This window comes from Daphnia pulex, chromosome 11 (assembly GCF_021134715.1).
Source record: "Daphnia pulex isolate KAP4 chromosome 11, ASM2113471v1".
NCBI lineage: Eukaryota > Metazoa > Arthropoda > Branchiopoda > Diplostraca > Daphniidae > Daphnia > Daphnia pulex.
In genome coordinates this window covers 6,469,533-6,605,251 of record NC_060027.1, presented here as the reverse complement: position 1 = coordinate 6,605,251, position 135,719 = coordinate 6,469,533, and the positions used below count along the sequence as shown (strand labels likewise).

General features: G+C 38.2%; 8 protein-coding genes and 5 long non-coding RNA genes across 20 annotated transcripts; 10 read left to right on the top strand and 3 right to left on the bottom strand.

The window, feature by feature from the left end:
- Positions 1-33,016: 33,016 nt before the first annotated feature.
- On the bottom strand, positions 33,017-62,222 carry LOC124207697 (diacylglycerol kinase theta-like). Of its 3 annotated transcripts, XM_046605280.1 has the most exons (18): positions 61,321-62,222; positions 58,783-59,820; positions 57,397-57,476; positions 46,494-46,602; positions 45,902-46,122; positions 43,730-43,886; positions 43,360-43,494; positions 43,130-43,264; positions 40,334-40,451; positions 36,286-36,476; positions 35,947-36,159; positions 35,725-35,859; positions 35,303-35,662; positions 34,951-35,242; positions 34,616-34,771; positions 34,377-34,533; positions 34,207-34,314; positions 33,017-34,068 (listed from the first exon to the last, which is right to left on the bottom strand). In XM_046605280.1, the coding sequence occupies exons 2-18, from the start codon at positions 58,925-58,927 to the stop codon at positions 33,868-33,870; spliced, it is 2,913 nt and encodes a 970-aa protein (XP_046461236.1). In that variant the 5' UTR covers positions 58,928-59,820; positions 61,321-62,222; the 3' UTR covers positions 33,017-33,867. The 3 variants fall into 3 exon arrangements, with proteins under 3 accessions (XP_046461236.1, XP_046461237.1, XP_046461238.1); XM_046605281.1 differs by lacking the exons at positions 58,783-59,820; positions 61,321-62,222 and adding an exon at positions 47,129-47,266 and having other exon boundaries at positions 57,397-57,470; XM_046605282.1 differs by lacking the exons at positions 46,494-46,602; positions 57,397-57,476; positions 58,783-59,820; positions 61,321-62,222 and adding an exon at positions 45,750-45,849 and having other exon boundaries at positions 45,902-46,042.
- A 422-nt stretch (positions 62,223-62,644) lies between these two features.
- Positions 62,645-68,084, bottom strand: LOC124207698 (tRNA-splicing endonuclease subunit Sen2-like). Of its 2 annotated transcripts, XM_046605283.1 has the most exons (7): positions 67,595-68,080; positions 63,851-64,093; positions 63,720-63,781; positions 63,499-63,651; positions 63,256-63,329; positions 63,052-63,188; positions 62,645-62,979 (listed from the first exon to the last, which is right to left on the bottom strand). In XM_046605283.1, exons 2-7 carry the CDS (start codon positions 64,001-64,003, stop codon positions 62,845-62,847), a joined length of 714 nt encoding a protein of 237 aa, XP_046461239.1. In that variant the 5' UTR covers positions 64,004-64,093; positions 67,595-68,080; the 3' UTR covers positions 62,645-62,844. The 2 variants fall into 2 exon arrangements, with proteins under 2 accessions (XP_046461239.1, XP_046461240.1); XM_046605284.1 differs by lacking the exon at positions 63,499-63,651 and having other exon boundaries at positions 67,595-68,084.
- Positions 62,859-63,744, top strand: LOC124207700. The gene is made up of 2 exons (XR_006880090.1): positions 62,859-63,003; positions 63,063-63,744. It is a non-coding gene; the product is annotated as an uncharacterized LOC124207700 (long non-coding RNA).
- On the top strand, positions 64,139-66,512 carry LOC124207699. Of its 3 annotated transcripts, XR_006880089.1 has the most exons (8): positions 64,139-64,402; positions 64,464-64,618; positions 64,693-64,754; positions 64,833-64,996; positions 65,098-65,207; positions 65,277-65,533; positions 65,593-65,959; positions 66,022-66,512. It is a non-coding gene; the product is annotated as an uncharacterized LOC124207699 (long non-coding RNA). The 3 variants fall into 3 exon arrangements; XR_006880088.1 differs by having other exon boundaries at positions 64,141-64,618; positions 65,077-65,207; XR_006880087.1 differs by having other exon boundaries at positions 64,142-64,618.
- A 767-nt stretch (positions 68,085-68,851) lies between the features above and the next one.
- LOC124207530 (uracil phosphoribosyltransferase homolog) lies at positions 68,852-70,839 on the top strand. The gene is made up of 6 exons (XM_046605040.1): positions 68,852-69,109; positions 69,341-69,383; positions 69,445-69,594; positions 69,672-69,816; positions 70,551-70,681; positions 70,747-70,839. The coding sequence occupies exons 1-6, from the start codon at positions 69,006-69,008 to the stop codon at positions 70,819-70,821; spliced, it is 648 nt and encodes a 215-aa protein (XP_046460996.1). The 5' UTR covers positions 68,852-69,005; the 3' UTR covers positions 70,822-70,839.
- Positions 70,840-72,147: 1,308 nt separating this feature from the next.
- LOC124207067 (palmitoyltransferase ZDHHC14-like) lies at positions 72,148-76,165 on the top strand. Of its 3 annotated transcripts, none has more exons than XM_046604331.1 (11): positions 72,190-72,467; positions 72,914-73,063; positions 73,321-73,481; positions 73,662-73,820; positions 73,928-74,065; positions 74,139-74,293; positions 74,564-74,681; positions 74,764-74,822; positions 74,980-75,115; positions 75,177-75,197; positions 75,704-75,776. In XM_046604331.1, exons 2-10 carry the CDS (start codon positions 72,915-72,917, stop codon positions 75,194-75,196), a joined length of 1,095 nt encoding a protein of 364 aa, XP_046460287.1. In that variant the 5' UTR covers positions 72,190-72,467; position 72,914; the 3' UTR covers position 75,197; positions 75,704-75,776. The 3 variants fall into 3 exon arrangements, with proteins under 3 accessions (XP_046460285.1, XP_046460287.1, XP_046460286.1); XM_046604330.1 differs by lacking the exon at positions 75,704-75,776 and adding an exon at positions 75,263-75,386; XM_046604329.1 differs by lacking the exon at positions 75,177-75,197 and having other exon boundaries at positions 72,148-72,467; positions 75,704-76,165.
- A 3,263-nt stretch (positions 76,166-79,428) lies between these two features.
- Positions 79,429-80,271, top strand: LOC124207675 (uncharacterized protein F44E2.3-like). The gene has a single exon (XM_046605244.1). It carries the CDS (start codon positions 79,429-79,431, stop codon positions 80,269-80,271), a length of 843 nt encoding a protein of 280 aa, XP_046461200.1.
- A 14,913-nt stretch (positions 80,272-95,184) lies between these two features.
- On the top strand, positions 95,185-96,041 carry LOC124207581. The gene is made up of 3 exons (XR_006880055.1): positions 95,185-95,302; positions 95,381-95,858; positions 95,921-96,041. It is a non-coding gene; the product is annotated as an uncharacterized LOC124207581 (long non-coding RNA).
- Positions 96,042-106,192: 10,151 nt separating this feature from the next.
- On the bottom strand, positions 106,193-107,015 carry LOC124207030. The gene is made up of 2 exons (XR_006879729.1): positions 106,345-107,015; positions 106,193-106,275 (listed from the first exon to the last, which is right to left on the bottom strand). It is a non-coding gene; the product is annotated as an uncharacterized LOC124207030 (long non-coding RNA).
- A 603-nt stretch (positions 107,016-107,618) lies between these two features.
- On the top strand, positions 107,619-108,702 carry LOC124206986. Its single transcript, XM_046604218.1, has 2 exons — positions 107,619-107,712; positions 107,815-108,702. The coding sequence occupies exons 1-2, from the start codon at positions 107,689-107,691 to the stop codon at positions 108,505-108,507; spliced, it is 717 nt and encodes a 238-aa protein (XP_046460174.1). The 5' UTR covers positions 107,619-107,688; the 3' UTR covers positions 108,508-108,702.
- Positions 108,703-114,959: 6,257 nt separating this feature from the next.
- On the top strand, positions 114,960-116,659 carry LOC124207529. Its single transcript, XR_006880024.1, has 3 exons — positions 114,960-115,077; positions 115,156-115,633; positions 115,696-116,659. It is a non-coding gene; the product is annotated as an uncharacterized LOC124207529 (long non-coding RNA).
- Positions 116,660-119,864: 3,205 nt separating this feature from the next.
- LOC124207528 (replication factor C subunit 4-like) lies at positions 119,865-122,041 on the top strand. Its single transcript, XM_046605039.1, has 10 exons — positions 119,865-120,073; positions 120,140-120,316; positions 120,399-120,497; positions 120,576-120,634; positions 120,786-120,823; positions 120,894-120,993; positions 121,060-121,149; positions 121,220-121,323; positions 121,582-121,779; positions 121,888-122,041. The coding sequence occupies exons 1-10, from the start codon at positions 119,955-119,957 to the stop codon at positions 121,972-121,974; spliced, it is 1,071 nt and encodes a 356-aa protein (XP_046460995.1). The 5' UTR covers positions 119,865-119,954; the 3' UTR covers positions 121,975-122,041.
- Positions 122,042-127,250: 5,209 nt separating this feature from the next.
- Positions 127,251-130,592, top strand: LOC124207580 (homeobox protein Nkx-2.3-like). Its single transcript, XM_046605119.1, has 4 exons — positions 127,251-127,744; positions 127,935-128,065; positions 128,345-128,539; positions 128,772-130,592. Exons 1-4 carry the CDS (start codon positions 127,689-127,691, stop codon positions 130,055-130,057), a joined length of 1,668 nt encoding a protein of 555 aa, XP_046461075.1. The 5' UTR covers positions 127,251-127,688; the 3' UTR covers positions 130,058-130,592.
- Positions 130,593-135,719: the final 5,127 nt, after the last annotated feature.

The window sequence follows — 135,719 nt, the reverse complement described above, 5'->3', positions numbered from 1 at the left end:
GTGCATTGCGTGCACTGGCGCACTCTGGCGTGCATTGGCGTTCATTGCGTGCACTGGCGTACTCTGGCGTGCACTGGCGTTCTCTGGCGTGCTCTGGCGTGGTCTGGCGTGCTCTAGCGTGCACTGGCGTGCTCTAGCGTGCTCTGGCGTGCTCTGGCGTGCACTGACGTGTACTGGCGTGCACTGGCGTGCACTGGCATGCACTGGCGTGCTCTGGCGTGCTCTGTCGTGCTCTGGCGTGCACTGGCGTGCATTTGCGTGCTTTGGCGTGCATTGCGTGTACTGGCGTACTCTGGCGTGCACTGGCGTGCTCTGGCGTGCTCTGGCGTGCATTTGCGTGCACTGGCGTTCTCAAGCGTGCTCTGGCGTGCACTGGCATGCACTGGCATGCACTGGCGTGCTCTGGCGTGCACTGGCATGCACTGGCGTGCTCTGGCATGCTCTTGCGTGCACTGGCGTGCTCTGGCGTGCATTGGCGTGCTCTGGCGTGCATTGGCGTGCTCTGGCGTGCTCTGGCGTGCACTGGCGTGCACTGGCGTGCATTGGCGTGATCTGGCGTGCATTTGCGTGCTTTGGCGTGCATTGCGTGCACTGGCGCACTCTGGCGTGCATTGGCGTGCATTGGCGTGCTCTGGCGTGCATTGGCGTGCACTGGCGTGCTCTGGTGTGCTCTGGCGTGCACTGGCATGCACTGGCATGCACTGGCGTGCTCTGCTATGCAGAACTCAAGTGCGTGACAATAGAACTCCACTACCCGACAAAAGAACTCAAATAACTTGAAAAATTTTTAAAAATTCAAGTGCTGTGATGTGCGTTTTTCTAAAACTTTTTGTTCATGAATTTCTCTATAAATTTATTGATTCAATAGACTTGAAATGGTGTATTGGACATTGATTTACACATCCTGTAATTAAAAAATGGTTGTAACAAGAGAAATAAATATTATAGCAACTTCAAGTGCTGAGCTGTTCTCTTCTGTGCTCTACCGTGCTCCGGCGTGCTCTGGCGTGCACTGGCGTGCACTGTAGTGCTCTGGCGTGCTCTGGTGTGCTCTGGCGTGCATTGGCGTGCATTGGCGTGCTCTGGCGTGCATTGGCGTGCTCTGGCGTGCATTGGCGTGCACTGGCGTGCTCTGGCGTGCACTGGCGTGCTCTGGCGTGCACTGGCGTGCAGTGGCGTGCTCTGGCGTGCATTGGCGTGCACTGGAGTGCATTGGCTTGTCCTGGGGTGCATTGGCGTGCACTGGCATGCATTGGCGTGCTCTGGCGTGCATTGGTGTGCACTGGCGTGCTCTGGCGTGCTCTGGCGTGCTCTGGCGTGCTCTGGCGTGCTCTGGCGTGCACTAGCGTGCTTTGGCTTGCACTGGCGTGCTCTGGCATGCACTGGCGTGCTCTAGCGTGCTCTGGCGTGCTCTAGCGTGCTCTGGCGTGCTCTGGCGTGCTCTGGCGTGCTCTGGCGTGCACTGACGTGTACTGGCGTGCTCTGGCGTGCTCTGGCGTGCTTTTGCGTGCACTGGCGTTGTTTTGCGTGCACTGGCGTGCTCTGGCGTGCACTGGCGTGCATTTGCGTGCTTTGGCGTTCATTGCGTGCACTGGCGTACTCTGGCGTGCACTGGCGTTCTCTGGCGTGCTCTGGCGTGGTCTGGCGTGCTCTAGCGTGCACTGGCGTGCTCTAGCGTGCTCTGGCGTGCTCTGGCGTGCACTGACGTGTACTGGCGTGCACTGGCGTGCACTGGCATGCACTGGCGTGCTCTGGCGTGCTCTGTCGTGCTCTGGCGTGCACTGGCGTGCATTTGCGTGCTTTGGCGTGCATTGCGTGTACTGGCGTACTCTGGCGTGCACTGGCGTGCTCTGGCGTGCTCTGGCGTGCATTGGAGTGCACTGGCGTTCTCAAGCGTGCTCTGGCGTGCACTGGCATGCACTGGCATGCACTGGCGTGCTCTGGCGTGCACTGGCATGCACTGGCGTGCTCTGGCATGCTCTTGCGTGCACTGGCGTGCTCTGGCGTGCATTGGCGTGCTCTGGCGTGCTCTGGCGTGCACTGGCGTGCACTGGCGTGCACTGGCGTGCATTGGCGTGATCTGGCGTGCATTTGCGTGCTTTGGCGTGCATTGCGTGCACTGGCGCACTCTGGCGTGCATTGGCGTTCATTGCGTGCACTGGCGTACTCTGGCGTGCACTGACGTTCTCTGGCGTGCTCTGGCGTGGTCTGGCGTGCTCTAGCGTGCACTGGCGTGCTCTAGCGTGCTCTGGCGTGCTCTGGCGTGCACTGACGTGTACTGGCGTGCACTGGCGTGCACTGGCATGCACTGGCGTGCTCTGGCGTGCTCTGGCGTGCTCTGTCGTGCTCTGGCGTGCACTGGCGTGCATTTGCGTGCTTTGGCGTGCATTGCGTGTACTGGCGTACTCTGGCGTGCACTGGCGTGCTCTGGCGTGCTCTGGCGTGCATTGGCGTGCACTGGCGTTCTCAAGCGTGCTCTGGCGTGCACTGGCATGCACTGGCATGCACTGGCGTGCTCTGGCGTGCACTGGCATGCACTGGCGTGCTCTGGCATGCTCTTGCGTGCACTGGCGTGCTCTGGCGTGCATTGGCGTGCTCTGGCGTGCTCTGGCGTGCACTGGCGTGCACTGGCGTGCACTGGCGTGCATTGGCGTGATCTGGCGTGCATTTGCGTGCTTTGGCGTGCATTGCGTGCACTGGCGCACTCTGGCGTGCATTGGCGTGCATTGGCGTGCTCTGGCGTGCATTGGCGTGCACTGGCGTGCTCTGGTGTGCTCTGGCGTGCACTGGCATGCACTGGCATGCACTTGCGTGCTCTGCTATGCAGAACTCAAGTGCGTGACAATAGAACTCCACTACCCGACAAAAGAACTCAAATAACTTGAAAAATTTTTAAAAATTCAAGTGCTGTGATGTGCGTTTTTCTAAAACTTTTTGTTCATGAATTTCTCTATAAATTTATTGATTCAATAGACTTGAAATGGTGTATTGGACATTGATTTACACATCCTGTAATTAAAAAATGGTTGTAACAAGAGAAAGAAATATTATAGCAACTTCAAGTGCTGAGCTGTTCTCTTCTGTGCTCTACCGTGCTCCGGCGTGCTCTGGCGTGCACTGGCGTGCACTGTAGTGCTCTGGCGTGCTCTGGTGTGCTCTGGCGTGCATTGGCGTGCATTGGCGTGCTCTGGCGTGCATTGGCGTGCTCTGGCGTGCATTGGCGTGCACTGGCGTGCTCTGGCGTGCACTGGCGTGCTCTGGCGTGCACTGGCGTGCAGTGGCGTGCTCTGGCGTGCATTGGCGTGCACTGGAGTGCATTGGCTTGTCCTGGCGTGCATTGGCGTGCACTGGCATGCATTGGCGTGCTCTGGCGTGCATTGGTGTGCACTGGCGTGCTCTGGCGTGCTCTGGCGTGCTCTGGCGTGCTCTGGCGTGCATTGGCGTGCTCTGGCGTTCATTGGCGTGCACTTGCGTGCACTGGCGTGCACTTGCGTGCACTGGCGTGCTCTGGCGTGCATTGGCGTGCATTGGCGTGCTCTGGCGTGCATTGGCGTGCTCGGGCGTGCTCTGGCGTGCACTGGCGTTCTCTGGCGGGCTTTGGCGTGCTGTGGCGTGCTCTGGCGTGCTCTGGCGTGCACTGGCGTGCTTTGGCGTTATCTGCTATGCAGATTTCGAGTGCTTGACAATAGAACTCCACTACCCGACAAAAGAACTAAAATAACTTGAAAAATTTTAAAAAATTCAAGTGCTGTGATGTGCGTTTTTCTAAAACTTTTTGTTAATGAATTGCTCTATAAATTTATTGGTTCAATAGACTTGAAATGGTGTATTGGACATTGATTTACACATCCTGTAATTAAAAAATGGTTTTAACAAGAGAAATAAATATTATAGCAACTTCAAGTGCTGAGCTGTTCTCTGCTGTGCTCTACCGTGCTCCGGCGTGCTCTGGCGTGCACTGGCGTGCACTGTAGTGCTCTGGCGTGCTCTGGTGTGCTCTGGCGTGCATTGGCGTGCATTGGCGTGCTCTGGCGTGCATTGGCGTGCTCTGGCGTGCATTGGCGTGCACTGGCGTGCTCTGGCGTGCACTGGCGTGCTCTGGCGTGCACTGGCGTGCAGTGGCGTGCTCTGGCGTGCATTGGCGTGCACTGGAGTGCATTGGCTTGTCCTGGCGTGCATTGGCGTGCACTGGCATGCATTGGCGTGCTCTGGGGTTCATTGGCGTGCACTGGCGTGCTCTGGCGTGCATTGGCGTGCACTGGCGTGCTCTTGCGTGCTCTAGCGTGCTCTGGCGTGAACTGGCGTGCATTTGCGTGCTCTGGCGTGCATTGGCGTGCACTGGCGTGCTCTGGCGTGCACTGGCATGCATTGGCGTGCTCTGGCGTGCATTTGCGTGCTTTGGCGTGCATTGCGTGCACAGGCGTACTCTGGCGTGCACTGGCGTGCTCTGGCGTGCTCTGGCGTGCATTGGCGTGCACTGGCGTGCTCTGGCGTGCTCTGGCGTGCACTGGCATGCACTGGCATGCACTGGCGTGCTCTGGCGTGCACTGGCATGCACTGGCGTGCTCTGGCATGCTCTTGCGTGCACTGGCGTGCTCTGGCGTGCTCTGGCGTGCTCTGGCGTGCTCTGGCGTGCTCTGCTATGCAGAACTCAAGTGCTTGACAATAGAACTCCACTACCCGACAAAAGAACTCAAATAACTTGAAAAATTTTAAAAAATTCAAGTGCTTTGATGTGCGTTTTTCTAAAACTTTTTGTTAATGAATTGCTCTATAAATTTATTGGTTCAATAGACTTGAAATGGTGTATTGGACATTGATTTACACATCCTGTAATTAAAAAATGGTTTTAACAAGAGAAATAAATATTATAGCAACTTCAAGTGCTGAGCTGTTCTCTGCTGTGCTCTACCGTGCTCCGGCGTGCTCTGGCGTGCTCTGGCGTGCACTGGCGTGCACTGTAGTGATCTGGCGTGCTCTGGTGTGCTCTGGCGTGCATTGGCGTGCACTGGCGTGCTCTGGCGTGCATTGGCGTGCTCTGGCGTGCATTGGCGTGCACTGGCGTGCTCTGGCGTGCACTGGCGTGCTCTGGCGTGCACTGGCGTGCAGTGGCGTGCTCTGGCGTGCATTGGCGTGCACTGGAGTGCATTGGCTTGTCCTGGCGTGCATTGGCGTGCACTGGCATGCATTGGCGTGCTCTGGCGTGCATTGGCGTGCACTGGCGTGCTCTGGCGTGCATTGGCGTGCACTGGCGTGCTCTGGCGTGCTCTAGCGTGCTCTGGCGTGAACTGGCGTGCATTTGCGTGCTCTGGCGTGCATTGGCGTGCACTGGCGTGCTCTGGCGTGCACTGGCATGCATTGGCGTGCTCTGGCGTGCATTGGCGTGTACTTGCGTGTACTGGCGTGCACTGGCGTGCTCTGGCGTGCTCTAGCGTTCTCTGGCGTGCTCTTGCGTGCTCTGGCGTGCACTGACGTGCACTGGCGTGCTCTGGCGTGCTCTGCTATGCAGAACTCAAGTGCTTGACAATAGAACTCCACTACCCGACAAAAGAACTGAAATAACTTGAAAAATTTTAAAAAATTCAAGTGCTGTGATGTGCGTTTTTCTAAAACTTTTTGTTCATGAATTGCTCTATAAATTTATTGATTCAATAGACTTGAAATGGTGTATTGGACATTGATTTACACATCCTGTAATCAAAAAATGGTTTTAACAAGAGAAATAAATATTATAGCAACTTCAAGTGCTGAGCTGTTCTCTGCTGTGCTCTACCGTGCTCTGGCGTGCTCCTGCGTGCACTGGCATGCACTGGCGTGCACTGTAGTGCTCTGGCGTGCTCTGGCGTGCTCTGGCGTGCTCTGGCGTGCTCTGGCGTGCATTGGCGTGCACTGGCGTGCTCTGGCGTTGATTTTTCATTGGACGTTTCAGGAGGTGGATTAAAAAAATTCCGAAAAAACGATGAGAAAAGACGTTTCAGCAGGTGGAGAGGTCCAAGTTCAATAAATCCGAAAAAATGATGAGAAAAGACTTTTCAGAAGGTGGATTTCAAAAATTCCGAAAAAATGATGAGAAAAGACGTTTCAGGAGGTGGATTTCAAAAATTCCGAAAAAATGATGAGAAAAGACGTTTTAGGAGGTGGATTTCAAAAATTCCGAAAAAATGATGAGAAAAGACGTTTCAGCAGGTGGAGAGGTCCAAGTTAAAAATATCCGAAAAAATGATGAGAAAAGACGTTTCAAGAGGTGGAGACGTCCAAGTTCAAGAAATCCGAAAAAATGATGAGAAAAGACGTTTCAGGAGGTGGATTTCAAAAATTCCGAAAAAATGATGAGAAAAGACGTTTCAGGAGGTGGATTTCAAAAATTCCGAAAAAATGATGAGAAAAGACGTTTCAGCAGGTGGAGAGGTCCAAGTTAAAAATATCCGAAAAAATGATGAGAAAAGACGTTTCAAGAGGTGGAGACGTCCAAGTTCAAGAAATCCGAAAAAATGATGAGAAAAGACGTTTTAGGAGGTGGATTTCAAAAATTCCGAAAAAATGATGAGAAAAGACGTTTCAGGAGGTGGATTTCAAACATTCCGAAAAAATGATGAGAAAAGACGTTTCAGGAGGTGGATTTCAAAAATTCCGAAAAAATGATGAGAAAAGACGTTTCAGCAGGTGGAAAGTCCAAGTTAAAAATATCCGAAAAAATGATGAAAAAAGACTTTTCAAGAGGTGGAGAGGTCCAAGTTCAAGAAATCCGAAAAAATGATGAGAAGAGACGTTTCAGGAGGTGGATTTCAAAAATATCCGAAAAAATGATGAAAAAAGACGTTTCAAGAGGTGGAGACGTCCAATTTCAAGAAATCCGAAAACATGATGAGAAAAGACGTTTCAGGAGGTGGATTTTAAAAATTCGTTAAAATGATGAGAAAAGACGTTTCAAGAGGTTCAAGAAATCCTAAAAAATGATGAGAAAAGATGTTTCAGGAGGTGGAGAACAAAATTTCTACTTTGAAAGAAGTTCTACTTCGGCAAAGCTTCTACTTTGAAAAAAGTTCTACTATGACAAAACTTCTACTTTCACAAAAGTTCTACTTTGAAAGAAGTTTTACTTTGGCAAAGCTTCTACTTTGACAAAAGTTCTACTGTGGCAAAAATTCAACATTGAAAAAAGTTCTACTTTGAAAGAATTTCTTCTTTGGCAAAGCTTCTACTTTGATAAAAGTTTTACTGTGGCAAAAATTCTACTTTGACAAAAATTCTACTTTGAAAGAAGTTCTAGTGTGGCAAAACTTCTACTTTGACAAAAGTTATACTTTGAAAGAAGTTCTACTTTTTCAAAGCTTCTACTTTGACAAAAGTTCTACTAAAACTTCTACTTTGACAAAAGTTCTACAATGAAAGAAGATCTACTTTGGCAAATTTTCTACTTTGACAACAGATCTACTGTGGCAAAACTTCTACTTTGACAAAATTCTACTTTGAAAGAAGTTTTACTTTGGCAAAGCTTCTACTTTGACAAAAGTTCTACTGTGGCAAAAATTCTACTTTGACAAAAGTTCTACTTTGAAAGAAGTTCTTCTTTGGCAAAGCTTCTACTTTGATAAAAGTTTTACTGTGGCAAAACTTTTACTTTGACAAAAGTTCTACTTTGAAAGAAGTTCTACTGTGTCTTAACTTCTACTTTGACAAAAGTTCTACTTTGAAAGAAGTTCTACTGTGGCAAAACTTCTACTTTGACAAAAGTTCTACTTTGAAAGAAGTTCTACTTTGGAAAAGCTTCTACTTTGACAAAAGTTCTACTGTGGCAGAACTTCTACTTTGACAAAAATTCTACTTTGAAAGAAGTTCTAGTGTGGCAAAACTTCTACTTTGACAAAAGTTATACTTTGAAAGAAGTTCTACTTTTTCAAAGCTTCTACTTTGACAAAAGTTCTACTGCGACAAAACTTCTACTTTGACAAAAGTTCTACAATGAAAGAAGATCTACTTTGGCAAATTTTCTACTTTGACAACAGATCTACTGTGGCAAAACTTCTACTTTGACAAAATTCTACTTTGAAAGAAGTTCTACTTTGGCGAAGCTTCTACTTTGACAAAAGTTCTACAGTGGCAAAACTTCTCCTTTGAAAAAAGTTCTACTTTGAAAGAAGTTTTAGAATGGCAAAGCTTCTATTTTGACAAAAGTTCTACTGTGGCAAAACTTTTACTTTGACAAAGGTCTACTTTGAAAGAAGTTTTACTTTGGCAAAGCTTCTATTTTGACAAAAGTTCTACTGTGGCAAAACTTCTACTTTGACAAAGGTCTACTTTGAAAGAAGTTCCACTTTGGCAAAGCTTCTAATTGACAAAAGTTCTAATTTGGCAAAGGTTCTACTTTGACAAAAGTTCTACTGCGACAAAACTTATACTTTGACAAAAGTTCTACTTTGAAAGAAGTTCTACTTTGGCAAAGCTTCAACTTTGACAAAAGTTCTACTGTGGCAAAACTTCTACTTTGACAAAAGTTCTAATTTGAAAGAAGTTCTACTTTGGCAAAGCTTCTACTTTGACAGAAGTTCTACTTTGGCAAAGTTTCTACTTTTACAAAAGTTCTATTGTGGCAAAACTTCTACTTTGACAAAAGTTCTACTTTGAAAGAAGTTCTACTTTGAAAGAAGTTCTACTTGGGCAAAGCTTCTACTTTGAAAAAATTTCTACTGAGGCAAAACTTCTATTTTGACAAAAATTCTACTTTGAAAGAAGTTCTACTTTGACAAATGTTCCACTTTGAAAGAAGTTCTGCTTTGGCAAAGCTTCTACTTTGACAAAAGTTCTACTGTTACAAAACTTCAACTTTGAAAGAAGTTCTACTGTGGCAAAACTTCTACTTTGACAAAAGATTAATTTTGAAAGAAATTCTATTTTGGCGAAGCTTCCAGTTTGACAAAAGTTCTACTGTGACAAAACTTCTACTTTGAAAGAAGATCTACTTTGGCAAAGCTTCTACTTTGACAAAAGATCTACTGTGGCAAAACTTCTACTTTGACAAAATTCTACTTTGAAAGAAGTTCTACTTTGGCGAGGCTTCTACTTTGACAAAAGTTCTACAGTGGCAAAACTTCTACTTTGAAAAAAGTTCTACTTTGAAAGAAGTTCTACTTTGGCAAAGCTTCTACTTTCACAAAAGTTCTACTGTGACAAAACTTCTACTTTGACAAAAGTTCTACAATGAAAGAAGATCTACTTTGGCAAAGCTTCTACTTTGACAAAAGATCTACTGTGGCAAAACTTCTACTTTGACAAAATTCTACTTTGAAAGAAGTTCTACTTTGGCGAGGCTTCTACTTTTACAAAAGTTTTACTGGGGCAAAACGTCTACTTTGACAAAAGTTCTACTTTGAAAGAAGTTCTACTGTCTTTTAACTTCTACTTTGACAAAAGTTCTACTTTGAAAGAAGTTCTACTGTGGCAAAACTTCCACTTTGACAAAAGTTCTACTTTGAAAGAAGTTCTACTTTGGAAAAGCTTCTACTTTGACAAAAGTTCTGTTGAGGTTTGTGTTGAACTCATTCAGCACTAGATGGCAGTCCTATGATTTACTGAGAAAAACATAGAAGACAACGTCGGAGTGATGACGTCTGGTGGTCAACGTTGATGTAGAGAAGTTGGAAGATACTCTCTCTCGCTTACTGTGTGGGTTGTCTAACAAAGAACAAGTGTATTTCAAGTACTGTGTGAAATTGAATTCTTGTGTTTGGTAAGTCTCATTGAACTTATCTCCTACGTTAATCAGGAGTCTAAATATACACTCTACTAGAGTATTAAACTGACAAAACTCTTCTCTGATAATTTTTGTCTTAACAGGTTATGGGCCCAGATTTCGCCATACCGTTAACGAACATATCAGAATGGCTCAAAACTACTCTTTGGATGCTATAAAGCATTTAAGAAAGTTTGATGGAACTCAATTCACTACGTGGAAACACAACATGGAAATGTTGTTTACTCTCAAACAACTGAGACAGTTCATTAAAGGAGAAGACAACGAACCTCAAGAAATCTTTGCTGGTGAAGGAGATCTTCGTGTAGTCACCAACCAGGAATTGATCAATCAATGGAAGACAACTGACTGCTACGGCAGGTTTCTCATATTCAATTGCTGTGATGAGACTAGAAAGTTGGCACTTCTCAACTGTAGAACTAGCTACGACATGTGGACTCGGTTGGAAACCCAATATCTTCAACGGGCTGCAGACAACAAACATCTCTTACACAGAGACTTCATGAATCTGAGACCAGTCGACAACCAAGATATAATGATTCACATCACTGAATTAGAATCCAAAGCCGCTGAACTCAATGATCTTGGAGTGATGGTAACTGAGACATATCTATATTACTTTGTTTTCTGAGTTGTGTCTTATGCAGTCTTTGTTGATCTCCATTTCTGGTAAATCTAGGTGTCAGAACACCACCTCATCACTACCATTTTGTGTAGCCTTCCTGAACGTTTTGCTAATCTGACGTTCATTTGGGACAATCTCCCTGACGCTGATAGAACAATGGAAGCACTGCGTGCTCGCATTGTTGGGGAAGAAAGAAGGTTCAACAACAGTCAAGGACAATCAAATGCTCGGTCATTGATTTTGAATTCAGACACTGGACCCCCTGACAATTCCATTGAGAGTTCTGCTCTGTTTGGCAACGATTCACGTGGAAGAGGACACTTTCGTGGTGGAAGAGGCCAGTCAAGAGGGAACATGAGTAGCGGAATCAATCGGGATATTGTCTCTTGCTCATACTGCGGGAAAGACCGCCATCTTGAATTCGAATGTCGAACTCATATTTCCAATGAAAACGAGAAAACCAAGTCCAGCTCCTTTCACTACAAACGGCCTAAGGATGATCGGGACCCCGCTAATTCTTCCGGGAAGAAAGTCTATTTTTCCCTCATCTCTTCTGATTGCTTAACGGGTACGACGTCGACGGACATTTATCTTGATTCAGGTGCTACTCGACACATGAGTGGTAATGGATCTATGTTCACTGATCTACGCATCATCCCTAACAATAGCTGGCCTGTGAATGGAATTGGTGGTACTGTCCTTTATGCCCGTGGAATTGGGACAATGCGACTTGTCCGACACGTTGGAGATTCGCCTACATTTAGTGAAGTTCACGATGTTCTGTTTGTTCCTGGACTGGGCGTGAATCTCATCTCTATTGGTTGGTTAACCAAGAGTGGACTTACAGTTTCTTTCTCTGGCCTACAAGCTATCATCAAACACAACAAGACGGTCATTCTAACAGCATCCCGGTCTGGGGAGACTCTATATCGTGCTGATGCTACTCTTGCTCCTCTCACTGCCGTATGCCTTGCAGCGTCTCCTGCTACCGTTGCTGCTATGCACCACATTCCTTCCTGCCAACTCGTGGGGAGTATCATGTACGCGGCTCTCGAAGTTTAAACGTATTCTTCAATACCTCGGCACAACACGCTACCATGGTCTCGAGTTCGGCAGTAAGGGCCATGACATCACCATCGTTGTTGCGTTAACTAAAGCTACTGAATGCTTGGCCAATTGAGAATTTAGTGTAAACCGAATTCTATTTTTCAAATCAAAGTTTCTGTTCTTGTTTGGGATATGAAACACTTGGATTTATCGTTTTATGTCAAAATTAATCTTCACTCATTTTTGTGTGTTTATGTTGGTAATGTGTGTTTATGTTGGTAGTGACTTTATCTTAGTTCTGAATGAGAGAGAGTGTTGAGGTTTGTGTTGAACTCATTCAGCACTAGATGGCAGTCCTATGATTTACTGAGAAAAACATAGAAGACAACGTCGGAGTGATGACGTCTGGTGGTCGACGTTGATGTAGAGAAGTTGGAAGATACTCTCTCTCGCTTACTGTGTGGGTTGTCTAACAAAGAACAAGTGTATTTCAAGTACTGTGTGAAATTGAATTCTTGTGTTTGGTAAGTCTCATTGAATTTATCTCCTACGTTAATCAGGAGTCTAAATATACACTCTACTAGAGTATTAAACTGACAAAACTCTTCTCTGAATAATTTGTAACTTAACAAGTTCTTCTGTGGCAGAACTTCTACTTTGACAAAAATTCTACTTTGAAAGAAGTTCTACTGTGGCAAAACTTCTACTTTGACAAAAGATATACTTTGAAAGAAGTTTCACTTTGGCAAAGCTTCTACTTTGAAAGAAATTCTACTTTGGCAAAGGTTCTACTTTGACAAAAGTTCTACTGTGACAAAAGTTCTATTTTGAAAGAAGTTTTACTTTGGTAAAGCTTTTACTTTGACAAAAGATCCACTGTGGCAAAACTTCTACTTTGACAAAAGTTCTACTTTGAAAGAAGTTTTACTTTGGCAAAGCTTCTATTTTGACAAAAGTTCCACTGTGGCAAAACTTCTACTTTGACAAAGTTCTACTTTGAAAAAGTTCTACTTTGAAAGAAGTTCTACTTTGGCAAAGCTTCTAATTGACAAAAGTTCTACTTTGGCAAAGCTTCTACTTTGAAAAAAGTTCTACTGTGACAAAACTTCTACTTTGACAAAAGTTCTACTTTGAAAGAAGTTCTACTTTGGCAAAGCTTCTACTTTGACAAAAGTTCTACTGTGACAAAACTTCGACTTTGACAAAAGTTCTACTTTGAAAGAAGTTCCACTTTGGCAAAGCTTCTACTTTGACAAAAGTTCTACTTTGGCAAAGGTTCTACTTTGACAAAAGTTCTACTGTGACAAAACTTATACTTTGACAAAAGTTCTACTTTGAAAAAAGTTCTACTTTGAAAAAAGTTCTACTTTTGCAAAGCTTAAACTTTGACAAAAGTTCTACTGTGGCAAAACTTCTACTTTGACAAAAGTTCTACTTTGAAAGAAGTTCTACTTTGGCAAAGCTTCTACTTTGTCAAAAGTTCAGCTACTTTGGCAAAGTTTCTACTTTCACAAAAGTACTACTGTGGCAAAACTTCTACTTTGACAAAAGTTCTACTTTGAAAGAAGTTCTACTTTGAAAGAAGTTCTACTTTGGCAAAGCTTCTACTTTGACAAAAGTTCTACTGTGACAAAACTTCTACTTTGACAAAAGTTCTACTTTGAAAGAAGTTCTACTTTAGCAAAACTTCTACTTTGACAAAAGTTCTACTTTGAAAGATGTTCTACTTTGGCAAAGCTTCTACTTTCACAAAAGGTCTACTGTGGAAAAACTTCTACTTTGACAAATTTTCTACGTTGAAAGAAGTTCTACTTTGGCAAAGCTTCTACTTTGAAAAAAGTTCTACTGTGACAAAACTTCTACTTTGACAAAAGTTCTACTTTGAAAGAAATTCTACTTTGGCAAAGTTTCTACTTTGACAAAAGTTCTTTTTTGGCAAAGCTTCTACTTTGAAAAAAGTTCTACTGTTACAAAACTTATACTTTGACAAAAGTTCTACTTTGGCAAGGCTTCTACTTTGACAAAAGTTCTACTGTGGCAAAAGTTCTACTTTGACAAAAGTTCTACTTTGAAAGAAGTTTCACTTTGGCAAAGCTTCTACTTTGAAAGAAATTCTACTTTGGCAAAGGTTCTACTTTGAGAAAAGTTCTACTGTGACAAAAGTTCTATTTTGAAAGAAGTTTTACTTTGGCAAAGCTTCTATTTTGACAAAAGTTCCACTGTGGCAAAACTTCTACTTTGACAAAGTTCTACTTTGAAAAAGTTCTACTTTGAAAGAAGTTCTACTTTGGCAAAGCTTCTAATTGACAAAAGTTCTACTTTGGCAAAGCTTCTACTTTGAAAAAAGTTCTACTGTGACAAAACTTCTACTTTGACAAAAGTTCTACTTTGAAAGAAGTTCTACTTTGGCAAAGGTTCTACTTTGACAAAAGTTCTACTGTGACAAAACTTATACTTTGACAAAAGTTCTACTTTGAAAAAAGTTCTACTTTGAAAAAAGTTCTACTTTTGCAAAGCTTAAACTTTGACAAAAGTTCTACTGTGGCAAAACTTCTACTTTGACAAAAGTTCTACTTTGAAAGAAGTTCTACTTTGGCAAAGCTTCTACTTTGTCAAAAGTTCAGCTACTTTGGCAAAGTTTCTACTTTCACAAAAGTACTACTGTGGCAAAACTTCTACTTTGACAAAAGTTCTACTTTGAAAGAAGTTCTACTTTGAAAGAAGTTCTACTTGGGCAAAGCTTCTACTTTGAAAAAATTTCTACTGAGGCAAAACTTCTTTTTTGACAAAAATTCTACTTTGAAAGAAGTTCTACTTTGAAAAATGTTCTACTTTGAAAGAAGTTCTGCTTTGACAAAGCTTCTACTTTGACAAAAGTTCTACTGTGACAAAACTTCAACTTTGGAAGAAGTTCTACTTTAGCAAAACTTCTACTTTGACAAAAGTTTTATTTTGATAGAAGTTCTATTTTGGCGAAGCTTCTAGTTTGACAAAAGTTCTACTGTGACAAAACTTCTACTTTGAAAGAAGTTCTACTTTGGCAAAGCTTCTACTTTTACAAAATTTCTACTGTGACAAGACTTCTACTTTGACAAAAGTTCTACTTTGAAAGAAGTTCTACTTTCACAGATGTTCTACTTTCACAAAAGTTCTACTGTGGCAAAACTTCTACTTTGACAAATTTTCTACTTTGAAAGAAGTTCTAGTTTAGCAAAACTTCTACTTTTTCAAAAGTTCTACTTTGAAAGAAGTTCTACTTTGGCAAAGCTTCTACTTTGACAAAAGTTCTACTTTGGCAAAGCTTCTACTTTGGCAAAGCTTCTACTTTCACAAAAGTTCTTCTTTGGCAAATTTCTACTGTGGCCAAACTTCTACTTTGACAAAAGTTATACTTTGAAAGAAGTTCTACTTTAGCAAAGTTTCTACTTTGACAAAAGTTCTACTGTGGCAAAACTTCTACTTTGACAAAACTTCAACTTTGAAAGAAGTTCTACTGTGGCAAAACTTCTACTTTGACAAAAGTTTTATTTTGAAAGAAGTTCTATTTTGGCGAAGCTTCTAGTTTGACAAAAGTTCTACTGTGACAAAACTTCTACTTTGAAAGAAGTTCTACTTTGGCAAAGCTTCTACTTTGACAAAAATTCTACTGTGACAAGACTTTTACTTTGACAAAAGTTCTACTTTGAAAGAAGTTCTACTTTCACAGATGTTCTACTTCCACTTAAGTTCTACTGTGGCAAAACTTCTACTTTGACAAATTTTCTACTTTGAAAGAAGTTCTACTTTGGCAAAGCTTCTACTTTGGCAAAGCTTCTACTTTCACAAAAGTTCTACTGGGGCAAATTTCTACTGTGGCCAAACTTCTACTTTGACAAAAGTTATACTTTGAAAGAAGTTCTATTTTGGCGAAGCTTCTAGTTTGACAAAAGTTCCACTTTGGCAAAGCTTCTACTTTGACAAAAGTTTTACTGTGACAAAACTTATACTTTGACAAAAGTTCTACTTTGAAAGAAATTCTTCTTTGGCAAGGCTTCTACTTTGACAAAAGTTCTACTGTGGCAAAAGTTCTACTTTGACAAAAGTTCTACTTTGAAAGAAGTTCCACTTTGGCAAAGCTTCTACTTTGACAAATTTCTACTTTGGCAAAGGTTCTACTTTGACAAAAGTTCTACTTTGAAAGAAGTTCTACTTTGAAAGAAGTTTTACTTTGGTAAAGCTTCTACTTTGACAAAAGATCCACTGTGGCAAAACTTCTACTTTAACAAAAGTTCTACTTTGAAAGAAGTTTTACTTTGGCAAAGCCTCTATTTTTACATAAGTTCTACTCTGGCAAACTTCTACTTTGACAAAGTTCTACTCTGAAAAAAGTTCCACTTTGGCAAAGCTTCTACTTTGACAAAAGTTTTACGGTGACAAAACTTATACTTTGACAAAAGTTCTACTTTGAAAGAAATTCTTCTTTGGCAAGGCTTCTACTTTGACAAAAGTTCTACTGTGGCAAAAGTTCTACTTTTACAAAAGTTCTACTTTGAAAGAAGTTCCACTTTGGCAAAGCTTCTACTTTGGCAAAGCTTCTACTTTCACAAAAGTTCTACTGGGGCAAATTTCTACTGTGGCCAAACTTCTACTTTGACAAAAGTTATACTTTGAAAGAAGTTCTACTTTGGCAAAGCTTCTACTTTGACAAAAGATCCACTGTGGCAAAACTTCTACTTTGACAAATTTTCTACGTTGAAAGAAGTTCTACTTTGGCAAAGCTTCTACTTTGACAAAAGTTCTACTTTGGAAAAGTTTCGACTTTCACAAAAGTTCTACTGTGGCAAAACTTCTACTTTGACATAAGTTCTACTGTGGCAAAACTTCTACTTTGACAAAAGTTCTATTTTGAAAGAAGTTCTATTTTGGCGAAGCTTCTAGTTTGACAAAAGTTCTACTGTGACAAAACTTCTACTTTGAAAGAAGTTCTACTTTGGCAAAGCTTCTACTTTGACAAAAGTTCTACTGTGACAAAACTTCTACTTTGACAAAAGTTCTACTTTGAAAGAAGTTCTACTTTAGCAAAACTTCTACTTTGACAAAAGTTCTACTTTGAAAGATGTTCTACTTTGGCAAAGCTTCTACTTTCACAAAAGGTCTACTGTGGCAAAACTTCTACTTTGACAAAAGTTCTACTTTGAAAGAAGTTCTACTTGGGCAAAGCTTCTACTTTGAAAAAATTTCTATTGAGGCAAAACTTCTATTTTGACAAAAAATCTACTTTGAAAGAAGTTCTAATTTGACAAATGTTCTACTTTGAAAGAAGTTCTACTTTGGAAAAGCTTCTACTTTGACAAAATTTCTACTGTGACAAAACTTCTACTTTGACAAAAGTTCTTTTTTGAAAGAAGTTCTACTTTGGCAAAGCTTCTACTTTGACAAAAGTTCTACTGTGACAAGACTTCTACTTTGACAAAAGTTCTCCTTTGACAAAAGTTCTAGTGTAGCAAAACTTCTAATTTGAAAAAAAATTCTACTTTAAAAGAAGTTTTTCTTTGGCAAAGCTTCTACTTTGACAAAAGTTCTACTGTGGCAAAACTGTTGAATTCAATATTACAACCCCGAGATCCCAGTTGCTGAACCCCATGTGTTGCATAACCCAATCCTCTCTTCCCCTTGACATCTAGCATAAAGTCGTCTGCAAAGCCCCGATCTCACTCACTCTCACACTGACACCACGTCTGTATAGCTGCTCTACCTCTCTAAGTATACTATCACTGTGTGTCACTTGATAACTTGTTACGTGTAAGTTGTACTGCTGCCTTTCTCTATTGTGTAGATTAATAAATTATCTCAACAAAAACTTCTACTTTTAGAAAAGTTCTACTTTGAAAGAAGTTCTACTTTGGTAAAGCGTCTACTTTGACAAAAGTTCTACTGTGGCAAAACTTCTACTTTGAAAGAAGTTCTACTTTGACAAAGCTTCTACTTTGACAAAAGTTCTACTTTGGCAAAGCTTCTACTTTCACAAAAGTTCTACTGGGGCAAATCTCTACTGTGGCCAAACTTCTACTTTGACAAAAGTTTTACTTTGAAAGAAGTTCTACTTTGGCAAAGTTTCTACTTTGGCAAAGATTCTACTTTGAAAAAAGTTCTACTGTGACAAAACTTATACTTTGACAAAAGTTCTACTTTGAAAGAAATTCTACTTTGGCAAAGCTTCTACTTTGACAAAAGATCTACTCTGGGAAAACTTCTACTTTGACAAAAGTTCTACTTTGAAAGAAGTTCTACTTTGGCAAGGCTTCTACTTTGACAAAAGTTCTACTTTAGCAAAGCTTCTACTTTCACAAAAGTTCTACTAGGGCAAATTTTTACTGTGGCAAAACTTGTACTTTGACAAAAGTTATACTTTGAAAGAAGTTCTACTTTGGCAAAGCTTCTACTTTGACAAAAGTTCTACTGTGGCAAAGCTTCTATTTTGACAAAAGTTCTACTTTGAAAAAAGTTCTACTTTGAAAGAAGCTCTACTTTCGTAAAGCTTTTAATTTGCAAAAGTTCTACTGTGGAAAAACTCCTACTCTGACAAAAGTTCTACCTTGAAAGAAGTTCTACTTTGGCAAAGCTTCTACTTTGACAAAAGTTCTACTTTGGCAAAGCTTCTACTTTTACAAAAGTTCTATTTGGGCAAATTTCTACTGTGGCAAAACTTCTACTTTGACAAAAGTTCTACTTTGAAAGAAGTTCTACTTTGGCAAAGCTTCTACTTTGACAAAAGTTCTACTGTGACAAAACTTCTACTTTGACAAAAGTTCTACTTTGAAAGAAGTTCTACTTTAGCAAAACTTCTACTTTGACAAAAGTTCTACTTTGAAAGATGTTCTACTTTGGCAAAGCTTCTACTTTCACAAAAGGTTTACTGTGGCAAAACTTCTACTTTGACAAAAGTTCTACTTTGAAAGAAGTTCTACTTGGGCAAAGCTTCTACTTTGAAAAATTTCTATTGAGGCAAAACTTCTATTTTGACAAAAAATCTACTTTGAAAGAAGTTCTAATTTGACAAATGTTCTACTTTGAAAGAAGTTCTACTTTGGAAAAGCTTCTACTCTGACAAAATTTCTACTGTGACAAAACTTCTACTTTGACAAAAGTTCTACTTTGAAAGAAGTTCTACTTTGGCAAAGCTTCTACTTTGACAAAAGTTCTACTGTGACAAGACTTCTACTTTGACAAAAGTTCTCTTTTGACAAAAGTTCTAGTGTAGCAAAACTTCTAATTTGAAAAAAAATTCTACTTTAAAAGAAGTTTTTCTTTGGCAAAGCTTCTACTTTGACAAAAGTTCTACTGTGGCAAAACTGTTGAATTCAATATTACAACCCCGAGACCCCAGTTGCTGAACCCCATGTGTTGCATAACCCAATCCTCTCTTCCCCTTGACATCTAGCATAAAGTCGTCTGCAAAGCCCCGATCTCACTCACTCTCACACTGACACCACGTCTGTATAGCTGCTCTACCTCTCTAAGTATACTATCACTGTGTGTCACTTGATAACTTGTTACGTGTAAGTTGTACTGCTGCCTTTCTCTATTGTGTAGATTAATAAATTATCTCAACAAAAACTTCTACTTTTAGAAAAGTTCTACTTTGAAAGAAGTTCTACTTTGGTAAAGCGTCTACTTTGACAAAAGTTCTACTGTGGCAAAACTTCTACTTTGAAAGAAGTTCTACTTTGACAAAGCTTCTACTTTGACAAAAGTTCTACTTTGGCAAAGCTTCTACTTTCACAAAAGTTCTACTGGGGCAAATCTCTACTGTGGCAAAACTTCTACTTTGACAAAAGTTTTACTTTGAAAGAAGTTCTACTTTGGCAAAGTTTCTACTTTGGCAAAGTTTCTACTTTGGCAAAGATTCTACTTTGAAAAAAGTTCTACTGTGACAAAACTTATACTTTGACAAAAGTTCTACTTTGAAAGAAATTCTACTTTGGCAAAGCTTCTACTTTGACAAAAGATCTACTCTGAGAAAACTTCTACTTTGACAAAAGTTCTACTTTGAAAGAAGTTCTACTTTGGCAAGGCTTCTACTTTGACAAAAGTTCTACTTTAGCAAAGCTTCTACTTTCACAAAAGTTCTACTAGGGCAAATTTTTACTGTGGCAAAACTTGTACTTTGACAAAAGTTATACTTTGAAAGAAGTTCTACTTTGGCAAAGCTTCTACTTTGACAAAAGTTCTACTGTGGCAAAGCTTCTATTTTGACAAAAGTTCTACTTTGAAAAAAGTTCTACTTTGAAAGAAGCTCTACTTTCGTAAAGCTTTTAATTTGCAAAAGTTCTACTGTGGCAAAACTCCTACTCTGACAAAAGTTCTACCTTGAAAGAAGTTCTACTTTGGCAAAGCTTCTACTTTGACAAAAGTTCTACTTTGGCAAAGCTTCTACTTTTACAAAAGTTCTATTTGGGCAAATTTGTACTGTGGCAAAACTTGTACTTTGACAAAAGTTATACTTTGAAAGAAGTTCTACTTTGGCAAAGCTTCTACTTTGACAAAAGTTCTACTGTGGCAAAACTTCTACTTTGACAAAAGTTCTATTTTGAAAGAAGATCCACTTTGGCAAAGCTTCTACTTTGACAAAAGTTCTACTTTGGCAAAGCTTCTGTTTTGACAAAAGTTCTACTTTAGCAAAGCTTCTACTTTCACAAAAGTTCTACTAGGGCAAATTTCTACTGTGGCAAAACTTGTACTTTGACAAAAGTTATACTTTGAAAGAAATTCTACTTTGGCAAAGCTTCTACTTTGACAAAAGTTCTACTGTGGCAAAGCTTCTATTTGGACAAAAGTTCTACTTTGAAAGAAGCTCTACTTTCGTAAAGCTTCTACTTTGACAAAAGTTCTACTGTGGAAAAACTTAACTTCTACTCTGACAAAAGTTCTACCTTGAAAGAAGTTCTACTTTAGCAAATCTTCTACTTTGACAAAACTTCTACTTTGGCAAAGATTCTACTTTGAAAAAAATTTTACTGTGACAAAACTTATACTTTGACAAAAGTTCTACTTTGAAAGAAATTCTACTTTGGCAAAGCTTCCACTTTGACAAAAGTTCGTTCTGTGGCAAAACTTCTACTTTGACAAATTTTCTACTTTGAAAGAAGTTCTAGTTTAGCAAAACTTCTACTTTTTCAAAAGTTCTACTTTGAAAGAAGTTCTACTTTGGCAAAGCTTCTACTTTGACAAAAGTTCTACTTTGGCAAAGCTTCTACTTTGGCAAAGCTTCTACTTTCACAAAAGTTCTTCTTTGGCAAATTTCTACTGTGGCCAAACTTCTACTTTGACAAAAGTTATACTTTGAAAGAAGTTCTACTTTAGCAAAGTTTCTACTTTGACAAAAGTTCTACTGTGGCAAAACTTCTACTTTGACAAAACTTCAACTTTGAAAGAAGTTCTACTGTGGCAAAACTTCTACTTTGACAAAAGTTTTATTTTGAAAGAAGTTCTATTTTGGCGAAGCTTCTAGTTTGACAAAAGTTCTACTGTGACAAAACTTCTACTTTGAAAGAAGTTCTACTTTGGCAAAGCTTCTACTTTGACAAAAATTCTACTGTGACAAGACTTTTACTTTGACAAAAGTTCTACTTTGAAAGAAGTTCTACTTTCACAGATGTTCTACTTTCACTTAAGTTCTACTGTGGCAAAACTTCTACTTTGACAAATTTTCTACTTTGAAAGAAGTTCTACTTGGGCAAAGCTTCTACTTTGAAAAAATTTCTATTGAGGCAAAACTTCTATTTTGACAAAAAATCTACTTTGAAAGAAGTTCTAATTTGACAAATGTTCTACTTTGAAAGAAGTTCTACTTTGGAAAAGCTTCTACTTTGACAAAATTTCTACTGTGACAAAACTTCTACTTTGACAAAAGTTCTACTTTGAAAGAAGTTCTACTTTGGCAAAGCTTCTACTTTGACAAAAGTTCTACTGTGACAAGACTTCTACTTTGACAAAAGTTCTCCTTTGACAAAAGTTCTAGTGTAGCAAAACTTCTAATTTGAAAAAAAATTCTACTTTAAAAGAAGTTTTTCTTTGGCAAAGCTTCTACTTTGACAAAAGTTCTACTGTGGCAAAACTGTTGAATTCAATATTACAACCCCGAGATCCCAGTTGCTGAACCCCATGTGTTGCATAACCCAATCCTCTCTTCCCCTTGACATCTAGCATAAAGTCGTCTGCAAAGCCCCGATCTCACTCACTCTCACACTGACACCACGTCTGTATAGCTGCTCTACCTCTCTAAGTATACTATCACTGTGTGTCACTTGATAACTTGTTACGTGTAAGTTGTACTGCTGCCTTTCTCTATTGTGTAGATTAATAAATTATCTCAACAAAAACTTCTTCTTTTAGAAAAGTTCTACTTTGAAAGAAGTTCTACTTTGGTAAAGCGTCTACTTTGACAAAAGTTCTACTGTGGCAAAACTTCTATTTTGACAAAAATTCTACTTTGAAAGAAGTTCTACTTTGACAAAGCTTCTACTTTGACAAAAGTTCTACTTTGGCAAAGCTTCTACTTTCACAAAAGTTCTACTGGGGCAAATCTCTACTGTGGCCAAACTTCTACTTTGACAAAAGTTTTACTTTGAAAGAAGTTCTACTTTGGCAAAGTTTCTACTTTGGCAAAGATTCTACTTTGAAAAAAGTTCTACTGTGACAAAACTTATACTTTGACAAAAGTTCTACTTTGAAAGAAATTCTACTTTGGCAAAGCTTCTACTTTGACAAAAGATCTACTCTGGGAAAACTTCTACTTTGACAAAAGTTCTACTTTGAAAGAAGTTCTACTTTGGCAAGGCTTCTACTTTGACAAAAGTTCTACTTTAGCAAAGCTTCTACTTTCACAAAAGTTCTACTAGGGCAAATTTTTACTGTGGCAAAACTTGTACTTTGACAAAAGTTATACTTTGAAAGAAGTTCTACTTTGGCAAAGCTTCTACTTTGACAAAAGTTCTACTGTGGCAAAGCTTCTATTTTGACAAAAGTTCTACTTTGAAAAAAGTTCTACTTTGAAAGAAGCTCTACTTTCGTAAAGCTTTTAATTTGCAAAAGTTCTACTGTGGAAAAACTCCTACTCTGACAAAAGTTCTACCTTGAAAGAAGTTCTACTTTGGCAAAGCTTCTACTTTGACAAAAGTTCTACTTTGGCAAAGCTTCTACTTTTACAAAAGTTCTATTTGGGCAAATTTCTACTGTGGCAAAACTTGTACTTTGACAAAAGTTATACTTTGAAAGAAGTTCTACTTTGGCAAAGCTTCTACTTTGACAAAAGTTCTACTGTGGCAAAACTTCTACTTTGACAAAAGTTCTATTTTGAAAGAAGTTCCACTTTGGCAAAGCTTCTGCTTTGACAAAAGTTCTACTTTGGCAAAGCTTCTGTTTTGACAAAAGTTCTACTTTAGCAAAGCTTCTACTTTCACAAAAGTTCTACTAGGGCAAATTTCTACTGTGGCAAAACTTGTACTTTGACAAAAGTTATACTTTGAAAGAAATTCTACTTTGGCAAAGCTTCTACTTTGACAAAAGTTCTACTGTGGCAAAGCTTCTGTTTGGACAAAAGTTCTACTTTGAAAGAAGCTCTACTTTCGTAAAGCTTCTACTTTGACAAAAGTTCTATTGTGGAAATACTTAACTTCTACTCTGACAAAAGTTCTACCTTGAAAGAAGTTCTACTTTAGCAAATCTTCTACTTTGACAAAAGTTCTACTTTGGCAAAGATTCTACTTTGAAAAAAATTCTACTGTGACAAAACTTATACTTTGACAAAAGTTCTACTTTGAAAGAAATTCTTCTTTGGCAAGGCTTCTACTTTGACAAAAGTTCTACTGTGGCAAAAGTTCTACTTTGACAAAAGTTCTACTTTGACAAAAGTTCTACTTTGAAAGAAGTTCCACTTTGGCAAACCTTCTACTTTGACAAATTTCTACTTTGGCAAAGGTTCTACTTTGACAAAAGTTCTACTGTGACAAAAGTTCTACTTTGAAAGAAGTTTTACTTTGGTAAAGCTTCTACTTTGACAAAAGATCCACTGTGGCAAAACTTCTACTTTGACAAAAGTTCTACTTTGAAAGAAGTTTTACTTTGGCAAAGCCTCTATTTTTACATAAGTTCTACTCTGGCAAACTTCTACTTTGACAAAGTTCTACTCTGAAAAAAGTTCCACTTTGGCAAAGCTTCTACTTTGACAAAAGTTTTACTGTGACAAAACTTATACTTTGACAAAAGTTCTACTTTGAAGAAATTCTTCTTTGGCAAGGCTTCTACTTTGACAAAAGTTCTACTGTGGCAAAAGTTCTACTTTGACAAAAGTTCTACTTTGAAAGAAGTTCCACTTTGGCAAAGCTTCTACTTTGACAAATTTCTACTTTGGCAAAGGTTCTACTTTGACAAAAGTTCTACTGTGACAAAAGTTCTACTTTGAAAGAAGTTCTACTTTGGCAAAGCTTCTACTTTGACAAAAGATCCACTGTGGCAAAACTTCTACTTTGACAAATTTTCTACGTTGAAAGAAGTTCTACTTTGGCAAAGCTTCTACTTTGACAAAAGTTCTACTGTGACAAAACTTCGACTTTCACAAAAGTTCTACTGTGGCAAAACTTCTACTTTGACATAAGTTCTACTGTGGCAAAACTTCTACTTTGACAAAAGTTCTATTTGGAAAGAAGTTCTATTTTGGCGAAGCTTCTAGTTTGACAAAAGTTCTACTGTGACAAAACTTCTACTTTGAAAGAAGTTCTACTTTGGCAGAGCTTCTACTTTGACAAAAGTTCTACTGTGACAAAACTTCTACTTTGACAAAAGTTCTACTTTGAAAGAAGTTCTACTTTAGCAAAACTTCTACTTTGACAAAAGTTCTACTTTGAAAGATGTTCTACTTTGGCAAAGCTTCTACTTTCACAAAAGTTCTACTGTGGCAAAACTTCTACTTTGACAAAAGTTCTACTTTGAAAGAAGTTCTACTTGGGCAAAGCTTCTACTTTGAAAAAATTTCTATTGAGGCAAAACTTCTATTTTGACAAAAAATCTACTTTGAAAGAAGTTCTAATTTGACAAATGTCCTACTTTGAAAGAAGTTCTACTTTGGAAAAGCGTCTACTTTGACAAAATTTCTACTGTGACAAAACTTCTACTTTGACAAAAGTTCTACTTTGAAAGAAGTTCTACTTTGGCAAAGCTTCTACTTTGACAAAAGTTCTACTGGGACAAGACTTCTACTTTGACAAAAGTTCTCCTTTGACAAAAGTTCTAGTGTAGCAAAACTTCTAATTTGAAAAAAAGTTCTACTTTAAAAGAAGTTTTTCTTTGGCAAAGCTTCTACTTTGACAAAAGTTCTACTGTGGCAAAACTGTTGAATTCAATATTACAACCCCGAGATCCCAGTTGCTGAACCCCATGTGTTGCATAACCCAATCCTCTCTTCCCCTTGACATCTAGCATAAAGTCGTCTGCAAAGCCCCGATCTCACTCACTCTCACACTGACACCACGTCTGTATAGCTGCTCTACCTCTCTAAGTATACTATCACTGTGTGTCACTTGATAACTTGTTACGTGTAAGTTGTACTGCTGCCTTTCTCTATTGTGTAGATTAATAAATTATCTCAACAAAAACTTCTACTTTTAGAAAAGTTCTACTTTGAAAGAAGTTCTACTTTGGTAAAGCGTCTACTTTGACAAAAGTTCTACTGTGGCAAAACTTCTATTTTGACAAAAATTCTACTTTGAAAGAAGTTCTACTTTGACAAAGCTTCTACTTTGACAAAAGTTCTACTTTGGCAAAGCTTCTACTTTCACAAAAGTTCTACTGGGGCAAATCTCTACTGTGGCCAAACTTCTACTTTGACAAAAGTTTTACTTTGAAAGAAGTTCTACTTTGGCAAAGTTTCTACTTTGGCAAAGATTCTACTTTGAAAAAAGTTCTACTGTGACAAAACTTATACTTTGACTGTACTTTGAAAGAAATTCTACTTTGGCAAAGCTTCTACTTTGACAAAAGATCTACTCTGGGAAAACTTCTACTTTGACAAAAGTTCTACTTTGAAAGAAGTTCTACTTTGGCAAGGCTTCTACTTTGACAAAAGTTCTACTTTAGCAAAGTTTCTACTTTCACAAAAGTTCTACTAGGGCAAATTTTTACTGTGGCAAAGCTTCTACTTTGACAAAAGTTCTACTGTGGCAAAGCTTCTATTTTGACAAAAGTTCTACTTTGAAAAAAGTTCTACTTTGAAAGAAGCTCTACTTTCGTAAAGCTTTTAATTTGACAAAAGTTCTACTGTGGCAAAACTCCTTCTCTGACAAAAGTTCTACCTTGAAAGAAGTTCTACTTTGGCAAAGCTTCTACTTTGACAAAAGTTCTACTTTGGCAAAGCTTCTACTTTTACAAAAGTTCTATTTGGGCAAATTTCTTACTACTTTTATGATGACGTCTTATGTATCATCTTACACGTCCTGCTCTCCTATCGCTCTCCGGAGCGTATGTTATCCCGCTAGGAATATATATTACTTTTCAGTTCAATTTTCGTCCAGCTTGCCTATTGTACTGGTCGTCTCTCGACCAACCTTCGTAAATACATTTATTCAATCAGTCAACATTTTTACCTGGCGCAGTTGGTTCTTGACGAACCTAACGGAGTAAGTTGAACAGTTTACAATCCATTTTTTATTGGCGTTGTGCATACTTTTGCGGACAGTTTTCAAACAGAATTGTCTACTGGACGGAGGCGTGTATTTTTGGGGGGCTCTTGAAAAAGATACAGAACCACATTCAAAGCCGTCATAGTCAATATTCTTTTCTTTAACTTCTATGCCTACCGACGAAGCTAAAGTAACTGTTCTCGCTAGTAAAGAACTTGAACGTAGCGCCAAAGTGCCCGACCTCTCAACAATGGCGCCTACTGCCAAAGCGTTCAAGCCGTACGGCTCACATCCTCGATTTGATTTAGACGAATTTAAGGACTCATTCGAGCTATGGCACGCGCAATGGAAAATATTTTCAGCGTTATCGACGATCGACACGGTGTTGGAGGAGGACGACCGTCCAAAATACAAGACAAACATCCTTTTATCATGTTTATCTAAAGAGACCCTACAAGCTGTTTTAACAATGGGTTTAGACGAAGACGATTTGAAAAATCACGAAGTCATCATTCAACAGTTACGTGACAGGTGTAACGCGGGGCGTAATCGCCACGTTTGGCGTTAACAGTTTGCTATGGAGAAGCAACGTGCAAACGAATCAGCAGACAACTGGCTTTGCGAACTCAGGGAACTGGCTAGCAAATGCGGGTTCTCCGAAGATTGCTGTTCGAAATGCCAACCAACCCGTATACTTGGTCAGATTGTGTATGGCGTGTACGATTACGACGTGCGCCGAAAACTCCTCGAACAAGGAGACGAGTTACAATTGGACGAAGCGATTGACATTCTCCGCGTCGCGGAGGCCGCTTCAACCAAAGCTTAAAACTTGAAACAAAGCGAGGCATTGGCCATTCAAGCGCTATCAAAGTCATCCTACAAGAAAGATAAGTTAAACAAATCGTCTAAACCTCAGCACAAACAGCAGTCGTCGTCATTTCAATCAAGTCAATAGAAAAAGGACGAGAAGTCTGTTAAATTCGATACCTCTTCTAAAGGTTGCTGGAACTGTGGTAGTGAAACCCGTCACCCGCGCTCAGAATGCCCTGCTAACGGAAAAGACTGCGGGAAAGGCGGTAAAACCAGACAGTTTAGGAAAGTGTGCAACAGCAACAGCATCAAGAAGAATACGACACCATCCACTCAAACAGGATGCATTGGATTGGAACCTGAATCGCCAGCCCAAGTGTCAGGCATTGGAGCATTAGAGCTCGTTTGAATGAACATTTCTCCGAAAGAAGGCAATAAATCAATCAGCCTTTCCGTCTTACCAGACACCGGAGCTCAGATCGACGCTATACCAGCCGATCTGTACCACAGCGAGTTCTCACCCATTAAATTAATGCCTGGAGAAACTAATACGATCACGGCTATCGAAAGCCGTATTAGAAACCTTGGCCATTTCACAGCAAAAATCTGCTGGCCTCATGGTAATTCTAATACTAAATCAACTTCAATCATTCACATTTTACAGGATCTTAAGCAATCAGTTATTTTTCAAGCGACTCAGAAGAGATTGGGAATGCTTCGCGCTGGCTATCCTAATCAACGCGTTGAAATTTTTAACATCAACGCCCATCAAGAACCATTTTCCAACCTGTTGGCTAATATTCATACACATCCAACAGAGGGTATCAAACAAAACGATTTGAAAAATTTAACTAGCGACTTTCCTCTCATTTTCGACGGAGTCTGCCGACCAATGGCTGGTCCGGCATGCCATTTTGAACTCAAGAAAGACGCTGCCCCTGTAGCGTTAAGAGGTTCACGCGCCGTCGAAGAGCCGTTGATGCTGCTTTTAAAGAAAGAGCTTGACCTCCTAGAACAACAGGACGTTGTTCGAATGATTTCGGGCTTGGGTCCACCCCATGGTGATCGCTCCGAAGATCGATGGGGGTATCCGAAAGTGTGCTAATACTTTACTATTTTAAACAAAAGTATTATCCGTCCACGTTTTGAAACTGCTACGCCATTTCAAGCGGTGAGGACGATCCCACCAGGCATGCATTTCTTCACCGTCATCGACGCCTTTAAAGGCTACCACCAGGTGCTCCTGGATGATGAATCGGTATAGATGACCAGATTTTCGACCCCATTTGGCCGTTATCAATACAAGCTTCTCCCGTTCGGCGTCTCCCTCGCAGGCGATGACTACTGCCGCCGCGTGTCGGAGGTCTTTGACGACCTCGAAAACTGCCGTAGAGTAGTAGAAGACGTCCTTGTCTTCTCGAAGACCTACGAAGAACATTTGGTGTTGGTGCGAAAACTCTTCGAAAGAGCCGCGCAGCACAACGTGGCGATCAACGTCAGTAAACTTGTCCTCGCACAACCGTCGGCAAAATTCGGTGGATATATCATGAACTCAACTTGCTTCAGTCCACACCCGGATTTGATGAAGGCAATCAGAGAGTTTCCAGTTCCGCGCAACGCCACGGACGTACGGTCTATCCATGGTCTATGTCAACAAGTTGGTCATTTTTCAACGAAGGTGGCTGAATCCTTTAAACCTTTGTCACCCCTCCTGAAAAAGGGTTGCATTTGGGAATGGACGACGAAACACGACCAGGCTTTTCAAAACGCAAGAAAAGCTTTATCCGAAATCACTGATCTGGCTTTTTACGACATGAATCATCCGACTGCTTTACACGTCGACGCATCTCGTCTTTTCGGCCTCGGCTTCGTCATCAAACAAAAGGACGCAGACGGAAACTGGCAAATGGTCCAGGCTGGATCATGATACCTGTCAGATGCGGAATCACGTTACGCTATGATCGAGTTGAAATGTTTAAGTGCCGCTTGGGCAATGCACAAGTGCCGACAATTTATCGAAGGACTCAGGCATTTTGAACTTGTCACAGATCATAGACCACTAATTCCTATTTTAAAGGATTACAGCTTGGATAAGCTGGATAACCCGCGTATTCTTCGCCTTAGACTGAAAATGCAACGGTACCAATTCACGGCCCGTTGGGTGCGAGGAAAAGACAACCACGACGCTGACGCGCTATCTCGCGCACCCGTGGACATGGCATCTCCAGACGACGAGCCAGCCGAAGGGCCACCTCCTTTTTCAGCAAGAGCGGCCATCATCAGTACGATCAATTCCTCTTACATTTCTGTTACAGACACGGTTTTGGACAAAATCAAGACGGCGGCGCTTGAAGACAAACAAATGATCGAATTGAGAGAAGCCATCATGTGGGGATGTGGTGGTGTAGTGGATTAGAGCGTCAACGCTTTGGAAAAAGGCAATGAGGCTCTGGTTTCGAAACCCAGCTGAACCCGTCAAAAACCTGTAGCAGTCTCGCCGTGGAGAAAGGCAGCACGCATAACACAGGGATCCTTGATTGCTTTCAAGGATATGACGTTAAACATACGGTGATGTGTTTAATCACATCTTTCCAAATTGGAAACTAACCAGCGTCATTAGATCGGATTAGAAGATTATCTGCGATAGTGCGCTATATAAATTGATACATACATACATACATACATACATCATCAATGGTTTCCCTAATGATAAATGTAATCTCTCTCTTTCACTTCGTCCGTTTAGGAATATACGGACTCAGCTTGCAATCGACGAGTCGGATGGAATGATCATGGCCGGAGCCAGGATCGTCATCCTGGAGTCATGTCGCCGCCCGATCCTTCAGGACCTTATTCAGATGCATCAAGGCGCGACCAAGCTAAAACAACGTGCAAGATTATCGTTATACTGGCCCGGTATGGACAACGATATTGACATGGCATCTCAGTCATGAAAACATTGCAGTGAACATCAGCCTTCGCTTCCCCGTGAGTCGCTTCAACAGCGAGAAGCAGCAACACGCCCATTCGAGCAGATCCACATGAATATTGCCTCAGTCAACGGATGCGATTTTCTTATTCTTGTCGACCAATACAGCAGATGGCCTGACGTCATTCCGTTTAAGGACAAGAACACTACTGCTCGATGCATCGTCGATGCCTCGCGCGAATTTTTTGTTCATGGACCTGGTGCTTCCGTAAGAGTATGGAGCGACAACGGTCCCCAGTTTAACGCAATGGAGTTTAAAAATTTCGCGAAGGATTGGAATTTTTCAACAGGCACCTCATCGCCACACTGCCCTCAATCAAATGGTTTAGCCGAAGCCACTGTCAAGAGCATGAAGAAACTCATCGCTGGATCTTGTTCGCTAAATCATTATTGTTATTCGGGAACGCACCTCGTTCAGGCGCTGTCTCACTGGCACAGTTGGTGCTCAACCGCCCTGTTCGAGACGCGCTACCCGCTCAGCGTCGCTTATTCGCTCCAGAATGGCAACAAAAGACTGATGTCCTGGAAAAAAGGGCGAGACGTGCCAAAGAAATTCAGATTGAGCATTACAATAAAACAGCTCATCAACTTCCTCCTCTCTCTATAGGCGATCACGTCGTCATTCAGCACCCCATTTCGAAGTGCTGGTCAACCCCAGCCGTCGTGGTGGAAATTGATCCACATCGGGACTTTTTGTTGAAGACACCAGCAGGTCGACTCTTCCGCCGTAACCGCCGGATGCTCCGGAAAAGGATACAGGTTATGCCAGGAACAAAATCAACACCGACGCCAATACCTCCCGCACCAATACCGGTTAAGCCAGGAACAACGTCAACAACGAAGCCGATGCTCCCCGCACCAGAAGCATCGCCTTAACAAGCTAAACCTCGCCAGCGCGGAAAACCAAAGCCACCTACATTTGCTGTACATATATTGCTGCATATATATTACCCTTCAGTCCTCTCTTAGCTTCCCTATTGCACTGGTCGTCTCTTGACCAACTCCCTTACTTCCGTGAATACATTTATTCAATCAGTCAACATCCTTACAGGGGGGAGGGGTAAAATTTTTATTTTGACCTCAAACTTGGTATACATTTTTTTAATAATATTTAACACCCCAATACAAGAGTTCGTAAAAAAAGTATTAGTCAACTATGAAACACCCTAAGCTGGCCCCGCGTCGTCGTCTTTCCAGACAAGCGCACGTCTGCCTCATTGACGCATTCCGACAATTCTTTATGACTTTGGAGGCGTCCCAATAAAGTTATGGTCCGATAACAGCCCGTTCAAAGCCACTGAATTCCAGTCATTGCTTCGTGATTGGAATATCGATCATCCTCATCCTTTTCTCTCTTTTCCACTACACTCGCTTGTTCCCTCGTAGACGTTTTCAATTTTTGTTATCAGAAGAAAAAAAGGGCATGTTATGACTTGGCCACGAGTGGCGCTGCGAGTAGCAGGCTATCAGCCGACGTAAGAGAACGAGGGTACTCAGATTGAGCTGAAATGATGTGTGTGTGAGGTTTGCCGATATTTTGCTCGTGTATTGATTCCGTCTTATTCTATGATAGACTTTCTAACTAGCGCATCAAGTCTTAAAAAATTAAATTCTACTTTCGGGCATGAAAATATTTACAAAATAATTGTAGTTTTATTGTTGGGCAGTGGAGTTCTATAATCAGATAGTATTGTCGCGTATTGGTGTTCTACTGTCGGGCAATAGAATTCAATTGTTGGATATTTGTAATAATATTTTCAACTGGCATTCTGTATGTATTTAAAATAATATTTAAAAAATTGGGATTCTACTTTCTTTGGAATTCTTCTGTTTTTGGAGTTCTACTTTCAGCAACCCGTAGTGACAGTAGAATAATCCATGCGAAACTACTATAGAAATCAATACTTGTGGAGAAAAAAATTAATACATTCTTTTGTTTACTAAATATACTTACAGTTACAGTAGTTATCCACAATTTGAAAACGCGCAAGAGAACCTTATCGAAAGTTTAGGAACAACAAGAAGAGCCTTACGGAGAGAAGAGTACTTTTGCGTTCAATAACTAACAACAGGAAAAAGCTAGAACGATGCGAAAAGTATTAAATAGAAAACTTAACTTTTTGTAAGCAAAACCGAAATCCTCTTCAAATCGACGTTCAAAGTCCGTTCCTTACGTCAACCAGCTTCCTAAGCATTTGAATACCTTCCTTTCTACTAAGTTTTTTTAAGAAAAGCACTGTCACTATTAACATTATTTCCATTAGGCCTACATCATCAAAGGACGATTCTTCAAATGGCAGATGAAAATTAAACCCGCAATTCAAAGATAAAATGTGCAACAAAACTAAAAGTTTATAAACTCTCCGAAGCAATTATTATCAAGCTTACAAACTTGTATTTCATTTCATTAATTTACGATTAGTACAACGATTATGTGTAATGTAAATTATCTGGGATTGGGTTTGATTAAAATTCTCAATCAAAACGACGTTTAGTCAAAATTCAACAGGACGATGTCTTAAAAAATCGCCTTGGCATTAACCATTTCTGATTTTGCGTTCGATGTGCCGACAAGGATCATTTGCATCAACAGATCAGTTAATTTTCACGAAGTATGGCCATCTTGTTAAAATAACCAGAGTTTGAAAAATGAAAACAAAAAATTGACATAACCATTCAAAATATTTACGTAGATTACCGACGATAAACCAATCAATTAAAGTTTTAAATATTTCAAAATGAACCCCAAACTCATACTACTTCTTACTTATTCTTTACTTCTTTGACTGGTATGTGTCATAGTCAGATTTCAATATGACCTTGTCCCACATTAGATATGGAAAAACAAATTCTGATGATAAATTTTCATGTATAACAAGCTACTGTGTGTCATGCATTTCTTCTCTGAATTTTTTTTATGGGGACTTTTTCTTCTAATTCATGTTGCAGGGGATTATTAGCCAAGGCAATTTATTATTTGTTAGCATATTTTTCTTATTATAACTGTAAGACAGGTTATATTTGCTAGTTTTAATTCGATTGAAAACGTTTCTCTCGTGAAAACATTATCCCTGGCCAAAATGTAATAAGGATACAGTCTTTGGCTAAAGCCAAAACAAATTAAGTAAAATAAAAAAATGTGGGCCAAATCAAAGTATATATCTAAGACATACATAGAAAAGACATAAAACATTTAAAATGTGCCATTTGTGAATAATAGATTTAAAATAAATACCCATGAACTTCAAAATTTACTTAGTTTTTAGCAGTAAAACTTAGCTTTCATTTAACGTTCTTGACTAGATTATTATGTTTAATAAATGTATGTATTATAAATTTGGTATTCCAGCTAGCCATATCATGCATCCAAATATTTTTGGCTTCTAAACACATTCTTTTTCTTTAATTCAATTAAATTCCTGCATAGCAGATACATATATACTTTGATGTATATATATGTGATCTAATTAAACGAATTAAGTGAAATTAATTCATCTAAAATGTAGGAAGTTCTCAAGAGGAATATTATTTTCTAGAGATGGTTGCTGATTTAAGTTTCAAAGTCTTATAACATTATTCCTCGATTTACTTACGACAGCTTGACTGATAGTTTTATATGATAAAATTGGGAATGGAATGACGAGATTCAGAATTTGCGTCTAAATAAGCAAATGAAACATAATTACGAGAATTTTAGTGGACGCAGAACTATATGAAAATAGGCCAACATAAAAGTAGCACAAAAAACTATTTTTAAAATAAACTTTTAACATAAAAATTTGAAAAGAAATTGAGAAGTATTATTGTAGCAACGTAGAAAATCTTGTTGTAGAAGTTAGGATATTTCGGAAAGAGTTCATAAACATCTCGGGATTAATCCACTCACTCAAAATTCCGAATCTATACTGAAGTCTGCGTGTCAAATAAATTCGAACATTCTGAAGTAATGGACTAAAATTGTTTTGCAAATTGAATTGATTTTCAAATTTTTTTAGACGGTTGTTGAATAGATCTGCGTTTTGTTGCTACACCCTTCAGCATTTTGAGAATCGTCAAATCCACAGTTATCTAAGTCTGTTTTTGCTTGAATTGATGCTGGAAAACGAGCTTTACTACTTCCACTGGTATGGTTACCGCTACTGCCACCACTGTTAGATGGGTTGTTCCCTTTTTTCTTCTTTAACATAGTAGCCTGTATATTATAACCAATATTATTTTTAAGTTATTGTGGAAAAAAAATTAATTAGGTTAATTAACTGTAGTGCTAAAGAAATTGTATTAAGTCTTCATGCAGTTTGGAACTTTGAAACTTATGAAAAATCGTCTTTACCTTCAATGCAGATTTCAGAACAACTATTTCACCAGCACACTGAATCCATGGCTCACCATCAACTTGAATAGGTAACTCACTGTTCATTCGTATTCTAATATGCCCACCCTGAGTTTCAGATAAGAGACGATATATTTTTTTCAATTTGTTATCACTTGATGAATAATGACCTGTGCAATTCTAATAGCTGATCGTAATCCCGATTGAATTTGGCCCAAATGAAGAACACCAGTAACCCCTACTACTTCAAGCATACCATCCCAGTGATTAGGCATGGAGAATTGGTCATCACGCTCAAACCCCCACGGGTTAGCGCCAGATCCCCAACTAAAGGTTGAGACCCAATAAGTTTTCGAATTACAAGAGAGAATAACTTGTTTCTGAAACTATCCCGAAAGTAAAGCAATACCTCAATATGTTTAGAATAATTATTCCTTCGACAGGAGGTAATTCAACCATTTTTCCATCCACTTCTAACCGAATTTCCTTATGCATATCTTTGCACATTTTTCGCCCCATCATCTTGCGTATTCCCATCTTTACGTAGACACCTTTGTTGTGTAATCTGTATAAAAACACAGGTAAATATTAGCTTGACAGAAAATAAAAAATTGTAACTTTTATTCAACTAATTCGACTAATTAAAAATTAGTCGAATAAAAGTGACAATTGCAAATGCCTTGAAAAATGTCAAAATTTATAAAGTTGACAGCACATCATCTATGGAAATATTAGTGATCTTACCGACTATTGAACTTATTTGGATTTTCTTCTCTGGCATTATGGAAATCTAAGCAAAGATCAGCATCGATCCCAATGCCGAAATAATTATTCATAACAAATATTTGGGTATTATCTTCATTTGATATAGCTGTCGAAGTGGACATAACACCACTTGTTCCACAACTATTCTTACAGTCTTCAGATAATTTCTCGTCTGAAGGATGGAAAACAACTGTCCATCTATCAAGTCGGATTTCCTCGGCGTCAATTACATCCCGTAGAAGGTTTAATGGATCTTCTCCCCCAGTATAACCTGAACGTTAAACGTTTCAATGCAGTTCAATTATTATAAATCGTGTATGGTTAGTTGTACCTGATCCCCAACGTAATACGCGGGCCAAATCATTTCCAGTGCCAAGAGGAACAATGGCACAAGGGGGCGAAGAACATTCACTGTCCTGACCAACATTATCTAGACATTGTAAAACCCAACCTATAGTGCCGTCACCTCCGCAGACCAGAATACGGTAATCTTTCACGTGGCGGAAAACATAGAGGCCTGGTAATGGGCCACCAATGTCAAGATCGTAAACTTGATATGGGTTTAAGAGCTTGCGAAAGCTCGTCACAAGTTCAAGGCCTTGACAGCCTCCTGATTTTACGTTTACGAAGACTAAAAGAGGTTGAACTTCGGGAGGAATCAATTGAGGTATTATATTTGGCAAAAGAGCAGCTATTAATAAAATTGACAGATTAACAAACCATTTTTCATAAATTCCATATTTTTTCGTGTACCTGATAAATTTCGCTCCTCATAAATCGCATCTTTTAAGGTGTAGCAAGCCTGGATGGCATCGTCAAATTTCTGGTATGTTAAAACCATCGAACCATACTCGTAATATATGGGCCCAATCAAAGAATATTTGTTTTCTGAAAGTTTTGCGTTAGTATAGAACTTTGCTAGTTTTGAATAAGTTTAAAACTTTGTAAATTCAAGCAAAATAAATACAACTGTACCTTTTCCAAGAATATCAAGTAGAATCTTTTCATACTGACGCTGAGAGAGATTAAATGGTAAATTGCTTACGAACACAGCCAAATTTTCGCCACACGGAACTTCCTTAGGTTGAAGGTAGAATCGAGTGCGCTGCATTTGCCGAAGGGATTCACGACCAATCTGCTTAAGCGACTCCCATGGAATTTCTTCTCTACCGAGAACTCGTTCCGAAACTTTATTTAATAGAAAAATTCGTTTAAAAATGAAGTTATCGGGGACAAAACGTACGGAAAATATGAGTATAATGAAATTTTAATATTGTATAAAGTCAAATTCCTTTACATGAAAATTGAAATTACCTCCTTTATGCATAATTATTTCAGTAACCGAAAAATCATCTGGATTTGCTGATTCCAATCCAAACAATGGCAGTGATTCACTGAGTAGACTAGCAGCGCTGGTACCACTACTCACGGGTACAAGCTTAGGGGATTCTGAAACTTGCAGTCTTCCAGCGTGAACGCGAACCCAACCAGAATCGGTAGACTCCCTAAATTCAAAAGAAGAAAGTAAGAAAGTTTTTTTTTTTTTAAATAATGAAATCAATACTCTTTTTTTTACTTAGATGGGGGAATTTTCTTAACTTTCGTCTATATGTTAATTCACAATCAAATAAAAGCCTTTACAAGTCGGAGCCAGTTGCAGAGTAAGCATTAATCGAAAATGTTCGTGTAAGAATTATTCGAAGTTTTGTAGCACAATTGGCACCATTTTCGGCTTCTCCTTCTCCTGCCAGTTTGTCACTAATTATCGTATATGATTTCACTCACAAATATCACATGATCCATATGATAATTTTGCATTGAGATTCTATCAGATCAAATAAGAGATCACATCACATCAAGCTTTTTTATGAAAAGTGAGCTCGTTACTGCCTATACTATAGTAACATTTTGGTGCAATTGTATTTCATTTTGTAAATTTTATTTTACCTAAATTGATTTAAGCAAAACAAAAAGCACAAAAAAATTCAGTTTTCATCCGATAATCAGTTTGATCCGATTTTGAACTGAGGACTTTGTGTAATTCTTTGGGGATTTTTTTCACGTCTTTTAAATTAGATGAATTAGTTTTCGGACAGTCAAGAGGGCAGTAAGAAGTGGGGCTACTTTGGCACTGTTGCACTACGGGACGGAAAATAGAGCTATGAGAGCGCACTAAGGCTTTAAAAACATATTCCCGAGCAGAATTTTTCCTATGAATTTTGTAGAAATATTGCATTTTTCAAATGGATTTACTGTTAGAAATCAATTTTGAAAATATAAAAGAGACACGTTCATTCTGCACTTGTTTACATCTTTTTACAATAAAATAACTATATAAATGTTCATTAAAAATACTTTACAAAATCCCATCAATGTTAGCAAGCCAAGTAATATGTGGAAGTTGTAGCATAGTCTATATTGGATACACGTACATCCTATCGATTACACCGATGATGTTTACGATTTATGCGGATAAAGCAACGATTACCGCCTTTTTATTACCCCACCTTTCTTTTCCTAAATTTTCTTTCCCCCTTAACTAATGCCCCCGATTAATGGTTGGTAATTGCCCTTTAAAGAATTTGAAAAGTTTCATGTGGAACTTTATAACGAATTCCAATAAAATTGATATGTTATCTCAGTAAGAAGACAAGTCATTTGATTGAAATAATCCAATCACCTTGTTTCAATTTCATACCGTCACCCTTTATATACTTTGCCGAAGCTCAAACCATGATGAGTAAAATTCACATATTGCCGTCTCGTTTTCATACGTTAGTTAGCCGATTTTCGTCTTCATTTTTTAGTGAACATTATCCTCTTCCCTACTAAGACGCGCCATCCAAGCGATATCCCAGGTATGTACAACGGGATGTTGGCGTCCCTCATCCCATGTGGATGTTCAGGGTACGCTACCAGTATGTACATAAATGGATAAAAAATTAAGAAATTCTTTGATCCCAACAGTATATGAAAAACATATACAATGGACATACCATCAAGTACATTCACTGAATGTACCGGAAGTATGTTTGGTGTACGTACAGTTCTCATCCAAAAAAGATGAAAGCTTGTGTATTAATATCTATCTAATGCTGCGTCTACACTAGCCGTTTTTACAGACAAGTTACGGTCGTAATTCGGTGTCTGTATGTCTGTAAAAACTGCTAGTGTAGACGCACCTTAACGTATCTTCGATTAAATATAAATTTTTTTACTTTTCTTCTTTTACAAGCAGCATTATTTATCCGTTAAGAACTTAACTTTCTAAATAAACATGATAAATGAAAAAATAAACTTATTTTTATTATTATAATTTACTTATTCCTAAGTTTATTTATTAGTAAACACGCTACGGACTTCTGTACGTAAATAAAAAAAAATGTGCTACAACTGTTAATGTGTATGACAGTTATTAGTTTAAATAAATATATATTTTAAAATGGTCCCCTAATATCTTATATAAAAATCCAACTGTAAAGGCGTAAATCACCCCATAAAAGTAGAAGAAGAACTTTTATATGTACGTTAAGATAAAACCTTACTAATGTGTGTTATGCTATGCCCTTTCTAAACAGTCGAATAAGTAACAAAATAAGTTAATAAAACTATGCTAGATCTCATATAACTATTGTGGCGTAGCTGTACAGCACTAGCCTTCCACTCCGACGGTCCGGGTTCGATTCCCGAAATAGTCAAAGCTTGTTTCCTAGTAAAATGAATTCAGAATTGTAAATCGGAGAGAAAAGTATGGAAAAAATAACAGCTGTAATGTCCCTAATTTATTTATTTCAATTGGAATGAATTGGAATGATCATCCCAACTGCAGACAATTTTGGACGTACTTCGGATATACCCCACAGTACGTCGAGGGGAAGGTAATTAGGATATTCCCCGTACATCCATTGTATGTAAAATGGGATGTACCAGATCCCAAAATTTACATCCCATGGATATACCATGGACGTCCATGTCTTAGTAGGGTTGGCCTTAACTATGAATTTCATTTATTTAAAATGTCGTTTTTGCTTCACAACAATCGTAAATTTTAAAAATTAACAAATTTCCGGCTTGCTTTGCGTTTGTTTCTTCCGTAGCTCGTTCAGTGGTTCAGCCTTGAACGCGTCTCCTCTCTACCGATGCAAATACAAGTGCTCGAGTTTCCACACTTTTAAAAAATAAAAAAACTTACCAACTTAGTGGTTCACCGCTGCTGTGACATGAAAGGAGAATTGAGTAGTAGGAGAATTTTTTTTCAAGAATTTTTCACCACTATGATTACCATTAAACTTTCCAAAATTAAATCATGTTATTCACATCAAGACAAACGCTAAAATGAACGGTTTCTCAGCAGTGAAAATATCAATTTATTATACTATAATACCAAACGCAATGGTTCTTGCATAAGAAAATTCTTCTCGGGTTGTTAGCTCTATAAAATCAAGTGTTGCCGTACTAAAAATCATTTGAGTTTTGATTTTAAAACGGAAAATTTCTACATATTTTCCCTTTGTTCTTCATTCCTTAGTTGTCGGTTTTCTAAAATAAGAGATTTTACATATTAGGGGCAGGGGGGGGGATACAGGCTGTCGCTATCCTTTTTTTATATATAAAACATCTTGAGAATCTTAATAATCTAAAGTCCCCAAGAACTTCCAGTTTAAAAAGCATTTAATCGAATTTTTTCCGTAAGCTACTCCCAGTTGTCAGGAAACTTATATACTGTGTGTAATTTCGTCCCACTTTGCGAAAACAGCTCAAATCTTCGAGTATGTTATTAGCTTTCTTCACAATTTAAGATAATCATATAAAAAAAATCATGCAGCAATTCAGTAGATTGGCTATTCAGCTTCATTAATCCAATCATATCTGATTTAAATAAAACATTAATTTTCATAGGTTACGCGTTTAATACTAACACTACCAAGTTAGCTCTGTATACACCAATTGTATCTCTTTTGCACCGACTTGTACGGTTGTCCTAGGCTTGCAAGACCCTAAAACCTCTATAGCAACTTGCTGCCAAAAAGCGAGCGTCAAGATTACATATCTTGATTTATGTTCACAAATCAAAAGTTTGTAACTTTATATTGTTTCTCTGTAAAAGAACGAAGTATCCTAGCTCTTATACCAAAGGATATTGCTACAGTTATAAAATAGTTGTTTATGTTTATTATTATTATTGTATAATCGAATGAATAATCGAATAACCACTTCTCCGGGTTAATTATTGATTGTTCCAAAACTTAAGACCCAATAAAATCTAAATGTATCAATTACAAATGTCCAATAAAACCCACACTATTTTTTCCGTTAATTGTGCTAAACATTTCTAACAGCATAATAATTAAAAATTTCCTACCTAAAACGAAGTAATAACGCTGGTTTTCTTCCATCAACTCGCGTTAACAAAGGAATTGGATATGGATCTTCAACTTCTTTTTCAGAATTTCCACACAGGTCTGTTAGATAATAATCCCCTAGTAAAGAAAGTGTAACAAAATTATAAAATATTTGTTTATTACGAAACAAAAACGCCTCTTTCATAATGGCGTCATCCTAAATTATTCAGTTCGTACTTTATGATTTCATTGGCTTAAATTCTGTAATTAATAACAGAAATTCAAAAAAATGCAACCAAGTTAAGAACAAATATTTCCATTATTAAATATGTGGTCAAAATAAAATCAAGTGGAGGATGAATTGTCAAATTTTCACCCCGACGTTCACATTTCAGAGCCGTTCTTTTCTTAATTCTTAATTCAAAGCGTTCACAACGGAATCTTTGAAAACAAGGTATGTTAGGGATATTAAAAACTATAACTTAATCTTTTTATTTCAATCGTATCGCAATGCATTTGGCATTTGGTAGCTATGGAAAAATTTAAAATATGTTCAGACGAACCCCGGCCTCCCCTACATTTCTTAGATGGAGGCAAAGAAAGGAAATTAAATAACCAATTAATCAGAGGAGGAGAATAAAAGAACCAAACAAGTTTCGTAAAAAATTTGAGAGTAAAAATCAAATTATTCTCTCAATAATGTCCGAATCTAATTAGAAAACGAGCGAATATAAAAATTATCCAGTTTTAAGGATATACTTATTACAATCATATATTATTTTTCTGAATATATATCGCTTATTACACACAAATTATCATTCATGCAAACAATCATATCCAATCTTATTTATGTACCGATGAGACGAATTTCACCCTTTAAAGGAAACGGTGGGTTTCAAACGCTTTGTTAAATCATTCTGGGCTCTTATTGGTCCGATTTTAGTAACATTTGTTATTCTATACGCAATTTGAACGTTGGAAATTGTAATCAAAAGTATTAATTATAGCTCTTAAAATAAAGAATTGATTTTCCTTTAAAATTTTGCTTTTTTATTATTTTAATGCGCATTTCAAATTGAAGACTTTTCTTTATAGTATGTGGCAGAAAAACCTGAGAGTGCCTTTGACGAAATAAAATAAAAGCTAAATTTGAGCGGTAATCTAAAGTTAAAAAACGAAAAAAGCGAGATTTGGCATACATCCGGTCTTTTACATTGTTTTGCTTGAAAGTGAGTAAAAGATTTCGCAGAACAGGTTGGGTTTTCAAAATCTACTGTATTGCTGTAGGGCTCAGCTCAATTATAGCTAGGAAAAATGAAAGGGTACTTAATTCTAGTTTTGGTGAAAGAAGTTTTCACGCGCGAGTCACTGGCGTGATTTTAATCTTATAAGAAAAAAGTAGAGCGATAAAATTTTTAGTAGGGCAGACGAGGTCAGCTTTCAAACGAAAAAATGATCACCAATGCCTCTTTTTTTGAGACAGGAGCATATTTGAAAATTAAAATATTCTTCGATATCTCTTAAGATAATAGCGAACAAAAGACTGAAACGGCCGGGAATCTGCCGAGCTTTTTTTGTTTTTTATTTTATTTATTAGTTTGAGCCATCTAACGTTCAAACTCTACTTCTAGTTTCCCTTTTTTGTGAGCATTGTCATGTTTACACTCTCTTTTATTGGCTCATCCTTTTGGTATTATGACGCGAAACCAGTTTTTGTAGCTAGGAGTCGTGGTGGCGCAGCCCTGCCACCACCACCTTGGGTTCCTGCACCTAAGGAACCCAGCGCAACTTGCGATAAAATATCGAATGTTAAAAGTGATGGAGTAAAATCATAGATTATTACGCTAGTGATCAGTTTTGTGACCTTTGCCTCCATCTTATTAAATAATGGGAATTTTCTTTCGCCTATTGCAAACTCAACCCCAAAGTTTTAAAAAGAAGGTATCTAGTAATATTCAATACCCAAAAAACGATGGAACACTTTTCTTTCAACCCCTGGCTATGTGTGTAATTTTATGCGTGCGTGGCTATGCGTGGAAAAATTAATGAGACTACAGTGTTTTACTGCGGTATAGGTATAGGGAAAAAAAAGTGAAATCGTAATTAATAAAATGAAAAAACGAACAAGAATTGCCGTTGCGACCGTACCTTTTAATAATATTTCAATGGGATTTATTGATTGGATCATATATTTTTCTAGGGTTTTGGTTTTTGTAATACTTTTTTTGGCCGATTCCTCGTTCAAAATTATAACCCATTTGACCCCGACTCGATGGAGGAATTGGTAACACAACATTCGTGAGGTTGGATTTCGAGACCCATAACAATTCCATTCCCTAGCTATGGAAGTAAACTTTCCAAAAGTTTAGAAATTATTCCTATGCCAAATCACGTGGCAAAAGTTTTCGCTTGTTTCAAGAATTCACGTTCTTTTCAGAATGAATTTGCCTTAAAGCACTCCATTATATATAAATGCCTTAAACTTATACCTAGATATAGGTGTTTCATCGAAGACATTTGGGAGGATAATATATTTGTTTAAGAACGGGTAACCATAAAAATTATGTGCAGAAAAAAAATTTAAAGTCCCAAATTTGGAGTTGTACTATTAACAGTTCATCTTATGAGGCAAAGTAAAGAAGATATTGAAAGAAGACACAAGTTTGTGTTTCCTAAAACCTTAAAAAGCTCGTTAAAAAGAAAAGAAAATATTTTATTATCAAAGCTCTTGTTCAATCATATGAAAACCAATTGCTTAAAAATATTTATAAAATCTAAATTAACTTTGATTATGTTCGTAAGGGTAATAAAATTACCAGGATCGCCCGTCAGATGAAATGCCCACATTGCAGCAGCTACTAGTTGTTCCACGCTAGTGTGTCTAGGAACTGAAATCAGTTTGTAGCTATGATGACGGAATGAAGCAATCCCGTCATAAACTTTAATTAATTCTAAATAATAAAAAAATATATTCAACATTAAAGTATCTACAAAGTACTATCAAACATGAAGATGTAGAGTTCTATATCAATTTCATAATTTTTACCTTCGTCTCGGTCATCACGTTCTCTAGATCGATCTCGCTCTCTGCTTTGACAGTAATTGTCATCAGTTTCTCGGAATGATTTAGTAGCGGCTTCGCCACCTCCTCCACTCGAAAAATCTTCTGAAATACTGCGAGCTAAACAATGATTGACTGTATTAAAATGGTACTTAATTTTATATTAATATAAATCACAATGAATCACTAATGAAATTAGTTGCATAGTAATAAAAATAGTGGTTCAATTTAAATTCTTTCATCGCTTTTTTGACACACATATCTTGAACATCACGAGAATGTTGACTAACCCACCAATTACAAGATTAAATATGAAGGATTTAACATCTCAGAAGAGTTATTATATTGTACGTACGGGATGCGGTCTCCCTCCTCCTTGGTTGTGAACCTATCAGTGTTTCCAGTGCAACTGTATGACAATTATTACTGACGGCGTGTGGTGGCAAAAGACTTGGTGCAAGGATTCCATAGTTGCATTCTGGATTGACAGATTTGTAGCACATAGAATGCACCTGAATAAATATTTGTAATGTTTACAATTTAACAACAACATCAAGATCTCTGAAGTTCACGAAGATTCTGTTTAGAGTTAAGAAATGTAATACCTAGTTGTCAACAACTAACTTAATTTTGCGGTTTAATAATTTGCAAAATATTGGCGAAAGCAACAGAAGAGTTTAAATTTAATACGGGTTACTAACAAATCATGCGTAGAAGGTTGTATCCCGTTAATCATAATCCACTGATCTATAATTCTATATTCATCAAAAGAAATTGAAAATATTCAGAAAAGGTGTACACTTGATAAATGTATTATCAGAAAACCCAAATCTATTTCATTAAAATGTGTGACTTTCATCAGCTTTTTCGTGCTTAGTGATGAGTTAATAATTGTAATTTGTCAATTTGATTATTAAGATACCATTAATATTATTTTAAAATATAGTAGTTTTAGTATCAATAAATGATTGCCTTATAAAAATCTTGTCTTGCTAGGGTTCTTATCCTTAAATTATCGTGCAAAAGTTATGTTCTAAAACACGACCACATTTCTTATGACGAAATTTTAAAAATAAGCCGTTAACATGGGTGATATACTGACAAAACCGTCGTTTGCAATCTCTCTTGTCTTACTATCGTCATTGCATACACATATAGTTTATTTAAAATTGATAAAGCGAGCAATAATCCGAGAAAAAAATTTATTACTCGAACTCAGGATCACACTTTCATTATATATCCAAACTTTGTCTTGATCAAATTAAATTGGAAACAATGACATTGTCATGCATTACCATATATTCTAAAACCAGTGCATTGAATTTGACGGTTATTTAGGATTTATCAAATCTTAAAAAGTAAAATTTAATGAAATCTAATTAAATCAAAATTTCAATAATAAAAAAAAATTAATCATTGAAAAAATCGTTCAAATCCAAATCATCAAAAAAATCCAAATTAAAATAATCCAATTTAAAAAATCCAACAAATTTCAAATCAAATCATTGGACAATCGTTCAAATTCAAATCATTAAAAAAATCCAAATCCAAATCAAATCAAAATCAAATTTTAAAAAAGTTAATGAAAATTTTTCATTTCAAGTTAAGAAGTTTCTGTGTGCAGAGTGAGAACTGTCGATATGAAACGTTTTAAAAAGCAAATAAATTGTTAAATTATAGTTTAAAAAACAATGGACACCAAATAACTTTATAATAAAAAAATGAACGAATAAAATTAGTAAGACAATTACTCAATTAGACAACGATAATGTTAGACATTAAGTTTTAAGAGAAAAAATATGGACATTTTTAATGAAAAAAAGCATTTGAAATATGGCTGCTTTGATTTTATGTTCGTTCATTTTCCAATACTGTACTGGGCTGAATGAAAAAATCAGTTTTCCAAAAATCTTCATCAAAGAATTAAAAAACTTTTTTACTCAAGAATTCATATTGTTATTTCATAATTTCAACGTGTTGAGCGAGTTTAAAATATCCTAGAATAGATGTTTTTCACTGCTTTATTGGGTGCGTAGGGTTTACCCTAGCGGTGATTTACCACAGTGCAAGAACCGCTGCGGTCCCAACCCTACGTACCCGATAAAGCAGTGAAAAACATCCCCTACTTCCTAGTGATTAAAAAAGCTGTCGCAAAAAGGACGTTTCCAGTTTTCCTTTATCTTGATTTGGATTTGGTTTGGATTTTTGAAGAAAATCAATACAAATCCAAATCAAATCTGTCAGTTAAAAACCGTTAAAAACATTTTAAAATCCAAATCAAATCTTTAATTTTTTTTGGATTTCATTGGATTTGATTTGATTTTGTCAAATCCTATAAATAATTAATCTTCTATAACTACATGTTTTGCATCTACCTCTAGTTAATAGTTATATCCCGTGTGTCAAGTTCCTATCGTTCTCTTCTTAATCCACTATTCCCTACTCGTGTATCAATATGGTAGGTACAGTTGTAATCTGCATGTAAATTATTAGCAATTTTTTTTCACTAAAATGTAATTTTTTTTACCGCCAAGCCACACCATTCACATTTCCATCCGGCCAGGCATTCAGCGCTCCAACAAGATTTACGGCAAAGTATGCATTTTGCTCCGGTGGGTAAGTTTCCTTCACGCCAATAATGCGTTGGTCGAATCTCTTCCAATGTCCATCCAGGAGTGTATGTAGAAGCTTGTCGGCAATTTGGCAATGCTCCGTCTTGACATTCAGCGTGCACATGATAGTCACAAACTACAAGTAAATGGAAAAAATTGTACGAACTCATACAGTACCCGGCCTTAAAATTTACCCATCCCCACCATTTCAGCGTTTTAACACGCACAGAAAATGCATCTTGAGAGTAAGAGCAAGTCAGATATGTTAAACCATAACCCCAAGAGGAAAGTCAGCGCTTTGGAAGTCTACTGGAATTTGCTAATTCCTGCCGTTTCAGCTTTTTAACACAAAACATTTGCATCCTCAGAGTAGGCCCTACGAGCCAATAAGATATTTTAAAACCCTAATTCAGAATGCAGCAGAGGAAAGTCAGCGCTATGGATGCTTACTAGTGTTACAATTAATACTGATTAAAATGATTATTTTTTTATATACACACGTATTACCTTCACATCGGAAAGAATAGGTATCGTCCAAACGTTTACGACAGACGTTACAAAATCGACGCTTTTGGCTGTGATGATTGGATTCTGCCCAGAAATGTGCAACCGGTGTCTGAAATAAAAATATTTATTTTAAAATTTCTATTTTCGTATTAAAAATAAAAATTGTAAATAGATGAAGAACAAGAAACAAGACTATTCTTTAGAGATTTTAAAATTGCTAAAAATTTTTAAGATGGCTGTAAAACATAGCATACATAAGCTCTTGATAATGTGTAGTATATATTGCCATAACAACTAGACCAATGCTATTTCAATAACTCTTAGTTTTTTGAAATAAAATAGCACATACCAGAGAAAAAGCTGGAAACTTACCACCATTAATGTTACTTTAAGCAAAGCTAGTTATTTCTCTTGAAATTCGTTTCACGAATCGGAAAAGCGACAAAACATATCAACTTTATCATTTTTAAAATTATTTTTCTAGACAATAATGTGATTCACTAACGTGGTTTTATTTCGAATTTTATTCAAAAAATGTAATGCGGACATATGTGTTAAAGCCGAAACAGCCTTTTTGTTCTATAAATATCAAATAGGCTTTCCTATCTAGTCAAAATAAATCAAAATCGGAGAACCTTTCAGCAACGGCGGTCGAACAATTGCAATAGTTGAGTAGCAAAGGCTTTTCATACCCATTTTTTCATCACGATGTATTTTTCGGTATGTCAATGAAGCTCACATTTCTATCCTCCATGTTTATTATGATTATCTTACTGTAATAGTAGCCCAAAATATATTAAATTTTTATTAAATTATGATATAGTGAATAATGAACCGGCATTCAATACTAATCGTTGATTATTCAAATCTGATTGAACGTTTGACAATTTATCACAGAGACATTTTTTCTTACAAAAAAAATATGTTTAATTAACAAAAAAAAATTGAATTAGAGTAAAAATGAAATTTGATGTCGAGAATTGGACAGGCGGTGTACCATATTGGGCAGGAGTATAACTCTTAAATCTGAAACGAAATATTGTTAACAAAAGGAAAAGTAAATCGAAGGGAAACGAAGGAAAGCGAAACATTCAAAAACGCAAAGAGCAACACAGAATAAAAATCCTTTAACATCGTTTCCGTGTCGTAAAACCGTGATACCTAGGGCATCTAAAATAATAAAAAAATCCTTTGGGTATCTTTTAGAGGAAAGGATAAGCAATAGTGTTTATGAATTTTTTTATGAGCCCTACATATGACAAAAAGTGATGCGGGCAAAAGGGGAGATCTTCGATTTTCTCTGTCATAAGAGGGGTTTCCTAATATTGAACAAATGTTTAGCTATAGAACTGTAGTGGATGCTGAGTTCTCAGATCTAGCAATTCGTATAATCTTTACTCTTTTCATCGTGGTTTATGTTTGTTGTACTAAAAGTTTTTTGTATCTACCTTTCCTCTAATTTCCCCTAGTTTTTCGGTAGCCAAATGGACTGGTACCTTTTAGTAGTCCTTCCTACCTTATGGTAGTAAAACCATTAGAAAAGAGTCGAGAAGAAAAGTAGAGTCTCTATATTTACCTATTCTGCCTTGTGGCTTTGACCAGCATCGAACTGTAACTAATGGATTCTCACTTTCAATTATGAATTGGCATTTCAACTTGATAACCACTGTACTGATTGAACCTTAGATTTAACAGCAAATCGTAAGTATCAGACACAGTTAGAGTAAATGAAATGGACTCTTGTCATTTTTTCGTTGCAGTAAGGAAAATAAGCATAAGCATTTTCCCCAAACTCTTACTAAGCATAACAAATAATTATTAAACATTAAAATGCTAGACAGTATACTTTTAACCTACCATACAAAAGTAGAATGAAAAACAAAATAATTTTTTACTTTGATAAAGTAGAAGTAATAAAATAGTTTCCTACCACTGTTAAAAAACTTCCCAACTTTTTCGGGGTTAAACGCCCTAAATTCTCGGCAACTGAGATCTGGGGTTCCCAAACCCGAAATATTTGTATCGTATCGCAATACGAAACGTTCGGGGTTGTATAGAAGACGAATAAAAGATTCGACGTGAGTCAGGCTCGAACCTTCAACCTTCGACTTGCTAGCTGAACTCGCTAACCACTAGAACAATTGACTTGTTTCATTAATCGATATTTATGAATTACATTTTGATTTCCTGTACGTAAGGACTTCGAAAGTTTTATAGTCTTTGTTAGCATAGAAAATAAGAGTTAGAGGGTAGCGGGCGTGTTTGTCGAAAATACTAGTACCGACTAGTACTTAGACTTAATATTATACGTTAGACTACTTACGTTTTCAGAAATCGATATAATTTTTAAGGAAAGGGATGCACGCTTGAAAATATTTCAAGTTGAAAATGTGATATGTAAAAATGAAAATTGATCTACTTAACAAGTAGTTTGCAAATACTAATGGATAAAATTTTAAATGCACTTGAAATAATTCTATCGCTGCTGCATAGTTTAGAGAAAAGCTGAACTTGTCATTATTTCTCTGCCGGTTGCCGACGGGATTGCTTTGCTAATCATGACTAAAATCTATGTCCCAAGCAGGCCTATGCACTACCTAAATGTCTGGCTATGCCCAAAAATTTGGGGGTAGTTTTCCCCAAATATTTGTAGTTAAATTTGAAAAAATGAAAGTGGTACGTAAAACCCCAGAATTTTCGAAAAAAGTCAAAATTTCGTGCATTTACAAATTTTTGGTGGTTGGCAACCCCCAAAAATTGGTACCCTTTTTAACAGTGACTTCGTTAAAGTAGAAGGAATTCCCTACCTTTTTCCTACTTTTTTGCCTTTACCATAGAAAGAAGGGAAAAAATTTGAGACATAAACTAAGAGTGTGTGTTAAAGAATGTAGAAAAACAAATTATTATTATTATTATCGAATTCCTACAGTACTTACGGAATATCAATTATATATCAGTATGAATTTGTAATTATCATGATTCTATCATTTAGAAACAGGTCTTAGCGAGAGGAAACACATAGGGCGAATCCTCTGATTTTGCTGAATTGAGAGATCTTGCAACCCAGCATCCACTACAGGTCAAAAGACAAACAGTTGTTTTTCCAAAGAGGCTGGAACATAACATGTATAGTTGAATGAAGAAACAAAAATACTTTGTCGTTAACCACCTGGGGTGGTTCAAGGTATAGGGTGACGGAAAGAGAGTCTTGGTACTAACTGAAATGGAACATCTCTCCCAAATCGGCTTAACTCGGTTTTTTCCTTCTTCAAAATATAACATTTTCTTTTCCACGACTTTCTGAGTTCAATCAGAATCTGATTTTTAACCCAGTTCAAGCTTGTAAAATGTTAGGAACTCACTGTGTTACTCTATCTGTCTATATCTAGATATTTAGGTATACACACGTAAGAACACGTAGCTTGATATCCTACTCGGTTATCACCAAAACTTTTTCACAAACCAAGCACACTGACGCTGCTTGAATGCTATCTGTCGTTATGTATAAGCCAATAAACAGCTATTCAATGGTAAACAAACCAGTTGCCATGGTTAAAATAATGTCTTTCTGTGTCCGAACACAGTTGTTTACCTCCTGACATTTTTAAGCCTACAATAATAATAATATAATAATGTAATTTATTTGTATAGCGCCTTTTACACAAGTTATCAAAGGCGCTTTGACTCAGCTGGGAGGAGATTTGAAATAGGCTACAAGTAAATATATCAGCTTCAGCAGTTATACATTGGGGAATTTTTGAACAAATATGTCTTTAATGAGGAGTGGAAAGAAGAAAGTGAATCACAGGATTTCACCGAGAGAGGACTGTTCCAAATTCGGGGAGCTGCATTCGCAAAGGCAGGATATAAAGGGCATGACAAATTTTTACTAACATTTACTTCGTTATCATGTTCAGCTAAGGTATTCGAACTATTATTATTCGAAACTATTTCAGCTACTCATTACCACCTCGGGACCACGAAGTCCTGGTAAAAAGTGTCGTTCAAGGTGTTTTTTAGACATTAGCTCGCAACAACCACTCCTTTATCTTAAAACTAGCGCCCAATTTTGCATGGAACCTTACGGAACTACGTCTTTCCAGATTTTTTTTAATGAAGGACTTTTCATATTGAGCTGGAAAAAAATTTATCATACTATTAATACCCCCGCTCTATTGTTAAAGACTACTTTTCTTAAATTTGATCAATATAGTAAAGGAGAGTGGGGCTATTTGGAACGGATTTTGTTTTTCACCCTTATCTTCTTTTTTAATTTATCCCTGTAGCTCTTTGAAAATACGAAAAAATAAATTGGGCGTTACAAATTTCTGGGCCAATTAGTGGGCCGTACGGCCATATTGCTATTTTAATTTTCAATAAGTTATCAGTTAATTCTGTTAATCTTAACTAACAGCAGTGAGCGTTTTTTTAAAGAATTTTGGTATACATTTTTTATTTCTTAACTTACTAACTTACATACAAACCAAACAAAATGAATACTTTGTATGATTCTGAACCATTAAAAACCATATAAACGATTTTTTAACGAACCGTTTCATTTAGTACAGCGTTCCATATAACTACAGTCTCCCCAACGAGCCCCATGAATAAATCATGTAGCTTTTCGGGAATACGCGCCATCATTTTATGCCAGTAGTGCAGACGCTTCACCTTATATCACAACCACAGTTGTCTCCTGTCTTTTCCTCAAAACAACAAGGCTGAATCGAGTTATGATGCGTATTGCGCATTTTCATTCAGTGGGTTTTGAATGGAAGTGGGGGATGAGATGGGTTGATCGGATGGGTCAGACAAAGCGAGGCAGAATACGGCTCAGATGATAAATTCCAATGACTGCTGTGTTGCCGCCATGGATACAAATGTTAAAAAAGATGTCGAACAGCCCTGTATGATACAAAAACCCTTATGGAGCAGTTGAACATCCTGCGTTGCCAGGTCTGGAAATCAATTTTATGTCCTAAAGAGCCAATCAGCGTACAGCCTCTTTAAAACGCTGTACGCTGATTGGCCCTGATTAGTCAAAAACAGCTGTCCCGATTTCCCGATAAAGACTCTTTTTTTAAAAACGTAAATATTATTGATCAAAAATTCAAAATTTTTTTTTAACGATAAAGAAATGATTTAGCTTCATTTCAATATTACATTTACATGTCATTGACTCTTTTTTCTAAAAACCTTATCTGGCGGAAAAAAATTAACTAACAAAAATCGTTTTTTTAGTTGTGTTAATAACTGGCAAGCTGGTCGATTCGGCAAAAAAATGGATTTGCCGAATTGGATTTGCCGAATCGACATAATGCCGAAATTGTATTGTCGATTCGGCAAAACTTGCCGAATTCTTCCCTCTTAACCATTTCAGCTGGATGGGACGGATTAAAAAAAAAAGATGGCGAGGGGTGTCCGACTCTTTTTCCCGTGTTGCACTCGTCGGGAAAAATGGGAAAAATTAGGGAAAAATAAGCCGAAAATGGGTCAGAAAAAAATTTTAATATGATAAAAAAATTTTCCCCCTAATGTACCTCTTGACCCGGTGTTCCGGCATACTCCAGTCTCCCCTATTTCGGTCTGGTTGAGTGGGAGATCGCTTGTTAATAAACGTATTAAAATAATTGCTCAAAGTGAGAATCGATCCATCAATTTATCTGGTAGGATTTAAGCTTGCTATCCACTACACTACATAAAAACCTACCGATATTCTATGTAATAATCGATATAATACTAATCGAATATTTACAGAGATTAGGACATGGCTCATTCTGTGTAAAGTCTAGCAGTCGAAAATTCCCTCCTCCTTCTCCCTAGCCGACGAATTCGACTGCGCTGCTCCTAGGCAGTTTCATTTTTCGACTTTTTTTTTGATCGGGTTGCTCTTTGAAATAAGGGTGCAATTTCGCCTTTAAAAAATATCCAGAAAGTTTGAATGAGTTTTAAAAATATTTAGATCACGCGCATCGAAAAAAACACGAAAAATCGTGAATTTTTCGTGATTCAATTCATAGAGCCACTACCATGGGGTATTTTTTATTGCTCTCTTCACATCTCTTATGTAACTAAATTATCTATATGCTCTGTTATTTTAACCTTATTGGACAAAAATTAAATCACGCGCAAGGGAAATCTATATTTAAAAAGTCGTCGTACAGCAATGCATGGGTTTTTATAATCTTTTCTTTTTACCAGAGAAAACGTCTGTGAACGCGGGAAAGATAAAAACGGCAAAATTTTCCCCAAGTGATGAGTCTCTCTAGTGGTAGGTATAGCAACTTCTTGTTCAGAGACGAGAAATTTTGCCGTTTTTTCTTTTTTTTACACCCCTAAACTTTAACAAACGAATTAATTGAATTACTTAAAATGAAGATTGGCTTATTCTTCATCTTTTGCTAAAAACTATAAGGGCGGAAGTTTTGCGGCTATTTTTTTTTTTTTTTTAAACAGGGCCCTTTTTTGGTAGAGCCATAAGAAAAGCACAGCAACTGCCCCAACTTTCACTCGGCGAAATTGGTGCACATGACGCCAGTTCCAGGGGGTAGGGAAATGTACATAAAGGGGGGGCGTATTTTTTTCATGTTCCCAGTTTTGTTTCGAACCCCCCCTCCAAAAATCTTAGGATTACAGCAACTAGGTTGCTAATTAAAAAATAAAAACTAAAGACGCGTAGCGCCGTTAAACGCCGTGTTAAAAGCGGCCAAAATTGGTACACTGTACCAATTTCGTTGGTGGGTACTGTATGTGCACAGCAGGTACTATTTGATTTTGAAATATATGGAAAGGTTATTGGAAAGTGAAAGATGAGTATACTATCACTCAAACTTTTTCTTTACTTTTTTAATTAATTTTTCAATATCAAACTTTCTGCAACAATAATTTCTGATTCCAGTGAATATTTTTGTAAATCTGTATATTAGAAAATACTTGCTCCCACGTGATTCGTAGCTCATATATCAGAATGCATCATTTAACAAGTGACGCCCTAATCAGCTCACCCAACAAGATTCATTCCTTTATCATAGTTGAAGTTGACACATATTTGTCTCGTGTCCTTCCCAACAAAAGAATTAGTTCAACGATCTCTATATAACAGTTTGGCAATGGTGAAAAGTGTTTTAATCTTGAGGTGGTTTCACTTTCGACTTTACTTTCAGCAACGCCATTGGTTTTTAGAGATCACGTGACTAAAACAAATTCGATCGAATACCGACTGGAGGAGCCCTAGTCTGCTACAATTTGGCGTTGCCAATTTTAATTTTAATTTTTGCTGGGACATAGCAACTTTGTCAGGGATATGGAGAGAGAGGTATGGCGGTCTCTCCATTACCCCTGGCTTTGTTAAACACACTTTTCGTGCCATGTCGAGAGTAGGCATGGTCGAGAGTACTCAAGGCATCATCTTATTGGGTAAAATGTGGCGTCACGTGACTTTCGGCAACGTCTATTGTAAGATTGACTGTGTGCACACTTAACGAACCCCTTGTGCCAGCATTTGACTACAGTTTTGAGATCTGAGAGGAAACTTTTTTGGTCTTTTCCCAATAGATGGCTTTTCGATTTTTTAACTGAGCGAATCGAAAATGAACGTTTTAAACTGCGCGCGTGGAAAAAGGCATCTAGCGGTCAAAAATCAACTTTTAATGTAATTTTGTCTTTGCTCAAGGTTTTTCAAGTAAATTTTAATTCGATTTTGACGAACGAATTTTTTAATCGGTTATGTATTTTGAAAAAAAAATTAATTTCTGAATTGCGAGCTGAATTGTTATTTAATTCTTCTGTGTCAGATTGCCGCACGCAGGTAGTCGCGTTCCGCACAGTATTGATAGATTGCTTTCGATATGATGAAATAAAAGCTGCATTGCACAATTTGATTTTAAAAAATAGATACCAATTAAACTTTAAATCGCTGTATGCATGAAAATTAAATTTGTCTCGCAATCCAAGTGGATGCCAATAGCCAGCATACATTAATTGGGTTGTTCGGGGTTGTTTTTGATTGGAGTCGGATAATTTTAGGGAACCGCCATAAGCCCACATCAGAACTCAAATTTCTATTCATCAGTTCCTATTCAAAACAGTGTCGATCCCACAGCTATTACCAGCCGTCGCTAGATGCTTCTTTTTTTACCACTAACATGGTAATAGGCTATTGCCATGGCAGACCAGCATGGCAATAGGTTCCACCGTTGCAAACGACCTATCATATGATTTTTTTCTATCTTTTATTTTCAAGATTTGGATCTTTAAAAAAATAATCGAAATAACAAAATAATCGGAAATAAAATTTTAACAGAAGAAAATTGTTCTCCGATGTTTCAGTGATTATCGCTAGCAACCGATATCGCTAAGAATTAATCCGAAATAATCGCGGCAAATCTGCTTTTTTCATACTCTTTTCATACGCAAGATTTTTGTTCTTTTTAAATACTTGTTGGTTTTCATATTAGAAATTTCAAAATTAGACCTCACTATAAACTGAGAAGCCGAAAAAAGTGAAATTATTTTGTCATTAACGAGGTCAAATTTTTGTTTAATATTTACTTCATACCCTCTTTCACTGTCCAATAAATAAGTTTTTTTTTATAAAAAAATTCCATTCCCTTTCCAACCAACTGGCAATCCACGACTATTCCGTGAATTCCATAATTTCGAAAAAAAAAACATGGATAGGGGAGAGTGGGGCGATCTGGCGTTCGGGTCGGATGGCTCAATTGATTTCTTGATGGGTTAGAATTGCAATAAGATATTGAAAAAATCAGGAGATGTAGATGTTAGTAATGCGCATCTTAAAACCAAATTTCATGGCAGTACAACGAACGGTTGAGGAACGAAAAATGAAATAAATTTTTCGTCTTAAAATTGGGTCGTCCTACCTTGACTTTGAATCAAATATCGGCTTTCCCGATTACTTTAAAATTATAAAAAAATATGGAAAATATTCTACGTTATCTCCTCTTTAATCCTGTTTAGTTTGTTTTATATTTACAATAGTTTAAATAATATATATTCAATAATATACCAAGACCCCTTTGTTGGGGGCGCATCGGCCACACAGCGTCGAGGCTTTTTGGCTTACATAAAATTGCATATTATAGCAATAAAATTATTTTTGGTCAACTTTTTTCGTGTTTTTAGTCAACTACCATACTTATTTAAGCTTTTTTATTGATATTCCGTTGGTGGGTTGCATTATTGGGTTATTTTTTTTTTAATTTTGAGTTTCTAATGTCAGTCAACGGTTTTTCCCCGGTTTTTCCGTAAGAAATACCGGGGCCGAGACACCCCGGCGGTGTGAGCAAGTGACCACCCCCCCCCCCGTATCAGGGGCGGGTTTGCTCTTTTTTTTTTTTTTTAGATCGGTAATAACCTAGTCTTAATATATTTAGATCGGATTGAAAAAATCACCATTTAAAGCAGGAAGGATTCTCTTTCTTTTAAGATTTTGTGGATCTAAATACGTTGGAAAATAAGGGAATGGGAGCTAAGAGAAAAAAAATAAAAAGTGAGCCAGTCGCCCCACTCTCCCCTACCCTGATTGATATATCGACAGACGATGTTTTAAGATTCATTTTTAGTGATTTTCATCTTCAGTTTTTTATTCTTCCTCAGTTTGCTGTTTGATTCAACCTCCAAGTCGCCATAACATCAATGATTTTTCCTCGTTACAAACCCAATACTAGACTGAGCAAGAATAGATGCTTTGCAATACAATAAAATAATGAAGAAATTCCGGCAATTTTCAGTACGTTCAACAATAATTACTTTATTGTTTAAAATACGTATTTAGCCTTACTCTCTTTACTAAGGAAGATATCCCTTTATTGTAAAATTTCCCTGCTAGAGAAAATTGTACGTCAAACTATGAAAAGCACTGATCGATGAAGAAGTAGCAACAGCAGCCGCGCCGTCGCGAAGCTAAAGAGATGGATCCGTACGATGAACGACCCTCCTCTCTCCAGTAGAATCAGTGATTTGGTGTAGTTCACAGATCGATAACGCGGTAGACGAGGGAAAGGGAGTGAGTTACCATAGCAACACTTGACAGGATACAGCTGGATCCTACTGCCTCTGAGAAAGCAACGATCATGTCCAAATATTTCTCATAATATCATAATATCAGAAAGTCTACCATTGATTGTATAAATGAAAAAAAAAAATAATACAACTAATTTCAACCTTTTCTACTTTTCCTTTCGAATTCTTATGATCAATTATTGATCACTTATATTTAACTCTATTTATTGTGAAACTATTGGCTTAATAAGTTAGTTAAACTTCGGGGAAAATCTTATCGAATTTTCAATTACAATGTAGGAAGTATAAACCGGTTAAAGCCAGTAGAATAAATTGTGATTTTTTCCTCATATAGCATGCAATGTAAATTTTGTAGTTTTGTTGCACAAGGTGCATGATTTATGTGCGAAATCATTATTGGTTACCGGTACATGTGTCTCCTGTTAGAGGAAAACGAAAATATTTACCGGATGTTAAGATACTTTAACTTCTTTAGCTAAGCTCGATTTTATATTTTAAAAAATAAAAAAAAAATAAAAACTTCGTTTTAGTAGTGTGCATGTATAAGACGAAAGTGGTAAGAATAATATACAGATTACTGTAACAGTAACACTTTCCACCAAAAAATGGATGGAACCTAAGAAGTCAATCAAAGTTTCATTGCGTTGTTCTTACAAACACATGGTGAAATTTTCGTGAAACATTATCGAATTTTTTATTAACAGCGAAAACAAAGTAGCGTAAGATGAGAAAAATAACAAACAGCGGTAATTAGAAAATAGTACTAGGTACTAGTGGCAAATTATGACAATAAAATTCCGTCTTACATCGTGCAATATTTTTCCAAATAGCGGGAGGGGGAATGCATTTCTAAGCCTACCTCGATAAGTGCCGTGGCGATGTGGATACACGGTGATACAACTCCCTTAAGGCAGCGATCGTGCACGACGAAATTGCAAACTGTAATGATTTAGATTTCGTTAGTCTCGACAGTCTATGGTGGATGATTAGGGATAGTTAACAATTTCATAGTAATGTTACAATAAATTCTATTTTATTCCAACTTCAATAAAAACTCATTTTATTTTAAATGTATATTTTTGGGATCTCCCAAGACGTCGACGAGGAAAACAGCCTTCCAAAAGTGGCTCTAGTAATCCTTAAGTATCCAAACATAAGTAAAAAAGTATCAGACAGAGACCAACTGTAGGTTTCCGAATCAAAGTATATCGATTGCATGATAACAAATCAACACATGCTGCTAGCAAAAGTGCAAAGCCTAATTCAATAACAAATATTACGCTATATATTATAGGCCTATCGTTAAAAAACGACCAATAGATATATAGTCAACTCCCCCCCCCCCCCACCCCCATTTTCGTGTAAACTTCGAACTTGAGATACAGGCCATAAAGCATCCCTGTTCCCCCAATGGTTCAGGGGAAAAATTGTGTCAAATTTTTGCGTCATTTTTACGCAGTTCCCAAATGGTAATCACAAAATATGTAAAAAAAATTTTTATTGATACCATGAGTTATAACTTGGTACATTTCTTGAAATGGAGTTTCTCAAATTCGAACCTCAACGCTGTTCTCTACTCGGTAAGAAATATAGGCTTAGTTTAGCTTCTACATGAAAATCAATACGCCCTTCAGTCTCTCCTCTCTCTCTTCCCCCTTGCACTTCCAATTTTTTATCTCTCCTGTTGACTGTGGCTTTCAACTGCCTATTTTTTCTACATTTTCTTTTTTTTTTCCTTTGCTATGTTAGATTTTCTTTAGGGATTATTTTAATTCTTTCAGGAATTTGTAAGCATTTCAATTTTACTTGTGTCTTTATTCCCATATAAATACGTATTTGTGAAGTTTTGCATTGAAAAAAAAAAAAAAACGAAAACAAGTAAATATTGATTACATCTCGCATGCTGATTTGTTCGATGTGAACCTTGAATGGGTTTTACTTCAATGATAATTTCGATTAATTAAGATATTCGTGAATAATTCATTTGGATTTCACCCAGGCTATTGAAAGGTTAACACAGGGGTTAACATACATTTTCAAGCTCATAAACCAGCATTACTTTCTCTCATATTTAGAAAAATCTCAAATACAAAGGAGTTTACACAAAATACATTGATACAGTTTACGTATAAACTAACAATCAGTTTTGGTAATATTGCTCATCTCTTTGACAATATCCAATATGTTTGGGGAAAAAATTAATGTGGGTGAATATATTCTAAAAGAAAGCGTGGATTTGGAATACCTTCACATACGTATCCCTGTCCGAGAAGTCCCCACACCAAATCTGAACAATGGTGACAATAGGAGGGCTTATGAAAATTCTTCTTAAGAAAGTAATGTCCATGACTCCCAGTTGTTGGCCATGGATCCTCTCCGCCAGTTGCCATTTTTCTCAAAGTTGTCGATAACACGAATTCAATTAATTTCAACGATTGTCTCTTTCACTTTGCGTGGGTGCAAATATTTGTAACTTGAAAAATACGACGCTCATTCACACCAGACTGTGTTCACACTTATCAAGTCGAACAGGGTATTTAAAGTTTGAAGCAGTTACCACAAAGACACGTTAAAGCACCACTAGGCAAAATCGTTCCTTTTGCACAAACCAGTGAAACCACTGACACTAACTGCCGCTACACAATGTTATCTATAGGTCATTAATTAACGATGCCATATGAGATTATCCATATTTCTTAACCTCACTGAACTGACTAATGTAACAGTGACTTCCAGTTTTTGGTTTTTTGCTATTCGCCGATTCTGATTGATAATCAAACTGCATTGATAATGAGCACATCACATCAGCAGAGAAGTAGCTACAACAACTAAAATTGTAAAGGCCTGGAAACCTAATGTGATCGACCAACTTAAAAGAAAACCGCACTCCTACGCGATATGAACACTTCACTTCCTACAAACTATCACTTTAATTTGTAAATTGTTCGAGCGAGCTTTAGCTCGCGATGAGCAATTTGGATTGTTGGGGGAATGGAGTGAAGACATTGACTGTGTGCGACCTCTATATTTCAGCTGCTTCTCAGCAAACAAAAGAACAACAAAAACGGGGGATAGGTGAGAGATGGCGCTCAGGTGGGCGGACCTTTCCCTTAGACACATCAGAATTGGAAGCAAAAACAAACTGTGGATCTGGCTTAACGGAAAATGTGTAAGGTGATCCATGGTTCAAATGGCCTATTTGTTGTTGTTGTTCTGATCGCCTTTATTGGCGGGATTGGGTGAGCCACGGTCGAAATTGGATCTGCGGCTATCATTGTTGTATCTAGCAAAAAGATAGAAGGAAAGAGGAATTAGTGGGCCGTCAATAATCGGATGCTGCACCTAATTCAAGTTAAATAACATAATGATAACGGGAATGAAGTGGGCGGGATGGGTGGTTAGAAGACAGTCAATGTCTTCACTCCATTCCCCCAACAATCCAAATTGCTCATCGCGAGCTAAAGCTCGCTCGAACAATTTACAAATTGTCGGTAAATTCGTTCGACATTGACTGTGTCTTTAAAGCAAGATATAATCAGATATAATAAGATATAAGATAAGACCCCCTGATGGTCGACAGTTACCAACGCCTGAAAATTGGAGCTCGTGGGAGCCCTGCTGGACTGTGTAACATGGATGCGCCACCAAATCGGCATTTCGTCTAAAAAAGGCGTCAATACTCTTTCATACGAATAGTTGTCGGAGGGTTCCTTCCCACCGTGCTGCAGCTCTTGCTGGAACGAAAATTAACAAGGAAAAGCTAATACCTCCTTGACGCCAGACAACAGAGAGTTGTGGTTCCGTTGCTTACACCAACTGCTCCAAGCGACCTCAGCGGACTGGTATGCAGGGTGCGTATTCGATCGAATTGCTCCCAGTATGAGCTCGATAATTTCCTTCGGAAAGGTTCGTTCTTCCAGACAACTCCGGAGAACCACCGAGCGATAAAACAGATGGATTCGTTCCTGTCAATGGATGACCCTCCCCCAACGGGGAGATCAGCCTACTTGGATGGGAAGAGAAGGAGCGGAATTTCCGTTGCTAGCTCTATCAGGGACGAGAGGTCAGTGGTGTTGCTAGGGCAATCTCGGCTAGTTTCCTAGTCCTTATTCGTTTCATACTGCCCCCCTCCCTTCTTTAAAAAGGATGCATCCGACGCCCTGGACAAATCCGTCGTCGGGAAAAATGAGCGGACGGCCAGATGTAAAATCTGCCTTTGAAACCACCCAAGAAGGACTTCTACGAGCCTCTTGTAAACGTGCCGAAAGCGTAAATTGCTCTCTTGACCTGATCAGATGATCATCCGGTTTGGAATCTAAGGGGATCCGAAGAGCACGGAAGTGTGCTGGGGCACTGCTATACCCGTGCGCCAAGATTAAAATCTCATCCCAATAAAGTTCGAGGCGAAGGTCGTTCTTCCGCAGGAAGGTTACCACTCCCCTTACTAGTCTGGTGAACGCCCATCACATTGAGTTTAAAACGAAGGAGGGGGGGCACGAATTCGAAGAAAACGCCCCCATTTAAACTGAAGGAATTTCAAAAGGCCTTCAAAAATAGGAAAAAATTTGAGACCGACAAGTATGAGTCAATCAAGTTCAACTTGGTGAGCCAACCCGCTCCCAAATAATTGGACGGGATCACAAATAGAATTTAGTTGTAGATATGGGGCCACCGTTGACAAATTCCACCGATCGAAAGCCGGTCTTGACAATTTAACATAAAAACGCGCTATGCGTCCAAGAGAAAAAACCCATAAAAGGAAAGGAGACTAGATTGGACATACCGAGATCCTTTAAAATTGGAATAGCGACCGCCTGAAGATGAAGGGGGGTGGCTGAAATCGCGATTCGATTGGCGTTGATCATGACCACCTTTAGATCCGGGCGCGCGAGGGGCTCCCGCGTTTTCGAGAGCGTTCAGAGTTTTCACTTGCTCGACCAGGGCCTGGGTGAACTTCGGACCGAAGAGGTGTTCTCCACCCGTTGGCAGGACAGCTTTGTCGTCTAGCAGTCCAATATTCTGCGGGTAGATTTGGGCCAGAATGTTGCGGCGTCGCGCGTTCGTGATGTCGTGGTACACCACCGCCCAGAGCTTCAGAGCTGTTTTGACCGCCTTGGCGTCGGCTCGGGATTTCTTCTTTTTCTTGAGCCGACTTGCTAGAAACATGATGGGCTTGACTAAGTCAAGGATCTTGAAGGTTTGGTTCCTGTAGATTTTCTCGATTGGGTCGATGTTGACCTTGGCTGCCGAAGATGACTTAACTGCCTTCAGCCGGATGTAGAATGCATCATCTAGATTGGGGTTGATCAGCAGGTCGGCGTTCTTCTTTAGTTTGGGTCTAAAGGCCTCTCTAGCACTTTTCGCTCGAGTGTCATCTAAACCCGATACGACCCAGTCGGCCAAACTAGCTGACTTTTCACTTGAGAGACGAAATTTCTTTACGCCTCCTCTTCTTGATGAGTCGGAGCCTGAACTACTAGAATTTGAGCTAGAATCGCTTGACTGTTCGGGATCCGACATGATGTTTGCACAACGAGAGCGAAAAGAGATCTGATGTGTCTAAGGGAAAGGTCCGCCCACCTGAGCGCCATCTCTCACCTATCCCCCGTTTTTGTTGTTCTTTTGTTTGCTGAGAAGCAGCTGAAATATAGAGGTCGCACACAGTCAATGTCGAACGAATTTACCGACAATCTAGAAAGGATACGAAATGTTTTTTGTTGAAATCATTCACATGACTAGTAGCCGAACTTAAAGACGTGATAATTTACTTTATTCGCAGCACTCTTCGGATAGTTAAAGAGAAGTGATTAGAACAAGTGAGTAGAACTGGATCACGTCATTCTGTTGAACAACTATTTGATTGAATGACTCTTAAAATTGTTTAATCAAGTAGCATCAGCTACAGCTACACAATCTCGGCAGGAACTAAGGTTGAGCAGGGTTGGGGGTTGAGGTGTGAGAACTGGAAAGAAAACTGAGAACCAGCCGAAGCCCGAAGGAAGGAAGGATCGTCAACTTGTCATCCTAGCGGCGAAAATTCACAACCTATCAGTCTATCATTAGCCACTGTTGCCAATTGGGCTAGTAATATTAGTTAACATATTCAATTTCACACTTTATATCTTTTATTAAAATGATTGTTTGTGCGGTACTAAACAGCCAAAACCATCATTGTATGTATCCACAAAAAACAGAAACGACCCAAAACGGTCATAGCAGAAAAGTGGCGGCGGGAATAGTATACAAGACAACTTCGGAACCCTCAAAAACTTGACAGTTCCTTTTCTCTCTCAAGAATGCCTAACAATTAATCAATAACACGTTCTAAAGCGGGAACCCATCGCTTCAAAACTACCACATTTAAGAGGAATTGTTCTATGCACGCAGGAGAAGAAAAATCAGGTTCAGCCTGAATAAGTACAGCATTGCAGAGCAAGAGTTCCTGAAAACAAAACAGGAAAAGAAGGTACATTTAAAAAAAGTAACGACAGAAAGTTATTCTAACTGTCTTTACCTTTGATACAGATTCTGTAATACGGTTAGCAGTGGCAAGTTGGACCCAACTGTCAGTAGTTTCAATTACAGTATTCAAGTTACCAACTAGGACAGAATATGTTGCATGGTGAAACTCAGGACCTTGTTTGTATAATACTGCAATGGTGAAGGACAAAAATGTAAACCAATGTGAATTTTGGGAGAGGAAATTAGTGTCAAATACTGAAATCAGTGCCAAATTTGATCCCTGATCGGACTACCCAACCAGCCATCCGAAAATGTTGATAAGAGAGATACCTTCAATAATAATAAAAACTCATTAATAACACCTGAAATTAATAATCAAACTAGAGAATTTATGTTGAATGTTTCTAGGCTACAGTTTCATTTATAAAATTAAAAAAAGAAACAGAAATATTTTAAAGAACCATTTAGAATTTAATGGAGACTTAATCTTATACCATACCGAGGCAGAAAGTTATTGGTGGATTTTTTAAACAACTTCCAAATTTCATCAAGATTCAAGAATATGCCTTGAAATTTTACTTGCAAACATCCCACGACATAACTTAAAAAAAAGGCCTCCTCAAGCATGAGGTTAGAAGTTTCATCAACATCACTATATTAATAAATCAATATTAAATGACAACAAAATAAAACTATCCATAAAATTTAAGATGATTGTACCTATAAATACATGATTTGAAATTTGGTACACTTCTCGATAGATTTCCTTTTCCATAGCCTCCCTAAAGTGAATGAAGATAAAAGTTAATGCATTAGTTTCATTAGTTGTAGATTTTTTGTTGGGGCCTTACATTAGAATACAATAATTGCTTCTGTTGCATATCTTCTATAACTATACTGTCACCGTTAAAGGAACCGACAATAAAATTTTTCGGAAAAGGCGTAGGAGAATAAATCAAGTTATGAAATCCTCTCTTACGTTTAAAGAAATTTTCGTTGGACATTCTTAATGGTTTGCGAAAATAATTCGTTAAGTCAAATTAGTCAGTAACTAATAATAACTGCTCAAATAACGTAGCATATGAATGTGATGTTTCCCGATAGGGATTTATCGGCAAACGACCCTGCCCTCCTTCACCCACCTCCCACTCAGGACGGGGGGACGACGTCTCTTTCTTCTACGGCTCGATAGCTGTTTTCGGGGTTTTTTACTCGATTTCTCTCTGGGAGGTGGCGCTGTTCCTCTCGGAGAGATAGGGAAACGATTTTCGTTTGGGGGGGTTCCATTGTTCTTTTATGCGATTTGCGGGGGTTTTCGTCACGGTATTCAAATTGCGACCGTCTTGTAGAGGGGATGCTTTTACATTGCAACGTCGTGATCCCGCTTTGATTGAGATAAAGGGGTTGGTGTGATTTAAATGTAAAAAAGAATCGCTTATTTTTAGTTAGTTTTTCTCCCGACAGGTGGTTCTGACGCCAATCCATAATTCAAGGCCGACGAACTTCAACGCGGCCTTGGATTGGAATTCAAAAACAAAACAAGGCTGGCTGCTATTCAAAAACAAAACAAGGCTGGCTGCTAATCAATCAACTGAATCAAGGCAAGTTTAAAGAAAAATGTATGTAGTCAAATTTTAAATAATGTAGGTAGTATAATCTTTTGATTGTAAATTATTTTCCCTACTTCGTAAAGCTGGTACAATAGCCGTACGGTTTTTTATATACCGAAAAGCATTCATTCATCATGGAGTCCAGGTATAATTAAATTCTGTTGGTCTCTTATTGAAATAAATTGTCCTTACTTAACGAAATTCAAATTTGGAAATATCAAAGGATGATTTACGATGTGATGGTAGAACAATGCTGGATTATCACCCTATAATTCTTGAAACTACATTAGTTTCCAATGCCAGTGGATCGGCAAGGCTGAGACTTGCAAACTCATCAACATCTGGAAAATGAAATTTGCAAATTCCTACAAAGATCCTATGCTTCAGGTGATACAATTAATTTATCTCAACTTTCTTTATTGACACGACAGCAATGTTGGGTCATGTATGTTGACATATTGCTATAGCTGATGTGATATTTCCACCAGTCCTGATGTATCAACACTGGTGCAGAGTCTACGACAAGCCATGGCCCTTGAAGCTAAATTCCAACCAAAGCTTCAACTTCTGTCAACACTCAACAGCCAGCAATACAGGAGTAAGTATTCTGTAATGCTTCTTCTATTGAGAATACAAACTAATTTGTAATTTGTTGTTTGCGTTTTAGGAAAGCGGTGAAATTATGTGTGCAATGAGGGATGGAGCTGCTCATGTTCTTCGCTGCATGAAAGTCTGGTATGATCTTCCTTGTGCAGTTCTTCTGGATGCTCTCAACATGATGGACTGGTTCATGAGCCGCATGAAAGCACTCCTAAACACCTTTCATGCATAGCAATCAGCTCCTTCCATCTAGCAGCTTGCCAATGGGTGGAGAGGATTAAACAGAACAACATTGAGGTATCTTCCATTCAGAGTCCATTGTAGGTATGTTGACAGTTTTAATTGGCTAGTATTCAGGTTGTCTAATAAATTTTAATTAATAGATTGTTCCTGAACCTCAATATCTGGTAACGATATCTTAATGTAAATGTACCGCCGGAGACATCAACCGGATGGAAAAAATTGTCGAAGCCAAGTTAGCTTGTCTACCCCAAGAAGAACCGGTCACGACCTTAACATTCCTCAACCTGTATCACTCACTTCTCTCGACGACTTTACCTGCCGCTCTTCAGCAAGACCTTCTTATTCTTTCATGCAAGCAGGAGACCATTTGCTGTGACGCAAAATAATGCTGCCTTTCCCTCATCTCTTTTGGCTTACGTCCTACTGTTTGTCGAAATGAAGTGTCACCAGCCGGCCATCGAGGTTATCATCAGAGACGTTTTACTAGAAATTCAGCGACTTGTTAAGGTATTTAGTGGTTGTGCTTGTTTGTTGATTCCAATTTTGTAATGCTGATATTTTACCTCTAGGTCAAAGATGACTAGTTAAAGGAGTGTATAAGAATGGTCACTTCGGCAATGGCACCTTACGATGGCTATGCCCAAAGCAATCCGTCTCATCGTCAACGACTTACCTGGAAGTTGTCCTTTTTCTAATATTTCTTTGCCTTCTAAACCATTTATAATAAGTTTTGCCTTTAGAAAAGGAAAATGCCTAACTTTTTCTAGTCCTATACCACTTACTGGTTGAGCCTGTGTAAATTCGGGTCTCAATGATATATGATTACCACTCTTAACAAGAAAACTATATATTTCTTTACTCACTACATCAGAAGTTTCTCCAAGTGTGCGGTCGAAAATTTTAGTCAAAATTCCCTTCATAGATAAGAGAAATAGAGCCGTAATTTCATCCTATAAACGTTCAATTAATCTATCAAAAATCTTATCTTGTTTAGGGTGGTTATTAACCTTATATGTTATTTATATAAATTTAAATACTATAAATAATGGTTCGAAATTAACTGAAAAAAGCAAAAAGACTTCTGTAATTTTACGTAATTTCGATGTTACGTCATGACGTCATACGTCGAGTATGACTTGATAACCACCCGAATCAGTAAGTATCGGCTTTGATCTATTCATGAACTTATGTAGCCCACAATTATAAAAGAAAAATCTCCTGCACTATTTACAATAAATGCTTGAATTGCCGCTTTATTTGCCGTTTCTTTTTCATACCAAAAGCACTTTAATTCAGACAAGGGGCGATGGTAAAGAAATTATATAGTCAACCTAGGTTACGAAGAGATAAGTAAAGGTGAACTCTTGGAAGATTTATATCATCGCTTAAATGTTATTTCTCTAAAAGTTCCATCTTTAAGAATATCATAGGTTATGTCGTACAACTGTCAATTTCCCTAACAGCAGTAATTATTTTAATACCAGAAAAGCTGCAGCATTTTTCTTCTGGGGTTGGAACTACTAAATGGTTTCCAATCTGAAAGTGAAAACTAAGTATTAGACTATTTATTTCAAATTTAAAGTTTTAACCTACAAACCTGCATCAAAGTCAGTACACAAGGAATGTTCTCTGTGTTTAGTCTCTTGGTATCATAAAGATCATCTGAGAGCTCCACATCAGGTTGATATCCGTCCATGGTTGCTATTTTAATAGATGGAATTTGTGTTGCAAAAAAAGAGCCGATTTCTCAGCCAATGACACTGCATCGTAAGGGTTCCCTCCACATTCAAGAATCTATTTTAATGCCATTAAAATGTTTCATGAGAAATTCTTGATTGGTGGAAATATCACATCAGCTATACCAATATGTCAACATACATGACCCAACATTGCTGTCGTGTCAATAAAGAAAGTTGTCACACCCCATACTTTCGAGTCAAACTCGCGCGTAGGTTTTTAATTTTTTGGGTGGATTCATTTCGGTTAGCAATTTTTTTTCCCGTTCCTATTGTTATGAGGCTTTTTTTTATCCCTACAAAACGATTAATCGAACAAAAACATCGAACCCAAAGCTAAAAAGACACAAACTCCGCAAAAAAAAACCCTATCGGGAAACTCGCGCGCGAAGCAAGGGATCGGCATTGAGTTTTTAAATCTTAACCGGAGTTGAAGCATAGACTACGAAGTCTTGTAGTCTATGGTTGTAGCAGACGGTTGTTAGATCAGAGACAAAAACAAAGATGAGTTTGATCTTCTGGTTGGATAACTTGATTGGTTTCAGAGGTTTTCAAAGCAGAGCTATCTCGGTGATTTTATCTGGACTGTGGAGTTCCGCGAGTTCTTATAAGAAAGCCTTGAAAGGCTTGAATATCGCGACACGACAGTGAAAAACCATGGAAAAACTGAGCTAAGATATCGATATATGTCGCTTACCCAACCCCCGCGTTACCCCTACTCCTACCCCTACACACCCGCTGTGGCGCTCTCGCGAACCGTCCAGGCAGGAACACACTTCCAGAGAAAAAAGGCGATGGCCATTTAGCCAATGGGAGGGCTCCCTATATGAGTACTTCTACCATTAATCCATTATTCTATAGCTTAGGTTTAGTCTCCGCCCCTGCGTCAAGCAAACAAAAGTACTTGCCGTCCGCACACAGACACAGGATAGGACTAGGATACATACCTCTCCATCTCCATACCCCTGCTAGGAGTAAGACTAAGACGGGCAGGAGTCAGGACATGGCGGTCTCCTTGTAAACACCCGCTTAGCTTAACTTCATGCTTTGCAGTTTGCACCCCAATACACAGCGGGCAGACGGAACGCGGAACAACAAGTTTTTTGTTTTTTTCAAATGTGGTTCTGGTTTCGCGTAAATTTGCGTTTCGCGTTTCTTTTATAGAGAAAGAAGAAATAAATGATATAATTATTAATTATGAAATAATTTACCCCTGCCACGGCTTTAATAGATATAGAGTTGCGATATACAATTATGATATAATGATCCCTACTACTACTATACTACGGCTCCTTTTTTATATGGGACACTTCAAAATATTTTTTTTCTCATTTTTTCTCTTTCAATTTCCCAAATATGGAAGAATGGACAATGGAGGAGTTCTGAAAATATTATTTTTTTTAAATTTAACTTTGTGTCAGAGATGAAGTTTGAAGATAAAAAATAGGTTAGTTATTAGAAGTCTGAACCCTAGAACTTCCTGATGAACGTGTGCCGCTGTACTAAATACAACTTAGATAATAGTAATCATTTTATAAAAAATTAACTATTTTTAAGAAGAAGCCTAACAAATCTATTTTTTTATTGCGTGTTTCTTTTTTTTTACTAGTTGATGCTTGCAATATCAATAGCCAGATGGCGTAACGTCATCTGTTTTCGTTCCCATTGGCCATGCCATTGGCTCTCGCCGATAAAAAGGATGGGGATCGCAGCCGCAAGCATGGCTTAACCATTTTAACACCCAGCGCTAGCACAGTATTAAGTTACATGCTGTGATTTTGTAATTAAGGTAGCAAGCATTTCTTTTAAGTTTAATTATGTCGGAGTTAAATTCAATCGTCCTTGAAGAATATGGCCCAAATTTCCGAGTTCTTAAGAGGAATGACCAGACTTGTGAATTGCAAACAATAATTCGTGACAGGTATTCATCATTTTAGGTTAAAGTTACTAGGCTTATGAACTTAATAATAAATAAAAAAATTAAAAATGTTGCCACATTTAAAATGTTTTTGGCTATTCTTTATAGTTCCTTTTGAATCCCTTGATGGTACAATTTTGGGCATTCGTGCAACCTAGAAATGATAGACTTATATTGCAAATGTCATCTCTGTTACATGAAACGTGAATTTTTTTTTATTTATTTCTATTGTAGGAACACTAACCGCAATGATTTCAAATTTTATGCAGACAGATTGGTACTTTTTGGTCACCTAACTACATTTGTCAAAACATTTTATTAAAATTTTGTTTAAAAAGATTCGCCTTGTAATAGAAGAAAGCCTGAATCAACTTCCATATTCACCAACTTCTGTTATTACTCCTATTGGATTTCCATATGAAGGACTACAATTTGAGAAAGGAAATTGTGGAGTATCAATTGTCAGAAGTGGAGAGGCTATGGAGCAGGTATATGGCAACTTACAATGGCAAACTTATGTATTGCATTATTTGCTTAATGAAACTAATTTTATCTTCCCAAAAAGGGATTAAGGGATTGTTGTAGGTCAATGAGAATTGGAAAAATATTGATTGATTCTGATCATGATACACATGAAGCTAAAGTTGTATATGCTAAATTTCCTGAAGACATTGCTCAAAGGAAAGTGCTTCTTATGTATCCAATTATGAGTAAGTATTTGTTTTTATCCTGCTGTTTTCTGTCTGTTTAATAAGCACATTAGGACTTTTCACATTAGATTTTTCAATGAATATGAACTATTTTGAAGTTTATAAATAAGTGAGAATAATAAGCATAAAAACTTTTAGTGCTTAAGTTGAAAAGTGCAGTACTTCACAATTAATAAAGCTGCAACACTTTTCTTGTCTTACCAGTTGTTTCCTGAATCTATCCTTGCTCTATTAACAATTGCTAAAGAAAAAAAGCCACATTAAAACTACAAAATGTGGATCTCATGCCAGAAGTAAAATTTGAAAAAATCTTGATCCAAGTCAGATTAACTCATAATTATAGTTCTATACAGCAAAACTTGAAAGCATATTATGATTGATTTTTCTGAAAGTTTAAATTTTGCTGTGCTAATGTGTTCAAATTGTGGTTAAACACATCTATAACTTGAAAGAGGCCAAGAGGCCACATGTATTTGAAAGGTTCGATTCAACTGTTATTAGTAACAATACGATATAATAGGATATATATTTTTATATCGTGATAACAACACATTAGATAGTTCATCTAGGAAGAGAGAAGAGCAGAAAATCAGTTTTCAAATCTCTGTTCACATTCAACCCCAAATAGTTAAGTAAATTGCTCATTATTAGGATAACGGTTAAGTCGCACTATCAATTTGTTAAGCAAAATTCGAGTTTAGAAGATGCTGATATAGAAGTTCATTTGTTTTCAGGTACTGGTAATACGGTGGTCAAGGCAGTTAGTGTACTAAAAGACCACTCGGTACTCGAAGAAAACATAGTCCTTGCCAATCTCTTCTGCACTCCACCAGCTACCCAAACAATAGTGACGGCTTTTCCTCAAGTATCAACTTATCATGATGAGCATGTTTGATAAACTAATGATAATAATTCTTTTGTATGATATAGATGAAAATTTTGACCTCTGAGATTCATCCAGTTGCACCTAATCATTTTGGACAAAAATACTTTGGAACTGATTGATTATACTGAAATGTCTAATTTTCTGTTTCTTGTTTACTCATTCGGGTTATAATGAAGAATTGCAACTCTAGGCTATACATCAACCGATATTAGGGCCGTCAGTTTTAGGGAGTAGTTTCTGCGTTGATTTTTAAATTTTTTTTTACGAAGAATAATTGGAATCTGTAATTGACAGTTAGGTGAGAAATTTTTTTTATTGTTCGCCGTTGATTTGTAATTATTACTTTTATGGACATTGTCCGGATCGATTTCCGTTGTTTCATATATGCAAATTGTATTTGTTAAATGAAAGCGGGATGAGTGTATTAGAGGAAATAGACTTTTAAAAAAATTCTTTGACATGCTCCATAGGTTGCGTTTACGAATCCCGGCATGCGAGCTTCATTTCCTAATAAAAATAGTAATTTTGAGGTCGTCGAGCACTTTTGTTTAGGTTAGGGGGTATCGCATATGTGAAAAATGGTCATGGTGGATCGTAGGCAAACGACATATCGGACATATCCTGTCGTCCATTGATATTTATGTTTTTCTTAGTAAAAAAACGTAGAGCCTACAGTACGTGGCCTATACGTTCGCACATATATGTTTTAAGAGAAAAACAGACCACTCCCCGGTGGTTTGCCGGCGTTTGCCGGTGGTATACGGATTGTCCTACCCCTCTGTTTAATTAAATAGCTTTCATACTCAATTATAAACTTCTTTTGACAGAGAAATCGTTGCACGTTTTATTTTTATTTATTCACCCATTAGTTCTTTCTTCGGCTAACGATATCGTCAAGGGTATGAGACCATCTTTGCGACGAGGTGTTTCGGCATCTCGGTAATATAAGCGAAAGTAAAGTCAGACCCGCATTAAATATGAGCTGGGAATAACATCCTTTCAACCGGATTGACTATTAGTGGGAATTTTACTGCTTATTCATTAGATAAGTTACATTCTGAAGATATGCGTGAATTGTGACCGTGAGACCAACTCCGACTGACTAGCAGATATAGCCTACATGCACTCATGTGTTGAAACATCATGCAGTCAAAAATCACACCAAGGTAACCAAAGTGTGGTTTAGACGCGCCCCAGTTAGACTTTAAAAAATGACATAAAAAACATACTACCATACTTCGCCGTAAGACAGAATTATCTAGCGAGAAAACATTTACGATAAAACCGGAGAATCGCGCTAAGATCTTTTATCAACTTTGCCATGCCGCCATGCGTTATCGTCTGCTCTTCAAAATTATTTGAAATAATTGTGTGTATTTCGAAAATATTTCGATTATATATAATTATAATTAACTATGAAGACCCTTCGATTTCTGGCGTTTCCTCAATTCCTCTATCCCTCTGAGAGGACAGCGCCATCTTATCGGATGGTGGGTGACTGTGTGGGACACCTTCGTCTCGGATTCTCGAATTCGAATCCCTATCGGGAAATTTGGTGACTACACCTCAGTAACGTTGTTTGTCGAAAGTGACAGAAAGGACGACAGAATAAATCAGAAATCTTATATTACATATTTAATACGCTATGCTTGATTCTTGTTATCAGTTACGATTATCTGCAAGTTCATATCAACTTGATTAACGTTAATTCATCAAGTTTCTGTTTTGGGGAATTTATAGCATCCATTTATACAGTTTATAACAGGTAAGACAGAACTTTTCAGTATATCAATATATTTACTACTATAAAAAGAGCTTTACTGCAATATAAAGTTTGTTTAGTTAGAAATGATAAAAAACTTATCTTTGAAATGTTAAGGATGGTTTTTGTTTCTTGGTTGATTTCTTGTTCGATCCATAATATGTTGACCTAAAGAGGTGAAATAACATACTTAATGCAATCTTTGATCAAAGATAACTATTGTTTATGCAATACCATGAACTTTGAGTAGAAAATATGCATTGAAGATGGACTAACTGTGATTAAAGCAAATGAATATGCATGGATTCGATTCTAATCCTCTGGCTCTTGAAATTTGCTTCAATTTATAATTTCTGCTTTCCATAGTGTTATTAATTTCTTTATTTCAAATCAAGGTGGATATATTAGAACATTCTCACCAATGACATATTTTTGTTCTATTTTATTAGTATGCCTCATGCAACCAGAAAGTGGGAAGTATACCCTGGAAGAAACCGTTTTTGTTGTGAAGGAAGGATAATGATGGCAAAACAAGTTGGAATATTTTACATAACAGTTGGACTTATCGTTGCAACTAGCTGCACCTTCTTCATATTTGAGTATGTGTCTAACCTCTTACATTTAATGGCATATTGATTATATTTTGCCACTACACAGTTCTATTCAAACTAGATTCTAACTAGATCTCTTTAAAATCTGCCTTCTTACAATTGTAAATGCCATTTCACAGTACATTTTGATAATGTGTGGCTTATGGATATTTTATTTTGAAAATAGTTGTTGTAAAGTAAAGGGAAATGACTTTTATTACTGCTGTTTACATTTTCAATCTTCTCATTGTTGCAACTTTTTACAGCTGTCCGTTTTTAGCTGTCAAAATAACTCCTGCCATACCTGCTGTGGGAGGTCTTCTGTTTACTTTTGTCTTGGCAACTCTTTTTCGAACGTCGTTTTCCGACCCAGGAGTTATTCCTCGGGCCACTCCAGATGAAGCTGCGGACATCGAAAAACAAATTGGTATATCAATATTTGAACTTTATGCTGGTTTATTTGGCCTTTTTTTTCCTGTTTCCATACTTGATTAGGCCATTTTTGATTTATTTAAGATAAAGAAAATGTGTGCGTGAAGAGCATCTTAACTTGATAAATAATTTGGCCTAATTATTTTATTTATTTTTCTTTAAACTATTTATACAGAAGTTCCAAACAGTCCAAATAGTCCAACGTATCGTCCACCACCTCGGACGAAAGAAGTTGTTGTATGTGGACAAGTTGTAAAGTTAAAGTTCTGCTTTACCTGTAAAATATTTCGCCCACCTAGAGCATCTCATTGCAGTATCTGCGACAACTGCGTTGGTAGAAAGCCTTTTATTGATTTTCTATGGATTTTAAAACAGAATTTTCCCTGAAATTGCTTAAACTGTATTGATTCTCAAATTAACTAATGGTTATATTGATTATAGATGGCTTTGATCATCATTGCCCGTGGATTGGCAATTGCGTGGGACGTAGAAACTATCGATATTTTTATTCGTTCATAGTCTCCCTAGCATTCATGTGCGTCTTCATTTTTGCATGTGCTGTCACTCATCTGGTCTTGTGTAAGAATATATTCATATTTTATAGATATTTATTCATTTTTTCTAAAGCTAATTTCTTTTTACCACACTAAAGTAACTAGGGACGACAGGCCATTTGTCGATGCAATCAAAGAATCCCCTGCCAGTGTTCTTGTTGCTATAATTTGTTTTTTTAGCGTTTGGAGTGTGTTAGGATTGGCCGGGTTTCACACATACTTAACTACTTCCAATCAAACTACAAATGAAGATGTAAGAACGGAAATTTTCATATTCACTCGGAGTTGCAAAGTCTTTGGCTTTTCCCGTTTTTTATGTGGAATTTAACTATTGGATAGTCTATAGTTTAAAAACAAGTGTAATGGCATTGTTATTCGTCTTTGATCACTAATGGGAAGAGGATTCACTCTCCACAAAGCCACATGAAAAGCAGAAAATTAAGTGATAGAATACATATAGAATATTGTCTTTTATAATAGTAAAAATACTAACTTAAGTTGTTGAGTATCCCTTTTTTTTTAGATTAAAGGCTCTTTCACTGGAAAACGTGGACAAGAAAAAATTAATCCTTACAGTAAAGGAGGAGTTTGTGCAAATTGTTTATTCATATTATGTGGCCCTATGCCTCCAAGTTTTATAGGTAGGCCTATTCGTTAGAGAGACTTTTTTACTTACTTTTCACTAACTTATTTTCATCGAAACGACCCTTCAAAATTTTACAGACAGACGTGGTTTTGTGATACCAGAACACTCTGTAGTGCCGTCCAGCGAACTCGTTCAGGTATGTTAAATTTCAAATTATGCATGCTGAGATTCTAAAGAGATAAATGTAAAATGTTACATGGGCTATTTCTGTTCTGGAATAACATATTCTTTGCTGAACAATTGCCAATTATTTCTTATACTTCAACTTGTTGTAACGGGCTTCTATTCGACAGGCACCATGTGCGACTTCTTTCGCATCTGTTCAAGGGAACAGTGAAGTTAGAATTTTGAATAATGGCAAAGGACATGTCACGGTCAGCGTCTCCAACTCCACATCGAGAAAGCAGGCTCAACTCGGCTCTCATCAGGGTAGGTCGACCTTTGTTGAACATTCTAATATAGTGCGTTAATGATCATTTACCATTTCAAGCATCCATTGCCAAAATTTAAGGTAATACTTTTGTATTTAGTTTATATAATAAATCATTTCACATTCCGAAATTACTGTAATAATAGGCCACTTGCGCATCAGATCGCAACATTTATCTCCTGTCGTCAGTAGTGGCCATCAAATATTTCTAACTCGCTAAAACATGTGGCTATTCGTTTTTTTTTTTTTTTTTTTTTTTTAATATGATATGCAAGCATAAATTGTGAACAAAAATATAGCAAGACACCTGATCAAATGTCACAGGACATAAATTAACCCCAATGGTGTAAGATTGTTGAGGGTGGTGAAAACCTTGACCAAATTTCCCTGTGTAATCTTAATTTGGGTTCAAAATCCGTCGGAACACATTATGTTATATGTAAATGGATATTCGACTAATTTCAATTTCAATGGATTTACTTTTGCATTTGGATTTTATTTTCTTTCAAATCTGTGGAAAAGAAAATTATGCGCAATTATTTTTATATTTTGTGTTTTTTTATTCCATGCAACAAATTTTCATATAGAAACTAAATGCCCTGAAGTCGACCCAGTTGTGTCTCTTCAACCGTTGTCAACCTTGTCGGCCAGCAGTCTACAGTTACTTCATGAAAGAACCATGATTAACACCGACTTGGACCTCGATTCCCTGGATGAATCAGCTTCTTCCAATCCCTGTCATCTACATTTGGAATCTGCCAGCATTACTAGCAGTCAAACGGGATTACTCCATCCGCTGGTTCCTCGTTATAACGATTTATAGCTATCAACCAGTCGTCTTATATAGTTGAAATCGAGATTACGTACCCAACTTATAATTTGTTGTCGAAGGTTTGTGACTCAACAGCCCTATCCTCCAGGACTGTTTGTGTATCGTTTACACTATCATTGTAAAACTTCGTCGATTGTGGAATCCTGAGTAAATTGGTAACCAATTTTGTCCACCCAAAATCTACTGCACCCTAAATAAATTTTTTCAGTCATCTCAATGCACAACGCGCATCAATGTACCGCAATCTTCACGTATCATTTGTGTAGTCACCTTTTAAAAGCACAGCTCGTACTCGCGATTCTACGCCCAATAATAACGCAAATTCAGTTCGCATCAACTTTCTATAGAGGCTAGAGGGTGATTTCTCATGAAAGAAAATGATCAAAATATGTGGCGAAAATCTCATGGATTGCATCGCTACTGGGCTTTTCCGATTCGTACTGACAACACAAACAATTCCTCGGAAGGCTTTGAAAAATAAAGGCGCGTTTTCTTGGCGCGAAGGTTTGACATTATGAGATTAGCTTGACTGTATTATGATTGAAGTTTGAGCATAATGGAATGCGTTGGATGATTTTGTACTAAGGATAAATTTGCAGTGTTCTGTCGAATAAGGTTTTTCGCTATTCGAGCTACGCTCGAATAACTTTCATTTATTCGACGAATAAAGAATACGAATAAAAATAAGGGTCTTATTCGAATTTTCGATTAGAACAACGAATAACGAATAAGAATAAAATTTCAAATAAATTTCGCATAAAAGATAAGAAAAATTCGGATTTTAATCAATTAGTAAATGGTTTTAAGAGAATGGGTGAACGAAATTGATTTATGAAAAAACAAAATAAAAGTTTTTCGGTCTTGGCTCCCTACCACATTACCAGATTTAATTGGAATTTGAATTTTTGCAGAACCCAGTTAATGCCCAACATAGCGCCTGTGATGACTCACAGCGCCACTTAGTGTAACTTAGGAAACTGCTGCAACACAAATTTCGGTGCTTGAAGCATGTCAAAGCACCACCCTCTAGGCAATTCCTTTCCCGAGCAATGGGGGTTGAGTTTCAACCCCCTAAAAGTCGTCTTCCTCCGTCTCACCACAGGTGGCGCTAGCGAAAATACGTCTTAAACAGTAGCCCAAAAATGAAAAATTTATTCAAAATTGATTCGATATTTATTCGAAAAGTTATTCGCGGACAACGAATAATTTTTTTCTAAAAGATATCGAATAACGAATAGGAATAAAAGTCATTTATTCGATGAATAAAGAATAAGAATAAATTTATTCTTTATTCCCGAATAAAAATTTTATTCGAAGCGAATTATTCGACAGAACACTGAATATTACATGAGTACTAAATTAGTACTCATATTAATTAGCCTACGCACGCCTAAAAAAATTCTTTTAGAAAGAGGCTTTGAAACCACATTCTTAAAAAAGCAAAATCAAAGTTCCGATAAACGTCTAAATACATTTTGTCATATTATAAGTGTCTCTCCAACTCTCCATTAGTAGTTTTTGGTGTGGGTACGTTATCGTAGGCCCCTTCCATAGGAAATTTTACGAAAGGCGCAAATTAAAAAAAAAAAAGTGTGAATTTCAATCACGAATTTTACATATAAGAAATTGCCTAATCTAGATGAATTAGGTATTTCAGGATAGGGAATTAAATTAAGCTTTAATTAAATCAATTTCTGGACACATTGATTAGTAATTTTATAGATTACGAACGAAAAACCCCTATTTTTACTATACCCCGAGGCGAGCGACCTCCTAACCTAGCGAACCTGGCGTGGAATCTTGGAACCCTCTACCAAACACCCGCCAGTCTTGGAGATAACAGAGAGCTAGTGTACACTACCTTTCATAAAAACGACTCGGGCTTTTCGACAAAGAAAGCAGAAAAGTCAATTTTTACGTTAGGTGTCTTTACCTAACAAACAAAAAAAAGGAGGTCGGCAGATTCCCGGCCTTTTACTTCGTTTTTCTTTGGGTTGGGGGTTAAAGTTTTGTAAGAAAGACTGGGTTTTAAAAACGGGTATATTGCTTGGCTTTTTTCCCTCGATATATCTTTAAAAAGTCTTCTATGTAAGGCTTAACAAAGAATTTTTATCCCGCTAGCCTTCAGCGTGTTTGTAATCTCGCCGGACACAGGTAGGGTAGAAAATCTTCGTTTGGCCGGTCGAGGTCAGCTTTCAACCTAGACGTTTTTCATTCCTACACCCCTTTATGCAAAATTGAAAATTTGAGAAAATATTTTGTCTGTACCCCGTCTGGGTACCACCCCCTCCCTGTCCGTTTACTTAAACAAAGAACAAAAGGAAAAACTGAAAAGGCCAGAGATCTACCGACCTCGTTTTTTTTGTACGAATAAGGTAGCCATCTTGCGCTCGAGTTCGACTTTTTTTATTTATTTTGTCGTGGGCCCGAAGCCCGAGTCGTTTTTATGAAAGGTACTGTACCTTTCCTATTATATCATGGACCGATATTCGAGTCCCTGCTCAAGATTAGCTAATGCTGGTTAAACCGGAAGACACTTGCGATAAATTGGATCGAGAAATAGACAAAAGTAGAGCCATCATCAGCTCACTCTTCGCCACGGCCGGGCCCAATGGCGAGCAATGGAGGAAGGACCGAGGCAGCTGCCAAACGAGGCCGGATCTATAACTATGAGCTAAGTGAAGCTGTGCCTCCGACGGTCCATCTCTCTCACCGACGCAGACTTGGTCCTTTGTCTTATTCGTTTCTTACATTTTCCTGAATGCGATCAGTTATAATTGGAAATTTGTCTTGGTCAATTAACGCTTTTCTCTTCGAAGTGGGCAAACTGGAAGGAATCATCGAGTCACTGGATAGTAGTACGGGTTTTTAAAAAGCATCCAAAATAACAGATCGAAAGCCGGAGTTAAACGATTCTTTAATTTATGCCTTTAATAGCAATACTGACCAGCTTACCTATCAGAACTGTTTCGCCCGGCCTGGGTAAGTCGACAAAAAAAGTCGGTTTTGAACGTCAAACGTTAAGAACGTTAAGAAACGAAATTCAGTGTTATTATTTGAAGGTTTTGGTCACATATCGCGTGATTTTCCTCATCCTTATCCTAGCTGAAAAGGAAACAGACCTGAAAACTAGGCAACCGAACCCTAAGGACAGAGTCAGCCATAAATGCAGTTCAAGCCCCCACAATTTTATCAGCGACTGGGAGCTCAATGATCAAAGATTCGAAGTGGACATCTTTTGAGTGGAGATGCGAACAGCTATAGTTGTAATTCATGCTGATCTGGTTCGAGGAGAGTCGTTTTTTGACGTTCCAATCTCTATAACAAACTAGCGCTCATAGATGGTGAAATTGTACGAAAATTCGCTCACCTAAAACATTCTGTTGGCCCGTTTATTAGCTGTCCTCCTAAGTGAGTTTTCTTATGGCCCCCTATCGGTCTTACCCCTCAGACCTTTTTCAGCTGTCGTTCGAAGCTGTCATGTCGTCGAGTAGTGCCAGATCGGGTTCAAGTTCAAGTGCAAGTTCAGATAGTAGAAGTGGGCGTAACCGACATGACCGTCGAGGAGAGGAAGAGGGAGAAAGGAGAAATCGAGAGGAGAGAGAAAGAATAGATCGAGAGGACAGAGAAGAGAGAGAGAGAACCTTAAGAGAAGAGGAAGAGAGAGCTAATCGAGATAGGGAAGCGGAGGAGCGTGAACGACGCCAGGAAAGAGAAGAACGTGATAGGGAATCACGCAGCCGTTCAAGAGACCGTCCACCACGGGGCGGTCCTCCGGGCATGGACACAGCTAAAGGTGTGGACCCGATTGCTCCAGCCCCGTTCAACGGAAAATTCAACCTGGACCGCGAGATGGGCAGAGACTTAAGATCCTGGATGACGGCGAAATTGAAGCCGGCGGAGGGTAAGCAGTTAAGAGAGAAGTATGTTCCAAGCTTCAGATCGGATTCCTCCGAGCTGCTATGCCCGCAGCTGGACAGCTCTATGGCAAGAAGACTGAAGGATTTGAAGAGTATGGAGGCGAAAAAAGCAGAATCCATCGAGAAGAGTTTATTGGCCAAGCAATACAAGATTTTGGACATCACCCGACCGCTGCTATTCGTATGGGAGAATCTATCGAAAGATCCAGCCTTAAAAGACTCTCCTTTATCCGAAGCCACCAGGACGGCCTTCCTGCTCTGGGGAGATTCATTCTTCAACCTGACGGCGAGGAGACGGGAGAACATTTTGAAGATTACAGATCCCAAATTCGTGTCTTTGCGGAAGAAGCCTCATCGTTTCTGCAAGAAAGAGACCGGGTCTTTCTTTGGTATGAGCTTTTAGAGAAGGATGGTGCGTGATGCAGACGATGACCGGAAGCTGAGAAATATTAGAAGAGCCGGTGTCCCTCATCAAAAGCCCTACACGCGTGATAGCAGCAACTACCGGAGTGGCAGGGAGCATGGACGTTACAACGGGCGTTTCCAGCCCTACAGAGGTTCGAACGAGTTCAACAAGAGCGGTGGTTTCAACCAGCAGTCAAGGGAAGGAAGGTATGAGCATTTTTCTATCCCTTTAGTTAAGGATCCCACCGGTGACAATCGTCATCTGGGCGGTAGAGTTAAGCGGTTTTACGAGTTTTGGCCGACTTTGACTCAAGATCGGTGGGTCTTGGAGGCAGTCTCATTAGGAGTGCGCATCCCGTTTTTAGAGAGGCCAACGGTAGCTTTTTATTTAGACAACATGCGCATGAGTGAGAAAGTGATGGCAATTTGTGACGAGGAAATTAAAGCATTAATCGAGAAAGAAGCGATTAAAGAGGTGGCTGGCCCGGAGCAAAGATTTGTGAGCGGGTTATTTATGATACCCAAGAGTTCGTGTGGCTATCGACCGATTATTAATTTAGAGTGGCTTAATCGGTTGGTGGAGCCGAAACATTTTAAAATGGAAGGTATTGGGGTTTTGAAAGAGCTAGTGAGTGAGGGCGACCATTTTTGCAAAATCGACTTGAAGGACGCGTATTTGACTATCCCACTCTACCCAGACGACAAAGAATTTCTTCAGTTCAGGTGGAGGGGGAAGGGTTATCAATTTTTATCTTTATGCTTTGGCCTTGCGTCGGCTCCATGGGCGTTCACCAAAATTTTGAAGCCGGTGGTCGCCTTTTTGCGTAGACAGGGGATTATAATTATAATTTACCTGAACGACATCCTTATTCTGAACCAGTCCAAGAAAAGGGTAGAAAAAGATTTTGCTACGACAGTGCGGATTTTGGAAGCTTGTGGGTTCTTAATAAATACCGAAAAATCAATAGGAGAAGGGGCGAAGTATATCGAATATCTCGGCCTCCTAATCAATTCAGAGAAACTTTCCTTGTCACTTCTTCCGAAGAAGAAAGGTGAGATTGTTCTGCTTTGCGAGAAAGCCCTGAATGCAGAATCAATATCGTTGCGGGATATTGCAAAAATCTTGGGTAATTTTGCGTGGGCAGAGCAGGCTCGCCATTTGCTCAAGCTCACTTTCGAGTAATTCAGCAACTGTACATCGAGCATGCAAACCGGTTGGGTGAGAACCTCCAGTCTAAAATCTTTTTGAGCGTGGGAGCCCGTCAAGACTTGAGTTGGTGGAAACACAATTTGGCCATGGTAAACGGGAAAGCTATTTCGGCGAGCATTCCCGATTTGATCATCTACTCCGATGCCTCGCTCTCGGGTTGGGTCGCAGCGCTGAACGGGGCGTCGGCGAGGTGCCCGTGGACTAGTGAAGACAAGAATCGGCATATTAACGAGCTAGAGTTATTAGCGGCACTGTGGGCGCTGAAGTCCTTTACGGCAGGAGCTTCCAATATTGCGGTTCAATTAATGTTGGCTAATCGTAGGGCTGTCGCTTATGTGAACAAGTCAGGATGGACGAGCTCGAAAAATGTGTGTTCGATTGCCGCGCGGATCGCAATATGGTGCGAAGATCGCCTCTTAACGGTGTCGGCTGTATACCTTCCGGGTGCTCTTATATTCTTGCAGACCGGTTGTCACGGATGCGCCCCGATGTGAGCGATTGGATGCTGGATCAATCCGTCTTCCGTCAACTACAGACCATTTAGGACCCACAAATGGACTTGTTTGCTGCGAATTGGAATCGACAGCTGGAGCTCTTCGCCAGCTGGCAACACCAACCGGAGGCGATGGCCTGGATGCATGCAGCCTGAATTGGAGCCTTTTCCTGGGATATGCCTTCCCCCCATTTTCCTTGATTCAGCGTTGCCTGAACAAAATAAGGAAGGATCGGGTAGAGATGGTTCTGATAGCCCAGATTTGGCCAGCGCAACCCTGGTACCCAGTTCTGATGAGTCTGGTGTGCGAGCCCCCATCGAATTTTGCCAACATCCAACGGGATCCTGTCAGATCCGTCGGGATGTCCGCATCCGCTAGTATCCAGTTGGACGTTGTCACTAGCCGCCTGGAGATTATTCGGGAACGATATGAGGCCCAAGGCCTTTCGAAAGGAGTGGTCGGGCTTCTGTTGAGAGCAAATCGTGATACCACAGCAGCTGCATACCAGAGCGCCTGGAATGGTTGGCGTAGTTGATGTCTTCGCCAGAGTGAAGATCCCCTGTCTCCTGGTTTGAATAAGGTATTAGATTTCCTAGCGGGGTTATGTAACGAAGGAAAGGCCTACAGGTCGATAAACGTTTATCGCTCGATGTTGAGCTCGACTTTGAAAGCAATTGATGGCTTTGATGTAGGAAAGCACCCGACGGTGATGAAAGTCATGCAGGGATTTATAATGTTAAACCCCAGCTCCTAAGTACAAAAATTTTTGGGACGTAAACCAGGTTTTGAAATTTTTGGATTGACAGGCAAATTCAGAAACGCCCTTTGCCAAGTTACCAGGTAAGACGGTAATGTTATTGGCCCTGACTTCCCTGTGCAGAGTGTCGGAACTGGCGTCAATATCACGTGACTCGATTGCATTTAGTTCCCAGGGAGTAAAATTGAGCCTAAATCGTCCCAGAAAGGCCCAACGCCAGGCGGCCCTAAAGGTGTTCACCTTGAAAAGGCCCGCTTTTACTTGCCCGGTGGTCTGTTTGGAGGCTTACGTCAAAGCGTCAGATGTTTTTAGAAAGAACGACCAGAGTCTTTTATTCCTGGCCACCAGGTCCCCCTTCAGATCAGTGGGAGCGTGAACTATTGGTCGATGGATTAAAACCTTGTTGGCGGAAGCCGGAGTAGATACTTCTGTGTATTCAGCGCATTCGACGAGAGGAGCTTCAGCATTCAGAGCGGCCAGTGCGGGTGTATCAGTCGAAAATATCCATCGGAGCGGAGGTTGGGCATCGGAATCAGTTTTTGTTAGACACTACAGACGCGAGGTCGATTCAGGGAGAGAGTTTGCGAACGCAGTGTTACAAACAGCTTAAGTTATTGAGTATGCTTTAAAGTCACAAGGTTTTAAGAGAGCGAATTTTCATACAATTGGAAAATTGCTCGAAAATTCGCTCGAAGTCACGTAGCGACTGAAGAGCAGTTGAGATTGTATGGAAAGTTAAAGTGAAACCTTAAATCTTGGTAAAAAATATCCCGCCCTCCAGCCCCAAAATTAATTCTCTCATGTATTTTATTTTCAGAGGACGAAGCGGATCCTTCTCGAACGGCGGTCGCCGCGGTTCATAGGATTCCTCGCGTTTTTCGTCTGGGATTTAATGTGGCTCAATTTTTATGTTGTGCTTCTAAAGTTCTGAGGGGTAAGACCGATAGGGGGCCAGAAGAAAACTCACTTTGAAGGACAGCTAATAAACGGGTCAACACAAGGTTTAAGGTTTCTCTTTAACTTTCCATACAATCTCATCTGCTCTTCAGTCGCTACGCGACTTCGAGCAATTTTCCAATTTTAGCTATGATAGGGGAGTTGTTAAGTTTTCACCTTTTATAGATTGCATAGATTGCATCTCAATGCATAAAGAATGCTTCCTCCGCGCGTAATTCAAACACTCTTCAGGCAATTTTTTATATGTTTAATTCGTGATTGAAGTTCGCATTTTTTTTAATTGCGCCAAAAAAATCTAATCAAATTTATTTTTTATTACTTATTTTTGTTTATTATATTTTAATGATTTTTAAAAATTCATTTTGAATATTTTAAAATAGAATAAACAAAAATAAGTAATAAAAAATACATTTGATTTGATTTTTTGGCGCAAATTAAAAAAAAATGTGAATTTCAATCACAAAATGACATATAAAAAATTGCCTAATCTAGATAAATTAGGTATTTAAGGATAGGGAATCACATCAAGCTTAAACTAAATCAATTTCTGGACACATTGATTGGTAATTTTACAGATAACGAACGAAAAACCCCAATTTTTACTATACCCCCGAGAGACGAGGGGCCTCCTATACTAGTGAACCTGGCGGGGAATCTTGGGACCCTTTACTAAACAGCCGCCGGTCTTGGGGATAGCCGAGAGTGTACCTTTCCTATTATATCGTGATTTCATAATGGACTTTTATCGACCCCATTTATCGGTATGCATGATACAGCTGTTTTTAAATTGTTATAGGGCAGACTGGAGTAAACACCGGGTCAAAAGGGACAGTAGGGGGAAAAAAAGTAGATATTAATAAAATTAAGAATAAATTTAGTATGTTATTTCAATACGTATATTCTACTTTGGCATGAAATTTGGTTGAGTCTTGTCAATAACTGTATGAGTTATTGACAAAACTTAAAAAACGTTTTTTTTAGTTATTTTTGTCTCCGCCATTTTATGTTTATAGACCCAAATAAACGCTAATGGCATGTAAATTTAATATGGAAATGAAGATAAATCATTTCTTGATCGTTTGGAACAAAAATTAGAATTTTAGATCAATTAGTTTAGACAGTATTAACTTAAAAAAAAAGTTTCTAAACCGGGAAATCGGGACAGCTGTTTTTGACTATTTTGGGACAGTTACGGGCCAATCAGCGTACAGCATTTTAAAGAGGCTTGATTTCCTAACCTGGCAACGCAAGATATCCTACTGCTCCATAAGAGTTTTTGTTTATATAAGAAAAAAGGTTCATTAACACAATAATAAAATTGAAACATTTATGAACTCAAAGAGTCTATGCAGCGGAACACCTTTTCAATTGTTTTCAATTTTATTAATGAATTTTAAGGCGAAAACGGAGGACGTCCCTCACCACCCACCCCAGTGTCCTCAATTACCCCCAAAAATAGGCTCCTCCCATAAATCTGAGTAAACTTTAAAGGCATTTTATGGGGAATGGTTCATTATTAAATTATACAAAAAATATGGGGGGTACATAACGATAAGCAATACATAAAAAAAATTCATTGAAATTGAATGATTAGTTTGGGAGATATAGGGGGCAAACGAAAACCGTCCCGTCTTACTCCAGTCTCCCCTATTCGATATGAAATGTTTTATTATATATGCTGTGTATATTTATATATACATATATTTTTATTTCCATTTACAAGGAATACCTTAAGAGGACAAGGCGTCTTTTATCGGGGCATGGTGACACATGAAAATGATTATGCCCTGATATTTTTCAGTCCTGGCATTTTACCTGCTCTGCGGAACGTTAAAGAAATCCATATCGACGCATCCTTCCGCATTGTCCCAGTACTCTTCTATCAATTAATGATATTTCATGCCCTTGCATATGGCCACGTAAGTCAATGTGTCATATCCAGTGGTTTATTAAGTTATAAATGAATTTTAAGGTTTTTGTTAATTTTTATAAAGTTATAAATTTATTATTAGAACAATTTTGTAATATTTAATAGTAAGGAATGCTCATCATATCGTATTTAAATAATAGCTTCATAAATGTACTTTATATATGATAGATATACAGTACCCACCACAGGTATTGGATCACCCCGGTCCAAAAAAGGCGTTTTAACCCGCGCGAGATAGGCCTAACGGTGTCTCGCGCGAGATTTTTTTAAAAATACTTAGATTGGTCGTACGAGGGTAATTTTTCTTTAGCAAAAAGATAAAGAAGTATTCTTCATCTTTCTGATTTTTAATTTAAAAAAAGTGTTAAGGTTATGTATTTAAATTCATCGATCATAAATATTGGATCACCCTAAAAATATGCCGCATGGCCTGTCCCTACCCGCGGCATAGCCTTAGGATATGGTAGACAAAGGATTCGTCCCCGCCATACCCTAAGGCCATGCCGCGGGTAGGGACAGGCCATGCGGCATATTTTTAGGCTCGTAAGTGTCGCCAAAAGATCTGAAAAAGAAGAGTCGTTCTACTTTAAGTATGAATTGTGCTCGTAAACAACATCCTTGTTTGATGGCAATGGCCTTTTAAGGAACGCGGATAAGGCTGAATTAGCGAAGGCGACTGCAACGACGACTACTGATGACCCAATTAACAGTATAACCACTAATGCAAGGATAACCCACTCTTTTGTCTTGGACAGATTAGCAATTATTAATCGTATTCCATGGTCGAAGAATGAGACATATTCCTCAATTTTTTCTACCATTTGGAAGTAAATAAAAACTAAATACGGACATAAACCAACCATAGTCTTTGACGGCTATGGTCAGCCTTTGACAAAGGACATTGCTCATTTGAAGAGGACAAGGTAAGTTGGCAAGGAAGATGATTTTACTCCAGAGATGAAATGCACAACGACAAAAGAAGACTTCTTATCGTCATGTAAAAACAAAACACGATTCATCGAACAATTTGGGAAATATCTCAGTGAACAAGCCTGAGAAGTTATTTACGCGGATGGTGACGCCGATGTCCTTATCGTCCAACAAGCAGTTTCATCTGCAATGAAACATAGGACAATTCTCATCGGCGATGACACCGACCTACTGATTCTACTGTTACATCATTCTACTGCAGTAACGTTTCCAATTTACATGGTCTCTGAACCAAAAAATAGGAAAAAAACGGGAAAACTTGGAACATATCGAAAATTTCGGAATTGTTGGGGTCTAACATTTGCCAGCTTTTGCTATTTGCTCATGCTATCGTAGGATGTGACACCACCTCAAAACCGTATGGGCTTGGAAAAGGCTCGGCGTTGAAGCTATTGAAAAGTAACGAGGAATTCAGAAATTATGCAAAAGTTTTTTACAAAAGTAATGCAACAAAAGAAGAAGTAGATACCGCTGGAGCAAAAACAATGACCCTAATCTATGGAGCTAACCACCATGAAGATATTGACTCTCTAAGATACAAAATCTTCACTCATTAAATTAGTGCTGCAACTAGTTTTGTCAAGCCACATGATATTCCACCAACATCAGCTGAATTGGTACACCACAGTAGAAGAGTATATCTACTACAGGTAACCAAAATAATAGAAATTCATAATAAAAAATTTTATGTGTGTTTTCTACATTATTTGACAATTCAAAAGGTTCAAGTTTGGATTTGCAACAATATTCTTGAACCACTCCATTGGGGGTGGAAGTTAAGTGATGATTTACTTCTTCCGATAACAACAGAACTACCACAAGCTCCCGCAGAACTACTGAAGGCTATCAAATGCAGCTGCGCAGGATCGTGCGAAGCAAACAGATGTACATGCAGGAAAAATCAAATGCCATGTTCTATTGCTTGTAAAAATTGTAAGGTTTTAAATTGGGAAAACTCACCAGAAATCGAAAACATTGAAGATGATATGGTGTAATACAAATGTTGATTTAAAATTTTTTTTATTTGTTTATTAATTGCACTAAATTTATTTTGGTTATGAGACACTATAACTTGACACAAAACAAACGAAGTACAGACGAACTTTCGTAACTAAGACAACTCACGCCTCGTCATTGCGGCGTTGAGTTCTTTTACTAATGCTAGATTTGGGCAATAAAGGATTTTGTTTGCCAATCAATAGTTATAAAGCTATAAATCGCTTTTTATTGGCCATTTTACAATTAATAGGGCATTATCTTGTTAATTTTTTGGTGAAAGCCTCTAATTTTTAAGTATTATAGTTAATGGGAAAATTTCGTAAAGGCCACTTGGCCATAAGGCACCATGTAAACTGCGGCGGCCGCGTGGCTGAAAATAAATTGACCGTCTTTCACTTTTAATTTCATAAATAAGCTATTTTACACGTGATTCTTATGAAAATTTGATAACTTATAAAATAAAAGAAGTACCCGAGGAGAATTTTTCCGTCTATTTTTGCGTTGCGTTAAATAGGATGGTTAAACAACGCATATTTTGGGCATTTTGGGGTTAGAATCTCAATTTTTGAAAGAGGAAAGGTAAGAAAAAGGGAAAAGCCAGCCCAACCCCATTGGTCACCACTGATCGATGGCCAGCCGATTTAACAAAATTTATAAATTTGGGTACTGATGTATCGTAATCCGGGGTATATTAAGCATTAAAAAATGTAATTTAAATGCAAAGAAAATACATTTTCATGCCTATAAGCCAACAAGTAGTAAAAAAACCTCAAACAATTAATTTTTAAAAGATCTTCTGGAAAATCACAAATCTCTCATTGGAGATTTCAACAACGACTCTTTTTAAATTTCCAATAGTTTCGGGGTAGTAACGGACAAGCTATGGAGTCGAACCACCCGCCTCTCTGTCATAGAGCGAGTACGCTAACCACTGTAATATTATCATAGAATATTTTAAAATGGGACGAGGAAGCAATGCGGTATCGGTCATCGGTTATTGGTGGAAACATGCATATTTAAATAAGCTCTGTACTATTTAAATGCTGACGCTAACAGCACCGAATGAGATTACAATTAAGGAATTTAGAAGTATATAAACGAAGATCACAATAATTTGTTGTGGTATGACAGGCTGGCGGCCGCTGGCATTCAGGCATATGTGGATATCTTAAGCGAAATTTGTCACTGATTGGTGGGCGTAGTTTGACACTTTCGCTCTCCTGAATTTGAGACAGTTTAAGTCTGTTTTTCTTTTTTTCTTTTTGTTTGCATCGAATAACTTTTTATTGAGGTAAGACATTGGTACATTGGTACATCAAATACTGATAGATTATCCCTGAGGTATATCTATGTTCTCAGTTTAATTTGACGGAAGGGATACTACGGTGCCTACCGTACCCCCAGTATTTTGCGCCTTTTTCTCTTTTTCTTTCGTAGGTAAAGGAAGAGAAGAATATAAAGAAAAAGAGAAAAGGGCGTACAATATCGGGGGTACGGTAGGCACCGTAGTATCCCTTCCGTCAAATTAAACTGAAAACATAGAGAGCCATTTGCCTGTTCAAGAAACTTTCAGGCATGACTGTATGTTACTCAAATGAGGCCTTTTCAATATTCAGTTATTTGTTGCAATTCACTGAGTTTGTATTGATAATTCTGGATAAGAAAATGATAACCATGATAAATATCTTGATCTGAGATTGTCTCATATGGTAACATCAGTGATTGGTGAAACAGTTCTTTTTACTTTTAATGATATTCAGGTTTTTTTAAGATCGAGGATATACGTTCTCTCAAATTATCCAGGACTGTAGTGCTTTTCGTGAATGAGAACCCATCTATATTATTCAAGCATCATCCAACATTTGAGATTCGACATCGATTGGCCGATTCCTGACATAGGCCTAATTACACTGTTACTTAATAAAAAAAACTATTCATTTGATTTTCCTTGTAAATTGACATATAATAATACATTGCTGCAATATTTTGTCACTTCACTTCATGTCTCCGTAAAAAATTTTTTAAAAATAAGTTTGCTAAGAATTGAAAGACAATTATAGATGAGTAAAAGTTGTTGACAGAAGATGTTGAAATAAATTTTTATTCATGACAGCATTGAATTTTAGTGCATTTAAAATGAAAAATAAATACATAAAAAACGCATTTTGAAACGAATTCTAGTTGCATTTCCAGAAACGCATACAGTGATGAAGAAAAAAACGGAAACAAGGCGTTCTAGAATGCAATAATAATGCATTCCATAGTAAGCGTTTCAACCAAGCGATTCTATTTAAAGCGTATTTCCACCGCGTTTCGCTGCGGGAAAATTCTCCTCGGGATAGAACACGAGGGAATTTTTTAAATAATTTATTTATAATTGAAAGTACCATATTTTTTCAAAAATAAAAAAAAATTGAATTTAAAATTTTTTTTTTACAGAAATTTTTAATATTTTCAAGAAGGGTTTTGAATTTAACACCTTGAACACTACAATAACAAAGTTCATTAAAAAAATTTCTGGATACATTTTGTTCGAGGTTAAAAATTAACTACCCTCGACTTCTTCCCAAAAGGAGAGTGTAGAACCAGATAAACTTTTACTTATACGTGTGGGTGTGCAATTTATTCACCGCGCTGTTTAATGTCGTAGAGTGATAATAATCAAGAATAAAAGTTATTGAGAAAAAACAGCAGTTTGTATTTGTTAATTTAACCCAACACGTTTATCGATGACTTTCCGGGTAATGGATTAATTCGTATGCCTAAGTCTTTTAGGATGAGGGTAATGGCATCTAGGTGGTCTGTTATCACGGCATATAGGGAATTATACGCGATATGTGTGTAGTATCGGATTCCCAAAGGCTGTGGTGTGCGATAAAGTCCCCTATCGCCTACTATAATGAATGAAAGTTGGGGTGGTAACAAAAAGTTTAATTCTTCAGGGGGTGCAGTCGCTTTTGGGGAAATAACTGAAAAACTTCGTTCCTAGAGATCTAAGGAACTGAAACAAGACTGAATAATGACAATCATCCAAAAGGGAAATCAAATTACATTATAGCGATCAACGATCTCCCCCAATTTTAAAGAAATGTCACTTCCCACGCCGAAATCGCCATTTTACTCAAGAATAGCGTTGTTTGTTTCTTAGAGAGTGAAATATGTCTTATTTATTCGTAAATGTTGAAAGGTTTTATGAGAGGAATTTTGTTTGGTTAGTGTTTGGTTGCGATGCATTTAGCTGGAAAATAAAGACACTTTAGAGAGGATGTACACTCACTTCCATAAATAACTATACAGGCCAAAGCGCGAAACAACGCACCAATGTTGGCTTTAACACAAATTCTATTTTCTTACTTTGAGAAAAATCTAACCCTTCCCTCTCGATTACAAACAACAAAGGCTGCACACCACTGTGGCCAACACAGGTGCGTTGTTTTGCGCTTACGCCTGTATAGTTATTTATGGAAGTGAGTGTACCTTAGTGATGGTATGATTGGTTCTTTCGAGGTTGAATTCAGGGGAAAATCATTCATTGTGATTTCGAGTATTTTCCTCAATGTTTCCATATGGAAACGGAATAATCAATAGGTTACTGTTGGAATTGACCTTTTTTGTTGAAATTTGGATCATCTAATGTTAGGTCTGTTGTTTGACTTCTTCAAAGTGGTTTTGTGATAATAGTAAAGTTAAACGAGACAGTTGTAGTTCCTCAGAAAAATGTTTGGTCAACAATACGTTCAGGGTACAATTGAACGTACGCAACTCGTCGATAAACAATCAGATTAAAAAGGGAGAAGATTGAATGTCAGGTGTGTTTATCTTCTTTCATCATCGTTTTACTAATTGGTGGTTTTCAATGAGAATGTTACGCCTGGAGATGTAACTGAAACCGAATTGTCAGGTTTCCAATCGATTGTTGTTGCTTCGCGCAGTAGAACTGATCCTGGGTCTGTTGTGGAAACGTCTTACGTTTCGTCCTGAAAATGATGAGTGATGAAACGAAAGACTCCTGTTTAACAAGGTAAATAGCAGTATAATGAAAAAAATCAACAATAGGTAAGATTACACTTATTTGATGTTTTTTTCTCCGTGAATCCGCGGTAAAATTGCAATGGTGAAAATGCGTTTATGATAGATCTGCAACGCTGAGGAAGGTTATTTTGATTAAGACTATTATTTCGAAAGAGACCATCGAGTAGAATACAACTCGCACAACAACTGGTGCCTGTGTTAGTAATCACATTAAAAATCAAGCAGTGATGTTGAAATGTATTGCATTAGCTCTGCTTGCTGGTTTTTTAAACTAATTAAACTTTGAGTCGTGATTAATATTTAATTATTAAGAATAAACACATCGGAGAGGAAGATAAACTGCTCGCAGAGTTCGTACGCAGTATACAGTATTTTTGGGATGTGGCAATTTTGGGGGTAAGATAATTTTTGGGATGTGGCAATTTTTTGAATGTGCGTCAACGAGTCCACGACTTAATCAGACAAGATTTAGGGGTTTTCTTTTTTGTATATCTCGTCAGAAAAGTCGATCATTTTATTCCAAGTTTCGGAAAGCTTCAAGTTTCTCTGTAAATTGAATGGCATAATTTTCTATTTCGAAGCTACTATATTTTTTGTTATTTATGGAAAACTGATAGGAGCCAGGCAGAAAAGAAACGTGCTTTTTCAAGTTCTTACATTGGTTATCTGCCAAAAGATACAGTTAAAAAAAAATCTTCAAGAACTGTATGCCCTGACCTCTAAAAGTGCAGTTGTTTCTGATATCCCTTCTGGCTACATATCCTTCCACACTTTAAATGATTCGCGCCCATACGGGACAGCAATTTTTAGAAAGCTAACCCTGACATCATCCATGCATACAACAGCTCATGTCGTGAGCAATCAAATGGCATGTATTGACACCACGTTAAATTTTTCAGACTTACACTTTTTCGCAAAAATCTTTTCTACACATTACATTGACGGAAGATAAGATTTCGGTAGCGAAATCGTTTTAGCCGGACCACATCAATTCTTTCTCCAACTATCCATATTTTTGAGGCCTTCTGCTGTCCGCCAAGTCTCAGCCGGTCATAAAATCTGCTTCCACTCCTAATGCCCCAACATCTCACGACTAAATATCTCTCTTTGTAAACAGGAAATAGTGGAAAACCTGAAAACGTTCCAGTTTATTTTTCCTAAAATCAACCCAACTAGATTTTACTGTTTCGCATATCTTTTCTTGCCTTGGATCAGGCTTCGCTCGAAATTAAAAATTACCTAGGCCAGAGATGTCTTAGTCATCGGCCCGAAAGATGACTGGTTGTCTGAGAGGTTCTACTCTGCTGCTGTAGACCCTACTGAAGACCGTCACCGGTAGACTTTCCTACTTCGAATTCTAAGTGACGTGCCAGTTGGAGCTACGCAGGGCGAAAAGGTAAACATGGAATTATCTCCACAGCTCAAAGTCGGTGGGACTTATTAATGACTTAAGGATTATCTGGGAAATCAGCTGAGGTTTCTCTTCCGTAAACCCTATCGGTGGACGGAGCTGAGGTCTGAGGTCTATTTTTTGAATTGTACATACTAAACAGGTGTGTTGAGCATTTTTTCTGGTGGAGCCACACTCGCTCACTCTACAAGATTATTGCAGACAAAGTAAATAGGTTTAGCTCTGAGACAGATCTTTCTTATCAACCTCATTAGACGGAATGGGAACTCATGGCCGCTGTAGACTCTCTGAATGCGGAGTCGACCCCATTGTGATGGTCTCTTGTCAAAGCTCATCAGAGCTTGCTTTCCCATTAATAAGCTGCACTCTTCTACATTATGAACACATGCCTTTACATTGCGTTCTTTCCAGTGTTATGGAAGCAGTCTGATAGATCACTGTAATTACAAAACTTCCCACAAAAGTTTGAGCACCTTTTTCACCCAATAATCTCGTCATCAATCTTGTGAGAAGCCTTGAAAGCATCATGCTAAACTGTGTGCAGTGGCACGCGAAAATTGGCCACAGGATCAGATCCGAACAGCAGGGACTAACAGCACGTTGACTGAATCGATCAGCCACTCTCTCGTGCAATGCCTTCATGGAAAACAGCTTTCAAAGTAAACAAGTGACAGCCTGGGCTCTCTTGGATGGCAATCAACAGCTTTTACCCGTGTAGAAGAAATACGTCTGACATCATACTCCATTTCAGTGAACAGAATTGAAATTCGATTCAAAATCGTTCAAAATCATTCCACTGACAGATTTTTAAATCTTAGGGGAAAGTGTAAGGAAAAAGACAAAAGAGAAGGGTTAAATTTTTTGAAGGATCCTGACAAAGAAATTGCTTTGTAAATCACAAACACACAAACACGATATGAAACGTGAAGGTTGTTTCAAGCAAACAATTACAAGGAAACAAAGCTACTTAATTGAACTTGATGAACCCTCAAACAAATTCAAGTAAAATAAACACTGAAGTTTCAAGTCTCTTTAATAATAGTGAACTACAATTTGGTGAGCCACTGCCTCAATCAACACATCTCTCGTTACTTAATATTCCTCTGTTAGAGTGGCTGTCAACTTTTGAGCACAGGTCGAAACCATACAGGGTGGTGAAAGCCATCAGTGGCTTTGACGAATGCGCATCTGGAATCACCTATTCGTCCCAAGGTGCAACAATCCTTTCCCCAGTGAAGAATTGCAGTACATCTTAAAGGCACATGGGTTGATTCTCACCGGCCACGTTGATACAAAAGTTTCAGGTTTTTTTTTTCTCTCAGGCCTTATGAAGAGAACCTTTAATTTAACATTAAAAATAGTTAAACTCAATTTTATAAAGAAATCTTTTGTAACTTAATTCGTTATAAGGATTGATAATACACTACATAATTTTAAAATCTATATAACGTCAAATTTATTTATGAAAATTAATTGATGGTCAGTGTTTACATCAGCTGAGCTGATTCTTTGCAGTTGTTTAGCTACAGACGATTCGCCTTGTCATGATTAGTGAAAATAGTGATGTTGGGACTCAGTTATTTGATAGCATTACCCTTTTTAAATACTCGGCTTACGCAGAAGGACTTGTTTCGAAGGAAAAAGAGATTTATATCGACAAATTGTGTAAGTGCAATGTTGACTGCCCATATGTCTTACCAAAGGAAATGTGGCAAAAGTCCATAATTGTGTTAGAAAAGTTCCTATCAACAATTACAGAGCACGAGCTGTACATGTACCTTATAGAAAGAAGGAGTAAAGATACCAAATTACAACTGAATGCCATGAAAACCATGCAGAATGCAATTTAGAACGTCACAAGTGGTTGGGTGTCAGCCCTTTTTTGTCAGCCCCCTAGAATTCAACTTGCTGATGGAAAAGTTATCGTTACTGCCCTTGTCCACCATTCACAGTTCGCCCACAGTTCTTAACCAAAAAAGAACTGCTGCCTTCGGTGTGTATAAACACAAACAATATAATCCTCGCAGCACATTGTCAATGTATAGTAGGGTAAGATATCATACCATACATTATATTGCAGATTGAATACGATTAAACTTGCATACTAATGAGTACATTATATTCATTCTAGACTTGGTGGAGTTTGTTGTCATGTAGGAGTCGTACTTTATAGTGTAATAACTGCTAAAACACTACCATGTACAGCGAAACAGAACGTGTGGTTAGACACATATCCAAGACGAGCGGTGGTAAGTTGAAATAAAAATAATTAAGCGATTGATGGATAAACTGCATTTCTAAGTAATCTTTATTCTTGTAATAAGTAGGCTTTAATAAACAAAATTGGCGATCTGAACACGTCACGGAAATGAGAGGAAAAAACAGAAACTGAAAAGACATTAATTCAGCAAAGAAAGATTGTTAACAGCAACAACGTTCCAGAAATGACCACCAATTGTTAGTTCTCGATAGTTATGCCGATAACTTCAAACCACCGACACTCCCGTTGGCATTGTCAGAAATATTCAACGCTGCATTCTACCAAAAACCATACACTGATGTTATACAAGAATGCGAGAGACTTGTTAAAATTCAATCATTTTTTGTCTCTCAAATTCAATCAGATGATGTCGCAAGATCACCATCAGACAGCATAAGACACCACTGTGGAACCGTTATCGTGCCGGGCTAAGCACGGCCTCAAATTCGTATGCAATTTGCCATACCAACTTAGAGATTCCCTCAGTCGCTGTTGAAGAAAATTTGCTATCCAGCTAAACACCATTTCTCCACAGAAGCTACGCGGTATATTTCATTGAAACATTTCATTCATAGCTCATCCATCAATAATGTGTTATCTCTTTTAGCTATGGTATAGAAAATGAGTCGAGGTGCATCAAAAAAGGTTGTGATTTCCTACAGAAAAACAAAGTGCATGTCGGGTTCACAATTGTTAAATGCGGTCTAATTCTTTCAACGACGTGTTGGAACAGGGGCCACACCAGACGGTTTATTTCACTGTGACTGTCATTGGAATGGCGTTGTCGAGGTTAAATGTTCGTGGAAGCATAAGGACGAATCATCTTTGATTGACGGTGCTAAAAAACAATGATTTCTTCTTAATGCATGACAATGAAACAAGCGCATTGTCAATTGAAAAAAAAACACCACTTATTATTTCCAGGTACAACACCAAAGGATGGTGACCAATCGTAATTTCTGCATTTTTATGGCGTTCATTGAATCGGACGTAGCTGTTATTTTAGTTCCCATTGATGCGAAGGTTGTTGAAGTTATTAAATCAAAACCCAAGAGCATTAGGATGGAAGTGATGACTTGTCGATTTTTAGTGTAATTCTTTTCAAACCATGATGATAATTTTTTGAACTCTGCTGTGTTGGTTTTTTCTTCTTGTGTTGATTGACTGTTGGAATCGGTGGATACTGTATTCATTTTAACAGCATTTACTGGGATTTCAGTCTGTTGACGCAATTTTGCAGCTTGACGAGCTCGTTGCTCAAAAAATTGTCGCAGCTTAGGATTCACTTCCAGCAATTGCCATGCATCTTTTTCGTAAAGGATAAAATGCTCCTCGTTTCCATCGGAGTTTAGTGTCTCGTTGAACTTGAATGGCGGTGAATTGTCTTCGTTGTTGTTTTGTTTGTTTTGGTAATCTATAACGTAAACGTGAATTTTCTTATCGTAAATTAGAGCGATCAATTCCAGCTCCGATCGGCCTAGAGTAGTCAGCGGTAATTGAACATGTTTCGCATACTCTTCCATCAACGCCTTAGACTTGGCAACTTCTTTCCAATTGAAGTTTTCTTTCAGGCTCTTGACAATTTGTTTGAAATTTTGACCACTCGAAGACCATGCTTCCTCCCAAGCTTCGGCGTCCTGTCGATTGCCTTCATCCGACAAGAAACGGTTTATTACATAATTCACCTTGTCCTCTGGCGTTTTTTCATACTTTTCCAACAATTTCATCAACTTCTTAGTCTCAGACTTGACGATTTCTTTCTTCAGCTCACTTTGAACATGCTCCATAATCTTCCACAGTTGATGATCATCTTTTAACTTGAAGTATTCTTCTCTTTTGGCGTTAGCAACGGGGAAGTCTTTGTCGTCTTCTTTCACTTCGAACACAAATCGCTTAACAAGGGAGGAGAAAGTGTGATAATTTGTTGTGCCATTAGCTTGAATGTAGTTGGAGATTTGCTTCCGGTATGGCTCCGTTTTTTGGCACGAATAAGAGCCGAACGATTCTTTTTGGCCAAAAATGCAGTGCAGGATGTTGTCGACTCCATCCGTTGTCGACAATCGTTCAAGGCAGTAAACCAGAGCTTTGGGACTCAGCCTGACAGTGCCGTTTTCAATCGGCTGGTCTTTGGCTTCTTTTAATTTGGTCAGAGGTTCATGGCTGAGACAGAGGAAGCAAAATGTGCTTGCCTGTACTCCGTTTTCAGAGTAAAATGGGTCGTAAATGTTTTCAGCTATACAACTACCTTTGGTTTTACTATATGAAAAACGAGAAGAGACTTCCAATCGTTGGCTTCTCCTGACGAATGCCGACTTGATCTCGCATTCGATTTCGTTCTCCTCTTGAACAGCAGCTCGTTCATTCAGATCGACCTCTGTGTTATGACTCGATTCCATCATAGAGACCATGTTTACATGAAGACTTCGGCTCATCTGCTTCCGTTCAAGTACTTGAGTAGCTTGCTGTCCCAGACTCTGGCGAGTTATAGCTTTCTTCTTAACGGCTTCTGTTTCTCTTTCCGTCCGATTAAGACGTCCTTTTGTTGTTTTCTCCTCTTGGGTCCCAACATCAGTGTTCGGGTGACTGCTGTATTTGATTGTGGCATAGCTTAATTCTCGACCTTGTGGATAGCATCGAGCGTAAGGTTCGCTATTTGGTTCTGTTGACGAATAATCAATATACAGCGCGACATCATTGTCGAAACCGAAGAATCTTGTTTCGTATATCTAGTCCCAAAATGCAGCCACTTTGTCGATGTAGCCCACGTCACCAGCTGATTTGCCGTGCTTGCCATGCGTGCCGCCTTTTCCATCTTTGCCGTCTCGACCAAAAGTTCCTCTAGTTCTTACGCAAATAGGACCACTAAGTGGTTCTCCGAAGACGTTTTCAATCGTGATGGAGCCTCCGTATCCGCCTTGTCCACCTTTGCCTCCTTGTCCACCTTTGCCTCCTTTTTGGCCGGCTTTACCCCTTGCACCTGAATTATCATACAAACCAAATTAGAGTAGAAGTATAAAAATACTAAAAATACGAGTAGTATACCCATTTACAAACCTTTGCACAAGACCAAAGAGTGACGATAATAAGCGGTTTCTGCAAACGAAACTGTTATAGCACCACCATTGTTGGGTGTGCCCTCGATGAAAAATGGTTCACAATAGAAATTAGCGTATTTGAAAAATGATACAGGTGTTATATCTTTCCCGTAATCACGATTCTCTCGGGGTAAAATACTTTCAAGTGTCTTTAGAGTTGTGGTCACGGCTGAAAATGCGAAATCGGCGTTAAGTTTTGCCATACTAGGAAATTTTGAAATTAAATCATCTTTGTCCCATTTTGCAAAAATATTGGGACTACCCTCGTGTTCTACCCGAGGAGAATTTTCCCGCAGCGAAACGCGGTGGAAATACGCTTTAAATAGAATCGCTTGGTTGAAACGCTTACTATGGAATGCATTATTATTGCATTCTAGAACGCCTTGTTTCCGTTTTTTTCTTCATCACTGTATGCGTTTCTGGAAATGCAACTAGAATTCGTTTCAAAATGCGTTTTTTATGTATTTATTTTTCATTTTAAATGCACTAAAATTCAATGCTGTCATGCATAAAAATTTCTTTCAACATCTTCTGTCAACATTTTTTACTCATCTATAATTGTCTTTCAATTCTTAGCAAACTTATTTTTAAAATAATTTTTACGGAGACATGAAGTGAAGTGACAAAATATTGCAGCAATGTATTATTATATGTCAATTTACAAAGAAAATCAAATGAATAGTTTTTTTAATTAAGTAACAGTGTAATTAGGCCTATGTCAGGAATCGGCAAATCGATGTCGAATCTCAAATGTTGAATGATGCTTGAATAATAAAGATGGGTTCTCATTCACGAGAAGCACTACAGTCCTGGAAAACTTGAGAGAACGTATATCCTCGATCTTAAAAAAAACCTAATATCGTTAAAAGTAAAAAGAACTGTTTCAGCAATCACTGATGTTACCATATGTATGTATGTATGAATTTATATAGCGCACTATCGCAGGAATTCAATCCCGATCTAATGACGCTGTTTCGTTTCCAATTTGGAAGATGTGATTAAACACATCACCGTATGTTTAACGTCATATCCTTGAAAGCAATCAAGGATCCCTGTGTTATGCATGCTGCCTTTCTCCACGGCGCGACGCTACAGGTTTTTGACGGGTTCAGCTGGGTTTCGAAACCAGAGCCTCATTGACTTTTTTCTAAATCGTTGACGCTCTAATCCACTACACCACCACATCCCCAAATATGATATGAGACAATCTCAGATCAAGATATTTATTATGGTTATCATCTTCTTATCCAGAATTACCAATACAGACTCAGTGAATTGCAACAAATAACTGAATATTGAAAAGGCCTCATTTGAGTAACATATAAATTCAGTGAACCAAATTATCCTTTCATTGAAGGAGCGAGACTGCTGTTGACTGCTGGAATCGGCCAAGTTGCAATGGCACTGATTTTATTAGCTGGAATGCAATATTTTTGACTAACTAAACCTTAATCTAAAGCAGATAAGGGGCTTTCTCGTTAGAATTCAGCCACATTGAAATAACAAACACATTATGTTTCAACTTTCAAGAATCTGTTCAAGATTTGAGACAAACCATACATGTCAAGTAAATGCATAACTTGGGTTAAAAGTTATATGCTACTCATTACAAAAGATATTTAACGTCAAGTTATAGTAGCTACACTGATAATTTAGTCTACTAAAGGGTTTTCCATTGACTTGCCATTAGACACTGATGAAGTAAAATTGTATATCTATAGGCTTGGCATAACATTCCTAAATAAAAGAAAATAATCTATCAGTATTTGATGTATAGTGTAAAGAAGATTACCAATGTCTTACCTCAATAAAAAGTTATTCGATGCAAACAAAAAGAAAAAAAGAAAAACAGACTTAAACTGTCTCAAATTCAAGAGAGCGAAAGTGTCAAACTACACCCACCAATCAGTGACAAATTTCGCTTAAGATATCCACATATGCCTGAATGCCAGCGGCCGCCAGCCTGTCATACCAAAACAAATTATTGTGATTTTCGTTTATATACTTCTAAATTCCTTAATTGTAATCTCATTCGGTGCTGTTAGCGTCAGCATTTAAATAGTACAGAGCTTATTTTAATATGCATGTTTCCACCAATAATCGATGACCGATACCGCATTATATCTGGGGAAGCGTATAAAAAATAGTTAAGCTCTTTGGTGCGCAAACATAACTTGAAACCAGTAAAATAAAGGAAAAATCAATCATTCAATCACGATGGGGTACGACAATGTTGCGATATTAGCTAGTTTCATGCAATGTGTGTAACTACATAAATACATACATACACATGAAATAAATAATCGTGCATTTTTATTCACTCAATTAAGGTAACAATTTGTTTTGTTTCCCCCTTGTTATGCCTGGGTCAGCCAGCACAAGGAATCTGCTTCCTCGTCCCATTTTAAAATATTTATGATGATATTACAGTGGTTAGCGTACTCGCTCTATGACAGAAAGACGGGTGGTTCGACTCCATATCTTGTCCGTTACTACCCTGAAACTATTGGAAATTTAAAAAGAGTCGTTGTTGAAATCTCCAATGAGAGATTTGTGATATTCCAGAAGATCTTTTAAAAATTAATTGTTTGAGGTTTTTTTACTACTTGTTGGCTTATAGGCATGAAAATGTATTTTCTTTGCATTTAAATTACATTTTTTAATGCTTAATATACCCCGGATTACGATACATCAGTACCCAAATTTATAAATTTTGTTAAATCGGCTGGCCATCGATCGGTGGTGACCAATGGGGTTGGGCTAGCTTTTCCCTTTTTCTTACCTTTCCTCTTTCAAAAATTGAGATTCTAACCCCAAAATGCCCAAAAAATGCGTTGTTTAACCATCCTATTTAACGCAACGCAAAAAAAGACGGAAAAATTCTCCTCGGGTACTTCTTTTATTTTATAAGTTATCAAATTTTCATAAGAATCGCGTGTAAAATAGCTTATTTATGAAATTAAAAGTGAAAGACGGTCAATTTATTTTCAGCCACGCGGCTGCCGCAGTTTACATGGCGCCTTATGGACAAGTGGCCTTGACGAAATTAAGTTTTCCCATTAACTATAATACTTAAAAATTAGAGGCTTTCACCCAAAAATTAACAAGATAATGCCCTATTAATTGTAAAATGGCCAATAAAAAGCGATTTATAGCTTTATAACTATTGATTGGCAAACAAAATCCTTTATTGCCCAAATCTAGCATTAGTACAAGAACTCAACGCCGCAATGACGAGGCGTGAGTTGTCTTAGTTACGAAAGTTCGTCTGTACTTCGTTTGTTTTGTGTCAAGTTATAGTGTCTTATAACCAAAATAAATTTGAAGTTAGTGCAATTAATAAACAAATAAAAAAAAATTTTAAATCAACATTTGTATTACACCATATCATCTTCAATGTTTTCGATTTCTGGTGAGTTTTCCCAATTTAAAACCTTACAATTTTTACAAGCAATAGAACATGGCATTTGATTTTTCCTGCATGTACATCTGTTTGCTTCGCACGATCCTGCGCAGCTGCATTTGATAACCTTCAGTAGTTCTGCGGGAGCTGGTGGTAGTTCTGTTGTTATCGGAAGAAGTAAATCATCACTTAACTTCCACCCCCAATGGAGTGGTTCAAGAATATTGTTGCAAATCCAAACTTGAACCTTTTGAATTGTCAAATAATGTAGAAAACACACATAAAATTTTTTATTATGAATTTCTATTATTTTGGTTACCTGTAGTAGATATACTCTTCTATTGGTGTGTACCAATTCAGCTGATGTTGGTGGAATATCATGTGGCTTGACAAAACTAGTTGCAGCACTAATTTAATGAGTGAAGATTTTGTATCTTAGAGAGTCAATATCTTCATGGTGGTTAGCTCCATAGATTAGGGTCATTGTTTTTGCTCCAGCGGTATCTACTTCTTCTTTTGTTGCATTACTTTTGTAAAAAACTTTTGCATAATTTCTGAATTCCTCGTTACTTTTCAATAGCTTCAACGCCGAGCCTTTTCCAAGCCCATACGGTTTTGAGGTGGTGTCACATCCTACGATAGCATGAGCAAATAGCAAAAGCTGGCAAATGTTAGACCCCAACAATTCCGAAATTTTCGATATGTTCCAAGTTTTCCCGTTTTTTTCCTATTTTTGGTTCAGAGACCATGTAAATTGGAAACGTTACTGCAGTAGAATGATGTAACAGTAGAATCAGTAGGTCGGTGTCATCGCCGATGAGAATTGTCCTATGTTTCATTGCAGATGAAACTGCTTGTTGGACGATAAGGACATCGGCGTCACCATCCGCGTAAATAACTTCTCAGGCTTGTTCACTGAGATATTTCCCAAATTGTTCGATGAATCGTGTTTTGTTTTTACATGACGATAAGAAGTCTTCTTTTGTCGTTGTGCATTTCATCTCTGGAGTAAAATCATCTTCCTTGCCAACTGACCTTGTCCTCTTCAAATGAGCAATGTCCTTTGTCAAAGGCTGACCATAGCCGTCAAAGACTATGGTTGGTTTATGTCCGTATTTAGTTTTTATTTACTTCCAAATGGTAGAAAAAATTGAGGAATATGTCTCATTCTTCGACCATGGAATACGATTAATAATTGCTAATCTGTCCAAGACAAAAGAGTGGGTTATCCTTGCATTAGTGGTTATACTGTTAATTGGTTCATCAGTAGTCATCGTTGCAATCGCCTTCGCTAATTCAGCCTTATCCGCGTTTCTTAAAAGGCCACGACGCGTTTACGAGCACAATTCATACTTAAAGTAGAACGACTCTTCTTTTTCAGATCTTTTGGCGACACTTACGAGCCTCTGGAACATTAGCGCACGGTCTACTAATCTGTTTTTGTCTTCCTTGCCAGAAGAATTTGACGACATCAAAACAACTTGATCGGCTTTCCGTGGAATGAATTCCGACACCGTTTTCCCGTTCATTTTTTCCACAATGTGGTCGCAAACTGATTTCGCGAGGTGAGCATTGATTTTTTTCCTGCAGAAACTCCGATATGCATCGTAGTACTTGATCGTCTCCATGGAATGGCGAATATTTTTGGAAATATTCGATGACCAGTTTTGGCTGGGCAGCAGTTGTAAGTAGATTAACCTATATAACGGTCCGTACGTCGTTGACCTTCCAAAAGCTCTAATGCACGTAGGGAGTTTTCATAAAGGTCTTCTTTGTAAAAAGTAAAACTGTCCGAAAGTCCTTTTGTAAAAGAATCACTGAAATATAAGCGCGGACTTTGAACTAAAAAGATTTGGAACTTATGTTGTACGGGTTTGAAGTACACATCTTGTATTAGGCGTTAAATTTATAAATTGATATATCTCCAATGCATCTTATAAATCGACTTCTTATTTAGATGTAAAAAAATGCGAAGCTTGAATTAAAAAAGCTGATTATCCCAAAAATGTTTTATTTTTTTTTTACTATGGGTGGCAAAAGAAAAATACTCGAAAATCAAATAAAAAAGAAACACAGAAAACGAAAAAAAAAGTTACCTTCAGGGCAGATCGAAAGTCGGCTAGTTGAAAATAATTAAATACATAAGAAAAGAAGAGGTTTATTTCCAAAAATTGAAATGCTATGATTCCGTCATTAGTCATATGAAAAAAAAAATTATAAAAAAATACGCATTGCTTCTTCGAATGGTGCTCTGCACCTTGGACATAACGACGGCCCAGGAGCATAAATGTTGCTGCTATACAGTGGGTGCAAAATGGATGGCCGCACTGTAAAAAGCAGTCAATCTCATTTGTGTTGCAAACCACACATAAATGAACGTTTCTTGCGGCTGGAGCTTCCGGACTAATTCCATGTCCTTCCGGTAAAACATCCAGATTGTCTTGGTGAGGCAGAGCTTCTTGTTGGGCGTTTTCCATGGGCAAAACTCCATTATTGCGGCGATTGATATCAATCAGTTGTTGGCGCCGACGATGTCTCTCAGCTCTTCCGGGATGGCATGTTTTCTTCAATGATGCGCTCGGATACGCTCATTGTTTTGATTTTGCGCCATACCTCTGACTCGTCTACGACCTCGTTGAGGCGGTGGAGGGTGAATATAGGCAGGAGGTTCCACCACTGGCAAAGGTGCTACATTTGGCTCGGGATTTAGGGCCCTTATGAAGACATCGTCCAGCTGTAAATCTAGCGCTATATAAAAGAAAATGAATAATTTACGTGATGCGAAAATGAAACTGTACTTCTACAAAGGTTAATATTTATAATAGTTTTCATATATATATTTTAAATTATGTAATTATTTATTTTAGATTTTGGGTTGTTTGATATTCACCTCGATCAGTTATTGTTCATTGAGAATTTTTATAGGTTCAAATTCCTTGGACACTATTTCTAGAAATTCAGAAATAGTGTATTCCATTCGGTTGAGTTTGGCCGTCGCCTGAAGGATGCGGGATTGGTGACGTCTATCTTTATCTCCTCTAGAACGGCGTATCACTTCCCCGTTTCTCGCATTGTTGAAGTCCACTGTTTCAGCTGCATCAACTTTTTGAAGAATTCCTTTCACAAATTATTAAAATTAAATGAAAATTCTAAACAAATAAAGATAAAATTGATTTTTCAAGACAACAGGGTTAGAGGTAAATCATTGGAATTTTTTATTTACTGAAGAAAACCCAAAAATTAAGCCGACGGCCATGCATTTTTTTATTTAATTTGCAGTAGAACGATTTAAGGTGATTATTGGTTCTTCTCTGATCATTTTGCACGCAGAATCTAACAGGTGCTATCCGATCAAACCAGAAACGCTGCATGTAGTTGAAAAATTCTTCAACAGCCTCCACGGTGGCGACATCAAATCCGTGCAGTTCAATTTCCAATCTCCCTAGCCGTTTAACGGCCTTGATTCAAAAAATCAATTTGTTATTGATTTAATTTACAATATTAATTTTTTCATAATTACCATAAAACCTTGTTTCGCTGGTAGCGGATGCAGTAATCTGAGCCCCAACATCATTCGCACAATTTTTGTTTTATTATCCCGTTCTCCTCATTGTACTTGGTTTGTAATCCAAGTTTTACTGCATGGCGGTACATGGCCTAGCGGGGGAATAAATTTTAATATTCAGTTACAATTCTTGACATCCAAGTAGGTTATGTCTACTTACATTTAAATATACATTATATATATATCCTAAAATTTTAATTTATCTGTACCTGGCTTTGATGGAAATAACATCCGCGCGCTCTGCCATTTGGAAACTTGGCCGCTACGGCTGTAAGAATCGCGATTTCATAGTCTGATATCATCAGCTCGGGCTCAAGTGGCAATCCATTAATTTGGGCAGCAACAGCTTTGATCCGGACGATGACAAGCTCATAAAGTGCGGTCACCTTTCCTGTCATCAGAGCGTACGTGACCGGGAAGCACTGGTAATAACAGTATACACAGCAGCGGTAGAATACTTACCTTAACATACTTTAGTGGGCCAGGATTACTTACAAGACGAAACTACTTACGAGCTTAACATACTTAAATAGTTTTTTCATACTTACATTTTGTAAGTAACGAGTAAGCATGTAAGTAAGTGCCTCCAACATACTTACTTGAATAAAAGAAAAGCCTTCTGCAGGAATCGAACACGGGTCTCTCGCATCACAGTCAGATGCTGATCCGCTGTGCCATTCTTAATATGCTTTAACTAATTAAATAACCGTTATGAATCAACGGGGGGGGTTTAGGACTTAGAGATTTTTATGTCCAAACATTATATTCAATTTTCTCTCCTAAAGCGGCGAGCATGTGCCCTTATTCATTTTTTTCACAAAAATGATTTACAGGAAAGCTGCTTTAAACTCGGTACTACCAGTTCCTTCAGTAGATATAAATAGGGCAGCAAATTTTTCCTACAATAAATGAAAAAAAAGGAGTTATATTCCTTAAACAAGTAGTTTACATGTATTCTAGAGTTCTACCTGAACGATGGCCATATTTCTTGAATAATGCTCATGGATGGACTGAGAAACAAAGAGCAGGGCCTCGTAGGTAAGGAAATATCTTTGTCGCAACATAAGTAGCAAGCCAGCCTCCCATTCAAATTCACTAAACGCAGCACCATGAGTGAAAAGGAGGGATTCAATTTCACGATGAGCAGCAGGAACCAAATTTTGCTGGCCAAAATGTTGGGGTTGTTGTTCGTGATCAAAATCATGCCTATCTTCAGCTGATGATTGTTCAAGACCAGCCCTGACGCCATCAGTTGTGTTACTACTAGCAATAACAACATCTTCAATGGACGTGGGATCACTAGCCTCGTCGACTAACAAGTTGAATCCAGTAGTCGATATATATAGGCTAAGCTCAATCAAATTTCAAAAGTGAGCAAAAGTACAAGTACAAAGTGCAAGTATGTTATTAGCTGTTTAAGTATGTATACGACGAAAATAAGTATGAAAAATAGGTATAAGTATGTTCGTCCAATATACTTACAAATTTACAATACTTACAAATAGTTGAACATACTTACAACTCCCTAAACTACTTGATATTTAAAAAAGATAGTGCTTGCAAGTATGAAAATGAGTAGTAAGTACGTTAAAAAATATTTCAAGTAGGAAATTTTCCAAATTAAGTATGAAAAAAGCCCTACTTGACAAATTCAGTACTTTTAACTTACTAACATACTGGAAATTAAGTATGTTACCGCTGCTGTGTATTATTAGCCTATATATCTATCATATATAAAGTACATTTATGAAACAATTTTTTAAATACGATATGGTGAGCATTTCTTACTATTAAATATTACAAAATTGTTCATAGATAGAATTGATAGATAGATAGAATTCATCGAATTCTGAAAATTGTATTCTCATCTAGAAAGAGGTAATGCAACGATATGGTTCAGTCCGTTCACCGAGCTAACATTTTTCGTTTGCACTGGTGCAATTCCAATACCTGTCCGTAGGAGCGCCGGGATTGAATTTGGTTGCACAAACCTGGTTGTCTCTCTTGATTTTCCATAGCAAGGTTATGATGAATCTCAAGAAGGAATTTTTTTTTCGAAAAAAAATTGTTGAATTTGATTCAAAAGTCGGGCAAAAGCAGAAAATAATGACATTGCAGAAAAGATATCCGTGGACCCCCCCCCCCCCCCACTCTGTGTTTTAATATAGCCAGCGAAGGATTTCCTGTTTTCTTTGCAGCTAAATTGGCGCATCAACATTATATACGTGTACTACTACTATAAGTCCGTTCGCCAGCAACCCAAGGATCTTATTTTATCCGTGTTACTTCACCAGCAGCTAGTTCGTTCCATCATGCGCCTTCAGCTTGACTTTATGGTAATCAGCTATATAGCTATAGCCTTTATTTGGAAATACGCGTTTGCTTTTTAAAAGCTTTTCTCTAAGTTACCTTTGTGTTTTCTCGTTTGACTCTTGCAGCTCCTTGTAGCATTGGTGATTGTGACCATTTTGGATGCGGCTGATTCGTTCGTCACCAACGCCAATTTGGCCGGAGAAGATTCGCAACCGCTGATGACCGGAGATTATAACTTCGCCTACGCTGGAGCCGGAGTGGAAAATGTCTATTACCCGCAGACGACCGGTGATCAAATTGTGAGCGAATCTGCCAGCGCCGACATGGGGACGACGTCAGCAGTTTGGCCCGGAGAAGGAGCCAATCAGTGGAAGACGACCGATCAGGCTACAGGGAATCCTAGCCATCAACAGGTAGGCTTCTTCGATGTGATAAGATCTCTGGCAAATATATTTACTGGATTAGTTGGACGAGCAAGCACACCCGAAACGCCAACGCCCATCGGCAGCGGATATTATTACCAGCATTCGGAAGAAGACATTACGGATGAAGACTTTTACGATGACAGAGTGATGGCTCCCGTCACTGATGTTCCGATCGCTGTTCGGCTGGCGCGAGTGAAGCAATTAGTTAACACTCGATTGGCTCCACGATCGAATCCAAACATTTACGACGGCTATCCTCAATACCCGCCCGCCGTCATGGAGGACCCGAGGCAAGGGTCCGCATCTGCCCACCAAGATGTTATTCTGACGCCAGGCGAACAAGTTTCCGAAAATTTCGGCTGCAACAGTAGAATATGCCTGTGGAAGAAGTGAATGTTATTTTTTTGCTTGCCGGATAATCAGTGTCATCTGGAGACGAATGCTGAACACCAAGTATAGGACCAAATGAAATTATTCTACAAGATATCTTGTTGACGGTTGGACACGCAAAATCGTATCATTGGGAAGAATCAAAATTAACTTTATATGTTTAATTTCCATACTTACATTCAATTAATTTTTTTTTTGTTTCATTTTTTAAAATAGGTATCACACATATCCCAGTTTCATAATAATTCTTTGTTTCTTAATGTTTCGTTTCCAAATAACTTTTCTTCTCACCTTTTATACATTATCAGTGGTGCATTGCTGAATAGCGCATGGGGATGGTATTAAACGCATAGGTCAGCAACCTAAGAAAAATGAGAGAATCAAATTTGTTTGGTACCGGAACATCTTCACAATTATTGTAAAGAAAAAAAAAGAGCGTCACTCGAATGAAATAAAATTTAAGTTTAAACGGGTAAGTCGGTTTGTACGCTAGCACGATTAATACAAACTATCACTGACACGTAGATATAACGATCACCGGAAAATTATTTTTTTAATAAATGTCCTTACAGTTTTCGATGTTCTCTCTCATCAAATCAATAAACGGCTCATCTTTATAGTCTACCTGTTACTGGTGTAAAGTGCACCATGGATTGAGAAAAGATTAAATATTTCCATCCGTTCCACATTCGAATTCCACATTCCACCCGTCCGTTTTCGTGAAATCAAAAGTGTAGTGTGGACATGTGGTTTCACAAGAAGTCATTTCCTTTGGATTGAACTAGATAAAAAAAAGGTGGGAATTTAACTGTTTTCATTTACACATTTAGGTAAGAACAAATAAAGCAGCAAGTTTTACCTCTGTTTGCTTACGGAAATTTTCGGCTGTTTAACACTCACTATCACTAACTGCTTCAGAAGTAACAATTACTCAAGTCAAGTAAAAACATGAAAAATTAAAAGATATTAAATTACCTTGATTATAATTTATTGTCATCAATGTGCTGTTTGCATATTAATTTCCGAAATATAAAACAAAATGAAAGGAACTGAACGCTAAGTCCAACCGCGCATCCGCTTATACTTCCGCTTTCAGTTAGCTTAAGTGTTAATTCCATTAAAATCACTTGTATTCACGTCAAATGCAATCTGCAAACTGCACAGAACCACAAAACCACAAAATCGTTGCGTGAAAATTCTCCTCGGGTAGAACACGAGGGAATTTTTTAAATAAGTTATTTATAATTGAAAGTACCATATTTTTTCAAAAATAAAAAAAAAATTGAATTTAAAATTGTTTTTTTTTTACAGAAATTTTTAATATTTTCAAGAAGGGTTTTGGATTTAACAACTTGAACACTACAATAACAAAGTTCATTTAAAAAATTTCTGGATGCATTTTGTTCGAGGTTAAAAATTAACTACCCTCGACTACTTCCTAAAGGAGAGTGTAGAACCAGATAAACTTTTACTTATACGTGTGGGTGTGCAATTTATTCACCGCGCTGTTTAATGTCGTAGAATGATAATAATCAAGAATAAAAGTTATTGAGAAAAAACAGCAGTTTGTATTTGTTAATTTAACCCAACACGTTTATCGATGACTTTCCGGGTAATGGATTAATTCGTATGCCTAAGTCTTTTAGGATGAGGGTAATGGCATCTAGGTGGTCTGTTATCACGGCATATAGGGAATTATACGCGAAATGTGTGTAGTATCGGATTCCCAAAGGCTGTGGTGTGCGATAAAGTCCCCTATCGCCTACTATAATGAATGAAAGTTGCGGTGGTAACAAAAAGTTTAATTCTTCAGGGGGTGCAGTCGCTTTTGGGGAAATAACTGAAAAACTTCGTTCCTAGAGATCTAAGGAACTGAAACAAGACTGAATAATGACAATCATCCAAAAGGGAAATCAAATTACATTATAGCGATCAACGATCTCCCCCAATTTTAAAGAAATGTCACTTCCCACGCCGAAATCGCCATTTTACTCAAGAATAGCGTTGTTTGTTTCTTAGAGTGAAATATGTCTTATTTATTCGTAAATGTTGAAAGGTTTTATGAGAGGAATTTTGTTTGGTTAGTGTTTGGTTGCGATGCATTTAGCTTGAAAATAAAGACACTTTAGAGAGGATGTACACTCACTTCCATAAATAACTATACAGGCCAAAGCGCGAAACAACGCACCAATGTTGGCTTTAACACAAATTCTATTTTCTTACTTTGAGAAAAATCTAACCCTTCCCTCTCGATTACAAACAACAAAGGCTGCACACCACTGTGGCCAACACAGGTGCGTTGTTTTGCGCTTACGCCTGTATAGTTATTTATGGAAGTGAGTGTACCTTAGTGATGGTATGATTGGTTCTTTCGAGGTTGAATTCAGGGGAAAATCATTCATTGTGATTTCGAGTATTTTCCTCAATGTTTCCATATGGAAACGGAATAATCAATAGGTTACTGTTGGAATTGACCTTTTTTTGTTGAAATTTGGATCATCTAATGTTAGGTCTGTTGTTTGACTTCTTCAAAGTGGTTTGTGATAATAGTAAAGTTAAACGAGACAGTTGTAGTTCCTCAGAAAAATGTTTGGTCAACAATACGTTCAGGGTACAATTGAACGTACGCAACTCGTCGATAAACAATCAGATTAAAAAGGGAGAAGATTGAATGTCAGGTGTGTTTATCTTCTTTCATCATCGTTTTACTAATTGGTGGTTTTCAATGAGAATGTTACGCCTGGAGATGTAACTGAAACCGAATTGTCAGGTTTCCAATCGATTGTTGTTGCTTCGCGCAGTAGAACTGATCCTGGGTCTGTTTTGGAAACGTCTTACGTTTCGTCCTGAAAATGATGAGGGATGAAACGAAAGACTCCTGTTTAACAAGGTAAATGGCAGTATATTGAAAAAAATCAACAATAGGTAAGATTACACTTATTTGATGTTTTTTTCTCCGTGAATCCGCGGTAAAATTGCGATGGTGAAAATGTGTTTATGATAGATCTGCAACGCTGAGGAAGGTTATTTTGATTAAGACTATTATTTCGAAAGAGACCATCGAGTAGAAAACAACTCGCACAACAACTGGTGCCTGTGTTAGTAATCACATTAAAAATCAAGCAGTGATGAAATGTATTGCATTAGCTCTGCTTGTTGGTTTTTTTAACTAATTAAACTTTGAGTCGTGATTAATATTTAATTATTAAGAATAAACACATCGGAGAGGAAGATAAACTGCTCGCAGAGTTCGTACGCAGTATACAGTATTTTTGGGATGTGGCAATTTTGGGGGTAAGATAATTTTTGGGATGTGGCAATTTTTTGAATGTGCGTCAACGAGTCCACGACTTAATCAGACAAGATTTAGGGGTTTTCTTTTTTGTATATCTCGTCAGAAAAGTCGATCATTTTATTCCAAGTTTCGGAAAGCTTCAAGTTTCTCTGTAAATTGAATGGCATAATTTTCTATTTCGAAGCTACTATATTTTTTGTTATTTATGGAAAACTGATAGGAGCCAGGCAGAAAAGAAACGTGCTTTTTCAAGTTCTTACATTGGTTATCTGCCAAAAGATACAGTTTTAAAAAAATCGTCTAGAACTGTATGCCCTGAACTCTAAAAGTGCGGTTGTTTCTGATATCCCTTCTGGCTACATATCCTTCCACACTTTAAATGATTCGCGCCCATACGGGACAGCAATTTTTAGAAAGCTAACCCTGACATCATCCATGCATACAACAGCTCATGTCGTGAGCAATCAAATGGCATGTATTGACACCACGTTAAATTTTTCAGACTTACACTTTTTCGCAAAAATCTTTTCTACACATTACATTGACGGGAGATAAGATCTTGGTAGCGAAATCGTTTTAGCCGGACCACATCAATTCTTTCTCCAACTATCCATATTTTTGAGGCCTTCTGCTGTCCGTCAAGTCTCAGCCAGTCATAAAATCTGCTTCCACTCCTAATGCCCCAACATGTCACGACTAAATATCTCTCTTTGTAAACAGTGGAAAACCTGAAAACGTTCCAGTTTATTTTTCCTAAAATCAACCCAACTAGATTTTACTGTTTCGCATATCTTTTCTTGCCTTGGATCAGCCCTCAATCGAAATTAAAAATTACCTAGGCCAGATTTGTCTTAGTCATCGGCCCGAAAGATGACTGGTGGTCTAAGAGGCTCTACTCTCTACGTCATAAAGCAAAACAGGTCTTCAAGCTGTAGACCCTACAGAAGACCGTCACCGGTAGACTTTCCTACTTCGAATTCTAAGTGACTTGCCAGTTGGAGCTACGCAGGGCAAAAAGGTAAACATGGAATTATCTCCGCAGCTCAAAGTCGGTGGGACTTATTAATGACTTAAGGATTATCTGGGAAATCAGCCGAGGTTTCTCTTCCGTTAACCCTATCGGTGGACGGAGCTGATGTCTTGTGTATTTTTTGAATTGTACATACTAAACAGCTGTGTTGAGCATTTTTTCTGGTGGAGCCACACTCGCTCACTCTACAAGATTATTGCAGACAAAGTAAATAGGTTTAGCTCTGAGACAGATCTTTCTTATCAACCTCATTAGACGGAATGGGAACTCATGGCCGCTGTAGACTCTCTGAATGCGGAGTCGACCCCATTGTGATGGTCTCTTGTCAAAGCTCATCAAAGCTTGCTTTCCCATAAATAAGCTGCACTCTTCTACATTATGAACACATGCCTTTACATTGCGTTCTTTCCAGCGTTATGGAAGCAGTCTGATAGATCACTGTAATTACAAAACTTCCCACAAAAGTTTGAGCACCTTTTTCACCCAATAATCTCGTCATCAATCTTGTGAGAAGCCTTGAAAGCATCATGCTAAACTGTGTGCAGTGGCACGCGAAAATTGGCCACAGGATCAGATCCGAACAGCAGGGACTAACAGCAGGTTGACTGAATCGATCAGCCACTCTCTCGTGCAATGCCTTCATGGAAAACAGCTTTCAAAGTAAACAAGTGACAGCCTGGGCTCTCTTGGATGGCAATCAACAGCTTTTACCCGTGTAGAAGAAATACGTCTGACATCATACTCCATTTCAGTGAACAGAATTGAAATTCGATTCAAAATCGTTCAAAATCATTCCACTGACAGATTTTTAAATCTTAGGGGAAAGTGTAAGGAAAAAGACAAAAGAGAAGGGTTAAATTTTTTGAAGGATCCTGACAAAGAAATTGCTTTGTAAATCACAAACACACAAACACGATATGAAACGTGAAGGTTGTTTCAAGCAAACAATTACAAGGAAACAAAGCTACTTAATTGAACTTGATGAACCCTCAAACAGATTCAAGTAAAATAAACACTGAAGTTTCAAGTCTCTTTAATAATAGTGTACTACAATTTGGTGAGCCACTGCCTCAATCAACACATCTCTCGTTACTTAATATTCCTCTGTTAGAGTGGCTGTCAACTTTTGAGCACAGGTCGAAACCATACAGGGTGGTGAAAGCCATCAGTGGCTTTGACGAATGCGCATCTGGAATCACCTATTTGTCCCAAGGTGCAACAATCCTTTCCCCAGTGAAGAATTGCAGTACATCTTAAAGCACATGGGTTGATTCTCACCGGCCACGTTGATACAAAAGTTTCAGGTTTTTTTTCCCCTCAGGCCTTATGAAGAGAACCTTTATTTTAACATTAAAAATAGTTAAACTCAATTTTATAAAGAAATCTTTTGTAACTAAATTCGTTATAAGGATTGATAATACACTACATAATTTTTAAATCTATATAACGTCAAATTTATTTATGAAAATTAATTGATGGTCAGTGTTTACATCAGCTGAGCTGATTCTCTGCAGTTGTTTAGCTACAGACGATTCGCCTTGTCATGATTAGTGAAAATAGTGATGTTGGGACTCAGTTATTTGATAGCATTACCCTTTTTAAATACTCGGCTTACGCAGAAGGACTTGTTTCGAAGGAAAAAGAGATTTATATCGACAAATTGTGTAAGTGCAATGTTGACTGCCCATATGTCTTACCAAAGGAAATGTGGCAAAAGTCCATAATTGTGTTAGAAAAGTTCCTATCAACAATTACAGAGCACGAGCTGTACATGTACCTTATAGAAAGAAGGAGTAAAGATACCAAATTACAACTGAATGCCATGAAAACCATGCAGAATGCAATTTAGAACGTCACAAGTGGTTGGGTGTCAGCCCTTTTTTGTCAGCCCCCTAGAATTCAACTTGCTGATGGAAAAGTTATCGTTACTGCCCTTGTCCACCATTCACAGTTCGCCCACAGTTCTTAACCAAAAAAGAACTGCTGCCTTCGGTGTGTATAAACACAAACAATATAATCCTCGCAGCACATTGTCAATGTATAGTAGGGTAAGATATCATACCATACATTATATTGCAGATTGAATACGATTAAACTTACATACTAATGAGTACATTATATTCATTCTAGACTTGGTGGAGTTTGTTGTCATGTAGGAGTCGTACTTTATAGTGTAATAACTGCTAAAACACTACCATGTACAGCGAAACAGAACGTGTGGTTAGACACATATCCAAGACGAGCGGTGGTAAGTTGAAATAAAAATAATTAAGCGATTGATGGATAAACTGCATTTCTAAGTAATCTTTATTCTTGTAATAAGTAGGCTTTAATAAACAAAATTGGCGATCTGAACACGTCACGGAAATGAGAGGAAAAAACAGAAACTGAAAAGACATTAATTCAGCAAAGAAAGATTGTTAACAGCAACAACGTTCCAGAAATGACCACCAATTGTTAGTTCTCGATAGTTATGCCGATAACTTCAAACCACCGACACTCCCGTTGGCATTGTCAGAAATATTCAACGCTGCATTCTACCAAAAACCATACACTGATGTTATACAAGAATGCGAGAGACTTGTTAAAATTCAATCATTTTTTGTCTCTCAAATTCAATCAGATGATGTCGCAAGATCACCATCAGACAGCATAAGACACCACTGTGGAACCGTTATCGTGCCGGGCTAAGCACGGCCTCAAATTCGTATGCAATTTGCCATACCAACTTAGAGATTCCCTCAGTCGCTGTTGAAGAAAATTTGCTATCCAGCTAAACACCATTTCTCCACAGAAGCTACGCGGTATATTTCATTGAAACATTTCATTCATAGCTCATCCATCAATAATGTGTTATCTCTTTTAGCTATGGTATAGAAAATGAGTCGAGGTGCATCAAAAAAGGTTGTGATTTCCTACAGAAAAACAAAGTGCATGTCGGGTTCACAATTGTTAAATGCGGTCTAATTCTTTCAACGACGTGTTGGAACGGGGGCCACACCAGACGGTTTATTTCATTGTGACTGTCATTGGAATGGCGTTGTCGAGGTTAAATGTTCGTGGAAGCATAAGGACGAATCATCTTTGATTGACGTTGCTAAAAAACAATGATTTCTTCTTAATGCATGACAATGAAACAAGCGCATTGTCAATGGAAAAAAAAACACCCTTATTATTTCCAGGTACAACACCAAAGGATGGTGACCAATCGTAATTTCTGCATTTTTATGGCGTTCATTGAATCGGACGTAGCTGTTATTTTAGTTCCCATTGATGCAAAGGTTGTTGAAGTTATTAAATCAAAGACCTGTATGTAGCCTACATGAAAAACATCATTCTCCCACCATTGCCCTGTGAACACTTCTTAAGGATTGAAGTCATTACTACTATATCTACTACTGCTACCCTATCTCACTTCGTCGACGTCTATCCCCATCGTCGGATGTAGTCTTAGTGAATACTGCTCTACAGGGAACTGCAGAAGGAGTTGATATTTTGACCATATCAGCAAATTCATCAAACTACAAGACGTGCTGCTAAGATCCATTAAAATCAAATGAAGACAGCAGTTTGTGCAAACATTGACTTCATTATAAGTGTTTATCATAAGTGTTGTGTAAAGCCTCCGCGAAAAAAGGTTTGGACGAAATTGAATTTGCAAAAATTGTGTGACAGAAGAAAAGAAGAAGAACAAAGAATCTGAAAATGTTGTCCCAGTAGAAAAATCAAAACAAGATCAGTGTAAAAGGAAACCGCTACAGTCATGAAACATTTGAGTCAAAAATATTATTTGTTTTCTCACGTAAATTCCGTTCATGTTACTCCTAAAAAGAGCCATAATACAAAGATTTCGATTTCATATGATATTGTTATCAATGGGATGTTTACATTTTACCACGGTGGTACGATGGTAGGCATAGCATTCATTAAACAGCAACACACTACAACAATGTTATCGACGAATGCTAATAGCTACCAGAAGTTTGGGAACGCGCCCGTGCGCGAGAGAGAAACTTATGGAGTTCTGCTTTTTTTCTCGGCGATCCGAAAAATCAAATTTTTGTCGGATCGCGACGAAATTTTTTTTGGCCGTAGCCGTAGCCGTAACATAAAAACGAGCGCTTAAGTCTCTGAAATTTATTGTAGAATGGAAGAAAGTTTGGTTTAAAGTAATGCAAATTACTATAATAAAATGACCATGGCACAACGTACGTGCCATTCTAAATAGACTAAATTATATTGGCTTTCCCCAATCATTTTCATGGAACTTGAATTGGTACTGACGGATTTAGACATTACAACCCATCGTCAACCCAACCCATAGCATTTTGTTATAAACATTTCTTTTTTACTAACATTAAGGGTGGTATATAGTTGTTCGAGCACTCGGCTCAAACCTATTATATTATGTATGTCATACATAAATAGCGATATAAAAAGTAGGTTCCGAGTTCGATCCAGACCTCAGACATAAAATGTTTCGCTGAAATGGGGGGTGAAGAAAGGGAATAGAATGGGTAAAAAAATAAAATTTGTTTTCAATTTAGAATTGACTACATTAAATCTCATGCAAAATATATGACGATCAATCAACGGTTTTATAGAGCTTGCGAAGCTCTTCATATCAAAGTTTTCCGCAACGTTCTAGCTTAACCCGTTCTATAGTTATAACTAGGGCTGTAACCCGGGCCATGAAAAAAATTAACCAGGAAACATGAACCCACCGATGTATTTTTTTTTACGGGACGGGCGCCGGGGCGTATCGCTGAGTCCGCGGGCCAACCCGAGCGGTAGTGTTGTCTACCGCCAACCCGAGCGGTTGTCTAGTATTCACATAGAGAACAGAGAAGCTCGTTATGCAATATGCCTGCGGCCTCAAGAAAGACCTAAAAATGTTGCCGTCAAATGCTCTACGAGAATTCCGTAGTGAAAAGTAGAATAAGTGGTAGATAAGGGCATCCAGGAGTGTGAAGAAGACAGTATTGACGTGCCATTGCTAGAAAAAGAAGATTATTAAGAAATTTATGGAATTTTTTCAAGTTTGTTCAATGAGATGAAAGTTAACTACTACATTTAAACTTCAGTAACATTTTCAAGTTTCTTTTATCAATGTACGTTTGACTATGTATATAAATATAATTTGTAAACGTCCATTGATAAACTTAAAAAATGTGTGTTTGACCCGATTTTTACCCTGGGCGTGACCCGGGCCGGTAAGTTTGTTGTGTCCCGTGGGATGACCCGGGTCGGGTCATTTTTCGCTTTTGGCCCATCCCGATCAAACCCGTGTTAAAAAAAAAATCTAGGAAACCTATCTAAAAAAAAAACCGCCCATTTAGCTCCGGGTTACAGCCTTAGTTATAACCCTTTAAAGTACCCTAATTTACACGTATCAGTGTTGGCTGCGCGCACGTTTAATATGTGCAATTTCCTGTTTGATTGCGCGCATCAGTGTTGGCGGAGGCAGTTTAAAGTGTGCGCAGGTTTAAAATGTACAAGTTTGGATCTTGCGCGCATTTCAGTATCACAGTATGGGTGCGCGCATATTCCCTTCGGCCAGCGCGCATTTTAGTGTTTAGGCACGCATTTTCTCCCTGCGATGCGCGCAAACTAGTACGTTTCTTTTTTTTTTTAAACGCGCATTTTAGCAGAGCTAGACTCCTGGTCGCTTCACGGCTGAGTTGGCTTCTTCCCTATCCCGGTTTCAGGGTAAACGTAAGCCGATTTGGAAACTTCAAGTGAGTGTGTCAGCTACTACGCTCAGCTACTTTTGAGAGCCTAGATGGCTCTTTTTAACGTTTCCACTTCACAAATTCTGACAGGCTCCGCCCTAAAATCTCTGAAAATCGGCTTACTGTTACCCTGAAACCGGGATAGAGAAGCCAACACAGCCGTAAAGCGACCAGGAGTCTATAGATGTTATACCAATGAAAAAGTAGTATGACATGCCAAAAAATCGTGCGCAGTTTACGCCGATGCGCACCACAGCGGCAGATAGCATAACTAAACTTTTTATTACGCTTGGACTTAGCGTACTTCAAGATCCTTTGTTCGACAAGCAGTCGGTTCTCGTCTCGTCTCTTGAAGTACGCTAAGTGTCAAGCGTAATAAAAAGTTTAGTTATGCTATCTGCCGCTGTGGTGCGCATCGGCGTAAACTGCGCACGATTTTTTGGCATCTACTACTTTTTCATTGGTATAACCATAGACAAAGACCACTGGTTGATGCTGTGCTATCCTTTTAGCCCTATCCCTACTGACCCCGAGCTCCCGTATCGATTGTAGTGCCTCTAGCGGACAAAGTACTGTACTGCACCGAGGCTACGAAGGGTTTTGCAGACGAAGATTGTTTTCCTTCTGTCTTGGTAAAATTCTTTGCTGGCGTTTAATAGTTTTAGGTAATTTTGCCTTAAAAATTTTTATTAAGAAGTCAAATTGTATTAAATTTTGACATTAGCTAATTACAAAAGCAGAGAAATCAATTAATCATTGCAATTGAATAGAAGTAAGCAGAGTGTAGAGATGAAAACGTACACTAGAGGGCAGGACAAGTAATACGGGGTTGGAGAAATCGGAGGAAGGGTAGCAAGAATTCTGGCGACAGTTGGCCATGTTAATTTTCTTATGAAGAGCTTCAACCAGTGGTCTTTGTCTATGGTATAACATCTATAGCTCTGATTTTAGTTTTTTCCGCGCAAGACAAATTCCGCGCATTTTAGTGTCCGCGCAAGGCGCACGCGCATTCTAGTAATAGCAGTAATAGTAATCATTCAACGCTGTATGAGTTAAAGACCCGCGAAGTGGAACAACAACAACACAGCATTGCACAATACCTACAAGCCACAACAAGAAGTCAAGAACCAGCAAAGAAATGTAGAGGAAATGGGGGGTAACATTTATTTATCAAACCATCGAATTCCGTTATATAATAATAGATTACAAATAATAATTACCGGAATATCGGGGAGAGCTATCATAGACATACAAAATTAATAGAGCTGCTTTTTTTCAAAATCGTTCGACCTGCCCCTAGCGACAAGCTAAAGCATCTCTGGTGCGCGAGATAAAAAGATCGCAGTCTCTACTTCAAATTTTTCGTAGTCTGTTAATGACAAGAATTGCTTAAATGGATTCATTTTTAAAAACTGGAAAGCTCTCTAATCAGTCTAAGGGAAGTGGAGTGCCATTACTTCCTGGAAATGTTGAAGAAAAAAAGCATTCTTTAATACCTTGGGTCGAGAAATAGTAAACAAACTTGAATTTTATTTTATAATATGTGAAACAGTTTTTTAATCATTTGTCATACTCCAGCCGTCCTCGAACGATTGATGAAGTTTCATATCAGGAAGAAGTAGTTGCAGTACTTCAAAAATCACTCCAAGGAGCTGACCTTCCAAATCTGCTTTTCTATGGTCCACCTGGTACTGGTAAAACCAGCACCATTTTAGCAGCTGCCCGAGATCTTTTTGGTGATATTTACAAGGATAGGTAAATTGTTTTTCTTCCAACCTATGTAATGTTTTGTTTCACAGAAGAGATCTTATTGCACAAGCTAATGTTTTTGATCTAGGGTTTTGGAATTGAATGCATCAGATGAACGAGGTATCCAAGTTGTAAGAGAAAAAGTCAAGATTTTCTCTCAAAGAACTGTTAGCTCAGTTAGACCTGAGTAAGTTTTGAAACCTTTTTTTTTAAGAAATCGTAGCACACTATATTTTGTTGTATTTAACTAATTATATTTGTACAGTGGAAAACAATGCCCTCCTTTCAAAATTGTGATTTTGGATGAAGCAGATTCTATGACAGGTGGTTAAAAAAAAACTTTTTTACAAATTATTATAGTGTTTAATTGTGTAGCCAATAACTAAATTTACCATTTTCCATGATAGCATTTCATTTAGTATCTAGGAATTATTGGCATATAAAAATTCAAATTGACATTGTTTAACTCTGATAGGTGCTGCACAAGCGGCTCTCCGCCGAACCATGGAGAAGGTAATATTTCAAAATAAATTCTACAGCAATTTATATTTAAGGTTTCCCATAAACGTGATAATTTCTCTAGGAGACGAAATCGACTCGGTTTTGCCTGATTTGTAACTACGTAAGCCGCATCATAGAGCCCTTAACGTCAAGATGCTCCAAGTTTAGATTTAAACCACTCCGTAAGATATTTGTTAAATGTTGTGACTAGTGTAAACATGTAAAAGTTGGATTTATTGAAAAATCAGCTCGCGAAATTTTGGTCAAAAGACTAGAACATATATGTATTGCTGAAAATATGTCATGCTCAGAAGAAGTTTTGGAAAGTTTAATCGAAGGTACATACACACATATATCCTTCCACTATACATTTTTATCGGTTAACATATCTGGTTCATTTTTTGTTAGCATCCGAAGGGGATCTTCGAAGGGCGATTACTTTTCTTCAATCTATCGCCAATTTGAATTCTGAAGCATGCCCTACCATTGAAGACATCTATGAAATTACAGGGGTAAGTTTTTTAAATAATTGTTTTATTTATTACTTTGTGAAGTTGGAAACGTAGTAGATGGAAGTATTATTTCCTATCGGAGTTATACGTTGATTATTGTGTTTCGATGGATGTTCAAATTCCTTGTATACTATAATATAGGTTTTTATGCGCCTTTTTATGCCAAAAAACTATATAAATCGTTCGAATTACTAGTTGTACTAAAATCATATTTTACTAACCATCTCATTTAAAGAATATTTTATGTTTTTATTGAAGAGAGTGCCAAGTTGTTGGATTGAAGGCCTGCTTGAAAAATGTACTTCCGGATCATATGATGCAATGCAGTCATTTATCAACAATTTTTCGGCTGAGGGATTTTCGGTTTCCCAGCTTCTTAACCAACTGCATGAACGAATCGTCTTTTCCACAGAACTTTCATCCAAGCAGAAGAACGTGATATGCGAAAAGCTGGCGGTATAAAGTTCATTCAAAAGTTTTTGTTACGATTACCGGTGCTAATTTCTATAGGCTTGTCGCGTTTAGTTTAACTCAATTTTTTCAATCGTATTTTCTATTGATTAGATTTGTGATCACCGTTTGGCGGAAGGAGCTGATGAACAACTTCAGTTGTTAGATCTTAGCTGTACCATCATGAATTCGTTCCAATAGTTCTTTGTAATTCTATTTCTTCTATTGGAATACATTTCTTATAGCAACTCGCTATCAAGTAATAAAACAATCGAGCTGATCAAAAATGTAAATGTATCGTTTAAAGCCTGAGTTAAATATAATTCAAGATTTAAAGATGGCATATTTAAAAAAGAAAACAAAAATGTTTAGCAAACTGAAATTTAGCAAAAAAATATTTGTTGAGATTGCTACTTCCTGTCACTAAAACTTGCCATAAAAGATTCAATGAAATTAGGAAAAAATCAGTTCCCTACAATCTCAAATATAAATTTTTTGCCTTGGCTTGAAGGGGGTGAACGCACTGAACGCTGTTTTGAAAAAAATTGTATCAGCATTAATTGGCCGCAATAATACAATGTAGTATTTCTGTTAATGAATGGAATAATTTGGGGCGGTAAATAATCTTATGGTGTATCAATTTGACTTAGTAATCGCTTCTAAATGTTTATTTTGTTTCCTTGAACTTTTTGTGTCAGACAACTGGAAGTGGTTGAACCGTGATCACAAGTTGTTTTAGATTTTGAAAGCAGATAACTATAATACACGAGAAGAACCTTTTAGGTTGAAAAGATCCGTCTAAAGCTTGTTTTCCTTGACACGTCAAGCTACTTTGCTGCAGAAAAGAATCAACAGAGAAAACACTATCGCCTTAGTTTATCGCTTAGCCTTACTTCAAGTAAATCTTTCCTGTCCGGCGTTGTTGGTTTCAGCTGTCAAAGTGATTCTGAATATGTATTGTATTACTCACAGATTACCTGTATATGTCTGTACACGTTTAAAAGAGATGAATTGACTGACAATCTATTATCTACACTTTTACTTAACTAAAAAAAAATCGGATTTACCAAAATGGTAGAATTGAGCTAAAATTCTGAATTAACCATATAGAAATAAATCGAATAGTCGATTTTAGGCGGATCTCTTTTTAAAATCAAATTTCGCGGTCTGTGCAAATTTAGAGATGTAAATCTATATCAAATGCAATGTTGTCGTTGGCTGTAACGAAATAAGCTACTCCATAGAGTTTACAGAACGCTAGTTGCCTAGTTCTTTTCTAAAAAATAAACGTTAGACACCAGCGGCAGTAGAAATGTGGGGATCACGATTAGACTAATCCCGATAAAGATTTTTTTTTAACAGGAATCATCAATATTAAATTTGGCTTTTTGCTGATTATCATTTATCAGTTCTGTTTTTTTATGATAGAGCAGTTAACACTCAAGCAACGACTTCTAGGGTACGTATCATATTCAATTCGAAATTTTTTTGGCAGTTTAACAACGTTGCGATTGGTTAGATATTATTTTACACATGAGCAACCCATCTGCGCTGCGCGTCATCGGCCGCTATCCATTAAACCGTTTAACATAGTACATAAAAAATGACTCGAATATTGCACCCTAGATGGCGAAATCGTCGAGTTATTACTGATTCAATTAAAAAAAAAGCATTTCAATAAACCCAGATTAATTGTTTAATTTGGATACTGCAGTAAGTATCAAAAATGATTATTTCCCAAACTGAAATCTATTGCTAAATTAATTTGTAATGATGCAACTCGTAGTGTTTGAAATTCTATTCTTTAAAATCACTATTTTTGATGAATACTATTCTCAATCGTCAAACAGGACCAAATATATAGGATGTTCTAAACCCTTTGTAATCACGATGGGCGTATTACTTAGCATTTGATTATGAGATTAGCATCGGTACAGTCTATTACCCACTAAAAATTGAAATGTGGCACGACCGATTTGACATAGGGTTGTGCTCCTCAACTATACATGATATGTTGTAGGTGTGCACAAGCCATACTTTTCGCGGAGGTATGTAGGTGTATAGCTACATCTATAAGCGGTAGGCCTATCGGCTGTCAACCATTGAGTGTCTACGCCCTTGTCGCTTCTGCTTTGGAAATCTCTCCCCGTGTGCCGATATTGCCGATAGAGGAAGAGGGTGGCTAGGGGAGTGAGAAACCGGATAAGGTAAATGGTGGTGCTCACATGAGCAACAGCAGCAGGAGTGATCGACTAGCTCGAGGATGAGAGATTTGCAGTCGAGAAAAAAAGGTGAGGACTGGAAGGAAAGGAAAGCGTTGGCTCGTAGTTAAGTGGGTCATTCGTAGAAAACGTTCCCATCTCCCTTGTAGTCCAATAAATAGCGACCAAGCAAGGGCTAAATCCATCCATTTTCCACCCGCTTGAGCTCGTACAAAAGCTTACCGACTGAACACAGTTGGCCCCAAACACACAACAGCGGGGTTCTATAGTTTGACAGCCTTGTCACCTTTAAATCTCGTCGCTGCGATACACCCGAGGGGTCAATATTCAGAAACGAGACATAAAGGCAAGGCGAATTTGGAGGATTATAATAAAAGAGGAAATCGACTTCCGGAAAAAAAAATAGAAGAATCCAACGTCTATATTTCAGTTGGCTTTGCCACTATAGTCAAGAGATTCCAGGTATTCTTCATAAAGGCACAAATTAACTATCGAAATGACAAAAATGCTGCTGCGTTAGTTTTTAGAAATTGACACTTTTTTCTCCGTCAAATTAATTGAATGTGTTTACCCTCGTGTTTACCATTGATAACAACGGCTGTTAACAACTGCAATAATATAGACTTGAACTTGAAAACTTGTAATCGCAGGACTTTTATATACGCAGATGATGAAACGGCCTAATTATTGTTAACAGTTAATATATTAAAAGGTGACATCAGATGTAGCAGTAATACGAACCGTATCGTGAACTGCCGTGAATGAGCTACAAATCCTTTTTTTTTTAATGCCGATTCTGATTTGCTTTTTCTTCTTTAAAATTGCTACCTACTAATGTTAAACAAACTGGAGAATTTGAGCGCTGTGTGTACATTTAAAAATTGGTTATAAAATAAATTAATAGCTTCAGGAACGATTGATAGGCCTATAATAGAGAGCAAATTTACATCAAATGACGACATGTTAAAATTACGACTACATTTTCGAACCTCATTTTTGTTGTTTTCGTTGTTTTGTTTTTGGTCATTTTTTCTTACTGGCGAATTTTATCCCAACGTCTCCTTTAGTTTCTTGTATGTTTATCCTGCTATTAAAGTGTAGGTTCGCTCCCAATATAATTTGAATGTTCCTACTGGAATTCAATGACTTGTTTACAATGTATCGTCTGTAAGATGCCTTGACAAACAATAAATACCTATAATATTATCACACGAGTTAATATAACCTATCGCCACGAAAAGGCCTTCAAATAAAAAGCTTCGTTAAATCGTTATTATAGCTCTCCAATTGCCAATTCTGATCCGATGATCAATTTTTGTATTATTATTTACCCTATCCTAAATAAACGTCAATTTTCAACTGGTTATTAAGATTCCCTTTCCTTTTTTTTTCTCTCCTTGTTTTCTGAGTGGAGTGCTGCATGATGGGAGAAAATAATTAAAAAATTCGAATCAGAAATAGCGCCATGTTTTTTCATTTTATTTTAAAAAACCTTTACCCCATTGGCAGGTTATAGGTGGTCGCATCGTGATGATAGCATGCAGATTGCAGCTCCATTAGGTATAAGTACGCAGCAGCGAAATGCGACGGTAAACGTGTTTCAATTCGTTGACTTGATATGCCAGCCAATAACTTGCCTTATTTCATTTAAATAAGGAAATAAGGTCCTGCGAACGTCAGAAACGCTTGCATACTACAGCCCTTCGCCTTGAGATATAGCTGATGCCGCTGGAGTCGGACACCTACATATAGACAAGTACTTAAACTGCTGCTGCTGCTGCTGCTGCTGTATCCAATAAGTGTGTATAGTTTGCATCGTGGTGAACTTTCCGTCTGGAAGAATAAATGTCGAGAAGCTCCGCAAACCAAACTATGAAAAGGTGTTGCTGTTGTTGTCGACGAAAGCGTTAATTTGAAAACGTGCTCGGACATCTTTGAAAGGGCTTTCGGGCTCTTCAGAATGGACCAAGACCCTATAGACGACATGCTACTTTTAATAAGCACCTTAGCTCAGAAAAGAGCCCAGAGCCTGTTGAGCTCGGTTCAGAAACTGAATCAAATAGAAATACTATGCCAGAATATCTACGTGCGAGACGGAAATAAGTTGACGAGCCGAGGATGTCGTAGATTTCACCGAATCGCGTTATTCTTTGCCCGTTTTTGTCATAATAATCCACCTCAAGAGAGAATATCATGCACCTCACTTTTGACCCATCCAAACTACCACCGAGATCTTGAACATTTTTCAAATATTCGTGAAACAGATTATTGTGTTAGTTGCATCTTTTTTAAATTTTAATTCAATGTGTTGAATTGAAACGCTAATGATTGTGAATTTCTGATGCTAATGGAATGCAAAGACATGAAGTTTCATTTCAGCTTTCGAGTGCTTTATGTTGTTCCCACTATAAAAGCCCTTTCGATGAATGTTGTTGAACTTGAGAAATATTTTCATGACATTTTGACTTGAGATTTCATCATTCTGCAGTGTATTTAGGTTTAACGGTGTTGCCCATTGTGGAAGCTCAAAGTGGATGAGGACGACTAAGAAAACAACTACAGACACAATGGACGAATGGACTGACTGCACGCGACGTCCATTCTGTGTAGCAGCTAGCTACGGGTTATCGCACAATAGTACCGTATGTATAGTCGGTTTCTGAAACTTTGAGTGCCTCTAATCGATCGAGCAGTGGTGGTGGTTGCTGGTCGTCGTTTCTAGTGGCTTTCTCTTTCACAAGCTCCTCCTCTGCTGCGGTGCCAAGCAGTGGACTCCCTCCCCGATCCAGCGGCCTCCACCAATGTGATGCCTTATCCATTTTCACGTAATTGACTCTTGAATAAGCCGCAGAGAAATATACAACGCTAGACGCTAATAATCATTCCGTATTCAACTTACACTGAACGACGTGTTCAAATAGTTTCTAGTTCTCTCTTGACCACAAATTGAATCAAATTGAACCCTTTTATTTTGAATTGAAAATAACAAATAACTCTTAGGCAAAACCAGTTGAGCGGTACAAAAATCAAAAAGTTGTGTGTCGTTATGCTATGAATGATTATATAACAGCACGGCCTGTAGTAATGTGGTCAACGGTTTGCGTAATTCTAATTCCACTATATAAGTATGTTTAGTATAGACTACTATTTCGGAGATAGAGTTAGCCTTATTACATATAGGGCGTGGGCTGGGCCAGGCTAGATGAAATAGTCCAGCCCCTTTCTGGGGTGTGACTCCGCCCACCATCGAACTCTGTCTAAAGAGTCGCTCGAGTCTTGGTTGCACTCTTGAGAGTAGCGAATGTTGAATTTCTTTCGGTATCCGATACGAGTGGAAACGAGACGCAGCAGAGCATCACCGGACGCACGCGCCGATATACTCGTCACTTTGGATGGAGCCAAGCTGCTCGTTCGTTTAACTAAACAACGGCCAAACTTGTCCGACACAAGGTCCCTCTTTCATTCTCCCAGTTGGTCACATTTTTCGGGGCTTGATATCGTGAAGTGCCAAGAAGTCTGCGGTGCACAAAGCTGTGCATATAGTTTGTTCGATATTACACAAGTGGACAGAGATTATATTGACGCCATGGAACTACTCTTTCCCCTTCAGTGAGGATATATACAACAAAGTGAATCCAGCAGACGTGTAGAACCGCTAGCAGTGATTTCGTTGACGGCGTGCTGGCCTAAACGATGATAACTTCTTTAGCTGATTCCATGGTGCTTTCAAAAAGTGAAGGACCCAAAAAGTAAGCTCATACACCACATTCAGATTTTTATTACGACGTTATTTCACAACGTTTCCATACTAATAATGCATTCAAAATGCTTCATTCAAGCACTTGAATGTCATTTGATGTGACGGTTCAATCAAGCAATAGTTAAGTTATGAGGCTTGATTTTCCAAACGAAATTTAATGGAAACGAATGTGCCATTAGGATGACGGACTTGAAGACGGGCGTTGGGGGATCGAAACCATCGGGTTTCACCGTCAAAGACATTCTCGATTTACCTAACGTCAAAGCGGCCAGCTCCTCAACAGAAACGATTTCATCATCGCCCGCAAATGGTATGCCATTTTTCAAAATTGTATTTTCAAATCTTTTGGCTCCTCACTTATAAAAAGAGCATTATTGTAGTTATTTGATTTGAAACAAGTGGGACTAATTGTTTGAGCAGTGAGTTGTGTCTATACTCAGTGAGTTGGTAGTCGTAGCTTTCGTTCAAATTCCCAGTGAATCCAAGACGTCTCGTTCATCTTTCAGCAACTGGACGAGATTTTGGAAAAAACAAAAACAAACAAATAAAATGTAATTGTCCATTGATGTGTGATTTCATTTCTTGATAGAAGCGAGTTTCCTCAACAGCCACTTGTTCTCGTCCACTTTTCAAATGGTCGAAGAGAATCAACTGCGACCTTACGGCAGTTCGTTCCCGCGCTACCACACGGCCGATTACTCGATTGGCTATCCGACGGATCTTCTCTACAGCCTGGCCGCTCGCTGGCCTACGTCGGCCATAGCCAATGCAAATCGAAACCTAAGTAAGTTCTCCTTTTCCTCCTGTTTATTCTTTTACTTCCATTTTTGTTTGTTTTTTACTCTATTTTTATCAAATCTATATTGAATGCCTGGTGTATACTATTATTACTATTTTTCTGATTCAAATGTCTAATAATCTGGTCTCTTCTAATAACAGCTCGTTAGGGGAGAGAGTGGGAGGAATAAATGTGATTCAGCATTCAAATGTTAATTGTCATTTGTTGGTCGAATTAGGCTTAGGACCATTCGGGCTAGTGGCCCATGCACATCACCACCCACACGGCAGCGAAAGCTTGTCGCTGGCCTCCTCGCTGGCAGCCAGTAGTCGGTGGGAATCGCGACTGGCCAAAAACGCCAGCCATCACCACGTCACAATGACGACGCCTCTGAGTCCCGACACGACTTGCTCGACGCCCATCCAGGAGGGACACGGCAACGCCTGCAAAACGGACGGCCAGCACAACTCATTGCATTTGCGCCAGGACGACGCCTGCCCGGACAGCACCGACTGCAACAACGGCCTAATGGAGGACGACAGTGACCTGGACGTTTTCAATGCTAGTCACAGCAGCTGCGACGATCTGCGCGACGACTCCCGCATGCAAGACGACGGACTCAGCGAAAGTGACGCCGACGCCGACGACGACGACGACAACGACGACGACGACCATCAGCGAAAGGCCCTGCTGAGGAGAAAGGAGTTGCCCGGCCGATCCAACAACCCTGCCGATGGCCACCACCACCACCACCATCAGCAGCAGCAGCAGCAGCAGCAGCAGGGCCTGAGTAATAAGAAACGCAAGCGACGCGTCCTCTTCTCCAAAGCTCAAACTTACGAACTGGAGCGTCGATTCCGCCAGCAGCGCTACTTGTCGGCCCCCGAACGGGAGCATTTGGCCAACCTCATTCACCTGACCCCGACGCAAGTCAAGATCTGGTTCCAGAATCACCGCTACAAGACCAAACGGGCCCGGCACGAGAAAAACGTCCAGGATCTGCAGCATCATCAGTCGATGGCACCGGCCCGCAGAGTGGCCGTCCCGGTTCTGGTCAGAAACGGGCGGACTTGCATGGCCACCCCTTTGAGTCATTCAATGGCCTCCAACGGGGGTGGCGGCGGTGCCGGTGCCTACAGCATGGCCGGCCCTGCTGACAAATCCGCCAGCGCTGTTCAATCTCACGAATTCCCAGGCTCGCTGACTAATTCGGCAGCTGCGGCAGCTGCTTGCATGAGCGCCATCTCCTTTAATATGAATGCCGGCCTAAACATGGCCAGCGCATTCGGTCTGAATGGGCTGGCAGCAGTCAACGCGGCCGCTGATCCGGCCGCTATGCAACTGCAACCAGCAGCTTTGGCGGCCAACCAACAGAATCTGCATCCGACAGCAGCAGCAGCAGCAGCAGCAACGCATTCGATGGCCGCTTTACCAACAGGCTCAAACATTCCTCCCGGCTCAAACATCCCTTTGATGCAGGCCCACTCCCTGGCCTTTGTGCCGACACAGTCTCGCTGGTGGTGATGCAATGGTCCACAAGGAAAAAACAAAACCGTACACCTATTATATATATTATTATTACTACTACTATACTATCCCAGTTTTTGATTCTTTCGATTTTTAAATACACGAGTAATAATTTCTGCCCCCCTCCAATTTGTCACGAAAGTACCAATACAAATATCGTATCATAATGTTAATATTTCAAAAAGAAACAAAGGTTATTGGCTTAGTGTATAGCTTATGTGCGATCTCACATTCAAACGTATCGATTCTTTAATATCTTCTCGGTTGCTTTGATTAGGCACAAAATACCGCCAAGTTATCGCCGTGCCGAAAAACTTTTGATTACATTTTTTTTTCTCGACTCATTTTTCATCTTCTTGTTAAATCGCATTTCTACTCATTTTGGCACTTTTGTTTCTTTCGGAATTTTTTTTTTCCTATTGAATTTCATTTTTTGAAAATTTAGTACGTCAGTACCCAACACAAATTCATGTAACTTTGATTCATATAAGATGTATTGTTTATAATATAGTGTAAATTCATTGAAAATCAATGAGGATGTTGAATTAAACATCTCCTACCCCATATATAGGCCATCACTTTACTGTCGTAAAACCGTTCGAATTTATATCAGTGGATAAGTAATATTATGACATGATTTCCCGAGCGAATGTCCTTAATGATGTGTGTGGGCGCTGTTTCTGACACGTAACACGAGAGCTGATGGAAAATACACCAAATCAGAAATGTATATACAACCCGGCAGCAGAAATAACTGTTGACCAATAAGAAGCTGGGATCAATCATTGGTTAATTTCAACGAATTAATAAGGAGGAATATATATAGGTCATTGATTTTCTAGTCTATGCCGTATAATAATATAGTTACAGCTAATATTTGCCGTTTGACATGATCGACATTTCGGTCAAACAGATTTCGACTGAAGGCGCGCGCCATAGGAAGAGATTAGGGAAGATACAAGAAAATGTTTGCGGTCGTGTTTGAGGGGAGATGATGATGTCTAGATCCGGATGAAGTCTACATACATAGTATGCACATACTCAATCGATGTTCTTCTTATCTGTGTACATGTGACCAAGAAAAAAAAGAAAAAAGAAAATCAAAAACTCGATCGAGAATATGTGCTTTTGGGCCTTTTGGGGAGGAGCCATAGAGGAAGCTGATGACCGCTGTGTATATTCATCCGTGACGAGTTCACTCAAGCGGCGAACTCCTGATAGCCGAGCAGTTCCACCATATTCTCCATTGCTGCTGCTGGATGGGCAGAGTCGCGGCCAAGAATCTTCTACCGCATCTCCAACTTCCCCCTCCACATCACACAAACGCAATATTGAAAGAATAACACGAATGCCATAAAGATTAATTTTTTAAAAAAAGGAAAGATAGGTTGATGCCATTGATTTTTTCTCTCTCTCTAAATTTGTTGTTCTCTTTGGTTGCCATGCCAATCTCTAATTTATTCAATTTTACTTGATTTTATTGTCGTTTAGTTGGAGGGTATGCGCAGATTGGGTAATGATAGGCTTATTTAAATGCCGAGTTTTTTCATATCCCTTTTTAACCCTAGGAACTATTGCTCACTTGATGGGGTCAACTATATAACTAACAATTATGTTAAGTTAGTCGAAATCAAGCAATATGATAAAAAAAAATTACATTTTTTTTTATAATTATCTATTTTTTTAAATTTTGCATGTTGAAATTACCCTAATGATGTGACCGAACCCTATGTCATCATCAGTTACATCAAATCTTTTTTTTCTCTTTCGTTTTGACGATTTAATTTCACAACTATCACAGATCTAACATGCCTAATAACAAATATTTGTTTACCTCCCCCAAAGGACTTTTAATTCCATTTAAAAAAAATGAGTAATAAGATCGAATAAGATAAAAATGTGTGAATAATCCCCCCCGCGTGGCACTAATAGAGGGGAACAGTATCGGAAAGAGAGAAGCCAACAACTCTGTTACCGTTCAACTGTGTACTCTTCACCGGATACAGCTTTGTGTGTGTATATAGATAGCCGGACGAGCAAGTGTCCATTAATAACCAGCAACGCCCATGGTCGTCGAGGTACTTGGCGAGCGCCGCGAATAAAAGGGCTCACGCTTCTAAATAAGAGAGAAAGAGAGAGTGAGAGTTGCACACACACAGTTCGTTTAGATCTAAAAGCTGTATATAGCAGCTATAATATAGAGGAGCGTTTTGTATATACAAGCGGTTGGAGTTGATGGTATATAGGCGTTGGCAGCCGGAACAGCAGGAGGCTCGCTAGCTGCATTTTAGATGACTTGGTGTCTTCACCTAAGCAGGATTGATGACTGTCGACCCCAGCGCGCACAGCCCACCACTGTAGACTCTATACCGGTACACACTGAAATAGTAGCGACTATATAACTGAAGCGGCTGGCTGGATGGGGCTGGATGGCTGGATGGCGTCTGTTATTCGGCCCCGGACTGCCATTGCTATTGCGGGCGCGGGCACAACCCCCGCTGTTTTGGCTGACACTTGCACAGGGTATTCAAGAGTAAAGCCCGCCTTATGTCTAACCAGAATATCAGATCCAACAGTCGCTGTTGCCCTATAAACCCACCCAGCCTGCAGCTTGGAGTCCTGGACGACAGGCGAGGTTGCGGCAGTGAGGGGGTTCCTGGATTTCGTGGTCTCTCTTATTGGTTCAATCATTCTCACTTTGAATTGTCGTCGACAGAGATTAGACCTTTATTTCAATCCACATATGTCTCGGGTGCGAACACCGCTCGTCCAACATTATTCCCCCCCATCTCCCCGCTGCATGGCTCGTCTCGCTCCCATTCGTCTTCAACTTTCCGTTTACAGCTTTTCGCTTTTGGCTGGAGTTTTAAAAAGTCTGGACTCGGAAACACCGGGAAACAACACGCCACAAGACATTCTCGTCACAATTCGGTCCCATAAGAAAATGAGGAATAAGCTATATGGATATTTAGAGTAGTTAGATCGACCGACGGATGTCAAACACGGAAGTTGAATATAATTATGTGTTGTATGTACTAGCCTACTTTCTTATTTCGTGTTCCATAATGGGGCACACTATCTGCTCGACCTTTGGTCTACAAAAATGTCGTCGCAGTCGTTTAGAATAGAAATACATCTTATAGTATAGAGAAAATAAATGTTGAAATGTTTTGATGGAACTATTGAATAATACTGCCTGTTGCCCAGAGCCGCAGACTGACTATATCTCTATAGGCGTGGGGCCTAAACTGATCGAATTATTTGGAGCTGTTTTCTTCCACCCATTTATTTCATTCTTTTCTTATTGGAATGTTTTCTCCGTGATGTGGGTTTAAATTCTTTATCAAATGAATGTGTAATGCCGGGGAGTGAAAAGGTTTGCGACTGTATACTATAGTGTGCTGCGGATGGATGCTTATCGAACGCAGGAAGGCAGCTATATAGCGTTTGACAATGGGGTGTTGAATCTTATTTATTTGCTGGGGACGACGTGCGTCCCTCCTTCTGTCTGCTTATACGACATCACTGCAGTTCTAAAAGAGCCTAGCCAGGCGCATGATGGTTTAACAACATTACCGATCACCTTAATAGGGATTTCGAATTTCAACCGCAGGTACAATGGCCGACACAGCTCTATTGAAAATACCCGGCTCAGAATGGATTAAAGCTTTCAAAACTTTTTTCCTTTTTTCTTTTATTCTTTTTTTTGTTGCTGCCAACGAACTATTAATTTATAGACTAGTTTTTATATTGTGTATTATTGAAACAATTGATACCTGTTTTAGTTTTATCAGTTTATTAATTTTTTTGACTGATCAAGTGCTGAGGTTGTGAATGGAACACAATAATTTTTGATTTCAGAATTGAACTCCTAGTTATTTGCTAGTGTGACTTAAATTGACACATACCGACGAATAACGTACCTCAGTAGTTGTAACTGATAGAGTTACATCAACAACAAATGCAGAACCTGCGCCTCTCCACCCCGACTATATGATTTCATAAGAACCAGTCTGTCAGTTTAAATTTTTTTGTCCTTAATTGTGTTGATTAGTCTGTATGTAAATTAAATTAAGGAAATTTGTTTTTTAAAAAAAGGTATTTATTATTATTTCGCTTCATTTATTTGTTGCTTGTTGTGTTATGATTAACTGAAATGCTTTTAACGAGGACCGGTTCATTAAGGCGAAATGAAATTTACAGTGCGAAGAGGGAAAGGCGAAAAACGGCACGTAAGCCCCTCACGCCCCTCAGACAGTCAGTCAAAAGCGTCAAAAGCTTTTATTGAAAGGGATATTGTTAGTTAGGTAAGAAGAGAGAGAGGAGGAGAAGGAGGGGGGGGGGGTAGCTCTCGTGAATGTGAGGGGCGCCCTATAGGTCACGTGACTCAACTAACGAACAAATTTTGGTCGGAAAGCAGTTGACTGGCAACATGAGAACGATAAAGAGCTGGAGCGGTTATTACTTGGCCCAACTTCACTTCCTGACGATTCCACAGCTCTGCAGCAGCTCTGCAGCATATGCACGGGTCCGTATCGTTTATTATATGCTCAAAGTCTTCGCCGAATCCGGACAGAAACAAGAGGAAATCAAATCAAGGCACTGCTACACTGCATCAAGCCTTGTATATTCTGTATTGTCAGTGTATCCAGTTGAGCAACAGCCAACAGTCCTCCAGCCACGCCACGCCACGCCACGCCACGCTACGCGTCAGGATATGTAACTCTCATCGCACGTCACACATCGTGACAGCCACGACATTAACCAACGTCGACGTAATTCAAGGTATGCGACACACTTTTCACATTTCAGGAACCTCTTTTGGTTAAATGAAGAAAAGGCTTCGCCGATATATATAATAACGTTGGCTATAATTGTGGAAAAGAGGCAAGTTTTAAAATCAGTTTAATCATTTGTTATTTTAGACCAGTGAGAAAAACTGTACAACAAATCAAATAATTTATTGGAAACCATATCTCACTGGACCCACGCCAGACCCACGCTTAATTTCTTCATTTTACAAAAGGAATTTAGCGTTTTTCCAAATAATGGTAATCAAATTGATTGAATAGTAAAACAGGCACTCGATTATTTTACAAAATGTATACGAACGCATCATATCAGTTAAATAAAAACACTATAATGGGTATACCGCATCTTAGGTGTACACAAGCCTCAAACAACAAAATAAACGATTCAACAAAAAATTAAAAATGTTCGAATCACGAAATGTAAAAATCACGAATTAGCTTTTATTCTCTGTTGCATTTGCTTTAACAATTGCGAAGCAATTAGGCTGCGTTAATGGCTATTCATTCAATTACTGGTTATCTTATGAAATATTCTTTCTTTGAAATGTCCACTATTGCTTCATCAGCAAATGTTTGAAGGAACAAAAAAAAAAAGGAAAACAGAATAATACAGCATATTGTTTACCGGTACTGATTTGGCTTAAATATTGTTCTTGCATTGATATTATTACGTTAGCGATGGGCTTTTTAACTTCACTCAAGTCAAAGAATCGACCTTCCGCCCTTGTATATTTGAAAGCATTCATATTCAGACCACCAAAAAGGTGTGTGGGCTTACGTCGTTGCAAAAGATTGTCTCGCCTATGTTTAGCGTAATTGTGTAAAGACTTCCGGTTTCAGTGTTATGG

Excerpts from the sequence above, each read along its gene's own strand:
- LOC124206986 (XM_046604218.1), top strand. The coding sequence starts at position 107,689 with ATGCGCCTTCAGCTTGACTTTATG. Across the intron at positions 107,713-107,814 it reads GCCTTCAGCTTGACTTTATG|CTCCTTGTAGCATTGGTGAT; the intron begins GTAATCAGCTAT and ends TGACTCTTGCAG.
- LOC124207697 (XM_046605280.1), bottom strand. The coding sequence starts at position 58,927 with ATGGCAACTGGCGGAGAGGATCCATGGCCAACAACTGGGAGTCATGGA. Across the intron at positions 57,477-58,782 it reads ACAGGGATACGTATGTGAAG|TTTGCAATTTCGTCGTGCAC; the intron begins GTATTCCAAATC and ends AAATCATTACAG. Across the intron at positions 46,123-46,493 it reads CTATTCTTTCCGATGTGAAG|TTTGTGACTATCATGTGCAC; the intron begins GTAATACGTGTG and ends ATTTACTTGTAG.
- LOC124207675 (XM_046605244.1), top strand. The coding sequence starts at position 79,429 with ATGTCGTCGAGTAGTGCCAGATCGGGTTCAAGTTCAAGTGCAAGTTCA.
- LOC124207698 (XM_046605283.1), bottom strand. The coding sequence starts at position 64,003 with ATGTCCAACGAAAATTTCTTTAAACGTAAGAGAGGATTTCATAACTTG. Across the intron at positions 63,330-63,498 it reads ACCAATAACTTTCTGCCTCG|GTATCTCTCTTATCAACATT; the intron begins GTATGGTATAAG and ends TTATTATTGAAG. Across the intron at positions 62,980-63,051 it reads TTACAGAATCTGTATCAAAG|GAACTCTTGCTCTGCAATGC; the intron begins GTAAAGACAGTT and ends TTTTGTTTTCAG.
- LOC124207528 (XM_046605039.1), top strand. The coding sequence starts at position 119,955 with ATGGATTCATTTTTAAAAACTGGAAAGCTCTCTAATCAGTCTAAGGGA. Across the intron at positions 120,074-120,139 it reads ATACCTTGGGTCGAGAAATA|CCGTCCTCGAACGATTGATG; the intron begins GTAAACAAACTT and ends GTCATACTCCAG. Across the intron at positions 120,317-120,398 it reads GGTGATATTTACAAGGATAG|GGTTTTGGAATTGAATGCAT; the intron begins GTAAATTGTTTT and ends TTTTTGATCTAG.
- LOC124207580 (XM_046605119.1), top strand. The coding sequence starts at position 127,689 with ATGATAACTTCTTTAGCTGATTCCATGGTGCTTTCAAAAAGTGAAGGA. Across the intron at positions 127,745-127,934 it reads AAAAGTGAAGGACCCAAAAA|GATGACGGACTTGAAGACGG; the intron begins GTAAGCTCATAC and ends ATGTGCCATTAG. Across the intron at positions 128,066-128,344 it reads TTCATCATCGCCCGCAAATG|AAGCGAGTTTCCTCAACAGC; the intron begins GTATGCCATTTT and ends ATTTCTTGATAG.
- LOC124207530 (XM_046605040.1), top strand. The coding sequence starts at position 69,006 with ATGTCGGAGTTAAATTCAATCGTCCTTGAAGAATATGGCCCAAATTTC. Across the intron at positions 69,817-70,550 it reads TCTTATGTATCCAATTATGA|GTACTGGTAATACGGTGGTC; the intron begins GTAAGTATTTGT and ends ATTTGTTTTCAG. Across the intron at positions 70,682-70,746 it reads TAGTGACGGCTTTTCCTCAA|ATGAAAATTTTGACCTCTGA; the intron begins GTATCAACTTAT and ends TGTATGATATAG.
- LOC124207067 (XM_046604329.1), top strand. The coding sequence starts at position 72,915 with ATGCCTCATGCAACCAGAAAGTGGGAAGTATACCCTGGAAGAAACCGT. Across the intron at positions 73,821-73,927 it reads TATCTGCGACAACTGCGTTG|ATGGCTTTGATCATCATTGC; the intron begins GTAGAAAGCCTT and ends TATTGATTATAG. Across the intron at positions 75,116-75,703 it reads TCAACTCGGCTCTCATCAGG|AAACTAAATGCCCTGAAGTC; the intron begins GTAGGTCGACCT and ends ATTTTCATATAG.